Source organism: Eleutherodactylus coqui, chromosome 4 (assembly GCF_035609145.1).
Source record: "Eleutherodactylus coqui strain aEleCoq1 chromosome 4, aEleCoq1.hap1, whole genome shotgun sequence".
NCBI lineage: Eukaryota > Metazoa > Chordata > Amphibia > Anura > Eleutherodactylidae > Eleutherodactylus > Eleutherodactylus coqui.
The window spans coordinates 54,106,910-54,251,088 of record NC_089840.1 but is presented as its reverse complement, the minus strand read 5'-3'; the positions used below and the strand labels follow the sequence as shown (position 1 = coordinate 54,251,088).

At 45.0% G+C, this 144,179-nt stretch overlaps 4 protein-coding genes across 5 annotated transcripts; 2 read left to right on the top strand and 2 right to left on the bottom strand.

Moving 5' to 3' along the window:
- The first annotated feature begins 76,969 nt into the window (after positions 1 to 76,969).
- Positions 76,970 to 103,545, top strand: SLC37A1 (solute carrier family 37 member 1). Its single transcript, XM_066599459.1, has 20 exons — positions 76,970 to 77,058; positions 87,280 to 87,374; positions 89,414 to 89,495; positions 90,768 to 90,897; positions 90,982 to 91,060; positions 91,435 to 91,570; positions 93,008 to 93,084; positions 93,205 to 93,371; positions 93,564 to 93,598; positions 94,176 to 94,253; positions 94,534 to 94,653; positions 95,154 to 95,244; positions 95,751 to 95,813; positions 96,237 to 96,322; positions 96,457 to 96,505; positions 96,611 to 96,684; positions 96,790 to 96,868; positions 97,857 to 97,954; positions 98,417 to 98,481; positions 100,132 to 103,545. The coding sequence occupies exons 2-20, from the start codon at positions 87,319 to 87,321 to the stop codon at positions 100,145 to 100,147; spliced, it is 1,581 nt and encodes a 526-aa protein (XP_066455556.1). The 5' UTR covers positions 76,970 to 77,058; positions 87,280 to 87,318; the 3' UTR covers positions 100,148 to 103,545.
- Positions 103,546 to 104,651: 1,106 nt separating this feature from the next.
- WDR4 (WD repeat domain 4) lies at positions 104,652 to 112,299 on the bottom strand. Its single transcript, XM_066599458.1, has 12 exons — positions 112,211 to 112,299; positions 109,315 to 109,399; positions 109,174 to 109,236; positions 108,898 to 109,044; positions 108,580 to 108,736; positions 108,311 to 108,423; positions 108,024 to 108,084; positions 107,660 to 107,770; positions 107,065 to 107,129; positions 106,729 to 106,909; positions 106,034 to 106,103; positions 104,652 to 105,273 (listed from the first exon to the last, which is right to left on the bottom strand). Exons 2-12 carry the CDS (start codon positions 109,383 to 109,385, stop codon positions 105,116 to 105,118), a joined length of 1,197 nt encoding a protein of 398 aa, XP_066455555.1. The 5' UTR covers positions 109,386 to 109,399; positions 112,211 to 112,299; the 3' UTR covers positions 104,652 to 105,115.
- A 42-nt stretch (positions 112,300 to 112,341) lies between these two features.
- NDUFV3 (NADH:ubiquinone oxidoreductase subunit V3) lies at positions 112,342 to 119,969 on the top strand. Its single transcript, XM_066601540.1, has 4 exons — positions 112,342 to 112,353; positions 115,270 to 115,321; positions 115,643 to 117,121; positions 119,758 to 119,969. The coding sequence occupies exons 1-4, from the start codon at positions 112,342 to 112,344 to the stop codon at positions 119,925 to 119,927; spliced, it is 1,713 nt and encodes a 570-aa protein (XP_066457637.1). The 3' UTR covers positions 119,928 to 119,969.
- Positions 119,970 to 123,679: 3,710 nt separating this feature from the next.
- PKNOX1 (PBX/knotted 1 homeobox 1) lies at positions 123,680 to 141,377 on the bottom strand. 2 transcript variants are annotated; one of them, XM_066599455.1, is made up of 11 exons: positions 141,301 to 141,377; positions 131,780 to 131,882; positions 130,439 to 130,554; positions 130,183 to 130,354; positions 129,529 to 129,693; positions 128,293 to 128,383; positions 128,105 to 128,205; positions 127,853 to 127,981; positions 127,434 to 127,510; positions 126,903 to 127,069; positions 123,680 to 124,383 (listed from the first exon to the last, which is right to left on the bottom strand). In XM_066599455.1, exons 2-11 carry the CDS (start codon positions 131,828 to 131,830, stop codon positions 124,172 to 124,174), a joined length of 1,281 nt encoding a protein of 426 aa, XP_066455552.1. In that variant the 5' UTR covers positions 131,831 to 131,882; positions 141,301 to 141,377; the 3' UTR covers positions 123,680 to 124,171. The 2 variants fall into 2 exon arrangements, with proteins under 2 accessions (XP_066455552.1, XP_066455554.1); XM_066599457.1 differs by having other exon boundaries at positions 128,105 to 128,202.
- Positions 141,378 to 144,179: the final 2,802 nt, after the last annotated feature.

Genomic DNA, 144,179 nt, shown 5'->3' with positions numbered 1-144,179 from the left:
GATGAGACAGCTTGGCCCACTGCTGAGGGTACCCATGCTGCTTGCCTGTCATCCTTTCAGCGTGTATGGCCGGAGGAGGAGGAGGATCCTGAAAGTGATCTTCCTAGTGAGGACAGCCATGTGTTGCGTACAGGTACAGGCACACATGGCTGACTTCATGTTAGGATGCCTTTCTCGAGACCCTCGCGTTACACGCATTCTGGCCACTACGGATTACTGGGTGTACACACTGCTCGACCCACGGTATAAGGAGAACCTTTCCACTCTCATACCCGAAGAGGAAAGTGGTTCGAGAGTGATGCTATACCACAGGACCCTGGCGGACAAACTGATGGTAACATTCCCATCCGACAGTGCTAGTGGCAGAAGGTGCAGTTCCGAGGGCCAGGTAGCAGGGGAGGCGCAGAGATCATGCAGCATGTACAGCGCAGGCAGGGGAACATTCTCCAAGGCCTTTGCCAGCTTTATGGCTCCCCAGCAAGACTGTGTCACCGCTCCCCAGTCACGGCTGAGTTGGCGGGAGCACTGTAAAAGGATGGTGAGGGAGTACGTAGCTGATCGCACGACCGTCCTCGGTGACGCCTCTGCCCCCTACAACTACTGGGTGTCGAAGCTGGACACGTGGCCTGAACTCGCGCTGTATGCCCTGGAGGTGCTTGCTTGTCCTGCGGCTAGCGTCTTGTCAGAGAGGGTGTTTAGTGCGGCTGGGGGAATCATCACGGATAAGCGTACCCACCTGTCAACCGACAGTGCCGACAGGCTTACACTCATCAAGATGAACAAAGCCTGGATTTCCCCAGACTTCTCTTCTCCACCAGCGGACAGCAGCGATACCTAAGCAATACGTAGGCTGCACCCGCGGATGGAAGCATCGTTCTCTATCACCATCAAAAACGGGGACCTTTTTGCTTCATCAATCTGTGTATTTTATTCATCCTCCTCCTCCTGCTCCTCCTCCTGAAACCTCACGTAATCACACCGAACGGGCAATTTTTCTTAGGCCCACAAGGCTCAGTCATATAATTTTTGTAAACAATTTTTATACGTTTCAATGCTCATTAAAGCGTTGAAACTTTCACCTGAACCAATTTTTATTTTAACTGGGCTGCCTCCAGGCCTAGTTACAAATTAAGCCACATTAACCAAAGCGATTAATGGGTTTCACCTGCCCTCTTGGTTGGGCATGGGCAATTTTTCTGACGTACATTAGTACTGTTGGTACACCAATTTTTTGGGGCCCTCGCCTACAGTGTAATCCAATTAATTTTTTGCCCACCTGCATTAAAGCTGACGTTACATCAGCTGTGATGGGCAATGCAATGGGATATATTTATGTACCGCCGGTGGCTTCCTGGCACCCACCCATGCTGTGGGTCCACAGGGAGTTGTAACTGCATGTGTCCACTTCTAAAGTACCCCAGTCTGACTGGGGCATGCAGTGTGGGCCGAAGCCCACCTGCATTTAATCGGACGTTACCTCAGCTGTGATGGGCACTGCAATGGGATACATTTATGTACAGCCGGTGGGTTCCAGGGAGCCACCCATGCTGTGGGTGCACACGGAATTCCCATTGCGGAGTTGTACCTGCCTGTGACTATTTATAAAAAAACGGGGTCTGACTGGGGCATGCAGACACCTTGACAGAATGAATAGTGTGTGGCACATAGGTTCCCCATTGCTATGCCCACGTGTGCAACTCCTGATGGCGGTGGCACAGGATTATATTTCTCATTGCTTCTGTACAGCATTGTGGGCTATCGCCCCGCCCCTTTTAAAGAGGGTCGCTGCCTAGCCGTGCCAACCCTCTGCAGTGTGTGCCTGCGGTTCCTCCTCATGGCAGACGCACTTATAAATAGACATGAGGGTGGTGTGGCATGAGTGCAGCTGAAGGCTGCGCAGGGACACTTTGGTGTGCGCTGTGGACACTGGGTCGTGCGGGGGGGTTGGGCAGCATGTAACCCAGGAGAAGTGGCAGCAGAGTGTCATGCAGGCAGTGATTGTGCTTTGTTGGAGGTAGTGTGGTGCTTAGCTAAGGTATGCATTGCTAATGAGGGCTTTTCAGAAGTAAAAGTTGTTGGGAGGGGGGGGCCCACTCTTGCCGCTATTGTGGCTTAATAGTGGGACCTAGGAACTTGAGATGCAGCCCAACATGTAGCCCCTCGCCTGCCCTATCCGTTGCTGTGTCGTTCCCATCACTTTCTTGAATTGCCCAGATTTTCACAAATGAAAACCTTAGCGAGCATCGGCGATATACAAAAATGCTCGGGTCGCCCATTGACTTCAATGGGGTTCGTTACGCGAAACGGACCCTCGAGCATCGCGATAATTTTGTCCCGAGTAACGAGCACCCGAGCATTTTGGTGCTCGCTCATCTCTAATGACTATACATGGCTATGCAAAATTTGCTGAGGGGCTTCTTGATACCCAAAATCACATCTCATCTGTAAACTTTACCCCCTATATCTCTGTTTCTCCCAGGTTCTGCAGTTTTAAAACAGTGCAATGCAAAGTACAACGAATATACATTATTATGCATGTGCGAAATATACTTTATACAACCATACGACAACTTTGCACTGAGGTGTAAAAAAACTTTGGTTCTGGGATACTACAATAGGGGACAGACATGACTACACAGTGCACCCTTAGTACTTGTCCTAATATATAGGGGACCATACATGGCTACACAGTGCAGCCTTAGTACTTGTTCTAATATAGAGGTGTCCCAGGGTGAGGACTCAGTGGTTCTTTCTCATGGCTTTTAACTGAGCTGACATGTTACACTCCTCTCTCACTCAACATCCCAAAAACTGAACCCTGACTGTCTGGCTCCTCCCACTTTCCCGGGAATTACTTGCAAAACTGATACAATTCGGTTTTGCAAAAACTGATGCACTCTGCAAAATTTGCTGAGGTTCTGCTTGATACCCAAAATCACATCTCATCTATAAACTTTAACCCTTAGGCTGCCTGTCCATGGGCATTATTGCATTGCGTTATCCACTGGGATAATCTGGCCACGGATAACGCAGTGCATGCTTTCTATAGAGTTGCTGTGGAGCGCGAAACCCCCTGTCCACGAGTGGAGAATCATAGCAACTCTCCGCTCGCAAGATTCAAATCGCCGCATGTGGTGATTCTCCGCGGTGAGCCTATCTGTCAGAAAAGCTTGATTTAGAGAACTGACAGATCCCATGCTTTACGGCCGTGGCTGACTCCGCCAGCTGAATACCGCAGTGGAGACCGCCATGGCACCCTCAAAGACCCCTACTCACCTCTCCAAATCCGCCGCTCCCGTCCGGCGAGCATGTGCAGTGCAGCAAATGACGCGCTGGCGGGGGTGGTGACACGGCCGGCGGTGATGCATAATCACTCGATACCTTTGCTGTGCTCACAGTGGAAGTATCATGTGATGGAGTGAATGGAGCTGGCCATGGGGTTTTCCGCAGCAATTAGAGCATGCTGGGGTTTCTTTCACGCTGCGGAATTCAACGGTAGAATTCCACAGAGTGAACATTGAGCTATTAGGTTCAATAGAACCTAATAGCTGCGGGATAACACGGCAGAAATCCATCCTTGGGCATTAGCCCTTATATCTCTGTATCGCCCGAGCTTCTGCAAAGTTCTGCAGGTTTAAAACAGTGCAATGCAAAGTACAACGAATATACATTATTATGCATGTGGGAAATATACTTTATACAACCACATGACAACTTTGCACTGGGGTGTAAAACAACTTTGGTTCTGGGATACTACAATAGGGGACCGGACATGACTACACAGTGCACCTTTACTACTTGTCCTAACATATATGGAACCAGGCATGACTGTAAAGTACACCCTTAGTACTTGTCCTAATATATAGGGGACCAGACATGACTGCACAGTGCACCCTTACTACTTGTCCTAATATAGAGGGGACCAGACATGACTGCACAGTGCACCTTTACTACTTGTCCTAACATATATGGAACCAGGCATGACTGTAAAGTACACCCTTAGTACTTGTCCTAATTTATAGGGGACATGACAAGAAAGCACAGTGCACCCTTACTACTTGTCCTAATATATAGGGAACCAGACATGACTGCACAGTGCACCCTTAGTACTTGTCCTAATATATAGGGCCCCAGACATGACTACACAGTGCACCCTTACTACTTGTCCTAATATATAGGGAACAAGACATGACTGCACAGTGCACCCTTAGTACTTGTCCTAATATATAAAGGACCTAGACATGACTACACAGTGCACCATTAGTACTTTTCCTAATATATAGGGCCCCAGACATGACTACACAGTGCACCCTTAGTACTTGTCCTAACATATAGGGGACCCAGACATGACTACACAGTGCACCCTTAGTACTTGTCCTAACATATAGGGGACCCAGACATGGCTACACAGTGCGCCCTTAGTACTTGTCCTAATATATAGACCAGACATGACTACACAGTGCACCCTTAGTACTTGTCCTAATATTTAGGACCCAGACATGGCTACACAGTGCACCCTTAGTACGTGTCCTAATATTTAGGAGACCCAGACATGGCTATACAGTGCACCCTTAGTACTTGTTCTAATATATAAGGGACCCAGACACAACTACACAGTGCACCCTTAGTACTTGTCCAAATATAAGGTGACTAGATTTTCTCAGGATGAAAGCGGGACAAAGGGGTGTCGTCATGGGGTGGGGCTTATCACAACATATGATCAAAATTTAATCAGCAATCTCAATAAAATTGATTTTCATATACCAAACCCAAATTTCTATCCTTTGACTTCGAGAACTAAACACATGGAAGAATTTCAACAAGTGATAGAAAAGGAATTAATGAAGATTAAGAAGAGTAATGAAACAACAACTAAGAAAAATAATCTCAGCCAAAAAGAAAGAAAAGGTTTAAAAACGTTAATGTCAAACAAGAATGTGACAATAAGGAAGTCAGATAAAGGTGGTAATGTTGTCCTGATGGACAGTGATCTGTATGCAACACTCATCAGAAAAATATTATATGATACCAAGGTGTATAGAGTAATCAAAAATAATCCAACACAAGATTTTATTGCGAAACTGAATAGAATGTTGCATACGGGGTCACAACTAGGTATCCTAGATGAGAAGGAGAAATCATATCTATGCCCTGAACATCCGGTTATGGATACTTGCGCTGAATACCAGATACCCAAAGGGCATGAATTTCAAAACTGACCTCCTCTATATATACTAATTTATAAAAACTAATTGAGCAAAAACCTAATTAATGCATTTTTCAATCTGTCTTCATATATAAGCTGGTTTTATACATAAAATTATATCAATTAATTCTTTGTCCCAATATTGAAATATCAATCAATCATTATAAAAATGTTTATGGAATCACATCTGATGAAAATAATGGATCGCTAAAGTGCTTTTGCACACTTAAAAATATGAACTGTTTCCATGTAATAAATAACATGTAGTGGTTTGTGAACAGAGTGCATGTAGAGGTGAACAAGGCTCTTGATAGAGTTGAAACCGGTCCTTCTTTATCTGTGAATATGCACGTATTTTAACCCCTTAATGACACGGCCTATCTTGGCATTGAGGACCAAGCGATTTTTGGTATTTTTCCATCTCCATTTTTCAAAAACCATAACGTTTTTATTTTTCCGTCGATGCAGCCATATAAGGGCTTGTTTTTTGCGTGGCAAGCTGTAGTTTTAATCGGTGCCACTTTTGGGTACATAGACTATATCGTAAAACTTTTTTTTTTTTTTTATGATAACGCATCATAGAGAAATCATAGAGAAAATGCATCAATTCTGCCAAAGATTTTTATTTTTTTTTTAAAGAGTTATACATACAGCATACATGACACACAAAATTTTAGGTTTTTACACTTTTTTGCAATAAAAGCCCTCTTTTTTTTGGAAATCTTTTTTTTTCCTCTATAGCTGCATTCAAAGTCCTGAAACTTTTTTTTTTCTATGTACAGAGCTCTATAAGGGCTTATTTTTTGTGAGACGAGCTTTAGTTTTTATTGGTACCATTTTGGGGAATGTACGGCTTTTTTGATCCCTTTTATTGCATTCTTTGGGAGGCAAAATGCTAAAAATTTGCATTTTGCCTCTGTTTTTTACATTTTTTTAAAGCTTTTTGCCGTACAAAATTTAAAGCATGTTCAACTTTTTGTACACATCATTACGAACGCATCAATACCCAATATGTGGGGTTTTAATTTTTTTTTATGCTAATATTAGAAAGAGCACAAAAAAGAGGTTTTTTTACTTTTTTTTTACATTTTTCTTTTCTTTTTTTTTTACACAATTTGAGTCCCTCTGGGGGACTTGCAGCACTGTACCTATGATCGCTGTGATAAGGCATGACAAAGCTACTCCTCTGCCATGCCTTATCGCTTATACAGCGATCATAGGCATTGGCACAACAGGACGCCAGTGTCTGGTGTCCTGTTGCCATGGTGACAGGCCAGGCTCTCGCGATAACATCTACTTAGATCGCGGCAGGAAGGGGTTAACAGCGGGGGGCGCCCCCCTCCCCCCCCCCCCCCCCCCCCCGCTGTTGCAGCGGGACGCCGGTTGTGACTGACAGCCGGCTCTCTCTGCGGGATAACACGAGGTCAGTCATGATCTCGCGCTATCCCGATGACGTACCGTTACGTCATTTTGCGCGAAGTACTCGCCTCCCATGACGTACCGGTACGTCATGGAGCGGGAAGGGGTTAAACAATAAAGCAGCAAGTTTCTCACACCAGTAAATCCCTGTCTATGGAATTCACAACTACACAGTGCACCCTTAGTACTTGTCTTTATATATAGGGGACCAGACATGGCTGCACAGTGCATCCTTAGTACTTGTACTAATATATAGGGCCCCAGACATGACTACGCAGTGCACCCTTAGTACTTGTCCCAATATAAGGTGACTAGATTATCCCAGGATGAAAGCGGGACAAAGGGCTGTCGTCAGGGGGTGAGGCTTATCACAACATATGATTTTACCTCCAGCAATATAAAATGTACAGGGCCATTTCAAAAAAGACAGGGAGCAAATTCCGTGGCATTTCTGCATCCAAAAGACAGTCAAAGTCTGTAGCATTGGTGCGGAGTTTGACTGGAAATCAGGCGGGTATCCACAGTTGATTTGATACTATGCGGCGCTCCCCCTCACTTCCTCCAAAGGTTTCCCACTGCCAGTGTTTCTGGCTTCTGGTTCCCGGTGGCCTGTAGTGGTCTCACCTGACCAGCGGCACTAGAGAAGGTGAGGGGGAGCACCGCATAGTAAGAAATCAGCTGCAGGTATGCTGCTGATTTCTAGTCAAAATCCATGCCAATGGTACAGATTTAGACAATTTGTTTGGATGCAGAAATGCAACAGAATTTGGTGTGTATATTTCTGCTGCAGACATTCCGCAACATTTCTGCCACGTGTACACACACCGTAAGTCAGCTAGAGGTATGCTGCCATGTGCAAAGTGGCCCCAGTGGTAAGTGTCCCCCACAGTGGCCTCAGTAGTAATAGTGACCCCCACAGTGGTCTCAGAAGTAACAGTGACTCCCACAGTGACCTCAAGGCTCTGTCCTAGGCCCAGTGTTCAACATTTTTATAAATGATCTGTAGGAGGGAATTGATGGGAAACTGTTCAAATTTGCTGACGACACGAAGCTAGGAGGGATAGCTAACACTAGGGAAGATAGAGAAAATGTTCAAAAAGATCTAGAAAAGCTTGAACAGTGGGCGGCGTCTAACAGAAGGGTATTTTACAAGGGGAAATGCAAAGTCCTACATCTGGGCAAGAAAAATTAAAAAAAGCACATACAGAATGGGGGGAATTGGGCTAAGCAGCAGCACATGTGAAAAAGACTTGAGTATACTAATAGATCATAGACTAAACATGAGTCAACAATGTGATGCTGCACCCAAAAAGGCAAACACAATTCTGGGATGTACTAAGAGAAGCATAGAGTCTAGATCACATGAGGTCCCCCTCTATTCTTCCTTAGACAGACCTCATCTGGAATACTGTGTCCAAGGGTGTAGCTAGAGGCTCATGGGCCCGGGTGCAAAAGTTTAGCTTGGAGCCCCCCTCCAGACCCTTTCACCCCCACTTCTTTTCACAGCTACTCCTTGTACATTACTTTTAGCTACATTACTGTTTCTTTTTAAATGACCCGTGAATGGGTCATTAGTAAAGATTAGCGAGCATTCTCGCTAAGGACAATTAGTCGATCGAGCATTGTCCTTGGCGAGTACCTGCCCGCTCGGAAAAAAAGGTTCGGCTGCCGGCGTGGGTGAGAGGTGAGTTGCGGCAGTGAGCAGGGGGGAGCAGGGGGAAAGGGGAGGAGAGAGATCTCCCCTCCGTTCCTTCCCGCTCTCCCCTGCCGCCGGCAGCTGAACCTTTTCTTCTGAGCGGGCAGGTACTCGCTAACGGCAATGCTAATGCATGGAAAGACGCACCTATCAAAGCAGCAATGATGTCGGCGCTTGAACGAGGACGGGTGGCTCCTGGGTCCAATCTTGTATGATCTATGCCATAAGCAACAGGGCAGAAGTAAATTTGCCACATAACACTTGCCAGGGCCACTCTACCCATTTCAGAGATTGCAAATTGACTACATTCAGCTTCCACTTGTTGGGAAGTATGAATATGTGCTTGTTGTTGTTGATATCTTTTCAGGTTAGAGGCCTACCCTGTTACCAAGGGAAATAAGCAGGTAACTGCACAGAAGTTCATGAACAAGGTAAACTGCAGATACGGGGTACTGGAAGTGATTGAGTCAGACAGAGGTACACACTTCACGGGTGAAATAATGCAACACATCATATCTGTTCTTGGTGTATCCCAGGCCTTTCACACACCCTACCATTCACGGAGTAGTGGGAAATTAGAAAGCATGAATGGTACTCTAAAATTTAAAAAACAAAAGGCAATGGAGGAAACAGTAAACCTTGGACTGATAGCGTTCCATTAGTTTTTTTTCTCAGTTAGGTACATACCTAGCAGCAGAGGAATAAATAAATAAGTTTAGAACACTGTGTATTTAGAACACTGTCATAGGTTTTCGTTAAAATTTTGCTTCCCTTTTACCTACAGTGCACCCTGCTCATGCCACTTACCGTGCCAGCGTTACAACGCCCCCAGTCTAGCTACCTTGCTACCTCTGGAGAAAGGGGGGAAGTGTGAATAATCACCTGATAGTTTTTTCCTTCAGATTGATAGACATGACTATGTACTAGTTTATGGCCCAGGAGACAGGGAATTCAGCCAGGTTGATTAGTCATTAGATAACAGTGATTTTGCAGTCTTTGTGGCTGGATTGAGATATGGTCAAGTAGGCAGGTTCTACGCAAGTTATGTTGTGCTCTCCTTACAAAGCTGAACCTCTTCTAACCTAACGTCTACACAGACTCCCACTATGCCTATGGCATTGCTCATGACTACGAACCTATCTGTAGAGTGAGGTCATTCTTGAGTAAATAAACAGTAAATAAATTAGAAACAGTAAAGGTGTACCAGCACCAATGGAAGCCCTTTTGCTACCTGAGAGAGGGACCTAAAAGTGCAACAAAAGGCCACTCCATGGATGGCACCTGAGGCAACCGTAAATCACCCAGCTGATCAGGCTGTGAAGACAGCCACACAGAAGCCCAGACTTGATCCTTCAGGGGTTGGGGCGGTACAGGTACCCCCTCAGATGACACCCCCGGTGGATTATGACCTGTTGATTCAGTTACAAAGGCGACTAAAGAGGGGCAAAGAGACACCTGGGGATAAATAGATGGTATCCAACAAGCCTTGTCTCCCACAGGCCCCTATCCCGTCATGGCCATGGTTTCGACCTCCCATGAAAATACACACTTGTCACAAACAGATGGGGTCGCTAGTCACTGGTCTGCACCAGGATTTAGCGTCAAGGCTGCCACACACATACACAGGGCTGCCTGATTTGTGCACAGAACAACGTGGGCAAATCTATATAAGCTCCCATGCAGTTCACCCCTCGTCCTGACTACCTTAGGGCCAGATCACCCTCCTTGGAACAAGTCAGTGGCCACAGGGGACTCAGGCTAGCTGTGGTCCAGTTGCAAGGGCTGTAAACAACCCCGTGGTAGACCCAGAGAGCTTGCCTTGGTTGGCTTGAAGACCCTGCCTCGATCTGGGATGTAGAGGAGAGTCAACCGTTGAGGACTGCGGGGTAGTGTAGGGACAGTTTGTAAAACAGACAGTTTCAAGGGGGGTTTGTGGAGGATATATATATATATATATATACATATATATATGTGTGTGTGTGTGAGTATGCAAGATGAAATGTCTATTTCACTATCTGAGCCAGTAGAATAGAATGGAATGTGCCTGTACTGCTAACCGTTATCAGAATATGCAGTTTGATAGAAGCACAGGCTCCAAACCTCAGGGCACATTTTTTACCCTCACATAACCCTCAGGCGTCATTTGACTACACATTGCGCATTCCCGCCCCTGCCCTCTCCATCGAACTCAGAAAGATGGTGCTGGCTGTTCATCTGAAAACACGTGATGTCGAACGTCCATGACAACAGCAACTCACCCAGGACCAGATGCAAAAAGACCATATTTGGATCACCCAATCCCATGCTTTGATTTCCAACCACGTATTGCTTGCTGCTTCCCATAAAGGGCAATTAACCCTTAATGCTATAAAAGATGCTTTATGCCTACTATTAAACAGAGTCAGGAAGACTTTCTACAGTGACAGTCTTGTCTCCGTGTAATCTCTTCTATTGTGCACACAATCTCTGAACATAAATCTGGAAGGGTGCAAACATTCCTATTGATTAGGCCGTGGACCCCAAAATAAATCCACGACATCTCTTCTATGTATCCCACTGCGGCATCTGGATTGACCCTTACAAAATCATCCTCTAATCTTGTAATTTTCATAATGTACAAGTTAAACAACTACAGGGCCGTGTCGGGGTTTAAGGTTAAAGTGTGTAAATTCAGTTTGCATCGTCATTGAAATCTCCAGCTGGTATAATGGGCAGTTGTGCATCGACTATCATGTTTTCACTGCTCTTCATTAATCTCAGAGTAACAGCCACCTTAAGGCTTCTTTCACACGAGCGCATATAGGCCGGCGTTTTCATGGCCAGCCAATATATGCTTCCATCTGGGGCGTAGAAGCTCGTGAACGGGCGCACAAATTTAAACTTTGTGCTCCCGTTCACACGGCATGGGGCCTGGTGCATATACACCAAGCTCACCATGCCGTCGCCCATTTACCCTTCCTCTAATCGCAAGATCACCTCTTGTCTCCTCCTCACTCATTCTTTGCAATGGGAGGGGGTGGGGCAGGGGTGAAGCTAAGCGGCGACCCACTCCGCCTCCTCCCATTGATGGCTATGGACAAGGGTCGGGAAGAGGATGGCAGCTTAGCTCTGCCCATGCCCCACTCTTGCCCATAGCCAACAATGGGAGGAGGCGGACAGAACGGCGCTTCGCTCCGCACCAGCCCAACCGTTTTCCATTGTACAGAACAAGCAAGGAGGAGACAAGAGGTGAGCCTCCAGGGGGAAGGAGAGCAGACGGAAGGAGTTTAGCAGCCACACTGCCAAACTCCCTCCCACCTACAGCCGCTGCTATGGGCTCCCATAGGAGTCCATGCAGCGGCTGACGTATTCCAGCCCAGGACTATCTTTTGGGCCAGACGTAAAAATGCCCGGCGCTATATTGGTCTTGCCGGGCGATTTTATGTCTCAGTAATACACCCATGTGATCTAATGCATTGGAATCCAATGCATCCGATCATAGCACATATTGGCCAGCTGGGAAAAAGGCCAGCCGATATGCGCTCGTGTGACAAAAACCTACGTTTGAGACGCCTTAATGAGGTTTTCTCACAACTTCAGACTGGCATCACATGAGCTTATGCATATTTGAACGCATGGCGTTTTTGAGGGATGAACTATGCTTTTTTGTGCGCACATTTGTGTATTTTAGTGTACTTTTTGCACCCACAAATTTGTGCAAAGTTGCACTGATTTATACGGCTATTCAGTCTACTGAGTACCAAATGTGTTCTTTTTTCAGTTGAATTACAGTGTTTTACACATCTCCCAGTTCATTCCTCATGCATTTGCACACTCCGCATTGACTTCTATGGAGGCCTTTAGAGTGCAAATGTGTAGGAAAAAAGAGCACGGTGAGGTTCATTTTGTGCAACCGAAATATGCAGAAAAAATACAGGCATGTGAATGAATGCAATGAAATGAATTGGTTCTATTCTCTATGTATTGTACATAAGCCTGTGTGGCGCAGGCCTTAAATTGCTTTGCAACCACTTAGTAGTTCCTAGTTGTTGACTAGGACATGTGATCCTTAAGGTCCCCATACACAGTGGACTACAGTCATCCAAACCTGCCAATTTTGGTGGGATGATCTGTATATGGGGGCCCTTTGATCATCTCCCAACACATGATGTTGAGGAATGAAGGGTCAGGTATGTTGAATGTTAAAGCCCAATCCTTTTGTCCCCCTGGAGATACGTTGTCACCAGAACTGTCTGCAGCGGCCAAACCGAGCATTCATGTGTAAGAAGAGCAGAATGGCAAAAGAGGAAGAGCCAAATCAACTCTATAGCCCACTATATGGTAAGCCAGGGCCCGCCACTGAATCCAGCAACCAGCAATGGCTATTATGTGATACACGCAGTGTTTTACACATATGGCCATGGCAACGAGCCCTTACAGGCGTTATTCCAGGATTGAAAGTTATCCTCTGTCCACAGGATAGGGGATACATTTCAAATCACTAGGAATCTGACTACTGGAACGTCCCTGATTCTGAGAACCGGGTCCGCTGCATCCAGGAATGAACAGAATGGCAGTTATTAATGCACGCTGTTGCTTCATTAATTTTGATGGAACCGCTGGAGATAGCAGAGTTCAAGCGCTCAGCTATCCCTCTGTCAGTCCTATTGAAATTAATGAAGTTGTAATGTTCATGCTCAACCATCACTTCATTCATTTGGAGACCTTTGGGACCTGCATTCTCATAATTGATGGTACAGATCGAACTACTTAGACCCCCAATCTGAAAGTCATTCTCAGTCCTGTGAATGAGGATAATGCTCAAACTTGCACAACCTCTTTAAGATGGTCATACACATGATTAATGGTGGTTGAATCCACTGATAATATAATGCGTGGGCTGTGTCCCAACTTCCCCCCCTTATCTGCTGTCCGGAGAAAGGGTCAGTTGGTGGATTTCAACATGCCTAATCCTTTTGTTCTCAGGGGAGATAAACTGCCACCAGAGATGCCTGACACATCAGCTTACTCCCTCTACCTATTGATGACACTTAGCCAAGCCGAGCATACATATGTATGCAAAGCTGGGAGTGATAGCTGTTGGCCAAATAAATATTTGGTCGACCAGTAGTATTGAGTGAACTTTTGAGAAGATCGATTGGGCCGGTTTGCCAAATTCCGGAAAAAAGTTAGTTTCAGTCCAAATTAGCTTGAACTTCAGCAATAATCTGTCAATTAGTCTGACCCTTAGTTTTCAGCCCTTATTTTTCTTCTTCTGCTAATTTATGACCAGCCCCCAATTTCCTTGCCAACTGACTAGACCATTTTCCTTGCCAACCGACTAGACCATCATGATGATTCCTTGCAATCATAACTTGTCTCTACAGAATTTGACAGACAACTTTGACTTCTCAATTTCCCAAGCACCTGGCTTTATTTTTCAAACTTGCACGCAATGTCCCCATCCATGCCACAGTTAGTAGTAATGCCACCCATACTTAGAAGCCTGATAGCATGTATGGTAACGTTGCTTGTGTTTGTCCCCCCCCCCCCTTCAGATTTTATCCATGAGTTGGCTCCTATGATCACGACACATCGGAGAGTCAGTACAGCTTGAAGAGAAGAAGAGAACACCAGCTCCAACTGCAGTACAGAGAGTGAACCTGATATGACAAAGAAAGAACGGCTTACCACTATCGCCAGTCTCTCCTCCGCAACCTCTATAACCTAATAAGTCGGGAAGTTAAGGACATCACAGAGTGACTTCTTTGGGGACATTCTCTATGAGTATAACAGTTCTTTAAGGGGCTTTATGAGTAATTAGGCATTGGTGGCAGTGGCGGTTGGGGGTGGAGTCATGTGGTTGATTAGAAGGTTCCATCAGGAACGCCATCAGTGGTGTTCTGTAAACGTACCGGGGCTTCTAAATTAAAAGCCCATGTGACACATTTACGGGAGACCACCAGACCAGAAGACCTGGTAACATCACCTGTCAGATGCTGTTCCTGCACGGAATCCAACCCTGCCCGTGGACGGTGAGCCCTGCATACCTGTATTCTCCACTTCTGGGTTTGCTGTACTGTGCATAGTCCGTTGGACATGTGCAGTACAGTTTTGCTTTTTTTTATATCTCCTGCTTTCTCATGGGATCTGTGGCATCACCGCAGTACCAGCTGCAAGTGTGCCGTGCATCGGACAGCTTCCATTGACTGCAATGCAAGCCGTCTGTGGGGGAACTGCAGCAATATGGAGCACACTGCGATTTGTTTTCCAAACCAAAAGGTCCGCAAAACAAATCCGCATACTTTAATTAATTTGTGTAGTTCCATGTTTCCCTATGGGCGGCTTGACTTGCTGATGTTCTGTTCAGGTGCCCCACGCGTATTCCGCAAATCAAACCCGCCCACGGACATTGGGCCTTAGCCCTCTTTCCCATGAGCGTATATCAGCCTGCCGTTTTCACGGTCGGCTGATATATGCTGTGATCTGATGCATTCTATTCCAATACATCAGATCACATGGCTGTATTCCCGTGACGTAAAAGAGCTGGCCAGCCAATAAAGCGACGGGCGTTTTCATGTCAGGCCCAAAAGATAGTCCTGGAACTATCTTTTGGGCCCGAATACGTCGGCCACTGCATTAGCTCCTAAGGGAGCCAATGACAGCGGCCGAAGAAGAGAGTTGGGAGGGAGTTTAGCAGCGAGACTGCTAAACTCCATCCCTTTTCTCTCCTTCCCTCCAGCTGATTGCAATGAGAGGGGGCAGGATGGAGCAGAACTAAGCTACAGCCCCCTCCTCGTCCCTTGTTCACAGCCAGCAATGGGAGGAGGCAGGATGGGGTAGCACTTAGCTGTGCCCCCTTCCATTGCAATCATACTGCGGGGAGCAGAGATTTAGTTGAGCCGGCAAGGCGGAGGGAAGAGCGACGGCATGGCAGCCGAGGCGTATATGCGCCGGGGCCCATGTCATCTGAAAGGACGCACGAACATTAGATTTAAATTGCTGCCAAAGGTCCAGTGAACAAGGCATAATAAGGTTAATGATCTTACAGGTAATAATTCCCTGAAGGGTTCAGGACTATTCAGCACTGAAGAATCGCTCTTGTGAAAATGGCACAATTGTTGAAGGTGATCTTTATCATTGTAAAAAGTGCTATCTGGACCCTACTGAAATATTTTAAAACCTTTGTCCACCAACCCTTTTAGTACCGGAGAAGATTATGGCCTCAATTACAGCCCATTGTATTAGCTGAAATGATGTCATATAATAGGAGGAGCTGAGAGGACGCAGGTTGTCATTCTGAAGAAATCAGGATGTCCCTGACACAATGATGCTTCCAGGCTTCTCTCCTGAATACGGATTTATATGGACTTATATTATTAATACTGGTCATATATCCATTATCAGCCCCCCTCCAAATATCTACTAGCTGATATACTTGGCCTCACCCGAGCTAATTCGGTACAGGTGTTTACCTGTTATTTGCATAGCAAATTTTAGTCATGGTTAGTTCAGAGGAACCAATGAATAAAATATGTATACACATAGAGGTGAGGTAGATTCTCCTCAGTATATGTACACACAGATCACTTAAATTCTCTTCAGTATATATACATACAAGTGAGGTAGATTCTCCTCAGTATACAAATCATTTCCTTAGGCTTTGTGGTTTCTGAGAAAGGAACTATCTTATGTATTGTGAATTTTTGCAGTTTTTCACAGTTAGAATTGAATATTGAAGATGCGACCCCTTTACTTTTTCTATTTAGGATGTAAGGAATGGTCATGCCAAATTTCAAGTTTGTGCAGTACAGATGTGTGTTATTAGTTACATTATATACAGTAGGGGGTCACTTACTTTTACACTTAGAATTGAATAATCAAGTTGTGACCCCTTTACATTTCCTATTTAGGACCTAAACAAAGGTCTTGCCAAATTTCACGTTTGTGTAGTACAGATATGTGTTATTAGTTAGATTACATAGGGGGTCACTTACTTTTGTGTTTAGAATTCAATTATCAAGTTGCAACTCCCCTTAATTTCCTACTTAGCACCTAAGGAATGGTGGTGCCAAATTTCAAGTTTGTACGACACCGGGAAGTTAGAGAGTTAGATTAGGTATATAGCATAGGGGATCACTTACTTTTGCACTTAGCATTAAAGAATCAAGTTGCAACCCCTTTACTTTACCTATTTAGGACCTAAAGAATGCACATGCCAAATTTCATGTTTGTGCAGTACAGATGTGTGTCATTTGTTACATTACACAGGGGGTCACTTACTTTTGCACTTAGAAATGAATAATCAAGCTGCAACCCCTTTATTTTTCTATTAATGACATATAGAATGGTGACGCTAAATTTCACGTTTGAACGACACCAGGAAGTTACATATCATAAGGGGGTCACTTACTTTTGCACTCAGCATTGAATAATCAAGTTGTTTGTGTGCAGGCGACCTTAGTCAGTGAGTGAGTGAGTGAGTCAGTCAGTCTGTGAGTGAGTTAGTCTGTGAGTGAATCAGTCTGTGAGGGCTTTCGCCTTTATATATATAGATTCTGTATTATTGGCATATATGAGTGATGGTCGTGGATCTATCAGTGTTATAATCACTAGACATGACCACACAATTACAGTCTATTCAAATAATGACATTGTTGCCCCTTTTACAAGGGGGGCTGGCAGGGAAATTAGAGACCATTTTAGCTATACAGAATATGATTGGTTGCTCAGGCTCATCTGGTTTGTAACAGCTGCAGCTTGTGATGTCATGGAATGTTGTGGCTGTTGGCCCCTCTGCTTTCATTATGCACATTATGACATTACAGACATTATGACGTCACAGAGGTTATATAAGGAGCTACAGCGCCAACATTCTGTAGAGAGTTGCAGTTGGCGTTAGAGGTAAGTCCGCTATATGCGGAGCTCCTGTATTGTACTTCATTATCTCCTATCTTGGGTCCTCTTCTTCAGCTGTGATCATTTCTTTCCTTTCCCTCCTTTTCCAGTAAATCTATCTGTGTTGTATATGTACAATGTGACATTATGTGGTGCGGGTACAAGTTGTTATATGGATGTAGCAAGTGTTAGCATGTCACCCACCGCCAGAATGCTTGTAAGGAACGTGTTATCCATTATAAGCATCCCTAAGTCCTGGTGCTTCTAGTTTAGGTGACATGGAGACCTGGGAGCCACTTTTACTTTCCACCTGCTTCCATGTTCCTGCGGTGTCCCCGTCACAGTCAGCGCACAGCAAGTTTACCTCATTACAGAAAGCTGTGAGTGCGCTCCCACAGAGATTAATGGGTTAATATTTATACCTATTATTAGCATTGATATCTGTCAGATATTAGACATGGATTTTACAGTTTTTTACTATGTTGCTGGTGGTACAGCGGTCGGTGGGCTGTCCACCATACTTGGGGTCAGGTCGGTGGGCTGTCCACCATACTTGGGGTCAGGTCGGTGGGATGTACACTATACTTGGGGTCTGGTCAGTGGGCTGTCCACCATACTTGGGGTCTGGTCGGTGGGCTGTAAACCATACTTGGGGTCTGGTCGGTGGGCTGTCCACCATACTTAAGGTCTGGGTTGAATTCAGTGGAGGGTTTTGTCTTTCTGCTGACCAACATCCAGTAATTCCATGAGATAAGTTCGGAGTGTGATACTCATTTCCCAGCTGCAGACAGTGGGGCCTATGATGCCTGCTGTCAGGGTTCTGTTCCAGGTGCAGATTATAATTGTATCTATTTCATGTCGTCATTTGTTACTTTGTTGCATATACAGTATTTACTAATACAACATGTCTAGAATGCAGGATTGTACCAGACTGCTTATTTGTATATCCCCTATTGTCTGATTATAACACCCCTCACTGTATTACTGTACTATGGTTGATTCAGATTCTATTAGGTTGCATTCACACTTAGCAGATTTAGGCTAGCTCTTCACGGACAGTCGCGATTTTGCAATGAGAAAATCGTAGTAAAATTGCAATTTTCTTTCTGCAATTTTTAAACATCAGCGCTGCTTTTTCTCACAAAAACATCGCTGCCACTTGCGATTTTATTGCACGTTTTTTTCGTTTGATTTTGCTGCAGTTTTTAGCGCGAGAGTCAATAGGACTTTTTAATGTTAAAAACACATTGCGTCACATGAACATTGCAAGTTCGTTCTTTGCGATGTGATAAAAAAGAGGCTCCATAGGGAAACATGGGAGATAAAAACAATGCAAAACGCAGAAAAATCGCAATATCGTATGAGTGAAAACATCACAAATGTGAAGAAAACCATTAAAAAACATTTGTTTTCATCCTTCTACATTTTTACTTACTCTCGCATTGTGCGAAAATCGTGCAATTTTCTCGCCCATGTGAAACGATCCTCAGGGCTACTTCATACTGGAGATAAAATCGCACAATTTTTGTACGATGCGAGAGTGACTGAAAACGCAGAATTATGGAACCAATGATTTTCCTGCGCATTTTCAATGTTTTCACTCATGCAATGTTGCAAAGGAAAAAAAATCGCAGCACGTTCCATCTATCTGCGTTTTGCAGGTTTTTTTTTATCTCCCATGTTTCCCTATGGAGTCTCCTTTTTTTCATATTGCAAAGATTGAACGTGCGATTTTCATGGCTATAAAGGTCCTCAATGTCTGGGAATGATATGATATGATAAGAGCCCGTAATGAATTATTATATAATAGTGTTATTTATAATGTACAGTCCTATAAACCTGATATGTATCTATTATCTCGCTATCCATCATCCAACCATCCAACATTTCCACATCCATCCTCCACAATTACATTCTATAGAGATGACAATGTTGCCCCATGTACAAGGTTTTGGAGGCTGGGGAAAGAATTTAGAAACTATTTTATGTCTATGAAATTTGATTTAGTTTTGTCCCTAATTGCTGCTTGTGATGTCACCAAATGTTGGCTCCTCCCCCACATAGTATGACATCATGTATATTATATAAGGAGCTGCAGAGCCAACATTGAATTGAGGGTTGTAGTTGGTTGGAGGTATGTCCACTGCATCTGGAGCGTCTTCGTGCCTTTCTTTATTTTCTAGCATGTCCGTAGCTCTCCTTGAGGTGGCAGAAGAGGTTGGGGATGGTTTTGTTATAGAATAATGTCTGACCCTCATACTAGATTCTCACTATCTTATTTACTCTTTAACAGTATTGAGAGAGAGAGAACGAGCTATTTATTGAGAAAGATCTAAATCGGGCATATCCAGTTATGATGTAAGTATCTTATTGTATGACCCTTGGGTGATATTTAGATAAATAGATGGACACCATGAAAACAAGTGTAACGAGGTGCAACCAACTTATGGCATAAACCAGGATAATGCCAACAAATACAGAGTTCATAAGGAAGAGCCTGGTTTGCCCTCAAATATCACAAACGTTTAACACATTTTATGTCATACTAAATTACCTTAAAAAAACAAGTATGTGCGTGATCTGCAAGGATGGCTTCAGAACCAAATTGGTTCAGAGTGCTTCCACATGGATGAGCAGCCCAGAGAATGCCACAGAAAAATTCTGCAGACCGTACCTATGCTTCCACTGGCTTGTGTTCTCCCAGCAGTGGTTGCAGGGTGTTTGTTCTCTGATGTTTCTTATCTGACAAGCCAACGTCCATCTATTCATCTATCATTATCAGAAGTGCTGCCTGTATCACGAAAATGATGGCGGGCGCTGATGTTTCTGAATTATACACCCTGTAGTAGAGAGACGATGTCCTAGATTATCACCATCTTCTTTACTCTCTAATAGGACCCACGAGGAGGAAGCGGCAACATTCTACACCTTACCGGCCTATTATAACATCTGTGCCGATGAGTTGCCGCAAAGAAACCTCAAAACCTTCTTGGCAAAGCAGTAAGTATTTCAATGTAGGACCCCCATGATAGTGACTGTTACCACAATATCAAGTGCTATTCTTCACATAGCCCCACACTCATCATATGATCACACATCAGGGACAAGGGACCATAGATAACACAATGAGAAGAGCGGGAATGTAGAAGGAAATATAACACAAATATCAACTATCACCCAGGAGCCCCTATTATCATGTTACTCTTCTTCATTGCTCTCTTGCAAGGGGAGAGAAGCAGATATCACTGACTGACCACAGCAAGCCAATCATACAAAGTAGACCTTCATACAGTCACCAGAAAATGTCAGCTGCAATCTAATTGGTTGTTACTGAAAATTCCTTGTTTATAATTCTTTCTTTTTCTTCTCCCACAGGTGGCTGGAGACCACCAAGAACATCAGCGTGGTGTATTACCAGTAAGTATCTCCTACTATGACGACCCTATTGTTCTAGTGTTATAGGAATTGCTGTTTTTTTTTCTAAAGGCCCTTTTAGACGCAACAATTTTGCTCAAAAGACATCTTTTGAGCGATAACCACTGTGTGCATTTACACGGCAAAATGATTGCTCAAACGGCAGTTTAGGTGACGTTTTTGAGCTTTCACTCTGCATAAGTGTGTAAAGGAAGGCTCACACTGTATGCAGAATACAAGTGGGACCGCTATCTTTTGCATACAGCTGTTGTCTTCTCGGACCGCTCAGCTGGTATATAGCTGTACGCTCCAAGTGAAGTATACAGAAGACAGCTGGAGTCCTGTCTTCTGTATAATCCTGCTTACGGAGCGCTCAGCTAGTAGTATATAGCTAAGTACTCAGAGTAGGATATGCAGAACATAGCTGGACCGCTGTTTTCTGCATACTCCTGCTGTGTTCTCTAAGCGGGACACCAGCTAAAACAATAGTATCAGAGGTATCCCGCTAAGAACTTAGTGCGCGGCACTGATAGGGCTCATCGTTCTCTCTAAGCTTGCTGAAAGAGATCGATGAACAACTTGTTAATGAAAAATGTACAAAGTCCGTGCACCCAACAATTCTTGCTTAAAAGATGGCTTTGAGCGATTTTTGATCGAGAATTGTTGGGTTTAATGAGGCCTTAATTCTCCTCTTAATAAAGGGCAGAAAGAAGTGACAGTTCCATAGTAACCCCCATCTACCCCAAAATGGGGCACTTAACTTATTTAAATTATCCCACTATAATAAACCTTATATGGGACCGCTGATGGCAAAATTACCAAGTTATGGCTGACAGAACACGGAGATGCAAAAATATCAAAAGTCACTGCTTCCTTAAAGCCTAAAATACAGCAGTCCTGATTTTCCTTTTCTATGTAAGGTTATATTATCCTCTGGCCCCATTAGCCACCAGAACTAAATGTATATATATGTTATGTTTTGTTCAACAGAGAAGATGATGAAGAGGAGGATAATGAGACACCGTCCGGCCTCGAAGATTCCAGCATGTTGAACACATCCGACAGCATCACTGTGTAAGTACTGAATCATCTCCAATGGGCTTATTGTATAAATATATCATATATCACACAACACTATATATATAATATTTATTTACTGTTTAATAGCGAAGAGGACAAGGCAGAACCTGAGACCAACACTGCCTGTCCTAGTGACCCCCTCCTGGATGAATCAGCCAACATCGTTCTGTAAGTACTGCATCCTCTATGATGGGCTTATTGTACACACCGTATATGACACAACATTACACATAGTTCATTGATAATGACTTATATTCTCCCGACTGACAGTAATATACAACATGGCAGTACACACTGGATATCACATAGATGATGAGTAGAGTCGGTACACAGGACACATTCACGGGATGACTGGATAGGACTTATGTTAGTATGTGGATTAGTATTGTGGTTGAGTTGCGCTCTTGTGCTACACATTACAAGGCATGATGCCATTAGTTCAGTCATGGATATCCACACATCACAAGGGCGAAGAATTACATAGAGTCTTTGGCCAGTTTTCTGCTAGGAAAAAAAATGGCTTATTTTTGTAGCACACTAAATTTGGACACAAAAAGTGGGATGTTTTTGTTTTTTCATCTGAATCACCACTTTTGGGGAAAAAAATTAGACTAGCAAAGGGAAGTTCAACTGCCTGAGAGATTTACTATGATTTATGCCAATACCTGGCATGAGTTATGGAACAAATCTGCAGCAGCTGACAGCTGGCATAGACTCCACATTCTGGCGCACAGATTGGCCAGAGATTTGCCAAGTGTATTAAGAAATGATCGCCTCTTAATACATTTGGCGCACCTTGGATTTAGACTGCCATATACAGCGACGTACATTTCTCTAAATGTGTATGTGACTAGTTCCATGTAGAACTATGTATCACAGACAAGATGGGTTGGGATGATTCTGATGTAGGGTTGTCCATCTTGTGGTGATGGCGTGGGGTGCGAACGGCTCTGGTAGACATCTACCCATCCATCATTTACCAAAGTGCTGCTTGTACAGGAAAATGATGGCGGGTGCTGCTGTTCCTAAATTCTACACCCTGTAGTAGGGAGACGATGTCCTAGATTATCATCATCTTCTTTACTCTCCAATAGGACCCAGGAGGAGGAAGCGGTGACATTCTACGCACTACCGGCATACTATAACAACTGTGCCGATGAGTTGCCGCAAAGAAATCTTAAAATCTTCTTGCAAAAGCAGTAAGTATTTCACTGTAGGACCCCCATAAAAGTGACTGTTACCACAATACCAGGTGCTATTCTTCACAGACATAACCCCACACTCATCATATAATCACATGTCAGGGACAAGGGGCCATAGATAACACAATGATAAAAGCGGGAATGTAGAAGGAAATATAACATAAATATCAGCAATCACCCAGGAGCCCCTATTATCATGTTACTCTTCCTCATTGCAGTCTTGCAAGAGCAGAGAAGCCGATATCACCGACTGGCCATGGCAAGCCAATCATACAAAGTAGACCTTCATACAGTCACCAAAAAATGTCAGCTGCAATCTGATTGGTTATTTCTGAAAATTCCTTGTTTATAATTCTTTCCTTTTCTTCTCCCACAGGTGGCGGGAGACCACCAACAACAACAGCGTGGTGTATTATCGGTAAGTATCCCCTACCATGATGACCCTATTGTTCTAATGCTATAGGAATTGCTGTTTTTTCTTTCCAAAGGCCCATTTAGACACAACGATTCTCGCTCAAACAACATCTTTTGAGCGATAATCATTGTGTGCATTTACATGGCAAGATGATCGCTCAAAATTCGCTGAAATGGCAGTTTGGTTGAGAATTTTGAGCTTTCACTCTGCATAAGTGTGTAAATGAAGGCTCACGCTGTATGCAGAATACAAGTGGAACTGCTATCTTCCGCATACAGCTGTTGTCTTTTCGGAGCGCTTAGCTTGTATACCAGCTGAGCGCTCCGAACAGGGTATGCAGAACATAGCTGGACCAATGTCTTCTGCATACTACTGCTGTGTTCTCCGAGTGGGACACCAGCTGAAACAATAGTATCAACGGTATCCCTCTGAGAACTCAGCACACAGCATTGATAAGGCTCATCATTCACTTTCAGCTTACTGAAAGAGATTAATGAACAACTCATTAATGAAAAATGCACAAAGTCCGTGCAGTCAGACCCAAAGATGAAGAATTTTTGGGTTTAAATGGGCCTTAATTCTCCTACTAATAAAAGGACAGCAAAAGGTGACAGTTCATTAGTAACCCCCATCTACCCTAAAATAGGGCACTTAACTTATTTAAATTATCCCACTATAATAAACCCCATATGGGACCTCTGATGGTAAAATTAGAAAGTTATGGCTATCAGAACATGGAGATACAAAAATATCAAAAGTCACTGCTTCCTTAAAGCCTAAAGTACAGCAGTCCTGAAAGGGTTAACCCTACCACCTGGAGATTTTCTGTTACTATGTATGGTTATATTATCCTCTGGAACCCATTAACTGCGAGAACTAAATGTATATATATGTTATGTTGTTTAACAGAGAAGAAGATGACGAAGAGGAGGATAATGAGACACCGTCCGGCCTCGAGGATTACAGCAATATGGACACAACCGACAGCATCACTGTGTAAGTACTGAATCATCTCCAATGGGCTTATTGTATAAATATATCATATATCACACAACATTATATATAATATTTATGTTTTGCTTAATAGCAAAGAGGACAAGGCAGAACAAGAAACCATCATTGCCTGTCCTAGTGACCCCCTCCTGGATGAATCTGCCAACATCATTCTGTAAGTACCGCATCCTCTACGATGGGCTTAATGTATACACCGTATATGACACAACAATACACACAGTTCATTGATAATGACTTGTATTATCCAGACTGACAGTAATATACAACATGGTGGTACATACTAGATATCACATAGATGATGAGTCAGCTCGGTACACAGGACACTTTCACGGGATGACTGGATAGGACTTATGTTAGTATATGGATTAGTATTGCGGTTGGGTTGCGCTCTTGTGCTGCAGAATACAAGGCATGGCGCCATTAGTTCAGTCATGGATATCCACACATTACAAGGCAGAGAATTTACTTAGAGTCTTTGGACAGTTTTCTGCTAGGAAAAAAAAGCTAATTTTTCCAGCAAACTAAATTTGGGCAAAAATTGTGATGTTATTGTTTTTTCACCTGAATCACCACTTTTAGAGAAAAAAATGAGACTAGCAAAAGGGAAGTTCAACTGCCTGAAAGATTTCCTATGATTTATGCCAATACCTGGCGTGAGTTATGGAACAAATCTGCAGCAGCTGACAGCTGGCATAGACTCCACATTCTGGCGCACAGATTGGTCAGAGATATGCCAAATTTAGTAAGAAATGATCGCCTCTTAATAGATTTGGCGCACTTTAGATTTAGACTGCCATATACAGCGACATACATTTCCCCAAATGTGTGTGTGACTAGTTCCATGTAGAACTATGTATCACAGACAGGATGTGTTGGGATGATTCTGATGGAGGGTTGTCTATCTTGTGGTGATGGCGCGGGGTGCGAACGGCTCTGATAGACATCTACCCATCCATCATTTACCAAAGTGCTGCTTGTACAGGAAAATGATGGCAGGCGCTGATGTTCCTGAATTCTACACCCTGTAGTAGGGAGACAATGTCCTAGATTATCACCATCTTCTTTACTCTCCTATAGGACCCAGGAGGAGGAAGCAGCGGCATACTCAGTTTTCCCATCGTTTTACAACAACCGTGCTAATGAGTTGCCGCAAAAAAATCTCAAATTCTTCTTGCAAAAGCAGTAAGTATTTCACTGTAGGACCCCCATAAAAGTGACTGTTACCACAATGCCAGGTGCTATTCTTCACAGACATAGTCCCACACTCATCATATAATGACATGTCAGGGACAAGGGGCCATAGATAACACAATGATGAGAGCGGGAATGTAGAAGATATTATAACACAAATATCAGCAATCAACCTGGATCCTTATTATCATGTTACTCTTCCTCATTGCTCTCTTGCAAGGGGAGAGAAGCCGATATCACTGACTAACCACAGCAAGCCAATCATACAAAGTAGACCTTCATACAGTCACCAAAAAATGGCAGCTGCAATCTGATTGGTTGTTACTGAAAATTCCTTGTTTATAATTCTTTCCTTTTCTTCTCCCACAGGTGGCTGGAGACCACCAAGAACAACGGCGTGGTTTATTACCAGTAAGTATCTCCTAGCATGATGACCCTATTGTTCTAGGGTTATTGGAATTGCTGTTTTTTCTTTCTAAAGGCCCTTTGTGAGGCATTGATTCTCGCTCAAAACACAGCTTTTGAGCGACAATCGTTGTGTGCATTTACACGGCAAGATGATCGCTCAAAATTCGCTCACACGGCAGTTTAGATGACGGTTTTGAACGTTCACTTTGCATAAGAGTGTAAATGAAGGCTCACGCTGTATGCAGAATACAAGTGGGACCCCTATCTTTTGCATACTCCTGCTGTTTTCATGGAGCGCTCAGCAAGTATATAGCTGAGCGCTCTGAGCAGGGTATGCAAAACACAGCTGGACCGCTGTCTTCTTCATACTCCTGCTGTGTTCTCTGAGCGGTACACCAGTTGAAACAATAGTATCAGCGGTATCCCACTGAGAACTAAGCGCACGGCACTGATAAGGCTTATCATTCTCTTTAAGCTTGCTGAAAGAGATCAATGAACAACTTGTTAATGAAAAATGTATAACGTTCGTGCAGTTAGACCCAATGATCCTTGCTCCAAAGATGGCTTTGAGCGATTTTTGATCGGGAATCATTTGGTTTAAATGGGCCTTAATTCTCCTCCTGATAAAAGGACAGCAAGGAGTGACAGTTCATAAGTAACCCCCATCTACCCTAAAATGGTGGACTTAACTTATTTAAATTATCCCACTATAATAAACTCCATATGGGACCTCTGATGGCAAAATTACAAAGTTATGGCTATCAGAACATGGAGATGCAAAAATATCAAAAGTCACTGCTTCCTTAAAGCCTAAACTGCCAGAACTAAATGTATATATATGTTATGTTTTGTTCAACAGAGAAGAAGATGACGAAGAGGATAACGAGATACCATCCGGCCTCCAAAATTCCAGCATTATGGACACATCAGACAGCATCACTGTGTAAGTACTGAATCATCTCCAATGGGCTTATTGTATAAATATATCAAATGTCACACAACACTATATATATATATAATATTTATATATTGTTTAATAGCGAAGACAAGGCACAACAAGAGAACATGAATGCCTGTCCTAGTGACGCCCTCCAGGACGAATCTACCAACATCATTCTGTAAGTACCGCATCCTCTACGATGGGCTTATTGTACACACCGTATATGACACAACACTACACATAGTTCATTGATAATGACTTGTATTATCCAGACTGACAGTCATATACAACATGGCGGTACACACTGGATATCACATAGATGATGAGTCGGGTCGGTACACAGGACACATTCACGGGATGACTGGATAGGACTTATGTTAGTATATGGATTAGTATTGCGGTTGGGTTGCGCTCTTGTGCTGCACAGTACAAGGCATGGCGCCATTAGTTCAGTCATGGATATCCACACATTACAAGGCAGAGAATTTACTTAGAGTCTTTGGACAGTTTTCTGCTAGGAAAAAAAAGCTAATTTTACAGCATACTAAATTTGGGCAAAAATTGTGATGTTATTGTTTTTTCACCTGAATCACCACTTTTAGAGAAAAAAATGAGACTAGCAAAAGGGAAGTTCAACTGCCTGAAAGATTTCCTATGATTTATGCCAATACCTGGCGTGAGTTATGGAACAAATCTGCAGCAGCTGACAGCTGGCATAGACTCCACATTCTGGTGCACAGATTGGTCAGAGATATGCCAAATTTAGTAAGAAATGATCGCCTCTTAATAGATTTGGCGCACTTTAGATTTAGACTGCCATATACAGCGACATACATTTCCCCAAATGTGTGTGTGACTAGTTCCATGTAGAACTATGTATCACAGACAGGATGTGTTGGGATGATTCTGATGGAGGGTTGTCCGTCTTGTGGTGATGGCGCGGGGTGCGAACAGCTCTGATAGACATCTACCCATCCATCATTTACCAAAGTGCTGCTTGTACAGGAAAATTATGGCAGGCGCTGATGTTCCTGAATTCTACACCCTGTAGTAGGGAGACAATGTCCTAGATTATCACCATCTTCTTTACTCTCCTACAGGACCCAGGAGGAGGAAGCAGCGGCATACTCAGTTTTCCCATCGTTTTACAACAACCGTGCTAATGAGTTGCCGCAAAAAAATCTCAAATTCTTCTTGCAAAAGCAGTAAGTATTTCACTGTAGGACCCCCATAAAAGTGACTGTTACCACAATACCAGGTGCTATTCTTCACAGACATAGTCCCACACTCATCATATAATGACATGTCAGGGACAAGGGGCCATAGATAACACAATGATAAGAGCGGGAATGTAGAAGACATTATAACACAAATATCAGCAATCAACCTACACATCCTTATTATCATGTTACTCTTCCTCATTGCTCTCTTGCAAGGGGAGAGAAGCCGATATCACTGACTAACCACAGCAAGCCAATCATACAAAGTAGACCTTCATACAGTCACCAAAAAATGGCAGCTGCAATCTGATTGGTTGTTACTGAAAATTCCTTGTTTATAATTCTTTCCTTTTCTTCTCCCACAGGTGGCTGGAAACCACCAAGAACAACGGCGTGGTGTATTACCAGTAAGTATCTCCTAGCATGATGACCCTATTGTTCTAGGGTTATTGGAATTGCTGTTTTTTCTTTCTAAAGGCCCTTTGTGAGGCATTGATTCTCGCTCAAAACACAGCTTTTGAGCGACAATCGTTGTGTGCATTTACACGGCAAGATGATCGCTCAAAATTCGCTCACACGGCAGTTTAGGTGACGGTTTTGAATGTTCACTTTGCATAAGAGTGTAAATGAAGGCTCACGCTGTACGCAGAATACAAGTGGGACCCCTATCTTTTGCATACTCCTGCTGTTTTCATGGAGCGCTCAGCAAGTATATAGCTGAGCGCTCTGAGCAGGGTATGCAGAACCAAGCTGGACCGCTGTCTTCTTCATACTCCTGCTGTGTTCTCTGAGCGGTACACCAGCTGAAACAATAGTATCAGCGGTATCCCACTGAGAACTAAGCGCACGGCACTGATAAGGCTTATCATTCTCTTTAAGCTTGCTGAAAGAGATCAATGAACAACTTGTTAATGAAAAATGTATAACGTTCGTGCAGTTAGACCCAATGATCCTTGCTCCAAAGATGGCTTTGAGCGATTTTTGATCGGGAATCATCTGGTTTAAATGGGCCTTAATTCTCCTCCTGATAAAAGGACAGCAAGGAGTGACAGTTCATAAGTAACCCCCATCTACCCTAAAATGGTGGACTTAACTTATTTAAATTATCCCACTATAATAAACTCCATATGGGACCTCTGATGGCAGAATTACAAAGTTATGACTATCAGAACATGGAGATGCAAAAATATCAAAAGTCACTGCTTCCTTAAAGCCTAAACTGCCAGAACTAAATGTATATATATGTTATGTTTTGTTCAACAGAGAAGAATATGACGAAGAGGATAACAAGATACCATCTGGCCTCCAAAGTTCCAGCATTATGGACACATCAGACAGCATCACTGTGTAAGTACTGAATCATCTCCAATCAGCTAATTGTATAAATATATCATATGTCACACAACACTATATATATATAATATTTATATATTGTTTAATAGCGAGGAAAACAAGGCAGAACAACAGAACATCAATGCTTGTCCTAGTGACCCCCTCCAGGACGAATCTACCAACATCATTCTGTAAGTACCGCATCCTCTATGATGGGCTTATTGTACACACAGTATATGACACAACACTACATATAGTTCATTGATAATGACTTGTATTATCCAGACTGACAGTCATATACAACATGGCGGTACACACTGGATATCACATAGATGATGAGTCGGGTCGGTACACAGGACACATTCACGGGATGACTGGATAGGACTTATGTTAGTATATGGATTAGTATTGCGGTTGGGTTGCGCTCTTGTGCTGCAGATTACAAGACATGGCGCCATTAGTTTAGTCATGGATATCCACACATTACAAGGAGGAGAATTTACTTAGAGTCTTTGGCCAGTTTTCTGCTAGGAAAAAAATGGCTAATTTTACAGCACACTAAATAATTAAATATATATATTATATGTTATCTAATAGGGAAGAAAACGAGAAAGAAAAGTCTAATTATCATAGTCAAACTAAAGATATTGAAGATGGCAACCTTATCAGCGAATGCCAAATAGTTGATAAGGCAGAGAACATCAAAAGGTAAGTACCGAATTATCTCCCATGGGCCTATTGAAGCATTCCATCATCGGTTCATGGTATGTCATGGACAGACACAGAATTTTAGTTTTTCTTTGTGACATTTAGTTTCTCATCTTGTCCATTTTTTTTCCAGCAGCAGAAAGAAGACCGGAAGATGGGCCAGATTCACCAGGTGAATACAAATTCATTCTTTATGTCTGACGGTATTTTTTCTGTGAGGTTCATGGAGGCAGGGAAATAAAACTTAGGCTATTACATTTGCATTGGGGATTTTGTTTTCTTGCTCTATTATGAGAACAGGAAGACAGAATCCTCAGCAAAACGGTTCCTTTTTATAATAGAACCTTATGGCATTGAGCTGACCACATTGACTATAATGGGGTCTGTTCAGTTGTTGTTATCCCACAGCATTTTACCGGACATGCAACATTTTTTGTCCACCGTCTCATGTGTGATTTGCGTCAGCGGCTCCGGTAATAGCCACTCATGTGAACAAAGCTTTATATCTTTATTTTCTCCCTACATTTTTCTATGTATAGATTAGAGGTAATGGTGATCCTATGGTTACTGGATACCTGAATTGTACTCAGTGTATACTACTGTATACGGGAGTTATATGTTGTGTGGGTATATGAACATATAATGACCAGTAGTGATGAGTGAACTTTTCAAAAGTTCGGTTTGGCTGGTTCACTGAAGTTCAGCATAAAGTTTGGTTCATTCCAGATTAGTTTAAACTGAACAGGAACTTCACCAATACCCCTAAAACTAGTGTATAACAGTGGTGGTGGTTCGGCTGAGACAAACCGCCCAAGATTCGGGTTCACGCTGAACTGAACTTTTAGTGACATTTAACCCAAAACAGGGTTGGGCTGTTTCAGTTTGCTCATCACTAATGTGCAGATTTATATTCAGTAGCTAAAGCCACAATTTGCTGAGACAAGGATAGGTACACTAGTCCGTGTAGAGAAGGATAACCAAGCACCACCTGAACCCCCAAGTCTCACACTTGTTTTCTTCTTTATTTAGAGCTTTCCGAGGACTTTTCTCATGCTGCAGATCAAACAAATGCCATGACAACGGCTAGAAGCCTTCACCTCCCCAATCCCCCTTCCCTTCCCACATAACCCTCTCCTCTCCCCACTCCCATAACCCTGTCCCCAAACCCCTTCCCCACCCCCTTAACTCTCTCCCCTCCCCACACCCATCAGATAATCACTTTTGAGAGACCATGACTGTATATAACGGAGTCATCTCCACTGCTGCCACCCCCTTCAGACCCCATCTTACCTAATTAACCCCATACACCTTTTTCTTTGGATTAATTTGGCCACAGTAGCCATATTAATTAAACATATGTTGACATTAAACATATGAAACATTTTAACCCAATGGGAAACCTAGGGAGAGATCCTTGGAGCCACAAAAACTCTGTCGCCTCACCAACATGGGAAATAGTTGTAACTGCCACCCGTCGCATACAAACCAACTTGGGTGACACTATTTCTCAAACCACGCCTCCCGCCACAAGCCAACTGACTCAGGAGATCCACCACTCACCAACTAGCCTGTAGTCGCTGACCTCCCGACACTGAGGCCGCTTAGCCATATCCTGGCTAGCCACTTCACCATCTTTGCAGGGGAACTGCCTGTCAAAGCCAAGAGGTGACAGACCCACTTACTAATCAATCAAAAGGGGGAAGGTAGCTATCCAGCCCCTGCCTTCCCCCCACCATACTTTTATGCTGACTCCAAGGATCCCTCTCCCTCATTGCTGCTATGACAAGTTTCTCAAAAAATCCCTCCAACCCTTTCCCTTACCCCTGGCCAGGTTAACTATTCCCTTCCTGTTAACCCTGTCATGTCTGGTTTCCACTTATCACCCTGCGAACTTCAGTTCCAGCATTCCTTATACTTGAATAAACTTTCATTCATTCAACACTTGGCATCATTAGTTTCTGTTTTTTCCTTATTAAAAAAAAACTTCAGAAAAGTACTTTCCACCTGCATCTACGGGATGCTGGATGACCATGGATGAAAACTTTTCCCTCCCCAATCTTTCTCCTCCTCCCTTCCCCCCACCCACATAACTCTCTCCACTCCACAATCCCCCTCCTATCCCAAAGAATAAAAAAATGGATGAACTTGTACAGGACTCTCCACTGGGTTGGCGACATGAGTGCCAAAGGAAGCAGTGAACCAGACCCTTGGTCATGACCAGCTTCAGGTGTACATGGGCCCTTGGGCAACAAAGTCAAAGTGCACCCTGCAGCATCCCCTAAGGTGATCCCGGACACATGGCATAAGCTGAGGAGCTGGGAGGGCAAGATGCTGGCTTGTCATGGTAGCACTTACCACACTCCCACCTGGAGGGATGCATACAGCCAGGGCCAGGACACCGCTGGGCCGCTTCTGGACACCCTTAGGATAGGGATGCCCAATAGATGGTGGAACAGGAAAAGAGTTTGTCACAGGTGGCGCCACCATTCTGGTACACACCGGAATGAACCCCGGTGCAGAATAAAATGAGCCACAGACAGATATGAAGTACCTCAGGTCCCTGGGAATGGTGAGGGCCTGAAATAAACTTTATGTGGCAAACTTCAAAATACAAGGACCAATTTGGAGAAATAATAGAGCAGGAAATTAGTAGACTTGAACAGTAGTACCTCCACATGGTGATCCAGACTTCAGAACACCTATGTGTGACAGACAAAATGGGTGTACCTCCACACGGTGATCCACTGGCTGCAGAAGGCCGCATAGGAAAGGATAACATAGACAGTACTTCTGCACTGGGCCTTGACAAGCACTCACTCACGGTTGCTCTCGCTCTGCTTAAGTGGGGCTAACTCCTTCCTCCTCACATGCACATCCAAGTTGGGAAAACCTCTCCTCCTCCATGCTTTACTAAATGAGGGCTAAAGGTACCACCATGTAGCTGTACACCCTGACTACCACTCCAGAAGACATGGACTTGTTTTCCCGCTCTCAAACACTCACTTATATAACCTCTCTCATACCACGTTAAAGGACATAAAGACCATGCCCTGGCCAGGCATAAAGTATTGGGGAGGACCCCACCCCCATCACATAGACTGAAAGCAACCCCCAAGAGGAGGAGTTACCTGTGGCTGTGGACTCTTTACTTGAGACTTTCAGCAATCTCCACCTTGGCGAGATGGATCCATTGGGCACACACCTGCGGCTACACCATGCCAGAGATGCTGCTGCCGAAGCATCTCCCAGAAGACAATCCCTTCATTGGAAAGTAAATCCTCAGCTGATATGTTCGCCTTCCAGCACTCCCACCTCTTCGCTACCTAATGTGGCCACTGGAGGGGCAGAATCCAGAGATGCTGTTGAACATTCTTGTCCTCTATACATTTTCCAGAGAGACAATGTTACAGCCCAGGCGGAATGCCCTCAGTGGATACTTGTTCACCGACGCAACGCTGTGGTGAGAGACTATAACCCAGAACTGTTGAGATCTTTTGTTATCCCTTTTTATCATGATAGCTTTGAGTTCCATTTTGTGGGAAGGCGTTCAATGGTGCCTAACCCACCTCTGCAGCTACCTCAATGTACATCAGCTACGTCCCCACTGACTATCCAGGACTCTTCCTCTTCAGAAGGAGACTCAATACAGGCCTCTCCTTCCACCACCAGTACCACTCTGTCTGAATGTGATGAAGAGGTCGATCAGATCCTGCAGAGCAGCTGGACCCAAGGCTCAGTAGTAGAAGTGCCGGTAACCAGCAGACCGTTTTGCACAGAGAATCTACATAAGACATACATGTATGACATTATGGAGGGGGCCAGGAAAGCACTACTGGCCCACTACACACCGCCTTAGCAACTATAGACCCCACTCTGCCCTCTCAGTAACTTATTAGCCTAGTTGTACCACCTGAGTCACTACTAAGACCCCATTGTCCCCTCCAAGTCATTTATGGACCTCGCTGTGCCTCGGCAATAAAATAAACTTGCTCACCTCCATCATGTTCCTACGGCATCCTCTGTCCTCTGCCTTGGACTCTTTTGGCCAAGATTCTGCAGAATGATACTAGCTGCTTGACGATATCACTATTTGCAACGGGAGGGGTGGAACTTAGCTCTGCCTCAGCCCCACCTCCTCTCATTGCAAATAGTGCCGAGGGAGGGGAGGAGGCGGAGAGGGGGCTGGAGCTCAGTGCACTGCTCCCAGCTCTTTCAGCCTCCTCCCCCTGCAGAGAGGGATGCCGTATATCGGCCCGCGTGAATACCCAGCCAATATACTGTTGTCTGAATAATCCCCTATACATAGACTGTGTCAGGTATTCTAGTCTGACCCCATTCACCTGGTTTAATATAGACAAAACCCATGTGATAGAATGTTATTATTTTTGGGGGGAGGGGAAGGGAGTGGAGGGGATTGATGACCATTTTCTCTAATATCAGACCATGTTCGCATTTACATTGCAGTTTCCACCATAAATGGAAACCACGTTGTAATATTAGCTTCTACAAACTCTATTGGCATAATGTGGTCCATCAGCTTCAGCCAAGGTGTCCATTGTGTCTGGAAATATAGAACTTATGCTATAACGGAGCCTCTAGTGTACATGTGAACGTAGCCTCATACAGTTCCTTTAAAGAGAACTTGTCTCATTGAACATGTTCAGACTTGTCAGGAAGTGGGATATAAGAGTGCACCCCTACTACAGTCAGAGAGACGTTGGCTGAGAGAGTCATCCTAAACTCAACACCTAGGTAGTGTGCTTATATAGACTTTATTATTCGCTAAAGGAGGTTATATGGACTATGTTGACTTTGATGCTGTGAATAAATGCTGGCAGGAGCCAGATTATAAAAGAAAATCCACGTCTCCAGATAGTGTTTCTACACGGTTAGTGCCCATTCCGTTCTCAAAGTTGGCGATCCACAGGCAAGAACACCCCCGCTTGCTTACATATGGTGGCATTGGACCCTCAGACGACAGTCCCTGATTACAGTTCACACTTGCAGTTTTTGTGTGAGCCTGCAGCGGATCCTTTCCCTCCCACAGTTGGAAGAAATGGGGGAAGTCCGTGCCCAGCACAAATTCTACTGACAGTCTCTTGCATTTTGTCAGGACCCATGTCACCGTATCATGGTGTCAGTTCTCAGGTTAATCACTAATATTCACAGTTTTAAGTGTTCCCTAAAAACAGATCCCACCTCATTATCTAATTTCTTCATTTAGCCCTCTTCTATATTCTTCGTCAGAACAAGACCCCTTCATCCATCAGTATCCCCCCAAACTCCAGGTACTCAAACGGACTTCATAAATCACTTCATATCTGTACATACATAGATATTGGCTGTTGACCGGCTTGTGCAACTTGTGCAGTTCTATGTGTATTAGCGCTGGGGATCTCCGTGCCCGCACTACCAGTCCTAGTACCCAGGCTACGGGGGGGTGTGCTCCAGTGTGCAGGGGGACGAGGCGGGTTACCACATTGCGCTCCCATTGCCATGACTCCCGAGCACGCCTCTCTGTCCTTGGCCGCCTACAGACGAGCGGGTTGGATCCGGCGGCGAGAATTTTCGCCGCGGGACCCGACCCGAGCGCCTGCAGGGACAAGCGCGTACTCACCCGCGCCCGGCGGCCCCGGCTCTTCCATGTGCCGGCTGCCAGGCAGCCGACGCATGTGCAGACCGGAGCCGGCGACCGGGTGAGTGACGTTTCTGTGCCGCGGCCAAACCATAGTCGTCTGCATGGGATTGCGTTTGTTAACGCAATCCTATGCAGGCTTTGAGCGGCGGAAATCCCGTGGGAAATCCCGCCGCGGGATTTCCGCCCGTGTGCAGGCGGCCTTTAGCAGGCACCGGGAGCTGTTCTTCCAGTGTCCGGGTTTTGGCTTCTGCTGTTGTCAGGCTCCCCGCCCCAATCAGCTGCTGGGGCGGGAGTTCTGACAGCATTTAAACATCTCTGTTCCTGTCAGTGTATGTTTGGTCTCCAGCTACACCCGTGTTTCCTGCATTTGATTCCCAGCTTTGACTTGCTTGCTTTGGACCTGGCCTTGCCTTCGCCTGACCCCTTGTACCTCGTTCCTCTCTGTTGCCGACCCGGATTGCCTGACCTGCCTTTGTGTTTGTTTGTCTCCTGCCCCGCATCCCTAGCGAGTCTAGGGGCTGTCGTCCAGTTGTCGCCCTAGGGCCTAGCCTAGGGGGGCAAATAGGTAGGGACAGAGGTTGCGGGAAGTTTCAGGGACTCCCAGTCACCGGGACCCCAGCGCCCTGACAATTAGCCTATTTAATAATGGATGGATGGACTATTATACAAAACAAGCACTTTTACATCTGTTCATATCTACATTGAAGGAGCCTCTGGTGAAGATCTATCCAAAATATTACTAGGAGTGGACAACCTAGCAAATTCAACTCAAGGTCACATCATGAAATGCTCAGAAAAAGAGCTAATCTCAGAATCTAAAAGCCTCAATTAACATGTTGATTGTTCAGCTTCATGATGGTACAATTAGAAAAAGACTGACATGTGCGAACTGTTTGGAGGGGTTGTCTTCTGCCACCCCTATCCCCTCATACGTTGTAGCCTCTTAGGCTGGGTTCACAACAGTGTTAAGAGATTCATACGGGTTTCCACTCTTCTGTTCCATAATGGAGCAGAAAAATGGAATCTCTGTCAAAAAGGAACTTTGCCAAATGTATCTCATTGACTGTAATGGGGTCTGTCTGACTTCGCCTTTGCTGTCCGTCATTTTCTTGGCATGCTGTGCTATTTTGTCTAGGATCTTTGGATGGATCTGCACCATTTAGGGCCTCCAACACAGATGTGAACAGAGCCTTACAAAGCCTCACCATGGCCCCAAGGCCTGGCTTGCCAAAGGAACAGCCTAATGGGTTGCCTGTCAATATATTCCTAACAAGAAATAATGCTTTGGCATACTGAGTATCAGCAGTTTACATTGTAAAGTCCCCTAGTGGGACAAAAAATTATTCACTAAAGTTTGAAAAGGTGTTTACATTATTTAAACTGTGCAGTTTGGAGTCATTGCCAATCATTCTGCAGCATTTTATAGCATTCAAAAATATGTTTATTATTTCTATTTTAATGTACTTAAGGAATTATTTATTTTAATATTAAAAATCTATGTTAGGCCATATTCACATGACCAATAGTGAGTTGCGCATAGCACATGGACACCCCGTCTGTGTGCTGGACAATATGCAGGAAACTGCACATTTCAAGCCTCATTCTTGAGTGAGACTCGCGCAAAAATAGGACATGCTGTGATTTTTTGAGACAGCATTCATTCGGTGAGAGCTTACTGTGATTGGCTGAGCACGTCAGCCAATCACAAACAGCTCTTTCAGCAAGTGGGGATTTTGAATCAGCACTAGAAAGCTGAAAGATCAGCACTAGAGAGTCAGGAACAGCCAGGAGAAGACGCGGCTGAGCCTGGCAGCCGAAGGGAGGTAAGCATGGTTTTTTTATTTTTGGTTTTTACAGTACTTTTACTTGATTTTCAGGGAAGGGCTTATATGTAAATCCCTTCCCTGAAATCAATTAGCAGAAGAAGCCTCTACTGCAGCTGATATGTGTGACAGCTGTGGTAGAGAATTGAAGAATTCCTCTGCTGCATCTGCCACAGATGTGGCAGATGTAGCAGCAGGGAATTCTTTTAACTAGTGGGGGTGAAGGAAACATCTGCTGCATGCAGCAGATGTGTGCTGCATCCTCGCAGGGGTCACGGCAGTGGCGGAGAGGTATGTATATATATTTTTTTTTTTACACTAACATTTTTCTTTTTCAGGGAAGGGCTTATACGTAAAGCCCTTCCCTGAAAAAGAATGCAGGGTGCCGGCAGACTATTGTTTTCAATGGAACCACCGGCAGCAGCCACGGCTCCATTGAAAACAATGCATGCATTCCCTATGGTGCACGCATGTCCTATTTTTGCAGGCACACGCCTGTAAAGCACGGACATGTGCACACACCATAGAGAATGCAATGTTGCAAATACAAGCATGTTATTGTGTATGCATATGCACGCACAAAAACACGCTCGTGCGAAGCCACCACAGAAAACAGGAGTCACTTAAACATTGAGTGGCTCCTGTTTACTAAAAACCAAGCTGTGGCTGCATGTACTTGGGACGATTATCACCCAAAATGAGCTGTTCCCAGCAAGAAATCAAGTGATAATTGCACCGTCAAAAGTACGATAAGACTCAAGACTGTCCAATCACGAAGTCAACCCTGGTGAGTCACCAGGCTCGAATTGGAAGAACTTTTTCTGATCTCCACTTTTAGGAGTCTATATATAAAAGCTGCTGTGTATACCCTGGACACTAAGAGTAACAAACAGAGAATTGCTGAATCGTATAAGACCTGATATATCATTGAAGGGGAAGTTGACCCGGCTCAGACTCACGTATTTTGGCCATGTAATGCGAGCAGAATCGCTAGAAAAATCTATAATGCTTAGACAGTTAAGTGGCAAAAGAAGACCCGGCGCCAAAGGACACGATAGGTGATATTGTTAAAGCTGATACTGGCATGGATATCATACAACTGAAAGAAGCTGTGCAAAACCGAAAAACATGGAGGGAGCTCGCCTTTAGGGTCACCAAGGGTCGTGAACAACATATATGACTTCCATACCCACAAGCATTGTTCCTGTAGAAAAAGTTTTACAAATTCCCTCGTGTCTAGACATTACTGTTTTATAAGTTTCAGTGCCCCCTTGTCTTTTGCTTCCTCTTAGAACTAATGTGCTCATTGCTGATGGTCATAAATGCTTTTTGTAAACACAGGAGCATTTTTCAAAATTATCCCAGGTGCAAAATACAAATATGCCAGCCAGTGCAATTGTACCAGCCAGGGGCGTAACTATAGAGGATGCGGTTGCACCCGGGCCCAGAACCCAGAGGGAGCCCATAAGGCCTATTTTCTCCATATAGGGAGTCTAGTAGTATGAATAAAGCAATTATAGTTGGGGGCCCTGGTTTTGCATTGGGGTCCAGAAGTTTCAAATTACGCCTCTGGTACCAGCCATGGTATTTAATACAATATTACAAAAGACCCATCTCCTTACTGAATATTATTTGATTTCCCTTCATTCTTATTTGAAAGCTATCTGGTGCATTGAAGAGGTATAGTGGGGGCTATGGAGCAAGTGCTCTGGTCCTGAGGTCTAGTGGAGTGAAAGTTACTATGCCTTGGCCAGGATATTAAGATAATGGAGAAAACTACCGTGTTTCCCCAAAAATAAGACACTGTCTTATATTATTTTTTGCCCCAAAAGGGCACAGTGTCTTATTTTCAGGGGGGGGCTTATACTCACCTGGTCCGCGGCATCCTGATGCCTCCTGATGGTGTCCGGCGGCAGCGCAGCATCCTCCTCGTCACACAGCTGTTTTCTGCTGGTGACGGGGCTTTGAATACCCTTCCTCCAGCAAAGCGAGCGCTGTGATTGGCTCATCGAGTGCCGGCAACCAATCACAGCCTGTGATTGGCTGCCGGGGCTTGATTAGCCAATCACAGCGCTCGCTTTGCTGGAGCGGGGTATTCAAAGCCCCGTCGCCAGCAGAAAATCATTTGTGAGACGAGGAGGACGCAGCGCCGCCGGGGATCATCGGGACTCTACAGACCAGGTGAGTATTGATTTTTTTTTTTACGGGCACATTATCTAGGTCTTATTTTTGGGGGAGGCCTTATATTTAAAGGTCTTACTATCGGGGTAGGACCTATTTTTGGGAAAACACACTTTTCAGAATGAGCTTTTGTGTGTAGAGTCATGAGAAAAACTATGTACATATTAGTTAACGTATCAGGACATAATAAAAAAAAAACATTAGAAGGTTTTGCAATCAAATAAATATAACCTCAGATGAACAACAAATGACAAATAATACCATGTCATTATTTATTTAACAAAACCCAGGGTGTGAAAAATTAAGTACACCCTTAATACTTCCATAGGAATTAAGGGGGTAAGTAGTAGCCAGGTGCTGGTAATTAAATGTTCTTGATTAACTAATCATCAGCAAGTGTTATCACCTCTATAAAAGCAGACATTTTGGCAGTTTGCTGGTCTGGAGCATTCAGGAGTGTTTTAACACAATGCCAAAAAGAAAAGAGATCAGCAATGATCTTAAAAAAGCTACGCTCCATTGACACTGCCCTCTCCTGGTTCTCCTCCGACCTATCTGACCGCTCTTTCATTGTCTCCTTTGCTGGCTCTACCTCCCCTCCTCTTCCTCTTGCTGTTGGGGTCCCCCAGGGCTCGGTCCTCGGCCCGCTTCTTTTCTCTATCTACACAGCCCCTATTGGACAAACCATCAGGAGATTTGGCCTCCAATACCACCTGTATACTGACGGCACCCAGCTATACACCTCTTCCCGTGACATCTCTGCACTTTTACTCCAAAACATCACCGACTGTCTGTCCGCTGTCTCTAACACCATGTCCTCTCTCTACCTAAAACTAAACCTCTCTAAAACTGACTTACTGGTATTTCCCCGCTCCTCTAACCGACCTCATCCTGACATCTCCATCTCAGTGTGTGACGCCACCATAACTCCTAGACAACATGCCTGCTGCCTTGGGGTGATATTTGATTCTGATCTCTCTTTTACCCCCTACATCCAATCTCTGGCCCGAACATGTCAGCTGCACCTCAAGAACATCGCAAGAATCCGCTCTTTTCTCACTGTGGACACACTAAAAATGCTTACTGTTGCCCTCATCCACTTCCGCCTCGATAATTGCAACTCGTTGCTGATTGGCCTCCCCTGCACCAGACTCTACCCTCTCCAATCTGTCCTACAGCCAGGCTCATCTTCCTGTCCAGCCGCTACTCGGATGCCTCTGCCCTGTGCCAGTCACTGCACTGGCTGCCCGTTAAATACATAATTCAATTTAAACTCGCTACCTTCATCCACAAAGCCCTCCACAGCGCAGCGCCCCCCTATATCGCCTACCTCATCTCAATCCATCAACCAGCCCAGGTTCTCCGCTCTGCTAACGAAACCAGACTGAGCGCCCCTTTAATTCAAACTTCTCATTCCCGCCTCCAAGACTTCTCCAGAGCAGCACCGGTCCTCTGGAACGCACTACCAAAGGCTACCTGAGCAATCCAGGACTTGCAGAACTTCAGGCGTGCTCTAAAAAGGCACCTATTCAGGGAGGCATACCGCATTCCCTAAACAAACCCCTCTGTACTCCGCCTGATAACATGCTCCCTGACCTACTGACTGCAATCCCTGCTAGCCATCATAAACTGCTCCTGCAGTCATACTGTTTCAGCCGTCACACGGCAAAATGTCTGACCATTGTCTATGTGTATAACATTGCTCACTCTCCACCTCGCCATACCGTGCACATCTCCAGCCCCTTTACCTTCTGTATCACCCCACTATTCGTAGTATGTAAGCTCGTTGGAGCAGGACCCGCACCCCTATTGTTTCCATCAATTGATTACTATGTAACTGTGGTTCTGTAATTTTTGTATTTTTTGTCTTTCTGTATTCCCCCTGTCTATGTAAGCGCTGCGGAATATGTTGGCGCTATACAAATAAAGTTTATTATTATTATTAAAAAAGTAATTGTGGCTTTCCATTAATCTGGCAAGAGTTATAAGGCCACTGCCAAACAATTTGGAGTCCATCATTCTACAATGAGAAAGTTTATTCACAATTGGAAAACATTCAAAACAGTTGACAGTTTTCCCAGGAGTGGACAGCTCGGCAAATTCATCCCAAGGTCAGTCAGTGCAATGCTCAGAGAACTCGCAAAAGATTCAAGAACTACATCTCAAGACTCTAAAGGCCTTAGTTAGCATGTTAAATATTCAAGCTTGTGACATTACAATTATAAAAAGAATGAACCAGTATGGCTTGTTTGGAAGGGTTGCCAGGAGAAAGCCTCTTCTTTCTAAAAAGAACATGGCAGCATGGCTAAAGTTTGCAAAGTTACATTTGAACAAACCAGAAGACCTTTGAAACAATGTCCTTTGGAAACACAAGACCAAAATGTAGATGTTTGGCCATAATGCCTAGTGCCAAGTTTGGGGAAAAGCAAACACATCACATTAGCTCCAACACCTCATACCAACTATCAAGTACAGTGGTGAAGGGATGATGAATTGGCTTGCTTTGTAGTCACAAGACCTGGGCACCTTGCAGTCAGAGTTGACTATAAACTCCTCTGTATACCAAATTGTTCTAGGGTTAAATGTGAGGCCATCTATCCAAAAGCTATCCAAGTGGCCAAAGCTGGGTCGCTCAACAGGACAGTGATTGCAAGCATGCAGCAAATCTACATCAGAATGACTGAAAAAGAAACAAATCAAGATGTTACAGTGGCCCAGTCAAAGTCCAGATGTCAACCATGTTGCAGGACCTTAAGAGAGCTCTGTAGAAACAAACACCCACAGATCTTAATGAACTGAAGTAATTTTGTAAAGAAGAGTGGACATAAATTACTCCAGAATGATGTGAGAGACCGATAAGATCAGGAGTCTGTCTGTGGGCTCTACAAGGCTTCTGGAATTGATACCGGGGAACCCCAGGGTTCGAACATTCTACGTGCTTCCAAAACTACACAAAGCTGGCAACCCAGGGAAGCTAATTATCTCAGGTGTGGGATCCCTCACTGAAGGAATTTCAGGATGGGTGAATGGCGTCCTCAAACCACTGGTGAGGAACACAACCAGCTACTTGCAAGACACCACGGACCTACTGAACAAACTATCAACCATAGGCCCCCTCCCCGAGGGTACCATCCTGGTCACTATGGTTGTGGAATCCTTGTATTTCAACATCCCACACGAAGATGGACTGACCGCCTGCTAGGCACACCTTGAGGCCAATGGGGTTGCCTCTGAATCTGTTTTACAAATCACAAGATTCATCTTCACACACAATTATTTCTCCTTTGGCAAAGAGATTTTCCTGCAACTCACTGAAATCGCCATGGGCAGTAAAATGGCACCGCAATATGCCAACCTTTTGATGGCAAAACTGGAGAGTGACTTTCTGGCCACTTGCTCCGGCAAACCATTGGCCTACTTCCGCTACATTGATGACATTATAATCATCTGGACCAACACTGAACAAGAATTAATAAAAATTCCACCGATTGATCAGCCCACATACCTCAGATGGCACAGTTCCCATTCTAAAAACATCAAAAAGTCCATTGTCTACAGCCAGGCTAGCAGATGCAATCGGATCTGCTCCAACTCAACAGAGAGGAACACTTATACCATCTTAAAAGGACATTTTAAAATCAGGGCTACCATTCCACCTAAATTGATGATCAAATCACCAGAGCCACCAGGATACCCAGAAATCAACTGCTCTAATACACAGAGAAGGAAAGAAACAATTGTCTACCTCTAGTAGAGACCTACAATCCGCAACTAGAGATACTAAGGAAAAACCCAAAGAAACTCTGCCATACCCTACACAAGGATGAACGTATGAAAACCGCTTCTGTGTTACAGGCAATCTCCAAATTTGAGGACCCTTATAATCAGGAGTGCATTGCCCTCTGACACACAAAAATAAAGTTATCCCTGTAATGTAAGGAGCTATAAGGCCTGCTCACATGTACTGACCGCGGACAGGATACAAATCCCCAACACACAGCAGGACTATAAGATCCCTAGGACATTCACATGTTCCACGTCCAATGTTGTGTACCTGATCCGATGCAGTAAATGTTCTTTTGGGGGGCCTTTATGTTGGAGAAACAGGGCAAAAACTGGAAGCGAGGATGAGATCTCATCACCACACAATTAAACAGAGGAAGACAGAATTACCTGTGGCCAAGCACATTTCTAATCATATACATGACATGGGAGATATGAGAGTTTTGATATTGAAGGGTAGTTTCAAGTCACAAAGCCATAGAAGAATTTGGGAATATAAATTTATAACAACTTTTATAACAACACGTTAAATGGAGGATTAAATTATTGCCGAAGTTAATGGGTGAATGGCAGGTATAAGAAATCTATAACATAGATAAGACTGCTGGCCTTTGTTCTTCTCACGACTGTACATGACGCATAAAACTATTTCTTGCATGTGACTTGTATTCTGAAATTGTCACCAGTTTAAACTCTGCAGGCTCCATCTCCAGTACTGTTTTCTCTGAGCCGGTGGGAGAAGAGCAGATCATGATCTCTTATGTACAGAAAGTCAGCATCAGTATTGATGACACTATACAGCAGTACTGAGCAGTATTGTTGATTCCAGTAGTAGTGAGGCAGTCTCCATTAAACGTGGTAGCATCTGTGTGTGTGCCTCTCTGCTTTTCTTGTGGCTCTTCTTCCATCTGTCCTGTCAATAGATTTCTATGAGCAGCATGTAACCAGGGGCAGGCTGGACTGGGAGTGCCCAGCAAATGTTTAAGGCCACCAGGCCTCTTCTACTGAGTTGTGTCAAATAAAAACTACAGCTCAGCAGACAAAAAACAGGCTCTCATATGACCATATCAACCTAAAAATTAAAAAGTTATGGCTTTTGAAAAGTGGAGCTGAAAATCTCCAAAAATTGTTGCACCCTTAGGGCTCCCACCCACTAGCGTTTTTTTACTGCGAAATTCGCAGCGTTTTTTTTTTCTGCAGGGGTCTTTGGGCTATGGGAGTTGTAAAGCTTAAATCGCGATTGCGCAAAATCGCGATTTCGCGGTAAATCGTGATTTTGCGCGATCGCGATTTTAGCTTTACAAGTCCCATAGACCCCCTGTAGAAAAAAAAAACGTGCGAATTTCGCAGTGAAAAAAAACGCTAGTGGGTGGGAGCCCTGAGGTCCAAAATAGGCCATGTCACTAAGGGGTTAAGAGGGTTTTCTAACCTTTCACAATCATGCTTAGATGTAATCAGCTGATCAGTGGGGATTCCAAGCAGAGGACCCTCACAATCAGATATTGATGGCCTATTCTGCAAGCAGACCATCAATTTTGCAAGGTTGGATAATCTCCTTAAACACAGGGTACAGCTGTGAGGCATATTTGTTTTCAGGAGGCCCTATATGTGATATTGTGATTTTCAGATGCAAAGTGTATGTATGTGTGGCAAACTGCACAGACGTTTTGTGGTTGTAAATAGTCATCATGACAGTCTGGACAAGATGGAGTAGAAAAGGAAGACAAAGACTTCAGTTAGAGATAACATCACCTGTGAGTTCACCTTTTGAGCGATAATCATTGTGTCTAAATGTGCCCATCTTTCACTGTTCGGCCGAACAACGGTTTTCAGTTCTGCTTGAAAACCATCATTTGGCAGAACAGCTGATAAGCAGGACCGGACACTGTGTCTGCTGTCAATGGTGCTGAATTCTCCACGGGGAGCCAGTGGCTGAACAATGGAGCTAATTACAGAGCTGAGACCTCCTGATGAGTTTTGCAACAGCTCACAGAAGCTCATTTGCATGCAAATTAAGCTAATAAAGTACTAATAGCAATTAATGCCTATTAATACTTTATGCAAAATGATTGCTGATCTTTCAATCTTTTGAAAGATATCTGTGTGTGTAAATGCTGTTACCTGTATAAACTTCTGCGTGAAACTTCAGTATATGTCACAGATGACGCCACTGTTCCATCCACTGTGGTGAACTCCGATGATGATAGTCCACACACAGGGCTGTACTTTAAATAGGCTAAACCAGGAACGATTGGTAAAGCCTTTCTTCACTGGAAGATCCAACAGGGATAATACACAACAGTTCTTGCAATGGAGGATTGGCATTAAGACAACTTCTATTTGTGAGGAGGCAGGGAGGAAACTCAGGGCATCTTGATACATACAGTCCATGTTATCTGTAGGATCACTCTCCCGGACGACTTCTCTCACTCTTACTCTCTCTACCGGCCAACAATCACTGTTTAGTTGTCTGTTAAAGTACTTTCTCAATCCTTCCATGGTAGCTTCTAAACTTTGTGCCAGCTGGGGATAAGACGGGATATTCTCCATTCAAGGTAGATGGCCAAATCACTCTGCTTCTTCTTTGTTAGATAGACCTAGGTGGGGATGTCTCCTGCCCACGTGTACTGCTTGGCAAAAACTCCAGACTCCAACAACACATTTGCACATCTTGCAAACACATATATTTTTCATGCTCATGTGACAACATTGGATACACACAAACTGTTACATTTTTTATTCATACCTAGACATTAACCTCTTGCACGCTGCAGCTGTGCAATACACATTAATCACTGACAAGACAATTGCACAGTGCATCCACATTAAAGACATGAAAGACATTTAGGGACACATATATGAACATTTATGAACAGGGTTCTCTTGTACCTTGTCGCCACTGGAAGTAATGGATGGTGACAAGGTACCAGCTGTCAAATAATTGTTTAACGCCCACAGCTTCTGATTGGCTGGCGGTTGTTACTAAATGCACACACTGCAGGAGGACAGCGGTGAGCACAGGGAGGCCAGCCCCAGGGAAAGACACCAGAGGACAGCGGCAACCGCGGGTAGCTGCAGCGCAGGGAGAGCCCCAGCCCCAGGCAGAGCCGTCGGAGGAGCCAGAGGACACGGGGCACTGAAAAGTGCAGGAGGACAGCGGCAGTGCAGAAAGAGGCCAAGCCCCAGGGAGAGGCACCGGAGCAGCCGGAGGACACGGGCCTCTCAAGACAACGTCGAAGACACGGAGTGCTGGCGCAGGTAGAGCCCCAGCTCCAGGCTGAGGTCCCGGAGAAGATGACCCATGGAGTCCAGCGCCAAGGACAACGGCGAGGCAGGGAGCGCCAGCCAGTTTCAACCTCCAAGTGCCATCCTGACACAGGAGGAGGACCACGGAAAGGGTGCCAGCGGCGGACACCGCAACCAAACTGTGAGTTACTGGGGAAATTGGCGGCCGGGATACAGCTCACAGCCGCCAAAAACTACCTGCATGGAGCCATGATGGATCGCAGGGACAGCTGCATTGTGTGTACTGATTTTTGGCTGCCCTGCAGGGTTCGTGTTTTGACCCTTCAGGGCAGGCAATAATCCATCCACACGATGCTGCTAGGAATGTACTGCATTGACCCAATCGGGAGCTGGGGGTTTGACAGGGGCATTCCTGCATCCAAGCCTTGTCACACCCCTAGCTTCAGGTGGTGTCAAGATACAATAATACCTATGAACAGTTATGGAGGGGCCAGATATGTCTCATACTTCAGGCCACTACAAAGTCTAATGTGTATGGGGGCCTTTAACCAACAAGCAATGATAAGGGTTTCCAGCAGCAAGAAGAGTGGGGAGGGGGAGGCCAGTGGTAGGACTCCTATAATCTCTGAAGACACTGCAGTATAGCTCCGCAAATGACAACACGGCAGCTGAGCCTGCAGGCAATAACCATCTGTGATAGGTATGATACGTATCATTTTTGTGATCTGGATGATCTGGATGATCTCTGTTTCAAAAGAATCTCAAAACTAACAAACTGTTCATTCAGTTTCTTTTATTGATCCATCGTAAGGTACAAAGGACAGCTTTGGTTAATAATTACTCTAATAAGGAAACGTTAATTGAAATGTGTGCAGATGAAATGCTAGTTCCTTAAGAGATACCCTGGAGGATTCTTAAAGCTGTTGTCCAGGACAAAATTAAAAAAAAGAAAACCCAAAATAGGGTCCCCATGTTAGTGCAGCAGGGCCAGATGTCATCATCGGTGGTCAGGGCCAGAAATGTAATAGAGGGCTTCACTCCAATTTAAATCTATGTAAGCAATGCCTCCTATTGCACTTCCAGCTTCTCACTGGGGTCAGAGCTGCTAGTGAAATAGAGGGGATCGTTCCCACTGATTTCAATGGAGTGAAGCCACCTATTACACTTCTGGCTCTGACCACCGATGATGACATCTGGCCCCGCTGCACTGACAGGTACAAGGAGACAGAAAGAAGAAAGGTCCCACCACCAAGAAGGACGAAAAGGAGAAAAGGAATGTGTAATAAGTCAGCAACCCATTCCACTGCACATTTTAATATCATGATACAAGGTTCCTGTATTTATCAGGTTCCTGGAAACAAAACTAGTAATGCCATGTTTTCAGAAAGTTATCATGAGTTACCTTAAAAGCCGTGAGATCTTCCATCCTCATAGTCTCCTGCACTCTGTTAGAGCATTGAGCTGCAGGGATACAAGCTTGCGCGGCATTAATCAGGTGGTGGACCACAGAGCGCCTGTATGTGTAGATAGGGACATCACAGGGATGGAGCATAAAAAGAGCTGGAAATTTTGGCGAAGCAAAGTCAGTAAATCTGGAAACGATATGCCAGACCTCCACCCAGAAGCCAGACAGCAGTAGATAATCCAAAAATATGTGTAGTAGAGTACCTTTAGTTTGCCTATAACTCCAATCTATAGCAGAGACTGAAGGCATCAAAACATGAGGTTTAGTAGGGACTCAGTAGCAACACAAAAGACTATTAAAGGGGTTGTCCCGAGGCAGCAAGTGGGTCTATACACTTCTGTATGGCCATAATAATGCACTTTGTAATATACATTGTGCATTAATTATGAGCCATACAGAAGTTATAAAAAGTTTTTTACTTACCTGCTCCGTTGTTAGCGTCCTCGTTCCCATGGAGCCCGCCTAATTTTCGCCCTCCGATGGCCAAATTAGCCGCGCTTGCGCAGTCCGGGTCTTCTGTAGTCTTCTATGGAGCCGCTCGTGCCAGAGAGCGGCTCCGTGTAGCTCCGCCCCGTCACGTGCCGATTCCAGCCAATCAGGAGGCTGGAATCGGCAGTGGACCGCACAGAAGAGCTGCGGTCCACGAAGCAAGAGGTTCCCGGCGGCCATCTTCACAGGTAAGTATAGAAGTCACCGGAGCGCGGGGATCAAGGTAAGCGCTCCGGTAAGCTGTCTGTACGTCCCTGCATCGGGGTTGTCTCGCGCCGAACGGGGGGGGGGTTGAAAAAAAAAAAAACCCGTTTCGGCGCGGGACAACCCCTTTAAATCCTGCTTGTCCCAATTTTCACAAAGTCAAATCAGGTTAATCTGAACCAAGTTTTGGCGAAAATCGCTGGAAAATTGAATATCCCATCATGTCTGCTGAAGAGGTCCGCATGCAGCCAATCAACAGCCAGGGTGCCTTGCTGATGTCACCAAATATGTCCTCCATCTTGCAAATTGGCAGCAGTTTCATTGGACGTCTGCATCACATGACCTAGCCATGTATAACATAGGTACAGTGTAACAAGTAGCAATTTTAATAATAAAAATAATAATCTTTATTCGTATATTTGTATAACTTATTCCGCAGCACTTTTACAGTTGAGCACAGGACAGAAAAGCTGCATCACGTTTAACCCTTTCCAATCCAATTTGTATCCTTGTTTTCCTAGGGGGCATACTCTTTTTTTGCCGTTATACAATGGCGCTATCTGCTAGCTAAAGCCAGTACTGCATGAGGTGACACGTTGGATAGGCTCTGACAGCAGAGAGGCTGGCAATATACAGTAAGAGAACCCCGACGGGCGTCTTCAAACATCAAAGCTGTACAGAATTAAATCATAATGTCTTTAGACGTCAGACAGTGGATTGGAAAGGGTTAAATGCCTATGTAGTATGTGGTCTGTAAATAAGGACAGATATTCTACAGAGGATATATTGCTGCTGGATGTGAAAGCTTGTATACCGGGGTTATAATGGAGGGAACAGAGAAAGAAGCTGCATCACATTTATATGCCTTTTTTAAAACAGGGTCTGTACTTTCAGAGAGGGAATATTTCTACTGCTATCAATGTATATAAAAACACTGAAAAAGGGAATATACAGAAAAAAATCACAGTAAGTGGCCATATATGTACTAATGTACTGATACAAGAGAGCAGGTAGAAGTTAGTATTTATGTTAGATTAGGGACTAGAGATGAGCGAACTTACTCGTTTAGGGCGTTTTTGCACTCGAGCACCGCTTTTTCCGAGTAACTGACTACTCGGACAAAAAGATTCGGGGGGCGCCAGGGGGCGGGGGGCGGCATGGTGGAGCTGATGGTAGCAGTGGGGAACAGGGGGGAGCTCTCTCCCCCCCCCCCCCCTCCCCTCTGCAACCCCCCACTCACCCCCGGCGCCCCCCGAATCTTTTTGCCCGAGTAGTCGGTTACTCGGAAAAAGCGGTGCTCGAGTGCAAAAACGCCCTAAACGAGTAAGTTCGCTCATCTCTATTAGGGATCGACAAGAGAACAAAGACCCTTGATGTAGCCTTGTAAGCTTGTGTATTTTGCCTAAATTGTTACCAATACCTTGCATTTATCAGAAGGTATCAGTAACATGCAGTGTGACTTTGAACCCTGGGGGAGCCTAGGGTGCCAGTGCAGGTGGGGTTTACGTATGAGGTGCAGGGCAACCCACTAGACTTAAAGATGGCATTACTAATAAGTTGTAAGCCTGCATGGTGAACTACATGTACTATGTGGCCTGACACCCTCGGGGCTCCTGCACGCTGGCGAGAGCGATATCGGGAGGTGATTGACACCCCGATATCATTCTCGCAATCCTTCTGAAGCCCTGGATGCGAGGCGTTTAAACAGGGAAACAGCCTCCCATCCCGGTAGAGCAGTGATCTTTTCCCATTGATTTCAATGGGGCCAGCGTCAGCAGCGCCAGCCCCATTGAAATCAACAGGGGATGATCGAGATCCTCTGACACTGCTGTGACAACAGTGGCGGAGGAATCCCCGCGTCGAGAATTTTTTGGGGGCTTGAAATATATGCTCTACCCCGAAAATAACACCTAACTGTAGAAAATAATAATAATAATACATCACCTTAGAATCGCTATCATCTCCAGCGCGTCTTCTAGTAGGTCCCCACCACTCTTCTTCAGCTTCTCTTCTGGACTGTGACCAATCAGAGGCAGAGCTCAGCTGTCATTCAATTTTGCGATTTCTTGCAGCCTCGCAGCGTGGGAAAATCATGCAATTTCATCGCCAGTGTGCTATTACGGTACTAATCAAACCCCCCTCAATACAAAAAAGGTGAGTGAGTGGTTCTTCATTAGTATCTTGCACCTGTGCAATGCTCCTGCATTTAGCAGTTTGACTGTCTACATGTTGAGGGCTTCGGTGCTTCTACCTACCCTCTTGTATCAGTACATTGGTAAGTATATGGCCGCTTACTGTGATTTTATCAATGTATATAGTAGCAAAGCAGATAGACAATATATGCTTTGGTGTAGGGAATATTGCAGTTCTCTGTTTGTGGCCTCAGACATCATTCAGTCAACAGTCCGGCCACTACGAATTGTTTGCAGTGCTTACGCAGCTAGCAGTGGGTTATGGTGAATTCAATTACGCTGTGCCAATCAGGGACAGCTCACAAAGATACAAGCTGTTCTCTGTGACCTTCTGTTCTCACATATCATTCCTCCCAGGGATTGCAGCTTATTTAGCTGGCAGTGCTTTTTTGTTAATATAAAACAACAAGAAAACTCAAAACAGGGAAACAGTAAATACACACAATGTGCATCAGCAGCCTCAGACATTGTGTAAAGTCCCCAGTCCGGCCACTACTAAATATTTGCAGGTAGCAGCTAGCAGTGGTTTGTTGCACACTACAAAGTAAACTGATAAGTTACATAAAACTACACTACCTGAAAGTTTAAGGCGCGGCCACATTTGGTGGTTCCTCCACAACTTAGTAGTTGTTTTCAGATCTGACTGCTTGTAGTCTAGACTCAGGCTTAGTAAACAGAGGGCAGGTAGCCAAATTTCCACTAGGTAGTCAGAGTAGCTAGGCTGGCTGTCAATGAGCCACACCAGGCTAAAACAGCTACATCAGGCTTATCAGTTCCTTTGTTACTACTACCGTAGCAGTCAGATAGTAACTGCAGCATAGGGCGTCTACTGAGGTAATAAATGACTCTGAAAGTTCTGGGTCTAACCCTCGTATTCCTACTCCAGTTCTTAGCACCATTTAGTACTCCTCGTATAATTTTGAGGTGCAGAGCGATTCCCTGTCTCCTCGATTATATCATATTTGAGGTCTATGCATGCTTTTTGCACTTACTGGTATAAATGTTATAGCCACACTACTGTCAATGAACTACCACTCCTAGTAGGATAGGAGGTACCCAACATCAATTAACCAATAAAATAAAATGGTACTTTCTGATATAGGACCCCTGAGGATACCATTAATTTGGGTCAAATAACGGTTGTTATAAAAGAGTTGGCAGCCTAGGAGAAAAACTACAACATTCTTTCCAAATGGTATAGGTGTTCAGTCCTAATCCATTGAATATACCCATCAATGTCGGACCAGTGCTGGCGATGTAACTCTGTGGTGGGGATGATGCTTCCCATTTGGTGGAATTGCCCAGACCTGAAGCCCTTTTGGGAGGACGTGTTCTCCATGTATGAGAGGGTGATGCATGGGATGGTCACTCAATCACCACAGCTGTGGGCCCTGGTTTCATTAGACACCAAAAAGGCATTCGACTCTCTGGAGTGGAATTTTTTTAGAGGCCTGCCTTCACCGATTTGGATTTGGACCACAGTTCCATAAATGGATCAAACTCATCTATAAATCTCCAAATGCCAATGTCCAAGTAAACGGTATCTCTTCTAAAACTTTCTCTCTCTCAAGGGGGACCAGACAGGGATGCCCATTGTTCCCTGCTCTGTTCTCACTGGCCATCAAAGCTGTGGCTATCCGATTAAAAGACACTACTGTCATGGGTATCAATTGGAGGGGGGCCAGAGAGAGTTGTCGGACTGTAAATCGATGATATGATACTCTTTCGCCCCCTGCAGATTCCGCAATTAAATCCATCCGTGGACATGGACCTTAAAGTAGGTTTCTTGAATAAAGGCCACTCGCGCATGTTTCTTCCAGAGGAGACGGAGGAGCTCTTTTCCAGCATATTCAGGCCCTGTGTATTGAAAAAGACTATAGTCAATTTAGACATTATGAAGAGATTCAGAAACACGCTATAACAAGGGAAAAACAGGCAATAAAATAAAATACGGGGAGGAGGAGGATGGTAAGAGGGAAAATGGTCTCTTCCTGGAGGGGTTGATGTAGATGGAGAAAGCAAGACACTGAAAAGGTACAAGATATACAAGGGACAGCTGAAAGAAATTCGGAAGGTCCTCAAATTACGAATAAGTAAGAAGAACCAGCAACATCTACAAAGAACACAAATAAGTCATGCACAGAATTTCCCACATGTAAACGCCCCGAGCAGGGGCGTAACTATAGAGGATGCAGGGGATACGGTTGCACCCGGGCCCAGGAGCCTTAGGGGGCCCATAAGGCCTCTCTTCTCCATATAGAGAGCCCAGTACTATGAATAAAGCATTATAGTTTGGGGGCCCTGTTACATGTTTTGCATTGGGGCCCAGAAGCTTCAAGTTACGCCTCTGGCCCCGAGCACATAAATCCCTATTGGGATAACGTAGAACGGCAGTGTCACACACACAAGTAGAGAAAGTTTAAAAATCCTATCATCCAATACTCCGAAGCACACCACAGAGTATTCAGAAAAACAAAGACGTTCAGCGAAGTGGGCCAGTCTGAGTAACCAACCATATTGCATTAGCCCAACAGGTCTACTGCAGGAATATGCCAACTATAAAGCTAAAGTAGTAGAAAGATCTGTGCCTGTCTGTGAGAACTGGAGATGCAGAATTCCTGCATTTGCAGGTGTGAATGTAACTGACTGTAAAATGTAGCACAGATGAAGGAAACAGTTTCTAAATCAATGAAAAATGTTTGGTACCGTGTTAGCCAGTAGAGCAAAATGTGATTGTTCCCAGTAAGATAAACCAAGTAATATCTACAAGATTACTTGGTTTCTCTTACTGGGAACAATCATAGTCTCTAAATCAGAACATTGTCGAACAGTAAGGGATACCCAGGTGTAGTAACCAGATATAATATCATATAAACCATTCGATTACTGCTTGTATGTAACTACACCAAAACAGAGAGAGCACATTTAAGGCCTCTTTCTCACAGACGACAGCCATGTTGCCCGTGCTACAAAATCGAGGTGATATCGCAGCTTTGTTCCTGCAATTTTATAGCGTCAGTGAAGCTTTTTCTTGAGAACAATCTTGCATCGCTGCTGCCCGTGATAAAATTGCACAAATTTTTATTGCGAAGGTGAATAGCAGCTTCTAATGTTAAAATTGCATTGCACAAAAATCAGAAATCGCAGAACGATAGAGCATGCCACAATTTTATTTTCTCGCAACACAGCATCAGTGAAAGCATTGCTGATGTGAGGGAAACCATTGAAAAGCATGCGTTTTGTAGCGCTGTCGCATCGCCGGAAAATTGAACGATTTTGTAGCCTATGTGAAAGCGGCCTCAGGGTAGTAACCAAGGATAAAGTTATAGGCAGTCAAGCAAGGTCAGATTCCTTGCTGATGACTGGAATGAAGTCCAGGTGGTTCACTGAGGCCTCCATGCTGAAGGTTTGTCATGGACCCGACTGGGAGGCTGAGGCAGGGAGCCCAGGCTAGAGGGGTCTTCCAGGGACTGCCAGTCTATGAACTTGGTCTTACTCAATGGGGGTGTCAGGAGGTCTCTCTAGGACTTTATGGTGACTATGGTATCCTGCAGGACCTCCATGGGAATATTTTCAGGGGTAGCCTGCAACTTCAAGTTATTGCACCCACCTATTTTCCATATTATCCAGGTGCACAGTTAGCTAAAGTATCTGGGTAGCCTGAGTGCCAGGCTACCTGTTAAAAAAGGATATATCTGAGGAAATGGAGGCACTGGTCTGTTCTAGCGAAGTAACCCTGTCAGCTAAGGATTGGACAGGTGCATGCACTTCTTTTAAAGCTTTTGCCCAAGTCTCTTCCAAACAGACCAGCTGGGCCTCAACGTCCGATCTCGTGGGAAGTGACTGCACCATCTTCCTCAACTCAGCCTGGGTACGGTCTATAGCGAGTGGAGCCAAGATCTGCATTCCTGTGGAGCCAGTGGGGTTCAGGAAATGGTGGGGATACTACCATTGGCACACACTGGAACAGTGCAGACACTAAGCCTGTGATGGCTGCAGCGCCGTGGGAAGTGGAGTTGGTATCTCCTACCTCCATGAAGACTGTGTCTTGCTCAGAGGATGCTGGGTGCAGCAGCCCCGTTCGAGAAGCTCCAGGAGGTGCAGTGCTAGCAAGGGTGCTAGCCCAAGAAGAGGGCCGTGTCTGTGAATGGAGGCGCTGAACCATTCAAGAAACTTGCCTCCGCCATGTTGCCGTCCTAACGCGGGGAGGTCTATGAGGGCTGGGAGTAGAGGAATCGCCCTATAAGTATACTACCTGCTGCCTCCATGGAACCACAATGCTTTTTCCCTTTGATCATGTTCGGAATGGTCAATTCAGGTGAACATTTTCCCTGCTTTGCTGGTCGGTGCTGGTGTACTTTGCCACCATCGGAAGTGGTGGGGAGGAGCTCTAAAAACTTGTGTCTTCACGCTATCATGCTGAAGCCCCATGCACAGGAATTTAAAAGAGTTGTCTCATTTCTAAGATTGATGATCTATCCCTTGCCGCTTAAGCAATTTTTACTTTTCTTGTTAAATTTCTTTTTTAGAAGTAGTAAAATATTTTAAAAGTTATAAATTTGGTATCACCGCAATCGTACTGACCTGCAGAATTAAGCTAACATGTCATTTTTACCATGTAGTGAGCACAATAAGAACAAAACACAAAAAATAATGGTATAATTGCATTTTCTTCAATTCTTCCCCACAAATAATTTTTTTCATGTTTCTCGATACATTATACACTCTTGGTAAAAAAAAAAAATCAAGCCCCTAGATGGAGTTGTTGTTTTGCTACCAACCTTACATCCCAGGCAGATATGTAAATGATTAGAGTTGTGGCGTGATTAGATGAACGGTTTTGCCACCTGAGGCCCTAAAAGTGATTCCACCTTTGGCCTACAAAAAGACTCTCAGAGGCTACTTGTGTGTAGGGGACCTCTTTTTCCGCTTGTGTAGAGCTTGTTGACCACTAGACGCCTCTATGATGTGATCAAAGAGATTTTGCCCAGTTAACAGAGTTTGAGAGGGGGGCATTATTGGAATGTGAGAAGCTGGATGGTCATATTGACGAATTGCCCACCACCTGGGCTGTCCTGACCAGACTGGTAGGAGGTGCTGTGACCAATGGATGTGTGAGGGCACACACAATGCACCCTCGACAGACCACCAGTAGAGCGGATTGTCCGATCGACAAGCACGAGCAGCTCCAACTGATTTATTGTTTGCCATCTAGAGACAGGTGGCACCATTGTTACAGGCCCCTGCATCTGTCTGAACCATTTCCAGGCACTTGGCTAAAAAACATTTGGTCTAACGGCGCCTGTTACGTATACTACCTTTGTAACAAAAAGAAAGTCCCACAGCACACCTCCGTATGCACAAAAAAGTGCAGAGGCCACGGTAGATATGTGATGCAACAGCCACTTAAGGGACCACGGATCCTTAGTCCCCAGCGTAGTACATCCAGTAGAGAAGCAAATGGCAGCATCAATGGTGTAGCAAAAGAATATATAGTTTTATTGCTCCATACAGCAGGCACCGTTTCAACTTTAGCCGTCTTTATCAAGCCTAACATACAGCCACTAGTACAGAGTTTATATAGCAAATGACAGATAGATACAAACGAGACAGACACACCCCCAGAGGGAGGTAATTATCACATATGAGTAACACATGAGACATATGTTAACTGCAGACACATTAAAAAAAAAAAACCTGGGTTAGCTCCATGTGCTGGGCTGCTCCACTGATGTCATATCGCACTCGGCGTCCAAACACTGCCATAGCGCGAACACACAACAGCGGGTGACATCGGAGAAACGTCATCGGCCAGCCGTGTATGCGCGGGCCGCCAGCCAAGACGTCCGGCACATAAGGCTGCTTTGCCAGCCACAATATGGCTCCCGCAAACAGGAAGAGTCCCGTATAACACATAAGGAGATTTAGATAGGAGCATATGGAGTTGCCAGCCACAAGATGGCGCCGGAATCCCCATAGAGAGACTAGTAGTGCCAATCACAGACCAAATGAATATGTGGTGAATGGCTATAGAGTGAAATAATAAGAACCAATGTAAAAAGCAGAATGTGTAGTACAAAGCAAGGCATATAGAAGCAAGTGTAGGAAAAAATGATGATAGGCAGAAAAGTGAATAATAATGAATAGAAGAGAGAAAAAGAGGGGAAAAAAAGAGGAATAAAAATTTATAAAAAAAATAAATAAATAAATAAAAGCAAAAAATAAGTAAAAAATACAGAATTAGGGTGCATTCCCACGAACGTATATCAGCTCGGTTTTCACGCCGAGCCGATATAGGTCGTCCTCATCTGCAGGGGGTTAGGATGGAAGAGCCAGGAGCAGGAACTGAGCTCCCGCCCCTCTCTGCCTCCTCTCCGCCCCTCTGCACTATTTGCAATGGGGAGAGGTGGGACAGGGGTGAGGCATATTCTCGGAACATAGCCCTGCCCCTGTCCCGCCTCCTTATATAGAAAATAGTGCAGAGGGGCGGAGAGGAGGCAGAGAGGGGGCAGGAGCTCAGTTCCTGCTCCTGGCTCTTCCTCCCCCCCCCTGCAGATGAGGACGACGTATATCGGCTCGGCGTGAAAACCGAGCCGATATACGTTCGTGTGAATGCACCCTAAAAAGTAGGGGATAGAACATAGGATATGTGTGATGACAATAGAAAAAAGTAATGTAAGAAATACAAACAAATGAAAAAAAAGGATAAAATAGTGGTCAAAAATAGTGCAGAGGGGTGGAGAGGAGGCAGAGAGGAGGCGGGAGCTCAGTTCCTGCTCCCGGCTCTTCCAGCCCCCCCCCCCCCCCCCTTGCAGATGAGGGCGACGTATAACGGCTCGGCGTGAAAACCAAGGTTTTTTGTTTTTTTTTAATGTGTCTGCAGTTAACATATGTCTCATGTGTTACTCATATGTGATAATTACCTCCCTCTGGGGGGGGGGGGGGGTCTGTCTCGTTTGTATCTATCTGTCATTTGCTATATAAACTCTGTACTAGTGGCTGTATGTTAGGCTTGATAAAGACGGCTAAAGTCGAAACGGTGCCTGCTGTATGGAGCAATAAAACTATATATTCTTTTGCTACACCATTGATGCTGCCATTTGCTTCTCCACTGGACGTATACTACCTTTGACACCCATTGTCATCTCCATTTGCAGTGGTATCAAAAATGACAAAACTGGACTGTTACGGAGTGAAAACGGATTGTTTTCAGCGACAAATACAGGTTTAGTTTGGGCGCTGATGACGGACTGTGTTCGTGTCTGGAGACCTTGGGGTGAGTGCCTCAATCCTGCCTTTGCTGTGTAGCTGCACACTGCCCCCTGCTGGTGTGATGGTCTGGGGGGCCATCGAATATGACATTCGGTCACCCCTAGTAGTGGTACGAGGGACAATGACAGCTCAGCGATATGTTCAGGACATCCTGCAGTCACATGTGTTTCTCTCATGGCGGCTTCCAAGAGGCTTCCAACAGGATAATGCTCGGCCGCACACATAAGGGGGTAACAGGAATGTCCCCACAACATTCTCACACTTCCGTGGCTACCTGTTTGCTAGATTTATTGCCAATAGGACATGTATGGGACCATCTGATACTCCAAGTTCGATAGCTTATGAGTTTGCACGATCTAGAGGCTGTTACAGCAAATGTGGATTGATATGCTGCAAGATACCATATGGAGCCTGCCTGCCTCCATGCCCACCTGTATCACATATTGTATCCAAGCTAGAGGTGGTACAACAGGGTACTAGAGCCTCCATGCTCGTACTTATCACATCTTGCATCCAAGCTAGAGGCGGCACAACAGGGTACTAGAGCCTTCATGTCCCCCGTATCACATCTTGTATCCAAGCTAGAGGCGGAACTACAGGGTACTAGAGCCTCCATGCCTGCCAGTATCACATCTTGTATCCAAGCTAGAGGTGGTACAACAGGGTACTAGAGCCTCCATACCTGTCCGTATCACATCTTGTATCCAAGATAGAGGCAGCACAACAAGGTACTAGAGCCTCCATGCCTGTCCATATCACGTCTTGTATCCAATCTAGAGGCAGCCCAACAGGGTACTAGAGCTTCCTTTCCAGTGTTCAGTTTTCCGCAATAAGGCCTCCTTCACACGGGCAACACCGCATCGCTGCGAGAAAAATCGCAGCGATATTGCATCGCTGCACCGTATGATATCGCTGCGATTTTCTCGCAGCAATACTGCGATTTTGTAGCGCTACAAAGTGGCATGTGACGCTACGAAATCACGCGACTTTGTATCATCTGCTACTGTCAAAGTTGCATCGCATCGCATCGCATGCAAACCGCGTTTTCGTGCGATGCGATGCAACAGAGAGGAAGGCTCCATAGAGAAACATGGGCTACAAAACCTCGCGTGTCGCGGGCATATCGCCGGACCTGCGAGGTTTGTGTGTCGTTTTGTAGCATGCTACAGAACATCTCATGTGTGAAGGAACCCATAGGAAACCATGGGCTTCTCATACATGCGATTTGTAGCATCGTAGCAATGCTACAAAATCGCGCGACTTTGTCGCCCGTGTGAAGGAGGCCTAAATTATCCTTTTGCTCTGATACAGTAATCACTCACATATTACAACATTACAATCACACAGAGAAAGTTTCATTCCGATTGCACAACTCCTTCTAGGTGCTTGAATTTTTTCAGACAATGAGTATATTGCATGTTAAAGGGGTTGTCCCGCGCCGAAACGGGTTTTTTTTTTTTTTCAATAGCCCCCCTGTTCGGCGCGAGACAAACCCGATGCAGGGGTTTAAAAAAAAACCCGCATAGTACTTACCCGAATCCCCGCGCTCCGGTGACTTCTTACTTACCTTGCGAAGATGGCCGCCAGGATCTTCACCCACGGTGGACCGCAGGTCTTCTCCCATGGTGCACCGTGGGCTCTGTGCGTTCCATTGCCGATTCCAGCCTCCTGATTGGCTGGAATCGGCACACGTGACGGGGCGGAGCTACGAGGAGCAGCTCTCCAGCACGAGCGGCCCCATTCAGAAGGGAGAAGACCAGACTGCGCAAGCGCGTCTAATCAGGAGATTAGACGCTGAAATTAGACGGCACCATGGAGACGGGGACGCCAGCAACGGAGCAGGTAAGTGAATAACTTCTGTATGGCTCATATTTAATGCACAATGTACACTACTGTTCAAAAGTTTGGGGTCACCCAAACAATTTTGTGTTTTCCATGAAAAGTCACACTTATTCACCACCATGCGTTGTGAAATGAATAGAAAATAGAGTCAAGACATTGACAAGGTTAGAAATAATGATTTGTATTTGAAATAACATTGTTTTTACATCAAACTTTGCTTTCGTCAAAGAATCCTCCTTTTGCAGCAATTACAGCATTGCACACCTTTGACATTCTAGCTGTTAATTTGTTGAGGTAAGCTTGTGAAATTGCACCCCACGCTTCTAGAAGCATCTCCCACAAGTTGGATTGGTTGGATGGGCACTTCTGGCGTACCATACGGTCAAGCTGCTCCCACAACAGCTCAATGGGGTTCAGATCTGGTGACTGCGCTGGCCACTCCATTACCGATAGAATACCAGCTGCCTGCTTCTGCTGTAAATAGTTCTTGCACAATTTGGAGGTGTGTTTAGGGTCATTGTCCTGTTGTAGGATGAAATTGGTTCCAATCAAGCGCTGTCCACTGGGTATGGCATGGCGTTGCAAAATGGAGTGATAGCCTTCCTTATTCAGAATCCCTTTTACCCTGTACAAATCTCCCACCTTACCAGCACCAAAGCAACCCCAGACCATCACATTACCTCCACCATGCTTAACAGATGGCGTCAGGCATTCTTCCAGCATCTTTTCATTTGTTCTGCGTCTCACAAACGTTCTTCTTTGTGATCCAAACACCTCAAACTTGGATTCATCCGTCCACAACACTTTTTTCCAGTCTTCCTCTGTCCAATGTCTGTGTTCTTTTGCCCATCTTAATCTTTTTCTTTTATTGGCCAGTCTCAGATATGGCTTTTTCTTTGCCACTCTGCCCTGAAGCCCAAAATCCCGCAGCCGCCTCTTCACTGTAGATGTTGACACTGGTGTTTTGCGGGTACTATTTAATGAAGATGCCAGTTGGGTACCTGTGAGGCGTCTGTTTCTCAAACTAGAGACTCTAATGTGCATATCTTCTTGCTTAGTTGTGCAACGCGGCCTCCCACTTCTTTTTCTACTCTGGTTAGAGCCTGTTTGTGCTGTCCTCTGAAGGGAGTAGTACACACCGTTGTAGGAAATCTTCAATTTCTTAGCAATTTCTCGCATGGAATAGCCTTCATTTCTAAGAACAAGAATAGACTGTCGAGTTTCAGATGAAAGTTCTCTTTTTCTGGCCATTTTGAGCGTTTAATTGACCCCACAAATGTGATGCTCCAGAAACTCAATCTGCTCACAGGAAGGTCAGTTTTGTAGCTTCTGTAACGAGCTAGACTGTTTTCAGATGTGTGAACATGATTGCACAAGGGTTTTCTAATCATCAATTAGCCTTCTGAGCCAATGAGCAAACACATTGTACCATTAGAACACTGGAGTGATAGTTGCTGGAAATGGGCCTCTATTCACCTTTGTAGATTTTGCACAAAAAACAAGGCATTTGCAGCTAGAATAGTCATTTACCACATTAGCAATGTATAGAGTGCATTTGTTTAAAGTTAGGACTAGTTTAAAGTTATCTTCATTGAAAAGTACAGTGCTTTTCCTTCAAAAATAAGGACATTTCAATGTGACCCCAAACTTTTGAACGGTAGTGTATATTACAAAGTGCATTAATATGGCCATACAGAAGTGTATAGACCCACTTGCTTTCGCGGGACAACCCCTTTAAATAGTGCCATTAAAAAGACAGCTAGGTTAACCTACAAGAAACGAGCTGTCATAAAGCTATGTCAATGGAAAAATAAGAATGATGGCTCTTGGAAGGCAGCCAATTCATAAAGTATAGCTGCGGCAGAAAGGGGTTAAATGTCTTGGTTAGTTTGGATTGTACTGTTACAGCTGTAATTGTAGTACAATCACGAGATATTATCCATTATTTGTCCACTTGCCAACATTATATAACTCTGTGTACAGTATCACTGCTGGTTACTGTGCCAACACTTTAGCCTTAGATCCCCAGAGGACATCACTAATAGGCTTCGCTAGTAATGGATAGTGGTTAGGCTGCAGTTGTGCATATAGAGAGTATTGGCACAGGCACATTAACTGTCAGCAACATTGTACAGAACAATGCTGACAGGTAGATGAAAAATGGATAAGGCTGCTTTCACATCTGCGTCAGGGGTTTTGCTTTCCTGCTTCGAGGAATCCCCTGGCCGAATGGATTTGTCTTATGACCGAAGCAAACAGTGCTGAACTGACCCCATTGAATGGCCTTATACATAGGAACTGCACTACAATTACAGCTGCATCATCACAATTAGAGATGAGTGAGGACGCTCGGATAAGTCAGTTACTCGGGCGAGCCTCGCTTTTCTCGAGTAACTGCATTCTTGTCTGAGCGTGCTCAGGGCCCCCGGTCACCCTGTCACCCCGTCACCCCCCACCCGAGCACGCTCGGACAAGAATGCAGTTCCTCGACAAGAGCGAGGCTCGCGAGATTTCCGCAGGATTTCCTTGCCGTGGGAACCCAGGCTTAGGCAGTTAATAAATGACTCTGTAATATGTATGATCTGTGTGTTATCTGTGATCTTGTTTAATCTGTACGATCTGGGTGAGGTCTGTGATGTCTAATCTGCATGATCTATACAACTACACTCTGTACATGAAATAGCCCCTTTTGGTTCTTTAGATGGGCCAGCAGGAACTGAGTTTTGGAACCAGTTTTCACTTGAGTGTAACATCATTTTCAGCAAAGCTATGTACTTACAGAATACTATCCGGTCAGCAGATTGACACAAAAGTACCACGGAGCCACATTTGCAACGTCTTAAATCTCAAACACCAAAATACAGTATACAGAAAGCAGTTCCGGTGATTGCTTCTCACTGGAGTTGAAGGCATGAGGGTGCATTCACATGGGCACTAGCGAAATGTGCCCAACACTCTCGGATGTGACTCACAGCACACTGACAGCCGTGCTCTGTTCTCATGCGAGACTTACATGAAGATAGGGCATGTTGCAATTTTTCCGTCTCGCAGCATAGCTGCAAGAGAAAAATCATCCATGTAAATACATCAGTAATAATGGGTTATATTTTCTGTCTCAAAACGCATAAAACTCGCATTAGTCCTGACACTCGTTCAAACAAGCATAGTTCAGAATCATTCAGTCTTTCACATTCGCTATAATAGTGAATGAGAGGCATTGAACAATCAGTGTTTAAACCAAACGAGAAGTCAACGAGCCAACGATGATTTTTATGCATGCATAAAATGAATGATGAACAAAAAGTGAATGACTATCATTTGTCATTCATGTCGGTTCATGTTTAGACCGAACAATTGTCGTTAAATTTCATGTGTCAACAATTTAGGAACAGGACTTTTTTTCTGTCAGGCCTTATTCACACAAGCATTTTATTGTGGTTATGTTGCTGCAATAACACGTCGGCCGATAATCGCGACCATCTGATTGGATTTCAATGCATTTGTTCAGATGGGTGATGTTTAACCGAGGAAAATAAGCTGGCCGGAAAAGTTAGCGCATACACTGCCGATTCTGGCAGCCGCTTTTAAATGAGGATCTTTTGGCCGTGATCAGCTAGCAGCTCCCATGAAAGCCAATGGGAGTTGCCGGCAAAGGGAGGGAGTTTAGCATGGAGCTTCTATTGCCACGATCAGCCGGAAAAGAGAGAGGGAGTAAGGGAGAGGGAATTTAGTAGCGCTAAAGGATTTCTCCCCAGCCGCCACACCCGGACGTGTGAATGGACGAGAAAACACAAGACCACCCAAAAGCACTGAAGACTAGAGATGAGCGAACGTACTCGGATAAGCACTACTCGTCCGAGTAATGTGCCTTATCCGAGTATCTCGCCGCTCGTCCTGAAAGATTCGGGGCGCTCCGCTGCTGACAGGTGAGTCGCAGCGGGGAGCGGGGCAGAGCGGGCGGGAGAGAGGGAGAGAAAGATCTCCCCTCCGTTCCTCCCAGGTCTCCCCTGCAACTCCCCGCTCCGCAGCGCGTCCCGAATCTTTCAGGACGAGCGGGGAGGTACTCGGATAAAGCAAATTACTCGGACGAGTAGTGCTTATCCGAGTACGTTCGCTCATCTCTACTGAAGACCTTGGGATGAAAATGGAGGGTCGGCTGCATTCCTAATGTTAAGCGCCCCGCAGTGCATGGGAGAAGATGGAGTCTCCCTCCTCGTCGTGAATGACATCGCAGCAGCAGTGCCAAAAATCACCATTGACGCTGGCTGCAGACAAGAGGCGAAGAGCAATGGAGGATTCGAGTACGCGTGAATGGACTACAACCCCTGGGATTGCGTGAGGTAAAGTCCCGGGCCAGGGTGGAGGTAAATGGACTCACGGGACTATAATATAGTTAGGTATTGGGGTTTTGGTCCCATACAGTAGATATACCATTAACCCTTGCAAGGCCTTGTATATGTGATGTTGGTAAGTATTCTCCATAAAGGTTAATGTCTACAGTGTGATGTAAAGTGTTAATGCTGATGTGTATTTATGACGGTGCGCAGGATGTGTAATGGTGCGGTGCGACATGACACAGCAGCGGTATGGATCCAAGTAAGTGCCGCAGGATATCGAAACCGCCTTTAACGTGTGACGAAGTATTAGTGACATCTAAGGCTGGGTTCACACAGGGCAGATTTGCCGTGGAAATTCCCTCCGGAATTGCACCACGGCAAATCCGCCTGCGACTGCTAATCCCAGGATTAGCCAGCCATGTGGACGAGATTTCTGAGAAATCTCGTCCACATGGGACAGCGAATCCGATGCGGAAAGGCTGGCAGAAGCCAGCGCTGTGGCGTGGATTCGCCGGCCGCAGCATGTACTTTTTTTTAAATTTTAATTCCACTGCGGCCGCGCTCTCCTCTATGGGAGCGCCAGCTGCAGTGGAAGAGCGAGTGGCCAGGCCGCTTCAAAAGCCACGGCTAAGTGCCACGGGTTTTTAAGCAGTGCTTTTCCAGGTGGAAATCTTGCGGTTTTTGGCTGCAGCCAAACCGCGGGATTTCTGCTGGGAATTTGGCGTGTGAGAACCCAGCCTAAGTATTCTGCGTAGAGGATGCTGATCCTACGGGGCACCTGAGGTCGGCTCTAAGGCCGAGGATGATGTATGTAGCGGTTGTGCCGCATTGAAGAGAAGTTGTAAAAACCGCTGATAGTGATATCATATCATGTGCCCTGCTGCTGCCAGGAGGAACTAAAGGAGATGTATATGACGGCCAGGGACTCTGTGTGCTGATGTAAATGTCAGCGTGAGACGCCCATTGCAGAGAAGTATATTTTGAGCAGCAGTAGAGATAAAAAGTACTATCTCTATGTCACAAGTTCATTATGTAACGTTTACAGTACTGGAGCCCTCCTAAGGAGCGGAATAATACTAATTATGCAAATGCTCAGTAAAGTTAATTTTGTAAAAAAAATAAAGTTGCGCCTGTCTCCGTCTGTCATCGTCGCGCCATGCGGAACGTGTCTTGCACAACCAGCTGCGTTATTTTAAAGGAGGGACATAAGTGAGGCTTAGTCAGAAGAAATCCGAGTTTGGGTCACAGATAAACCGCAATAAACTAGATTAGAGGCAGGAATTACAACCATGTGACAAGGAGGGAGCGCAATAATAAGTTTATAATAGAAGATCATAGAGAGAAGCGAGACAGACCTGCAACATGATTGGTAAATAGCAGAAATTGGTGAAACTTGGAGGCCGACACCATGTAGGGAGTGTAGCGATATAAATCATGTGTCAAAGTCAAGGCCTGCGAGCCTAATCCGGCCCTCCACGTCGTCTTATGTGGTCTGCGATGAGGTCCGGACGCAGAAGAGCTGGCTCTTCAGTTTTCCCACAGTCAGCACTTGGCAGAGGGTGCGGGTGCCATCTCAGATTCTGAGTTCCAGCGCACCTCTATACCGCTCATTTCAACAACTCACAAGTGGCAGCACAGACCCAACCCCTAGCCAGGCACCCTAGCCACGCGCCAAGGTAGGAAACTTGGTGCTAAAGACGTGGAAGGGGAGAAACACCATCACAGTGCAGAGAGCTCCACAGCCATATTGAGGAGTAGTTACATTTAGGGCTCATTCACATGGCGAATGCAGTTTCGGTCTGTGAAATACGCAGGGTTTTCGTGAACCGAAACTGTGTGCATTCACTGTGTATTTGGACCTTCTTGCATTTTTTTGCATGCGTATTGTGCCAAAAAAACGTAAGTAGGTCCCATAGATTTCTCCTACCTGGCTGGGTAAATACACAGGGAAGGCTTAAACAGATGTTTTAACCCTGTAAAAATCACAGACGCATAACGAACAAAACAAAACTGTTAATTTCAAGGGTTTTGTTTTCATTATCGAGATTCCCACGCATTATTGCTACACGCGAGAAACTATAGGACTTTTTTTTTCAAACTAGTGCAGAGTTTGAATAGTCCGAAGAAAAGAAAACATGGTTCATGCGCTAATATGCTCCGTAGCTGTGAGTGTACTAGCGCATGCACCCATGTGATTTTGGCCTAATCACGCATATATCATGTATATTTACTGTGTATTTATGCCATCCCATTGACTTTAATGGACAATTTGGGTCCGTAATATGGACTAAAATAGGACATGCTGCAATTCTTTTCACCCTTGTAAAATACACACATGAAAAACCGCCTGTCTGAATACCCCATTACAAATAGTAGCCTTTTTTTGAGCCTCATAATAGGTCTCAAAAATCTTGTCTTGAAGGTTTCTAGCAAGTTTTCAGTCAATGCTAGAAGAGAGATTGCTCTATCACAAGCAAAGATTAGGTGAAGGCCTGTATTAGCATAGAAAGGACTTTGTGATGTTGAACTGTGCTTGCCGTCATTATATGCAAATCCACTGTAGGTAAACAATAGGTATAAATCCTCCTGAAGATAATTTATGAAGCATCTGAGATTCTGTTCATTCTTCTAGTTTGCCCATTTGATAGACTATGAAAGGTAGGTGGCAAATTTATTGTTATTCCAAGAACGGAGCAAAAACTCTTCAAGAATTTGGAAAAGAATTATACTTCTTGATCAGAAACCACATTGTCAGGTACTCCATGTAATCTAAGTATATCTGCGATCATCAGTTCAGCATTTTCTTCCACGGTGGTATAGAATCGTCTATTGAGTAAGATGGTCCACAACAAAGAGGATGTTGTGTAACACCCCAGAGGGGAGACCCCGAGCACCTGGCTAACGTGAAGTGCTGGGAGGGTGAAGTGCTGACGAGTCACGGTGGCACTTACCATGCTCTGGTCCCAGACGGATGACACTTAGCCAAGGACAGTGTAGATTGCAGCCAAGTTTCGACACTCCTTTGGCTGGAAGTACCAATAAAGGGAATAAGGGGGGTTGTAGTGGATATCACGTTGTGACGCCACCATTCCCATACACCGTTAATCTATGCGGCGGAGTAATAATATGGAGACTTGTGTATAGTACCTCAGGTCCTTAGGAATGGTTAAGGCCCGGTAAAACTTTTACTTGAATAAACTTGAATAAACAGGAAGTTACAGATATAATTCACTTGCAGCAATTACAGGCTAGAGCTCAGAGGTAGGGAGGATACACAGGAACAATACGGCCCTATAGTCCACGTTATCTATATGCCACCAGTACTGGAAATTGGGAGCACTCTGGAGGAGGAAAAGGGTAGGGGTCACTCCACATACTCTCTGGCAAACAAAATTATTCAGTAAGATGGCTTAGTCTAGATGCACCCCGCACAACATCCACGTTGTTGTCACAATTAAGTACCTCTGTGCGGTGATCCTAATGATGGAGGGCTGCACAGGAAAAACGCCTGTGTTGTGAATAGGTACCTGTTTTTGGTAACTGGGGGTTGTGCACTCTCTCTCTCTGGAAGGGATTCACTCCTTTCACATCCACTCTCCAGACGCTACAGGTAGTTGCTCCTCATTCTCCATCTTCACCAACATGGAAGCTAAAAGTGCTTCCATGCGGTTCTGTGTTAGCACTCTGTAGCAGGCAAGATGGAAACCATCCCTAACACAGATTAAAGAAGACAGACCAGTTCCCGCTCTCAGACACTCACTTTTATAACCTCACTTGTACCACATGACACACAAGGATAGATACATTCAGCAGACTGAGCTGACAGGCAATAATTTTTACACAGTTAACCCTTCAGATGCTGCAGCTGTGTAACACACATACAGAAAATGACATGACAGCTTTGCACAGTGCATCTACATAAGGCAATACATGGATGACACTTTTATGGAGGGGACCAGGATGTTGTTCTGGGACACTACAGGTGTTCATTCCTTTCGAAGGAGGGAGTTTGAGTACAAATTCATAGAAACCTAGTAGCAAGGGTGAGATAGAATTGGTTATAACACTTCTAAAGCTGGGTTTACACATCGATTTCTGACCACTCGAGTTGATCCCCTAATGTGTATAGGGAGAGAGCTTTCAGTGATTGAATTTGAAACCAAAAGCCAAAGCCGTCAATACCTGGTTAACTTTTGCCGTAGACCAACCTCCACCAGAAGCTTCCCCCAATAACAACAGTAATGCCTATCCTCAACCGAACCAACGTCCCCTATACTTTCTACCAAATGTTCTCACTCATGCCACACAGCTTCATAGGCCGTCCACGTGCTCGGCGCCAGCGACTCTTGAATTAGGTGACCCACCGCACGTCGACCCAACTCCAGAGGTGAAATGAACAGTCCCAATAACATCCCAACAATTGCATGCTGTCAGGATGAACTGGAAGCAAATGAAAAAATGATTCAATATCGTTTTTTGCCAACAATGCCCCTGCTCCATATGCCTGTACCCATTTTTCCGCTGTGTTAAATGACGTATAAACTACCGAACAAAAGTTCAGGTCTATACTATCATTCACTGATACACCTTTCGGGTACGATAAATGGTGAATCAGACAAAGTTTATTTGCCCTTCTTTTTTGGCACAACCCCCAACGAGGAAACAACAAGGTCGCCCACCGGAGGGGTAGAAAAAGGGCCCGCCATACATCCCAACCTAACCTTCTTCTGTAATTTTTCCCACATAACTCCCTCCTGCCGTAATGCCAATTTTAAATTCTTAACCAAAAAAGGAACCTGCTGTCATGGAGGAAGGATTCGAAAACCCTCCTTAAAACCCACAAACAACAACTGCGCTTTTCCTAACTTTGGGTACCTATTTAGATAAGGGACCATCCTTTGAAGATTCACATGAGTCTTCCCTTTTTCCAGCGCCTTTGCCTTTTTCTCGCTTAAAACAGCGGAAAGAACCATGCAAAGTGCCGTTGCATACCGAGAAGATGTGCCTGAATCTGCACGTAGCTCCAAATTTGCATTTTCTTTATTGAACAGCCAACACACTCCCGACTTTTTTCCGGTTGACTGTCCTGACTGATACGTATTACAACTATTGCTGACCACGCTGGGGGAGACGGTTCCGCCCAGAAAGGGATGCATGTAACGAGCAGGCGCCATTAGTTTCAACCATAAACCAATGTCCTTATGGTCCCACCTAATGTTAGGCCTTACTGCCTTTCATTGACAAAGTTGCTCGTCATACCTTAGCCATGTCTGTCTGTTGTATGTCTGATATGCCTCACCTATGGGCATCCAAGTAACAAAAAAGGCCTGAACATTTCTCTGGCGCTTTTTCACCGATAATGCCAGGTTAAAATTGCAAAAGCCTGCAAGCAATTAATAAAGTTTTGAGGAATTAAACGCCCTCATTGCTTTTCTTCCTTCTTTTTTGAATCCAATTTTTTTTCTTTATCGAAACTGAATTTTTCCAATGAAGAAGGGAAAAAACTCCACATACTCATCACGCCATATCTTTTCTTTAACTTCCTTCTTTAAATGCGCCCCCAATGGTCCCTCAAAACACACGTAAACCACCTGTTTTGCTTTATCGTCTAAACGTATTGCGCCGACGTCCTTCATTGTTTGTATAACTACCGTCACCCCCGAAGTCCCCGAAGTTGTCCTCACCCGCTGACTACCCAAAATAGGTCCCTCAACCTGTAAATTTGCTGACATTCCCGAGGACAACCAGGCCACTACTGGCAATGGATAAACTTGTCCTCCTACCTCCATCCCTTGCTCGCAAAGTGCCAATAAATTGTGCACACTACCTAACAAAGCCTGTAAATTCCGCTCCTGATGACTGACGATATCCCCATCCGTGGGACCCCCCCTACCTGTAACACTACCCTTCCCCACAGAATTACTAGCAAAATTAGTGTATTAGCCATCACCAGTGGATCCAGAAGACCTCCATCATTCCTTGCCGTTTCCCTCGAAGCTTCCTCCCCCAGCCACCAGAATGGTCACTCTGATGTTGTCCCTCTGTAACACTTAGCTATTCCAGGGCCATGTTGCCGCCCATCCGTCTGTGGCATGCATACTACTGACCTCATCCGACTACTATCCACCTCATCCACTCTGGGCCCCCTCAAACTCCTTGTGCTCTCAGCCGAGCGCACCATTGTCTTAGGCTGTAATTCCTGATGACAGGTCAGCTCCCTGGCCGGCACCTCACCAAGGGAGCAGGTCATGACATCATCCGCGTCAACGCTGACAAGTGCCACAGGCCCCGTCCCCCAAAGAGAGCGAGGCCTACGTCCCACCAGGCCGCTGCACCAGATTCCTCCTGGACAATCTCACGTCACTACCTCTCATGCTGGGTGACCATCCAGTGGGTCCTCGGAAGGGCTCCGAGCTCGGCAACGTGTCCTGGGCACCTCCTCGGCTATTAACTGAGCAGGAGGTCAGGCCGTGTGTGAGCAGCGCACTCACACCTCTTTACTGATGACCACGGCCGGAGCATCCACAAGCACTCCCGCCACCTGCTGCTGCAGCCACCCAGGGGGATAAAGCTCCGCAGCTGCACGGAGCTGTAACAAGATCTCATCCATAGAGTGTAGTAGCCCAGCACATCTATTCCTGGCCCCCTCCACAAATGTCATACATGTAATGTCTTATGTTGGTGTGCTGTTCAAAAGTGTCATTCTGTTATGTGTATTGCACAGCTGCAGCAAGTGAGGAGTTAAAGGGGTTGTCCCGCGCCAAAACGGGTTTGTTTTTTTTTCAATAGCCCCCCCGTTCGGCGCGAGACAAACCCGATGCATGTGTTGAAAAAAAAAACGGATAGTACTTACCCGAATCCCCGCGCTCCGGTGACTTCTTACTTACCTTGCGAAGATGGCCACCGGGATCTTCACCCTCAGTGGACCGCAGGTCTTCTGTGCGGTCCATTGCCGATTCCAGCCTCCTGATTGGCTGGAATCGGCACACGTGACGGGGCGGAGCTACGAGGAGCAGCTCTCCAACATGAGCAGCCCCATTCAACACGGAGAAGACCGGACTGCGCAAGCGCGTCTAATCGGGCGATTAGACGCTGAAAATTAGACGGCACCATGGAGACAAGGACGCTAGCAACGGAGCAGGTAAGTGAATAACTTCTGTATGGCTCATAATTAATGCACAATGTACATTACAAAGTGCATTAATATGGCCATACAGAAGTGTATACCCCAACTTTGTTTCGCGGGACAACCCCTTTAAGTGTTTGCATGAGCTTTGGAGATGCTTGCAATGTATCAATTTGACTTGTCACGTGGTATGAGTGAGAATATAAACAGGAGTGTGTGAGAGCTGGGAAAGGTCTTAGGTCTTAGTCTCAGTCCATTCTTCTTGTCTTCTCTTCTTCTGGGTTCCTGAGAGAGAGTGCCAGCCACATAGGGGTACCTTCAACTCCCATGAGGTAAGGAATAGAGGAGGAAGAGCAGTTCCTGACTACCTGTGTGACACCAACTGTGGCAGAGTGAGTCCCTTGAGAGAGAGAGCGTGGGCAACAGAATTTGCTTACAGCCAGGCCTAGTGCAGAGGTACTACGTGATTATAGTGTAGAGGTACACCCATTTGTTTTTCACATCCAGCCATCCTGAATTCTGGGATCACCGGTTGGAGGTACTCTCAAGTCTGCTTTTTTTCCTATACCGCCAATTTGTGTAAACTGTACCATCTTCTGGAACAAATGTTAAGTATAGTTTTGCTCTGGCCGAGGCTATGTGTGTCCCTCCAGGCTGGAGCCTGGTAAGTGCCACCGTGGCTACATGGAGCCTGTAAACAAATAACGGGTGCACAGCGATGCAGGGAGCCGAAAGAAGTAAGGATGAGCCCGTTTGTTATATTACTGCATTGGGTACATATTTTTGCCAAAAAACACAACTTGGACAACCCTTTAATCCTGTACCTTTGGTATTCAATAAAATAATAAAACCATATTTTACTTATAGAATAGAATTTAGGGCTTATTCAAGACAAAGATGTCTAATCTTGGTTCTTGAAAAACAGATACATTTTAATCAATGTGTATGTCCATATTCCATCAGCTTGTGTTGTGTGTGTGTTCAATTTTTACTTACGTGTGTCTTTCGTGTGACATCCATTTTTTTTTAGCAAAAAATACAATTGGGAGGAGGCACACTTTTTTTCTTTAAACACATAGAATTCTATTAAGCCCTGCCACAAGCACAGCTTAATAGGCAGAAAGACATAGCAGCCCTGGAAGCCTTCATAAGGCCCCAGGCTGCCATGACACCCAAACAGCACTTTTCATTCTCATTGCAGGGAGCCAATCAGGAGAAAGAGGGATTACCATCTAAATGATTAACAGCTGCAATCTGAGTTATATCAATCAAAATCATTGTGGCCAACTGTTAGCTCCATATAAACCACACACATCCGCTGTACATGTATGGCAGATGTCACCAACAAGTTAAACACGCTGTCCAGTTGTAAACTATTGATTGAGTATTCCCAGGATAGGCCATCAATAGTAGACCATCAGGGATCTATCACCCTCGCCGATAAGCTATTTTGCAGACTGGTGTTCTTCTGCACTAAGCTGATTTCTGCAGAAAACCAACAGCTCCATTCCCAATGCAGGGGCCAGGCTTGGTATTACAGACAATGTTCCTATTAAAGGGGTTGTCCCGCGAAAGCAAGTGGGGTTCAGTACTTCTGTATGGCCATATTAATGCACTTTGTAATGTACATCGTGCATTAATTATGAGCCATACAGAAGTTATTCACTTACCTGCTCCGTTGCTAGCGTCCCCGTCGCCATAGTGCCATCTAATTTCAGCGTCTAATCGCCCGATTAGACGCGCTTGCGCAGTCCGGTCTTCTCCCTGGTGAATGGGGCCGCTCGTGCCGGAGAGCTGGTCCCGCGTCGTCCTCGTAGCTCCGCCCCATCATGTGTGCCGATTCCAGCCAATCAGGAGGCTGGAATCGGCAATGGACCGCACAGAGCCCACGGTGCACCATGGGAGAAGACCCGCGGTGCATCGTGGGTGCAGATCCCGGCGGCCATCTTGGTAAGGTAAGTAAGAAGTCGCCGCAGCGCGGGGATTCGGGTAAGTACTAAACCTTTTTTTTTTTTTAACCCATCCCTTGGGTTTGTCTCGTGCCAAACAGGGGGCCTATTGAATAAAAAAAGAACCCGTTTCGGCGCCGGACAACCCCTTTAACTTCAATTCCTGCAATACCAAGCCTGGCCACTGTAGTGGGAAAGGAGTTGTCTGCTTCCTGCAGAAATTAGCACAGAGTAGGAGCAAGCTTGCAAAGAGAACAGCTGATCGTCAGGGGTCCTGGGTGACACACCCTGCTGGTCTACTATTGATGACCTAGCCTGGGGATAGGCCATCATTAGTTTACAAATGGACAACCCCTTTAAGGTTGTGATTTTTTTCTCTCTGGTGGAATCAAACTCCAGTACATGATCTGCTTTTGACACATATTTTTAAAACTCCAAGGTCGTACATCAAGAGCTCCTTGCTGCTTAGTCTAGATGTAGCTAGTTAGACTTAATGATGTTAACAATCCATAGAATAATAGAGCTTAGGCAGTAGAACGGGATTTAATTGGAAAATATCTCATATCTGAAACACGTGATTATCTTTTCCGGAACTATAAGATTCTAAGGAAGCCAACACCAGGCAGGAACTCTTGGCTGTTAGTACCGTGGTGTAGTTCTTAATGTCTTATCTACCATGCCCCAAGGCCATTGGCTCCTCCGGGAGAGCTAAGGATCTTGTAAACTTTTACCTTATCTTTTATACTTTTATACTGCAATAAATTTTTCCATGGCTTCAGACTCTGATCTGTTCATTAGGATTGTTAGGTCCCTACACAATGTTAAACACCCTCTATACTGAAAATCTATTCTAAGATTTTGAGACTCTTTCAATCCTGGTGTATTCAACAATGCTGGCCTGACTTAAGGTACCTTCATAGTGGGCGACTGTCACCTGACTATCGCTCTTGTGCTTTATACAAGAGTGATAGTCGTTCAAGTGAATGGAGGTGGAGTGGCTGGGGATCGTTCCCGCCCGCCTCCATTCACTGTAAGGAGGAGTCGTTGATAGATTGAGCTCCTCCTGTTTACACGGTTCAATGGTCGCTTGCAGGGGCGTAACTATAGAGGATGCAGGGGATGCAAGTGCACCCGGGCCCAGGAGCCTTAGGGGGTCCATAAGGCCTCTCTTCTCAATATAGGGGGCCCAGTACTATAAATAAAGCATTATAGTTGGGGGCCCTGTTACAGGTTTTGCATCGGGGCCCAGAAGCTTCAAGTTATGTCTCTAGTCGCTTGGTTTTTAGTTCTGTAAAAAAACAAGCAACCCTCAACAGGTGAGCGATTTCTCACTCAGCGCCTGTCGGCGGCCATGTGCACACAGGACAATCACCAATATTCTCTATTTCAAAAATACAATTCATCCCACAAAAAACAAGCCCTCATACAGCTATGTCAATGGAAAAATAAAAAAGTTATGGCTCTTGGAAAGTGAGATTAAAAATTAAAATAAAGGTTTTGAAGGGGTTACACCGGTGCTCAGGGTGATGCCAGGGTAATTGCCAAACTTGTAACTGCAATCAAGAAATTATATCATTTGTATTTATTCCCAATTTTGATATTGAAGAACAGCAACTTGCAACTAAGAAGATGCTGTTTTACTCCGACCTTTTGAAGAGCTGATTGTTTATTTGTTCATTTCACAAGTCCCATTGTGTGCTGCTGCGTATGACGTCCGGGAAAGATTACACTTTACTGACCAGCAACTTTTATATCCTGAATTCCGTAAGCAGCAGAAGCTTACCGCCCTCTTAACAAACTGTTCAGATATTGTTGAGGAAAGATCCTTAACGAACTTTAATACATAAAAAAGCCTGAACAAAACTTTCATTGTGACAAAAGTTGCCGTTTTGGCGCAGGTGATGTTTTATTGACTTTAATGCCTTTTTAAAGTGGGGAGGGCTTAGGGACAGGGGTTATGGCTTCCACATCCTATCTTATTTAGGGCGGATTCACACAAGTGGTTGCACAAAAAACGCTCCCCGCAGCGCAACGTATTTGCAGATAAACCAGATTAATTGAGGTACATTTGTGTGCGTGTCTGCGCATATTACTGTACTTTTTGCACGCGCAGGGCAGTTCACACACACCCTTTCCATGGATTAAATGGCTATTTGAACCTAAGGAGCTCCAGATGAGTTAGATTCCCTGCATTTTGTGCAGTGTTTTGCCCTTTCCCTTGCATATTTGCGCACCTCCCATAGACGTCTTTGCTGTGAAAAATGTAGTAAAATAGAGCAGATCCCATTTTTTTCCACACGCATGAAATGCGCACACAAAACGCGCTCATGACAACAAACGCATGTGTCCTATATTCTCTGTGCTTAGCGCACCTATATTTATGCATGCAAATACCATCGCAAACACGGACGCGTGAAGAAGCCCTTACTATAATTTATGCCAAAAAACTGGTTCAAATATAGCAGCTCATAGCTAGCATAGATTCAGTCTTTTTGGCGCACGGGCGGCCTGAAATGCACCTAACATATTGAGAAGCATGCTCCTCTTGATATAATATGCGCATCTTCCAACGACGAGGTGGCATATTAATGGGTAGTCCGGGCTTCTACAACTATCCTCTGGATAGGTCATCAGTAGTTGATCAATGGGGAAAGTCAAACTGGGGATCATTCCAGCCCACCTCCTCACAGTAAACAGGCAGTCGTTCATAGATGAATGACTGCCTGTTTACACGGGCCGATAGTCGCTCAGTTTTTATGCATGCATGAATTGAACGACGAACTATAAGCGAATGAATTATCGTTCAATGTTGAGTTGGCGCATGCATTTACACTGAACAATAATTGCTTAGATTCTTGCTGGATTCTGAGTATTTATTGGCCCGTGAAAAGGGCCCTGAATGTTAATCTATATACTGTATCTGTTACATCACATTATGCTCCGTTCTATTATATTACATTATAATGTATTACATTCTTACATATTTAGAGCTTGCTCTGTTACATTGTATTACATTGTGTTATATTATGTCTCGTTCTATCATATTCTATTGTATTACATTTGGGTAATGACAGCTTGAATGTGCACAGTTATTGTCTGCAGGGGGATTATAAAGTTTCCATTATCTATGATGGGAGGTTCACATTTGGAACATTCCTGGTGTTGTGACGCAGGTTCTGGGTGTGGCGGTCACTGTGTCACCTTGTCTCAGCCCTCACTGTACACCTGGCTACTGGTCCAACCTGTCCAGGCAGCTGGAGGAAGATGGGGAGGGGGAAGCAGGTATAGAAGGGCAGGGCTGGGGGAAGAGCTCTGTATGAGGAAGTCAAAAAGCTTCTCTCAAACAAGCAGGAAACCCAGAGAGAGGAAGACCGCAGAGCCTGCAGCAGGTGAGCACTGGGACCCCCAACATCATGTCCCCCACATGTTCATTCTCCCTCAGATTTAACGCAGCCCTAGAGTTCATGCCCATCCCATGTCATGTGTCCTAACATTGTATTGTGTGTGTAGCACTTTAGCATGTGACGTATATGTGTGCAACACTATATCCTGCGTGTGTAACATTATAACATGCAGGGTGTAATATGATACATTATCTCATGTATTGTAACTTTGTATCGTAAGTGTGTAACATGTGTAGTATGTGTAACCTTGTATTAGGAATGCTGTGTTTAAAAGGGTATCCCGGGTATTTACTATTTATGATCTATCCCCAAGATAGGGAATCAATGGTTGATAGTCTAGGGCCCACCACTCAGGATCACCATCGATCATCTAGTCCTCCGGGATCATCTGATCAAAGGGAGCGAAGCCTCTTATTACAGTTTAGGCTTCTTGTTGCAGTCAGAGGTAACAAGGCTGTCTAATATACTTTTGGCTATGACCATCGACGATGACGTTTGGCCCCCCTGCACTGAAAGTTGGCTGCAAAATCAGCTGATTGACAGAGATCCTAAGCGGGGACCCCCACTGATCAACTATTGATAACTGATCCTGAGAATAGGTCATTAATAGTAAATGCTTGGAGTACCTAGTTAAAATTATACCATATGTTGTGTGTTACATTATATCATGTGTGCATGAATTTATGTTATGTAGTGTGTTGTGTATAACGTTTCATGTTTAGTGTGTTTGTAACACTGTATTCTTGGTTTCTGTGCTATCTGTATATATAACATTGTTTTATAACATTCTATTCTATAATCTGGGCAAGGGCTCATGACTACAGCCGTGACGGGCTCCACAAGCAGGATACCGCAGCGCAGTCCGTCACGGTGCCCCCTCAAAGACCCCATACTCACCTCTGGATCTGCTGTGGAAGTCCGCATGATAGGCTGGTAGTGTCATATGACGCCGCCGGCGGTGGGCAGAGAAGCATATTCACGCTATACTTCTGCTGTGCTACAGTGAAAGTATAGTGTGACTCATGGCTTCCATTGACTACAATGGAAGCCAGGCGCGCGTATTCCAGCGGCAAATATGACATGCTGCGGGCTATTTCACACTGCGGAATTCCATGGTGGAATTCCGCAGCGTGAACATTCAATAGAACCTAATAGCTGCAGGGCAACGCAGCAGAAATCCGTCCGTGGGCATTAGCCCTAAGGGTGGCTTTACACCACTACTCGGGGTTCTGCTTTTCTGCTTCCCCATGGGTGAACGGTTCCAGAACCGAACAGAGCCAAGCTAGCCTCATTGACTATAATGGTGTCTGGTTTTGGCTCAGGTGTCCAGCTTTTGGGCAGAAGAAAAAGCGATCCAGTATTTTGAGCCAGATCTGTAACGGAACCTTTGACCGGAGATTCCAGCGCAAAAGTAAACCCGCCTAAGGATGGTTTCATACCTTCGTTCGGAGAGCAGGAAAGGGGAATCCCCTCTGGCCAACACGAACGAATTTGAGCGATAATCTTGCAGTGTAAATGCAGAAAAATGGCTCACAGGTTCTTATCACTGACTTTCATGGCGGATTCAGATGAGCGTAGTTTTGTCACCTTATGCGGTCGTGATAATCACAGCCATATAACGGGACAAAACCACCTCTTTTCAAATCACGTCCAGGAAAAGATAGGACCTGTACTATCTTTCCCACACAGAGTTAAACTATGTGCTGGGAAGATCAGGCGGCACCTGTCTTCCTACGGTAATTTTCAAACTCCTGTGCTCTGGCGCGGAATTTCCACTGCCTGGCGAAGGGGAATGGATTCCATTCGTTCAGGAGCAACTACGTTCCGTGCCACCGAGTGTAGTTGCGCCTACGGAAGTGGGAATAAGCCCTCAGTCAGCATGAAAATCATTGCTGGATCGCGGGCTTGTCATTCAGTGCAAACGCTCAGTGCTTCACATAGAAGATGAACCACTGAGCGAGAAGCCAGCGATGAAATCTGTCAGTGTAAACATTCTGCAGGAGTGCTAACGACCTTATGTAAAAGAGACAATAGAGGGATAGAGACCAGTACATCTTTATCTCTGATGAGCTGCTATGGATGATCTGCTATCCATACAGACATTCACCCCCCCCCCCCCCCCCCCCTCACCCACCTCATACCCTATTATCTCAGGGCTTTTGTGTTCTGCACAATTGTTCCCAGTCTTGAAGACTTTATCACATAGCAGGCTTTGAGACTGGGAGGATTGCCTGTCTCAGCTGCTATCTCTGTGACAGAGACACAAATGCTCTCTCCCCCCCCCCCCCCCCCCCCCCCCATTATCTTGTTAGCTCAGGACTTTTGTCTTCTATAATTTGCTTAGAGTCTTTAAGACCTTATCACAGTCTGTCTTATGTGAGAAACAGAAGAAAGAACCTGGTCCATCCAGTCCACTATTATATTCCTTTTTATAAGGGCTGCTTCAGACGAACTTATCTGCACGTGCAAAATTCGCCACGCAATACGCAGAGAATAGAACCCCTTCATTTCAGTTGACTCGTTCTCTTTTCCATATTTTACACACACATTTCTCGTGCACTGAGGAAAATAGGACCCGCTCTATTTTCCTGCGTATTTGCGAACCAATGGCCCCTTTAAAATCTATGGGAAGTGTGGAAAACACAGGAGCATGAGCAATACGCTGCGCAATTCCATGAAAGAGAGAACACATCCGGACCTCATTAGGCTAAATAGCCTTTTAAATCAGGGTGGGGGGTGTTTTGCGCATGTGAACAGGCCCTGTGTGCACAAAGAATACAGTACTATGCGCTGATATGCACACAAATCAAACTCCTTCACTGCACGAATACTTTGATCTGAAGTGTGAGCAATTGCGTATACGGTAATCTGATGCCACCCTGATCTACCCAATCCCAGCCGCATAATGGGACAAAATGGAACTGCTGATTTCAATAGATTTCAGTGATTTCGTTTTCACTAGCTCTTTTTTTTGTTCATTAATTGTACGGTCGAAAAAAGATAGTACCTGCCCTATCCTTCCTGCATGTAGTGATTGGGAAGCACTTATCCTCCTGCGATTAAAAAAATCACAACATGTCCTATTTTGTTTTGTATGAGTGACCAAAATTGCCCATGAAAGTCTATGAAGTGTAAAGAAAATGCAGTATAAAGGATGTTACATTCGCATTCACAGCATTTTTTTACCAGGAAACGATGGGGGGGGGGGGACAACCTCCACCAGGCCTTCTTGCGGTTTGGAAGTTTGGTCCAAGCCCCTACTACTCTTAGGGCGCCCACCCACTGGCGTTTGCGATTTTCGTGCGTGAAAAACGCAGCGTTTTTCGCGGCTTTTTCGCGCCTTTTCCGTTAATTCCCATTGACATTCATGGGTGCATTAAGAGAAAAATAAGGACACATATGCAACTGACAGTTCCTATGTTAAAAATTGCAACGGACCGGAAAAAAAAACGCCAGTGGACAGGAACACATTCTATACTAATTGCTCTTGAGAAAAAACGCAAAACGCAAAGGAAAAAAAATCGCCAGTGGGTGGGAGCCCTTATTGTAAAATAATATTTTCACACATTGCTTCTGATCTTCCCCCAACTAATTTAAATTGTGTTGCGCTTGTTCATTTCTCCGGATGGCAGTTGCGTTACACTGTTTCAGTTATTGTAAGGGTTTGTACCATTTACTTGGCTAATGGAGGGTTAATATTGGACATTGGATGACTGCTTCTATACGAACTTTACAACTCTATTAAAACTTGTCAGAAAATGTCGGCAATAATTGTAATAATGGAAACGGGCATCTGTTGGTGTAACTGGCCTACACTTCCTGTAACGAGCCCCTGCTCGTGGAGGACGTGGGTTGCTTCCTCTTTTATCACCACACATGCCCAGAGTTTACCCATAATCCTCCAGCACACGTCTCTATACCAGGGCACCGTGACCGTGTCCTGTACCACATCCTGGAGTGTGCCTTGCTGACGTTACCCTGCATTCTTCTAACACAGGGTCACAAATGTCATCTATTATATCATGTGTTCAGTGCATATCTGCGGCACGTCTCAGTATATCCTCCTATTCTGTATATATGGGCACTACACAGCACCACTTCTACTGTCCTGGGGTATAACTCTCAGGATATCCTCCTATTCTATATATATGGGCACTACACAGCACCACGTCTCCTGTCCAGGGGTATAACTTTCAGTATATCCTCCTGTTCTGTATATATGGGCACTACACAGCACCACTTCTCCTGTCCTGGGGTATAACTTTCAGTATATCCTGTTCTGTATATATGGGCACTACACAGCACCACCTCTCCTGTCCTGGGGTATAGCTTTCAGTATATCCTCCTATTCTATATATATGGGCACTACACAGCACCACTTCTCCTGTCCAGGGGTATAACTCTCAGTATATCCTCCTGTTCTGTATATATGGGCACTACACAGCACCACTTCTCCTGTCCAGGGGTATAACTCTCAGTATATCCTCCTGTTCTGTATATATGGGCACTACACAGCACCACTTCTGTCCTGGGGTATAACTTTCAGTATATCCTCCTATTCTGTATATATGGGCACTACACAGCACCACTTCTCCTGTCCAGGGGTATAACTTTCAGTATATCCTCATGTTCTGTATATATGGGCACTACACAGCACCACTTCTCCTGTCCTGCGGTATAACTCTCAGTATATCCTCCTATTCTGTATATATGGACACTACACAGCACCACTTCTCCTGTCCAGGGGTATAACTTTCAGTATATCCTCATGTTCTGTATATATGGGCACTACACAGCACCACTTCTCCTGTCCTGCGGTATAACTCTCAGTATATCCTCCTATTCTAAATATATATGTGCACTACACAGCACCACTTCTCCTGTCCTGGGGTATAACTCTCAGTATATCCTCCTATCTTATATATAAAACAGAAAATCTGTTTGTTTCATATACAAATCTACATTTCTGTTCTGAATTGAGTAAAATTTTACATGAGCGTTCATCAGCACCAGGCGATAAAAACTGGTGTAATTACAAATAGAAAACTCACCGACCTCCCTTGTAATTTGTGTTTTCATAGCAACCAATCACAGCTCAGCTTTCATTTCTTATACTGCTGAGGTAAAATAAAAGCTGCCCTCTGATTGGTTGCTAAAGCTCAGCTTTCATTTCTTATACTGTTGAGGTAAAATGAAAGCTGCTCTGTGATTGGTTGCTATTTCTTATACTGCTCAGGTAAAATGAAAGCTGTGCTGTGATTGGTTGCTATTTCTTATACTGCTGAGGTAAAATTAAAGCTGTGCTGTGATTGGTTGCTATGGGCAATGCAGATTATCATTTGGACAGCTTCCCTGTGCTTATAGCGCCGTGCAACACATGGGTATATCACCTAGTTCTGTATATATGGACACTACACAGTATCACTTCTGTCCTGTATTTATCAGTATATCCTTCTATTCTTATGGCCCATTTAGACCCAATGATTCTTGTTCATAAATCGCTCAAAGCCGTCTTGAGCGAGAATTGTATACCAGCTGACCGCTCCGAGAAGAAAACAGCTGTATGCAGAAGACAGCTCTCCAGCTATGTTATGTGTACCCCGCCGAGCTCTCAGCTGGTATACCAGCTGTGTGCTCCATGAACACCGCAGGAGTATGCAGAAGACAGCGGTCCAGCTGTGTTCTGCATACCCCACTTGGAACACTCAGCTGTATACCAGCTGAGCGCTCCGAGAAGACAACAGCTGTATGCAGAAGATAGCGGTCCCGCTTGTATCCTGCATACAGCGTGAGCCTTCATTTACATACTTATGTAAAGTGAACGCTCGAAACCGTCACCTAAACTGCCGTTTGAGCGAATTTTGAGCGATCATCTTGCAGTGTAAATGCACACAACGATTATCGCTCAAAAGATGCCTTTTGAACAACTTTTGAGCAATAGTTGTTGTGTCTAAATAGGCCTTTAGTCTCTTCCTTCTCATGTCCTGTATGCCAGGTGTAATTCTGTATACACAGTCTAGACAAAAACACGGATCCAGTACTGTGTCCTTCACTGAAATAACAGTAGCGTAGTTGAATAGGAAGTCATGGATGCGCTACACAATGGTATGGTGCACGGACTCCTGGGGGCCCCCGGAACATGGGATTTCAATTTTGTGTTGTGGCCCCTGTAAGGGCTCATGTCCACGGGCGTATGCATAAAACACTGCGCATCAAAGCCTGCGTATTCCTTGAGTATTTCCCTGCTTCTGAGTGCCTATGCAGTTTTTACCATTTTGCTAGGCAACAAGCGTTTCACACGCAATGGGTTGCGTAAGCTCTGCGTAGTATTTACACGCATCCATAGAGTTCAATGCGGTAAAATAGATCATGCTGTGTTTTTTTTAATGCGCTTATCGACATGCTGGTGTGCATGGAAAAAGTCCATTGACTTGTATTGCCTGCATTCATCACATATCACGCATGCGTAATACACGCTGAAAAAAAACATTAGCCTTAAGAGAGAGCCCGTAATATCCACTTGTACCCTCTCTCTAATGGCTTCTTCTGACGGACGTAATTTTGTCCCATTTTGTAGTCGTGAAAATCACAGCCACGTAACGGGACGAAACTAAATTATTGATTTCAGTGGTTTTGTTTTCACCAGGAGGATTCTCACGCTTTAATACTACGAACGAGAAAAGATAGGACTTGCCCAATCTTACCTACTAGTTTTTGCGCGAGTTTGAATAGTCGGGAAAAAAAACCCTTGGTTCAAAATAATATCTTTATTTGTATAGGGCCAACATGTTCCGTAGTGGCCAGCATATTTGTGCATGCGCCAGTCTGAAGCTGCCTTAAATCCAGTGGGACCGCAGCTATGACTGAAATAAGGAAACACTAGTTCTAGTAGTGCGAAAGCGAACTTATTGTTCATCGTTTATTCAATGAGGCATAAAAATCCTTAAAAAAAATAAATAAGTTAATCCGTGTGTTTAAACTTAGCGCAAGAGTGAACGAGCAAACTGTGACATTGTTTGCTTGTTCACTCGGGCGCACTATTTCTTGCTACATGTAACCGTACTCTTACTACTGGACAACCCCTTTAGGTTATATAGGTTATATATAAAAGGTTATAGTAAAAGGGCGTTTTTTTTTTCTGCATCTTTAGGGCTTATTTAGACGACCGTATATCGGCTCGGTTTTCACGCCGAGCCGATATACGGTGTCTTAGTCTGCAGGGGGGGGGAGGATGGAAGAGCCAGGAGCAGGAACTGAGCTCCCGCCCCTTCCTTGCCCCTCGCCACTATTTGCAATGGGAGGGCCGTGGTGGGGGTGGAGCTAAGCGCCAAGACTTAGCTCCACCCCATCTTGCCCCCTCCTATTGCAAATAGTGGCAAGGGGCGGAGAGGGGATGGGAGCTCAGTTCCTGTTGCTGGCTCTTCCATCCTCCCCTCCCCCTGCAGACAAGGACACCATATATCGGCTCGGCGTGAAAACCGAGCCGATATACGGTCGTCTAAATAAGCCCTTAATCACACAGACAATTGCAGCCTCAGTCCAATATTGCGCTGCTAAACATGCGATCTTCTAACAATGCTTTTTGCTAGAAAAATGCATTGCATCATGCGATATTCACACACATAAAAAATTGCATCGCACGCGCATGAAAATTGAATCTGCATGCAAGTGCGAAGCGATTTTTAATTTAAAAAAAAAAATTTTTGTGGTCCCATAGAAAATAATGGACGAGATCGCCCAAAAAACAGCACAAGCTGCGAGTTTTTCATCTTGCATCATAGTTGCGAGAGAAAAATCGTCCCTAATAATAAATCCTTTTACACAGAACATTTATCGTTCATCATTTAGCATAAAAATCATATTACTATTGGCCTGTTTAAACAGGCAGTTGTTCGTCTATGAATGACTGCCTCTTTACTGTGAATGGAGGAGGGTGGCCAGGAGAGACCTCTGGTGTGTTCCACCTCCATTCAGTGAGCAATCATTGCTCCTGTGTGAAAGTCCAGAGGAGAGTTAATTGTTGGGACAACTGTCAGATGCTTAAGAACTTGACAACTTATCCTGTATAGAAGGACCCCAAAGGTGCATTTACACCACAAAGATGATTGCTCAAAAGATGGCTTTTGAGCGATCATTTTCAATAAACTACTACTTGGTACTAATGCCTATTAGAACCAATTAGTAGTATGTGAGCCACTGGAAGCTGTAGTTAGGGAACAGACCACCCGCTGTTCCCTGAATATATCCCCTTTGTTCTGCCATGAGGCTGTAATCAGCGCTCCCCGGGAAGAACACAGCATGCGGTCCTTCTTATCAGCTGTTCTTTTTCTGCCGAACAATGAATTTCATGCAGAACTGAAATTCATCGTTTGGCAGAAAAGTAAAAGATAGGCACATTTACACGCAACGATTGTCGCTCAAAGGATAGCTTTTGAGCGATAATCGTTGTGTCTAAATAGGCCTTTACTCCCAGCATATCAAGACAGAAGTGATAATGTATAGTGTCCATTTAGGATATGAAGGGTGCATATGTACACAATAAGAGAAGTGCTACTGTGCAGTGTCTGTACATATAGAGTAGGCCCATTAACATGCAAAGACAATCTTTCAATTGATTGGAAGATTGAAAGTTTTAGCAATCATTTTGTATAACGTGTTAATGGACACTAATGTCTATTAACAGTTTATCATCTTCATTTGCATGTAAAAGGGCCTCCAGGAGCTGTTTGCAGAGCCCAGCATGTGGGTTTGGCTCTGCACACAGCTGCATTGTTCTCGCATGGGCTGCTGGAAGATATAGTGTAATCTCCCGTGGAGAACACAGCATGCTGTCTGTTGAGACATACTTTATTTATTAAGCTGACCTTAAAATCATCATTCAGACAAAAAAGTGCATTATGGCTGCATTTACACACAACGATTATTGCTCATTTGCGGTTGTTTGAACGAATTTTGAGTGATAATCATTATGTGTAAATGGGCCTTAAGGGAAGTTATACTGTGCACTGCCTATAGATACAGTCGGGCTTGGACTGGACCACCAGGGTGTCGGTGAATATCTGACTCCTGTCCAGACTCCTTTCCCAACAGGACCGCATGCAGATCCATCACAGCTCTAAATGCAAATCTGTTGCAGAAATCTGCAGCTTTAGCCAGATTCACACATAGAATCATAGAGTTGGAAGCGACCTCCAGGGTCATCAGGTCCAACCCCTTGATCAATGCAGGATCACTAAATTATCCCAGCCTCTGTTTGAAGACTTCCACTGAAGGAGAACTCACCACCTCCTGTGGTAACCTGTTCCACTCATTGATCACCCTCACCGTCAGAAAGCATTTTCTAATATCTCCTCCCTTTCAGTTTCATCCCATATTCATGAGAATATGGCTGATCCCTCTGGACTGTGACAGCCATTCAGATATTTGTAGACCGCTATTAAAGGGGTTATCCAGTCAGCGGCCATCGGGATACACGGGGGTCAGAGTGTAAACACTGCTTCGACCCCTGTGTAGCGGCCGTACTCATAATTGCAAGCACAGCTTTCATTGAAATATAAATCTAGCGATGGACATTATTAAGAATATAGACCTGATAATGAACAGTATTGAGGATTTAACTCTAGTGATATTAGGGGTGCAGATCTAGTAATGATCACTATGGTAATCAATGTTGGCACATAGATCTGGAGTTGATCAGTATTGAGGATTGTGATCTATTCATGATCAGTATTGGGGTTATGATGGTCAATATTGGAGATACAGATCTAGTGATAATCTGTACTGGGGTATAGAATCTACAAATTATTTATATGGCATATGATATTCAGTATTGGGGATACAGATCTAGTGATGATCAGTATTAAGGATATAGATGTAGTAGTTATCAATATTGGGGGTATATGATGGAAGGATACAGATCTTGTGAACAGTATTTGGGGTACTATATCAAGTGAAGACCAGTATTGATTATATAGATCTATTTATGATCAGTGTTGTGAGGTATAGATCTGGTGATGATCTATATGGTGATCCAAAATTGGGGGAATTAGCATTGAAGATATAGATCTAGTGATCATCAGTATTTCTGAGAAAGATCTGGGGATAATTAGTAGTGAAGATGCAGATCTGCGGATGATCAGTACAGGGGTTATAAGGTGATTAGTATTGGGGTACCACAATATATTTAAAGTCTTCTTTTTCTTCCAGCTGGACACTCTCTCTCATTTTCTCCCGACTGGACTGTAAATGGCCACTCTGCCACCGGGAATCCGCTTCTGCCTCTCGTTTTCCAAGGACCAGTGGTAAGCTCTCCTATACCCCTTACAGATCATACACAACCATTTACCCTTCTGCCATAAATAATAGAGGTTGCATTTGATGTATGCGATTGCTACATAAGAAAAGTGACATGGGATATATTTAGCTGATGTTTTCCTCTTTTGGCAGGCACATGGCTTAGAAGTGGTTGCTCATACATAAAAGTGTCAGACTGACACAGTAAAACCTGTTATTACTCATGAGTAGATATTACTAGCCAACTATTAGTCACACAAATCCAAAATAAATTAAGTCCTGTCCATGACTTCTACCTAATGACATGTCTAGGCTGGAATAAGATCAGAACCTTCCTACAATCTTCTCTCCTCCAGCACATGGCTTCTCCTTATTATTGATGCATGGTGGATATGTAAGGAGCACAGACGTAACTATAGAGGGTGCAGGGGATGCGGTTGCACCCGGGTCCAGGAGCCTTGGGGGGCTCATAAGACCTCTATTCTCCATATAGAGAGCCCAGTACTAAGAATAAAGCATTATAGTTGGGGGCCCTGTTACAGGTTTTGCATTGGGCCCCAGAAGCTTCAAGTTATATCTCTGTGCAGCATGGTTTAGGTATGGGTACGGGTACAAATACAGATAGAGGGGGGGCCCCAGCTCATGTTTTGCATCAGGGCCCCTGAGCCTTTATTTACGTCCCTGGTAAGGAGTATGGTTAAGCTCTGTTGTCATAACTTGGCCATACTTTGGTTTGTGTGAGCTTTTGTTTTACTGGAGAAGTTTGGAAGAAGTTGGTCATTTTTAATTTGTGTATGCTTTCTGCCACAATGTTATGTGATAAGGACATTATTATGTGATATTGTGAGGTCCGGTGCCCCTCGGGAGTCACTATTCAATATGCTCCGGATCCCAGATGCCATGATTGATGGATACCCATTGGTACCCTGCCTGAACCATCATAAAAACGCAAAGGCATGAACATGTCACGCTGATGACATGAACCTGTGGCCAGTCAATATGTAGAGGTAGTTTCCAGATGTGCTGTGGTTGTTGACAAGAAGCCATGAAGTTGATATGGCAGTGGGAAAGTTGTAATAGTATGGGATACACTAAAGCCCAGGAGGGCTAGCTGGTTCCGGATCCATGGTTGCGCACATGCCTGTGCTATGAATGCCTTCCCCTCAAACAAGGGTACAGGAGAGTTGGTCAGATACAAGACTGTGATCAACGTGGGTCTGCAACAGTTTAGAGGGCAAATTTGTCAGGACTGTTCCCAGGGACTGCAGGTATCGTGTCTGATAAAGTGGGGACAGAGAGAGGCCATTGACCAGGCACCAAGTAACTGGGTGGTGTGAAAGTGGAACATTTGTTTTGGAGTACCACCCGGAGGATCCCTGCACTGTACAACTTGTGTAAGGTTCTGTTCATTCCTGCACCAGAGAATCCAGCACCCATCCAGCATGACCTGCTGGATCAAAAAGTATTGCCTGCAGGACTTTTTATCCAGTAAAATGCCAGACACAGTGACAGCAGCTAAATGGACCCCATTATAGTCAATGAGGTCCGTTCAGTTCCATCATAAAACAGACCTGTTTGGCCAAGGGATTCAGTTTTTGTGCCCTCATAATGGAGCAGGAAAATGGAATCCCCAAATGCTGGTGTAAACATAGCCTAACAGGAATTGTGCCTTTTTTGCTGTAGCAGAATGAGATTTTGTTTGCATTGAATACTGTTTGCCCGAAAAGACTGTGGCCAAATATTATTAGCATTGAAAAACTGTCTCCAATGGGTCAGTAGAGGCCTTGGACTCTTCCCAGTTTTGGACGTTCTTATTGAGTTTTTTCTAGAAAAGTTATAACTAAACTTGCCCTCCTTCTCTCTCTGACTATCCTTGAGGGAACCTGCCCCATTCTAATGAATTTCACAGATTTGCTCCTGTTGGTGGTTATTTTCTATGGTTAATGATCCCAGTGTCTATTTCACTGCAGATGTGGAAGATTCAGGATCACCGGTACAGATCATTCATTGTGTATTACTTTCTAATGTTTCATTTTTTTCCTCTTAGGTTTCGAGCTTTGGTTCTATTCCTGACCTATTTACTCTACTGCAGCTTCCATCTGTCCAGGAAGCCAATTACTATAGTTAAGGTATGTGGAGGAGAGATGTGATGACTAAGGAGATGATTATTAAGGATGAGGAAGGCATTTAGTTGGGGCTGATTGGGGATTAGCACTGTTAGTCGGAATGGTGTTGGACAATCTAGCCCATTAAGACAAGTTATTAGCTGGTTAGATGGGATTGGAAATGCTTAGTAGTTAGAAAGATCAGTACCAAGAAAGTCTAGATGGGTAACAAGCTTTGTTGGTAATGGGTTGAATAGGTTAAGGACAAGTAGGCAGCTAGTTAAAAGAAAGGAACACTAGTCGGGTTAGATGGGATGGGAACTGATTAGTTGTTGGCTAGTAGTTGTGTTGAGCAAACCAAAACAATTGAACTCTGTTTCGAGTAGAACTTTGCTAAAAGTTCAGTTCAGCGTGAACCCTAACCTACAGTGGTTCATCATTTGCCAAACCAACTAAAATGGTATTCTTCTTTAGCTCCATTCCTTCCTGTTATACACCTGTTTTAGGGGGATTGGTGAAGTTCAGGTTTGGTTCAAACTAATTTGGACCAAACCAAACTTTTTGTCCAAATTCGGTAACTGGGGGTACTCGCTCCCACTCTCCCAGACACCGCTAACTTTTACTATTAAAGGACCACCAAACAACGTCTGGCTTTTAAAAGTGGGGTAGGCCACATATTTATTAAATAACATATTCTTAACATTCCTTTAAAACTTAAAGCCTTCAAAATCCTGTCCATGCTGCCAAAAAACACGAACTTCATGAGTCCAAGCAAAGCGTCAGAAAGCCCATTAGCAATAAACCGGGCTTGAAGAACCGCCTTCTCCTAACCAGTGCTGGCATGGAAAGCAACTCTCCACATACAACTCCAGCTGTGACGACTTCCAACTTCCACAACTCTCGAACTTCTCCATATCCCCCAGTTCCTTGGGCGGGCGGGTGTCCTCTTACTTCTTCACCTTGCTCTCCTGAGTGTACTGCTCCTCCTCTTCCTTTTCCTTCCAAACCTAACTCAACCCATCGATACCTCCTACTCCAGTTGCCCAACCCCTTATCCTCCCTACACCGTGCCCCCCAAGCCCCCAGTCGCTTCATTAATCATGTCGCTGCTCTACAGAATCACTCAAACCAAACATTTGAATACTTACAGTAACTATCTGATTGGAAGGGAGGGACATGGGTTGGAGACTGATTAGTAGCTAGCCAGAAGGGTTTGGGACTGTTTAGTAGCTGGTTAGATGAGACAAGAACTGGTTAGTTGTTGGAGTAATACATAGTATTGGTTGCTCTTTTTAGGGAGAGTTACACAAACACTGCTCGGAGCCCAATGAAGTTGAACCACACAGTTTTAACGAATTTGTCATATTGAAGCCTCAGCAATCATCCACAGTGCACAATGTCTCCCAATGCGGCTGGGCCCCGTTCGGTACGTTCTGCTTCCTATTTACCTGGATTTGTGAATTCTCTTGCCCTGTATGAAATGTCTGAGAGTCTTATCATCTTCCCATAGATAAAAAGAATTATAAGCAGCTTCTCGGGGCCCTGGACTATTCCTTCCTGTGTGCATATGCCGTGGGAATGTACCTCAGGTAATTGAAGATATAAGTGCTTAATTTACGTCTGTTTACTGGGTGTAGTGTTTAAGTATATAAAAATAGCATATCAGATAAGTGGGCATGTATGGATATGAATACAGTGTATAAAGTAATTTTGTATGTATTTATGCAGTATGTAAGGCATGTATGTAGTGTATAAGTGTGTATTTTATTAAATGTATAAGGTGTCTGTGCATAGTGGCAGTGTGTATGTATAACATTTTTAAGGTATGTGTGTGTGTGTGTGTGTGTGTGTGTGTATATGTGTGTGTGTGTGTGTGTGTGTGTGTGTATATATATATATATATATATATATATATATATATATATATACACTTACAATGTATTCTTGCTTCCTCTCCTCATAGCGGGATGATTGGAGAACGTTTGCCCCTTCGCTATTTCCTCTCCTGTGGTATGGTGGCCAGTGGTTTATTCACCGCCCTCTTTGGATTGGGATATTTCTACAACATCCACAACCTGACATACTATATTATCATTCAGGTGAGTGAAGGATACAGGGCCCAGCCTGGAAGGATATCTAACACTAAGAACAAGGAGAATAATAAGATTATCATATGAGTACTATGAATAACGAGGAAGCAAAAGACAACCTTATGGGAGTCACTTCTTTCCTTGTATCCATCACTGATCTCGTTCTCTGTTCATCCTTCATATAAATATTTCCATTGGATTTCCCTTTGTTCCACAATTGAGATGTTATACCTCATATTTCCTCTGCATTCACTTTATATCCTGGTAATACATTTCACAGCTTATTGTTTATTGTTTACTCTTCTGGTTTATAAATGTAGATCCAGTTGTTCCTACAACTTGTTTTTCCACATGCAGTTTTTTTTCCTTTCTTTAATTTATTAATGAGGGAATAGGTAATATCTGGGTCAGATGCCTCATCCAGACTCCTCCTGTTTCTAATCTGGAATTCCTTTCTGCCCAGAATACATATTCTCCTTTCCTATGAACACCCACATTTCTAGGATGCCAGTGTCACCTTTACCCTCCAACCCTCGTAGAAAACTCTGCTTCTTTGTAACGCATGCCAATCATTCCCACTCTATAGCTACATAGTTGATCAAACAAAGGAAGTTAAGTAGTAACTGCTGTAACCGGTGACCACTGCCAAATAAGAGAACCTGGGCCGCAGTTGCCAAGGGTCCTGGCACCGCCCAATTATCCGTAACATTTTCCTTCTAGAGTCGGGTGCATAGAAAAATCAGTAGCCTAGCTGAAGATCGCAACAAATTCTGAATCTCAACAATTACAGCACAATTGCTTGACGTGTTTGGAGAAACTAATTCTTAGCTTCCTCAATTCCCACCCCAACACACAAGACTTGTCACATTACACTGAAGTCACCACACAGTTGTGAGGATGGCAGGGGTGACTCATGGTCTCCTGTTTTGGTCGGGCTGGTACCAGTTTTGTCACGGACAAACTGATGTCTGTCTGTGTCTGCACCGGAGAGGGGGGTTCATGGTGCTCTTATCCACCATTGTAGGGTGAAGGGTTATCAGTCCCTCAACCCCCATTATAGGAAATGACTCCAGACCAGTCTCCTTGTGCCCTGTGAGTTTAGTTGCTTTTGCTCTTGGTAACATGATGGTCGTACAGGAGGCGAATGAGCAGAGTGTCCTCATGGCCAATGAAAAGTGAATTGTAGTTTCCTTAGAGACATTTCTTAGTCATCTCATGGCTCCAGCTGCTGCTTTCAGTTTAATTTTGTATTGGTTTTGAGATTTGGTTTCCTTTTTTGGCTTGGTTCTATCTCTTCTAACAGTAAAAGTTTATGACCTCCATTGTGTCGCTTCCCTATGACCTTGTTAGCGCTCAATGTCAGGAGGTCAGCGCTCAGTGTCACGGTCTCCGATGACTCTTCATGTCTCTTTGACTAATTTGACTTCTTGTATTCAATATTCTCAGGTGATGAATGGTTTGGTTCAGACAACAGGATGGCCCAGTGTAATCACCTGCATAGGGAACTGGTTTGGTAAAGGAAGGTAAGTCAATAATAGACGTTAAATGTGGAGCTCCAAGACCTTCATTTGCCTCCTTCTCTTTGTATTAAGAGAGATCGCCATATAGTGACTGGACTTGTTTCTTCATTTTCTCTATATTAGGAGAGGTCTCATCATGGGAGTCTGGAACTCACACACATCAGTGGGTAACATCTTGGGGTCGCTAATTGCTGGATTCTGGGTGTCCTCCTGTTGGGGGATGTCATTTGTGGTCCCTGGTGTGATTATTGCGGTCATGGGCCTCATCTGCTTCCTGTTTCTCATAGAACGTAAGTCTTATAATTAACTTCAAATTTGTCTATAATGGAATCATCACATAAGCTACATCCGTATTGTGTATAATGAATAGCTTATAATGAACGGTCATTGTTCTGCCCCGTCATCGTGTACAGATGCGTTATAATCTCTCGTCTTCTTTCACCTAAATCTTATAACGTGTCATCCTCTTTTTATGTATTTAGATCCTCGGGACGTTAAGACGGATGATTCTCCTCTGGTAATTATATTCTTACCTGTGTATCAAGACTTTACTTCCTCCTCATCTTCGAGTGAATTCACACCTCCGTTGGGCTCAGTTCATGGTTTCCGTCTTTCTGATTCCTATTTGTCCCCATTAATTTCAATGGGCTTTTAAATAAACAGAAAACAAAACTGGGGGTTTCCGTTAGGTTTCAATTTTCTTGGACGGAAAAATAACGCTGTAGACTGCGCTATTTTTCCATCCCAAAAAAAGGGAAACCTAATGGAATGGAAGCAAATGGAAATCCTTTAGCTTGCTTTCCGTTTTTTTGAAACCGATCGTTTGCGTTTTTTTTTCGTTTTTCTACCGCAAAAACTGAGCAAAGAGATGGAAACCGTGGAATGAGCCCTAATGCAGGTATGGATTCACCCTCACTCCACCTCGAACAGTTCTGATGTCAGACTGCGGTTTGCTCCACCCATTCACTTCATCTACTACGTACATCCTTGCAGCTCTTGCAGCATCTGCTTCTTGGTGTATCATTTAGTCCAATATTTTCTTTACAGTCTTCATGTTTTTCTGATGATCTTGTAATGTAATTTCTCTCCCGTAGTTGATCCCAAAGGTGTCATGTAATGGAATGAAGATCCAGAATCAGATCCTAAAAGCACAAGAGTCTTATCCAGAAAAGGTAAAGGTCTAAAGGTTGATGACAGATGGAGTTTGGGGAGAAGTGTATACATTTTGTACACAGTTTTGCAGGGTAAGGTTGTAAGGGGCTGTTCATCTTGAGGGTGTACATATTAATATAGAGGCTGATGATAAATGGAGTTTGGGAAGAGGTGACATCATGGTGACCTTCATTGTGAGGTGGACCCCATGGAGCTCTTCCTTGGGTTCTGGACACATTGGTCGATATTTATTGTGGCACCAGTTGGTGACTGAATAATAATTCATTCTTCTTTTATTAGAATATGCTGGGACCTACACCCGTTTACCCCACGCATCATGTGGTCGTACTACAGAAGGACCACAATTTTGGGAAGAGTGGGTCACCCGCTATCAGCTTCTCTGGGGCTCTACAAATACCAGTAAGTCTACAAGGAAGTCACAATTCTCCACTGATTATGTAATCAGTGTTTATAAAGTTTGCCATAAAAACTGATCCAGGATGGAGCTGAACATGTGACAAAGGACATTATATGTTTATTAGAGATGAGCAAACGTACTCGGTAAGGCCGATTTTGCAATCGAGCACCGCAATTTTCGAGTACTTCACTACTCGGGTGAAAAGTACTCGGGGGCGCCGGGGGGCGGGGGGAGATGTGGTGGAGCGGGGGGTAGCAGCGCGGAACAGGTGAGAGCACTCTCTCTCTCCCTCTCCCCCCCACTCCCCTCTGCAACCCCCCGCTCACCCACAGCGCCCCCGAGTACTTTTCACCCGAGTAGTGAAGTACTCGAAAATCGCGGTGCTCGATTGCGAAATCGGCCTTACCGAGTACGTTCGCTCATCTCTAATGTTTATTATACACCTCCGACTATGTTGACACGACTGCGCGTAATGTGCTGCATCTCTACTTGTCTTCTGCAGGGGGTGGTAGAGTTCTCTATGTGTTTGTTATTTGCCAAGCTGGTCAGTTACACCTTCCTGTTCTGGTTGCCGCTCTACATAACGAGTGTGGGTGAGTGTCACCTCGAAGTAATGTCCTGTATCGCCTTACACCTCCTCCTCCGACCTTCCTATAGAGTGGTCCATGTTTCTGCTGATACCACAAAGCCTTTTGCCACTACCAGTAATCCACCATTACTTCCGATGTTATTTGTCATGCAGGACACCTTCTCTGACCTGGCTTGTCCCTGTACTAAGTTGATGGTATACTATGGAGTGTCCTGGTATGGCATCACCAACTGGTACCTCCAGATTTATATTCTATGTATGGAGGACTACTTGTGTGGCATGGTTGTGACTCCCAAATAACCCATTCTATAATTTGTCTTATATGCCTTAACATCCTCCGTCCCAACATGCCCTCCATCTCTACATGTCCATCACTATCCTCACATTTCTTCTTATCTCGTATAATGCCTCAGTATCACCCCTTACTGTCATTTCTATTTCTGTTCATAGTTCCACATAACGTTTCTTTACTTCTAGTAACTCTACTCACTGTATTTGCTCTCCTTGCAGGTCATATGGACGCTCGCCATGCTGGAGACTTATCAACATTGTTTGACGTTGGTGGAATTATTGGTGAGTTTGTTTTTTTTTTATGATGAAACGGCAGGTCTAAGTCACAGCTGGTAACAAAATATTGGGGACCTCAGGCAGGAAGCAAACTGGGGACCCCTTTGCAGTGAAGATAGGATATAATCTGGAGCCTGGGACCCCTTTTTTGTTTGCTACCCTTAAAGGGGTTTCCAGGATTAGAAAAACATGGCTACCTTCTTTCCAAAAGAGTACCATACCTGTCAATGGGTTGTGTCGGCTACTGCAGCTCCTCTTCATTGAAGTGAATTGGGCTGAGCTGTGGATAGGTATAGGTTTGGTAGTGTTTTTAAATGAAAGCAACCATGTTTTTTCTAATCCTGAACAACTCCTTTATATACCAGTCCTGGTCAAAGGAAATTTAAAGAAGTGCCAAGTAGAAGAACCTAAACTTTTCTCCTATATCAGGTGGAATTCTGGCGGGAGTGATCTCTGATAAATCCCACAAGCGGGCGACAACTTGTGGACTTATGCTGCTGTTCGCAGCCCCCACGGTGAGTACATGAATAGCCTGCAAAATGTCCTAGATGATGGCAGAACTTTTTTATGGTTGTCCATGACCATGCTACAAATAATATACCCAGTTTTAGGCAATAGTGGTTCTTACCAGTCGACTCTTGTCTTGCAGCTCTACTTCTTCTCAGCTGTAAGTAAAACAGGACCAGCATCTACAATGTGTAAGTAACTAGGTGTTTTGGTGTCGACAACTACAATGTCTCTTGGGTGCTCAAAGTCTTCTTTCTTCCATGTCCTCAACTGACTTTGTGATCTTTTTATCACAGTAATGCTGCTGGTCTGTGGAGCGTTGGTCAATGGACCATATTCCCTCATCACAACAGCAGTGTCTGCTGACCTTGTGAGTAAAGGCTTTTGGGTAATAATGCACAAGCTGGAAAGTATTGGCTGTATACCTAATATGATAGGATGATATATAGTATTAAGCTTCTATTTCACCTCATAGGGAACTCACAAGTCTTTGAAAGGAAACGCCCATGCCCTATCTACAGTTTCTGCAATCATAGACGGAACAGGATCTGTGGGTAAGACTCTGCCCTGCCCACATCTGTCTCCTCTATCCTGAACATGCATATACTTCTATCACAACTTTTCTCTTCTTGTCCATCTCAAACTGCCCCATGTTTTGTCTCCTTGTCACAGTACCATCCTCATCTTTACCTACTTAATCCAACACTATTCTAATCCACTCCTAAATAATCACAACCTGGTACTATCCTTACTTACATATCTTGGCACCATCCTCACCTACACAACACAAGACTATTTTACCATATATACATTATCCTACCAAAAGTAATTGGACCCCTGAGCAAGAATCAAAAGTAGTATTTACTTCCATATGTTAATACTTAGTGGGGCTCCTTTGGCCCTAATGACATCAGATACTCTCTGTGGCATACTTTCTAATAAAATCTGATGCACTTCAGCTGGTATTTCCCTCTATCCATCTGGCAAGTTCTCTCAAAGAAAATGCATTGGCCAAAACAATGGTGCAAGGAGCATCATCATTGAGCAATGGAAGAACGTTCTATGGAGTGATGAATCACATTACTCCTATCTTCACATCAGATGGCGAAGGCTCTGTCATCATCTGGGGATGATTTACGTGGCATAGACCAATAAAGTGCTGCCAACAATATAGCAATACTTCCAACAAGACAACGCACCTTGTCACAAATCCAACGCTGTTTTAGGAGATGACATTAAGGCCAAAGGAGGCCCCACTAAGTAGTAACACATGGAAATAAATACTACTTATGATCCTTGCTCAGGTGTCCAATTACTTTTAGTAAGATAATGCACATCTTCACCTACACAACCTGTCACCACCCACTTGTTCTTCTCTTTTTCTACCTTGCTTCATATTTCATGTCTTCTCTCCAACCTCTGTTCCTTTTTCATTCTTATTATCTAAACATTATACCATCTTCCATATTCTAACCATTCCTCACCTTACATTCAGCACTGACTGACTGATCTCCCTTTGGCTGTCCTTCCATCTGTCTGCAGGTGCCGCCCTTGGTCCTCTGCTGGCTGGCCTCCTTTCACCGTACGGCTGGCACAACGTGTTTTTCATGCTGATGATGAGCGATGCATTTGCCTTGTTGGTGAGTAGTTCTGGCATTTGCTTCATAATTGCTCCCCTACTCTTCCAGGATTAGCTGGAATTAATCACTGCACAAAGAGGACAGGTAGTGACCAAACCACTGTCATCAGATGAATATCCAAAGCCTTCTTCCTTACTGTGATCACCTGCATGACTAGGATCTCCTCAGAGCGCCACCAGTGTCACCTATAACATGACCCATGTAACGAGACTGTATCTCCAGTGTCATCTATGATATCATGCAGGATGTCTCCAATGTTACCTATGATATCACCTATGGCAAGGGTGTCACCAGTGGCACCGTACATTGCCTGTGTAACTAGGGTGTCCACCTTTCACCTATGAAATCATCTGTGAAATGAGTTCATCACTATCAGCTACGACATAACCACTGTAATGAAGGTATCTCCAGTGCCATCTAAGACCTTTTTGTGTCTCATTTACTTTCTTTTTTAATTCTTAGTTTTTAATGCGCCTCATCAAGAAAGAATTGAAATGTGCCCAACAACCATTAGTGGAACAGACAGAGTGAGTAATGGATTTTTTACTTTATTTCATAACTTGAGTATCCATCATTCCTGTCATATATAAACGTATCCACCAGCACTACCCCTCAGGATGAGCTAATGCCTAGCATACCATTACCTCAGTATATTCTCCTCTGACCCATCATACCATCACTTCATATCCTAATGTACTCCTTCCCTTATCCATTGTGCAATAAGCTTGGTATATCCTAATGTTCTCTTCCTCTAATGCATCGTACTATTACCTCATGTGCTTATCTTCTCCTCTAATTCATCATACACTGTCCTAATGTTCTCCTCTGATCTTAATTTACACCTCTGCTACATCATACTGTGAACTCTGTATAATCTGATCTGATGTTCTCTTCCCCTGACCCTTCATACCATGACACGGGGAGGCCAGAAGCCCCTCCGCTGCAGCTCACCCCCCTTTCCCAATAATGACATACACCTTAGTTTTGGATAAAGTGCCACAGCAGCCATTTATTAACACACATCATATAAAATTAACCGTGTAGAAGAAACAATCAAATACGAGGGGTCAATACTTGGAGCCACAAAATTCGGTGTTATGCATACTTAGTTAAGAGTAACCTTTTTTGCCCCCAACCCTACCAACAGGCTCGGGGGCACCACAAGCCACCCTTGGGTGCTTACCAACTGTGACCAATACTGGGAAGAATTTACTGCCCCCCCCCCCCCCCCCCCCTTAACTACGTCACCTAGCATCAGACACCAACCAAATTAAATAAAGGAAGGAGTCTAACCAGGTGAGACCATGCCCACCCAACTCCTCCCATACCAACTGAAACCCGACTCTAAGGACCCAGCACGGCTTACCACCTAAGCCTCTTCTTACTTCTCTTCAAAGATGGCATCCCCCCTCTCTCCCTGCCTTTTTTACCAATCCTACCCTACTACCACCCCCTTTCTCATACTTTCTAAACCTCCCTCAACCTTAATTTAACCCCTTCTCCTTCCACTCCCTCTCCATAATCCCCCATATGTCATGTAGGGCTTCCTTCTATCCAGGCCCCCTCTGGAGCCCCTTGACTCCAGCCCCAAACTTTACCTCAATATATCCCAATGTTCTCCTTTGATCCATTGTACCATTACCTTACTATAGCCTTATGCAGAAAAGTAGCTTGAAGCTCCTTGCCCCGAATGCAAAACCTGTAACAGGGCCCCCAAATGTAATGCTTTATTCATAGTACTGGACTCCCTATATGGAAAGGAGAGGCCTTATGGACCCCCTAAGGCTCCTGGGCCCAGGTGCAACTGCATCCTCTATAGTTATGCCCCTGGCCTTATGTTCTCTTTCCCTGACCCTTCATACCATTACCTCAGTATATGCTAATGCTGTCTTCCCCTGATTCATCCTACCATTACCTGGGCACATGCTAATGCTCTCCTTCCCTGATCCTTTGTACTATTATTTCGGTATATCCTAATGTTCTCCTCCCCTACCCTTCATACCATTGCCTCCTCATGTATTCTTTATCCTGTCTCACTCTGATTGCACGATTCCATTATATTTTAGCCCCCTTATCTTGATGTTGGCTGTAGGTTTCCCAGGTTTCCATGTAAGCTTCAGTCCATATCAATCATCTCGGTCCCAGGTCCTGTTCATATTGATTTTCTTATTTTGTAGGTGGAAGGAACATTAAGAAGAGGACGATGAATCCCAAGGTCCATGTTACTACAAACAAGATCTGGCACCATGTAGGATCAGTTGCTTCCTATATAGTGTCTGCTCCATTTTCCTGCTGCTACTCTCCCATCTCCGTTATAGATCCTGTATTTGTCCATACGTGTTTTATGTACCTACAAGTATCTCTATGGTTATTGAGATTACATAATTGTTAAAGTGGACTTTCACCAATTTAGGGTACTGCCTGTATGGAGCCCCTGCAGCTATTTACTACGGCGCCCTATTATAGAAAGATTACGGCTGGGGACGAATACCTCCATAATACGGTGTCCGATGGGAATCCTGCAGAAAGCCTCCATGTGTCTTACTTGCACACCGAGTTACAGGAGGCTCCATTAACTTGCATATCAGAGGTTGGATGGGGCAGTAACCTGGTCGCATGTCTGGGCCACTTTTACACGGACCAATTCTTTCAGATTCCTGCTGGACGACGGGATTCTGAACGCTAATCATTGAGTGTAAACGCTGCCCGCGAGTGAACAACAAACAATAATTCGCGTGCTTATCATTCGCCGTCCAGTGTGTGCAAACATAAAAACCAAACGATGATTGGCCTTGTAAACAGGCAGTCATTCATCTATGAGTGACTGCCTGCTTACTGTGAATAGAGGCGGTTGGTTCAATGTGATCACCGTCTCGCTTTGCTTCCATTCACTGAACGATCATCGCTCCTTTTTTTAAAGCACAGGAGCGATAATCACTGGGACAACTGTCAGCACTTAAAGGAGTTTCACTTCTATCTGTTTTGCTGCAGGAAGCAGAGAGCTCCATACATTGCACAGTGGCCCACGTTGGTATTGCATGCTGTGTCCCATTCACTTCCAATAGTACTAAGCCTGCAGTACCAACCTGGACCACTGAGCAATGTATGGAGCTCTCTGCTAACTGGAGCAAAACAGATAGAAGTAGGACACCTCTTTTAAGCGCCTGACACTTGTCCCGTGTAAAAGAACACTCATTCATTAGGCTTGGAAAGGCGTTGTTATTCCGTTTTTGGTATGATATGAAGAGTACCTCTGGCTGAGACCATTACATTGGCTAATATTCTGCTACGCCCAATGAATTCTACATATAATGATTTCTGATTGTATCCGATGGTGTAGAGGTTCATTATTTATGTGAGTACAGGGAGGGCTAGGGTCAAAAACTTTTTATACATTGTGTGTTGTATATGTTGTGTATTTATTATACATATGTATGATTTGTATATATTTTGTGTTACATGTTTACATTTAGACCTCATGTACACGAGCGTGAGTCACGGCATGTATTATAGAACCAAATTGTGCTTCGCGGCCACTTAGGTCCGAGTCGGTACTGGCTTACAAATTTGATATGAAGTCACCTCCTCTGCGGGGGTTGGGCTAGTGTATGGTTGTCAATGCAGAAACCATACCTCTACAATAAAGTGAAAAATATAGGGTGGACCACGGAAATATACCCCACTCCCACACGCTTATGAAAGCCGCCTAAAAGAAAAACGTTGTGGCCCATAGAAACCAATCACAGCGCAGCTTTTATTTAACTTCAGCAGTATAAGAAATGCTGCGGAATTTCCGCCCAGTGATAGCGTATCCTTAGATAGCATTCATAAATGTGCGGTGCTGGGCTGCTTCTCCATAGCCACCCTGTATATGCAGGTGCATATTTGGAACATACAGGGTGTAACAGCGCACTACAAGTGCCAAGAAACATGCCAACAGCAAATACATGAATATTGAATTGCATTACTGCTATATTTGTGCATTTAGGCCCCCTTCACACAGGCATATTTACGCATGCAATATGTAGAGAATAGAACCCATTGATTTCAATGGGTTCATTCACATATATGTATTTTTCTGGCGTGCTTCGATCGCACAAAAAAAAATCTGCAGTATGTTCTATTTTTTCCTGCACTTTTTCACACCTAAAGTCCCCATAGAAGTCAATGAGGATACGCGAATGCGTGCAGAGAGGCGTGAAAGCACAGTAAAATATGCCGATTCGCACATAAAAATGCATTGTTTGCAAATACTTTTGTGTGAGGGGAGCTTTAAAGGGATTTTGTCATTAAAAAAAAAATAAAAAATCTATACTTACTTATTCCTCCCCAGGCAGTCTCCTTACCAGATCTTCACCTCCCCGATCTTCTACTGGCTCCTCCAGTCCCCACATCACCTCCAGCCGGCCGGATCCTCTTCTTCCTGTGATGAAGTGCACATTGCCAGCATTCTGCTTCCTGCAGAGCAATATGCTATGTTACTAGTGACGTAGCGTTCACTGCCATCAGGCTGCTTTAGCGCGACGTCTCGCCACTAGCGTTTCATATACTATGCGTGTTAATGCAGGCTACCAAGGATTCGGCATTCCCTGCTAGGCAGCGAACACTACATCACTCATAGCATTCACTGCCCTGCAGGAAGTGAACTGCAGCTAATGGGCATTCCAAAACAGGAAGGAGAGGATCTAGACGGTTTGCAGTGAGATGACCCGAAGGACTGGAGGAGCCGGAAGATAGATAAGGAGAAGGTATAGCAAGAAGACTGCCTGGGGAGGAATAGGGAAGTATTCATTTTTTTTTTAAATGACAAACCCCTTTTAGGTTCTTGGAGGACATTTTGATCAAATTGTAAGAGCCCATCTGCCCAGATACGATGTCATACATGGCCCATTGAAATGTTCAGGATCCGTGTGATACACTCGTGTACATGAGGCCGGTAGTCATTAAATGACATGCAAAAATGAAGAAACCGTTCAACATAAAGTGAAGGACCTATTACATGTATGATGTAACACAGGGACGTCCGTATTCCATGTGCGTGGAGGCTGGGAGTTCCTGTAGATCAAACCGTAGTTACTGTGAAGGGTGCACACAATGGGGCAGATTTGCGATTACTGTCTAATAGTTAGGCAGTGCAAACAGACTAGACAGTATTAAATGTGTCAGCTTTATCACAGGGGCTCATGTGGGATGATAAAGCTGTTGAATCTCTAATTTCATATCACCTATTAGTTGGCTTACATTACCCCAGAAGTCGCCCCCCTATTTAACGAAGGAACACCACTTTGTCAGACACGGCATAGTAAATATGGCACAAAGCAGAATTGACAACTTATGGCGCATTTTGCACCTGAAACTGTTGAATTCTCAGGAGTAAATCTGCCCCGATGTCTGTACATGAAGATTATAACTTATTGCATAATGTATCATGCTACGTCCATAATGCTCAGGCAGCCGGCGGACGTGCTGCTGCTTTATGTACTTTATATGAAGGATATGCATCTCCTATTGGTTTCGGTGTTATCAGATGAAATGGATATTTTTTTATACAAATTTATCTAATTCCTCAATAAAATTACTGATTGCCCGTCTCTTCTATCTTGGTATTTCTGGAGAGCTGTGCAGTCTGGGTCCTCATTCTGTTCCGGCCCCACCCCTATGTGGAGTCTGTGTAGTACCTTCATTTTATAGTATTTAGGGCATCATTTGTACATTTCCTTTTTTTTTTCCCTCTAATTCTTGGGGGTCTTAAAAGTGGACGTTTTAGTGCTAATGACTTAGCCTCAGGATAGGTCATGAGTAGAGATGAGCGAACGTACTCATTTAGGGCGTTTTTGCACTTGAGCATGGCTTTTTCCGAGTAACCGGCTACTCGGGCGAAAAGATTTGGGGTGGGGGGGGGGGGGGTTCCCCACTGCTAACCCCGCTCCACCACGCCGCCCCCTCATCTTTTCGTCTGAGTAGTCAGTTACTCGGAAAAAGCGATGCTCGAGTGCAAAAACGCCCTAAGCGAGTAAGTTTGCTCATCTCTAGTCATGAGTAGTTGATTGGCAGGGGTTTGACGCTGGGGACCCCAGGTGAGCAGCTGACCTATGCCTCTCAGCCTTGCTGCAGCTGGACAGATGTTGACAGCTCGATCTTAATTGGGGTTGGAGGTGGAAGTGCGTGCTATAGTACCGGTAGGTATAGGTCCCATTGATTTCAATAGGAGTGATGCCTTCCATTACACTTCCGGCTCCAACCCCAATGTCGATGTCCAGCCCTATTGCAGTAAACACACTAAGCCAATCTGGGCATGTTTATTAGTAAAGAAGGGGTATTGTTCAACTGGAGAATCATGGCATGAGCCGTAGCCGATGCGAGGTGGTAACAGTCCAGATAAGCATGTGTCATTCCTGTCAAACTCGCTCATTTCCATCACGGTCTGCATAGTCCTCAGTTGCCCACCAAGAACCTCTGATATCCAGAACAAGCGCTGCCCATTACACCTTGACACTGGTCAGTGACCACAAAGCTGGAGACCATGGTTTCCGTCCGCTGATCTTCACCACAGAGGAGCAACACACCAGTGGCGGGGAGTTGGTCACTCCATTAACAGTATATCCCATGAGCGATGCTCTAAATGGGTGGTGGTGAGGTGACCACTATATTCATCTCCCAACTCTCCAGGCCTTCAGCTGTGTACAGTAAACGAGGCTTCCACAGAAAAGGCTTTTATTTTATTTAAACTAATAAATTAATTATCAGTAGAAATAGGCAATGGCTGCAATTGCTGTGCGGAGTGCAGTCTGCAACATGCATGATCAAGAGATCCATAAGACGTCCTCACAGCCAGGACATGTATCAGAGGGCAACGACATTACCGGTACCCGACAGTGAGAACAGGAAATATTTACTGTATAATATGAGCATCCTGAAATTTGGAAATAAGGAACTCATGACATGGTCATGCAGGCAGGTGGCTTGTAGTCCATGATGTGCAGTCAGGTGGCACCAGGATTGCGTGGGCAGAGGGTCACTAACCGGATATGAAATCCCCAACACCCTCTTCCTCAGTCAGTACACTAATAGCCTTTCACCCATTTCTGTGTCTTCCAATGTTCCACCTAACCTGACGCACTCATTCTGAGGAGGTAAGAGTCCATATCAATGGGGATTCCTTCAGGTCTTTTGAATCTTGATGGCAGATCGCACTTGTCCAGGGGAGAGTTTCCTTTTCTCTATCTGGAGCCGTGCTTCCTTCTTCTGCAGGTAGGAGGCCATATTGTCAAACACTGCTTTATACAAGGCACTGAAGCGGTCCTCCAGAGTAACCGAGCCTGAAGGGTGAACATAGACATGTTCATTACATAAAAGAGGAGATCCTTCCTCTGGAGACCCCCACATCAATAAAAATCTAACGCAATAACCTCCACAGGCCATAGATTCATCTTATACTGTGACCACATCCATGTCGTAAGGGAAAGTGTGGCAGAAAACAGTACTTGCTGTGAACCCTAGGACCTACATGAAAGCATCCACCTTGGGTGCCACCACAGTCGTGCGCTGGCAGAGGAAGGAAGCATCCACCTCGTGGTGGCACCAGTCACGTGCTGGCGGAGGAAGGAAGTATCCACCTCGTGGTGGCACCAATCACGTGCTGGTGGGGGAGGGAAGCATCCACCTTTGGTGCCAACACAGTCCTGTACTGACGGAGGAAGGGAGCATCCACCTTGGGTGGCACCAGTCATGCGCTGACGGAGGAAGGGAGCATCCACCTTGGGTGCAAACACAGTCACCCGCTAATGTAGCAAGGAAGCATTCACCTCGGGTACCACCACAGTCATGCGCTGTCGGAGGAAGGAAGCATCCACCTCGGGTGCCACCACAGTCATGCGCTGACAGAGGAAGGAAGCATCCACCTAAAGTACCAGCACAGGGACTGGAGAAGTGCAGTCCACCATGGTGCAGATCTAGCACAACAGACGAATGATTCGGAGCAAACTGATTGAAAAATATCTGTGAACACCCGGAGCACCCCAAGATAAAAATCTATTGTCCCTTTAATCCCAGGTCTCCAGAAATATGGAGAGCACTCACCTTCCATTTGCTCCCAGTTCTTTCTGATGGCTCCCGACAGTTCCTTCATATGGTCATCTAGTGGCACCAGCTGCACAGAACACACTGGACACGTCAGTGAGGGATACATCCACACTGCTCATTCTCTCTCCACATAAGGAACTACACACAGACTGAACTTTAAAGGGGGAGAGAACTACACCACCACAGAGATCCATAACATCTTTTCTGTCTGCAGCCACCACTTACCATATACAGATTTAGAGTTGATGTACTATGCATGGAGCTCCCCCTACTGGTGGCTACAGGGAGAGAACATTTTAATATGGAACGATAGCTATGTGAACGGGAGTAGGGGGTCTGTAGCTCTGCATCATAAAGGGATACAAGGCATATCTCCTAACCAGAGTGCTATGTATATTACCATTACCTCCCATCATCAATAGCGGAGATATTAGACATTAACCCCTATTGGGACATTGCCAGTAATAATATCGCTAACCCCCAATCAGATATAAAAAATATGCAGTAGATGTACAAAGCAGATGAGGTTAGTATAATGGGAGCAGCGTGATGGCATCTCCTCTATGGGCAATCACAAATCCCCAGTAACAACCTTGTGTTTAAATCTAAAGCTACCGATCCAAGATTTATGACCAATATTCCCTTAGGTGCCTAGCATGGTCACCATTCCTTCCCCACAGGTTAGAACTGACCTGCCATCTCTCGTCTCTGTATTGGATGAGCTCTATAGGGTTTTCCTTAATGGCGGACAACACCCAGAGGGAAGCCAAATCCTCAAAATCCACATCCAGTGGGATATATGTTAGGGCGACATACTGTGAGTGTGCAAGTCTTGGTCCTGTGGTGACTGAGAACAGGTAGATCCCAGGAACACTACAAGACAAAGTCCGGATCATTGGTCAATATCCTACATAGATACATGCATGTTGACACCCTGCCTACCACGTGTATAATGAAGCCTATACAGACTCCGTAACTGACACCACAACAAGGAGGCCCAATATCATGAACACCCCGCACCGCCTCACCCATCACACAGCATGGCCACTTGTTCTCCATTGGGACTGCAGCAGATCCTGGAAACCGCAAACCTCTGTAAGAAGAGAGAGCGTCATGTTAACTGATCAGGAAGATTCACACCCTTCCAGAATTGTACCCATCACACGCGAGGACCCGCCAAGCTCCCTCCCCCATACCACACGCGAGGATCCGCCAAGCTCCCTCCCCCATATCACACGCGAGGATCCGCCAACTGCCCTCCCCATATCATGGGAGGATCCGCCAACTGCCCTCCTCATATCATGTGAGAATCCGCCAACTGTCTTCCCCATATCATGTGAGGATCCGCCAACTGCCCTCCTCATATCATGTGAGAATCCGCCAACTGCCCTCCTCATATCATGTGAGAATCCGCCAACTGTCTTCCCCATATCATGTGAGGATCCGCCAACTGCCCCCCATCAGATCTCCTGAAGATGAAACAACTGCACCTATATGTCCTGTACATTCACTCCAAACATATGCAAAGTGCTAGATATGGGATTTAGAACCAACCAAGAATTCTGCTTCACAAACTGCCCATTCACCACTGCACACAGTGATCCAAGTGGCCTTGAGCCTTACCTTGATCTCTCCGGGATCCTTTAGGGGAACGTCAGGCCTCTGGATGCTGTTGATTGTAAAACTCTGAAGCTCTTGTCCGGTATCGTATCTCCAGAGCCGCAGCGTCCCATCCTAAAGAAAGAGGAGAAAAAAAACTGAAGGAGCATCCATGAAATCTAGACAGGGACCCCACTGTCATGTCTCACTGTCCTTCCCCAGAAGCCTGCAGCCAAGACTTCAGTAGACTGCTTTGTAGTCTCCGCCATGTCACAGTACCCCAAAATATAATTGGCAAAACAGTTATAGTGTGAGGCGGTAGTACAAGCGGACACGAGGGCCAGCAGCAGGACCGAGCAGTGGAGGTTGTAGGGAGTCAGTCACTTACCCCTGATCCGGACAGCAGCAGCTTCTCCCTACCCGATGGCAGCGCCAGCTGTGATACAAACCTGGAACGTAAGACAACAGACCCTCATGAGCAAACGGGCAATAGCGCCCTTCATCCCCACACACAAGACCGAGCCATCCCAGTCCCTTCGTACATTTCTTCCTGCAGACTCCTCCCCCTCACAGGCACCTCCCACCTACATAAGCTCCAGAATCTCCATTCCCACAGGACCCACACCCTGTACTCCTGCTCCCCAAAATTCCATACAACATAGGATTACTACTCACTCTGTATGTCCAAGACAAAAAGCACTGATGACGTGCGGCGCCTCCCACAGGCTGACGCGGATTTTCTCATCACGGTCGCAGGTGATTATATATTGTCCATCTAGAGTCACCACCTATGGGAGGAGGAGAGTGGCAGATATGAGCGAATGGAGAGCCCCTTCTCTCTAACCCCAGGACCTCTCCGTTTTTTTTCTTTTAAGTGTAGAGGGTCCGGTCCCCTGACTGTCAGCTCTTGGGGTCAGTGATATGGACATTATTTCTTCTATTACCAGATCCAGTAGCATGGAGAGGTGCCCCAGCTCAAGGCGTCCTTCCTTCTGCGATTCTGTCACTGAGAAAGAGAAAACATCCCCAGATTTATCTGCCACCAGGATGCGGAGCTCACACGGCGAGAAGATCAAGGAGGTGCAGCGACGACTGACCCACCTGTATGGCAGAAAGGGGCGGAGTCACAATATAAAAAGGGTACCTGAGGCCTGTCCACTACTTACCCTGAAGACCCTTACTCCCATACAGAAAAATCTTCCTATTCGGAACATCAGTAGCCCCAGGTATCACCTTGAACCCCCACATTCTGTGTGTCTCACCTGACGCTGATCTTCTCCCAGCTTGGAGAGGTTTTAAATAAGACAAGCCTTTTACGGTCATCGGTAAGAGCAAAATAGTCTCCAGAAGAGGAAAAAGCTGCAGCCAAGATCTTATCAGAGTCGGAGGCACTGCTGGAAGGGTCCTGTCTGCGGGGTTAGAGGACAGAGCTGCTGGTGACCGAGAAGAACCCCACAAACCCCCGTGGGAAGGAGAGAAACAAGAAAGGACATCATCACCCACCATATCAAGAAGCAAGATCACATGACCACACTCACCCCGAAGCCGGAGGACTCTGCTCCAGATCTGCACAGTCAAAGTTGAAGAAAGTGTCATCAGCCCTGAGGAAAGAAGACAAAGTCAAGGAATGCGGGGCCGAGAGGGGAATTCATATTAGGAAGCTGGGAACGATGAGGTACCTCGTCCGGCCCCCCAGCAGGCGGCTGCTCCCAGTCACACACAACCTGCCGGCCCTCAGCCGCAGCATCATGGAGGCCCACAGATCTGCGAGAGAGAAAAATGTTTATATAGTGGGTCCACACTTTGTATATATCAACTACCCCCTCACCAACTTGCGTAAACTATAAGGGATGCGGTTGCACTCGGGCCCAGGAGCCTTAGGGGGCCCGTTAAGTTGGGGCACCGTGTAAAATATGAAGAAAGACAAGAATGCAATGATTTGGAGATCTCATCTAACCATATTGTATTCACAGTAGAACACGTCAGAGGGGGGGGGGCATTTATTTGTTGCATTAAAGAGGAAAAAAACTAATATAGAAATTGGTGGCAGCAACACATCTCACGAACGTCAGACCCGGCGTGTCTACCATTGTGTAGCATCACATCTTCCTTGTACAACAGTCTGGGAAGTGAGGAGACCGGTTACTGGAGGTTTGGGAGAGGAATGTCGCCCCATTCTAGTCTGATGTAGGATTCTCGCTGCTCATCAGTCCTGGACGTCCTTGACGGATTGTTTGTTTCATAATGCGCCAAATGTTTCCCATCGGTGAAAGGTCTGGACTGCAGCGGCCGGTTCAGCCCCCGGACTCTTCTTCTGTGAAGCCATACTGATATGATGGATGCACTGTGTGGTTTAGCATTGTCTTGCTGTAATATACAAGGCCTTCCCTGTCTGGATGAGACCATATGCTGTTCTAACATCTCCATATACTGCACTGATAGTGCCTTTCAGGATATGTAAGCTGCCCATGCCATAGGCACTAATGTAACCCCATACCATCAGAGGTGCAGGCTGCTGAGCTGTGTGCCGATAACACGCTGGGTGGTCTCTGTCCCTGAGTCCACAGGACACGGCATCCGTGGTTTCCATCTGACCACAGAACAGTTTTCCATTTTGCCCCAGTCCATTTTAAATGAGGTTTGGCCCAAAGAAGATGCCGGCGTTTCTGGATTGTGTTAATATATGGCTTCTTCTTCTCATGCTACAGATTTAACTTGCATTGTGGATTGCACAGTAAGCTGTATTCACAGACAATGATATCTGGAAGTACTCCTGAGCCCATGCAGTGATTCACATTACAGAATCATGTCTGTTTGTAACGCAGGTTAGGAGGGGCAACATCACTCCTTAGGGAGAGCAGCAAGAAGGTGAGTGAGGAGACTTATAACGATAACGCTGTCCATGCTCCTCTGGGTAATATGCAAGTAAGGGAGATGGAACAATAGCTCTTCAGCGCCATCTGTTGGATGGCAGCATTCCTATAAATTAATGCCTGATTTGAAGGAATGCTGCTATCCAATAGGTGGCGCTGAAGAGCTATTGTTCCATCTCCCTTATATTGAGCTTCAGTCTTGTATCTTATGCCCATGAACTCCTCCGGGTTCTCTGACGCTTGAGGATATTACGTACGGTAGATGGTGGGATAATCAGTCCAAAGAATTTCAGAACAAGGTTCTACAATGTTTAGATGCCGTTTTCCACAGATTGGTGAAGCTCTAAGAGACTCTGCCTCTCTAACATGCTCATTAATACAGTCATGTGACGAAGTAGAAGCCTCTCCAGCTGCTTTTCATTAGTTCGCCTTGCTTGTCCAGCCTCTTGTTGCCCGTGTCCCACCTTTGTGAGATGTGTTGCCGCCGTTGATTTATAAAGGAGATAATATTTTAAAACGAAGCAAATAAATGTGTTCCCCCCCCCCCCCCCCCGATGTGTTCTATATTCTACTGTGAATATATAATGGTTAGAGAAGATCTCCACCTCATTACATTTTTGTTTTCTTTACATTTTACACAGCAGCCCATCTTTATTGCAATTGGGGGTTGTATATACAGGCAGGACGACAAATCTATAGACCCCTCCCACAGTGGAGGAGGGACCTAAAAGACCCCTCCCACAAACAGCAGAGGCGGGACCACCTACTTACTCCACCCACACCATGCAGTGAAGCAGACCCTCTACACAGACTCCTCCCATCTATAGTCTCCTCCCACTGTCATACATGACCAGGCCCATCCCACAAACAGTAGATGGGCCATCTACACAGACTACCACACAGCGGAGGAAGGGCCACCTATGTAACAACCCCACTGCAAATAGCAGAGGAAAAACCGCCTACTCACTCCTCCCACACCACACACAAAAGGAGCCTTCTACTGACCCCTCCCATCTATATACTCCTCCCATAGCAGGAGGGGCCGCCTATGTACAGACCCCTCCCACAAACTTAAAAAGAAGCAATCTACACACTCATTCCCTCCTCATCCCACGCAGAAGAGGGACCTTCTTCAGACTCCTCCCACACCACAAAAAAGAGGAGTGCCCATGTACACAGGCTCCTCCCACATCTAAAACCTATATCCAGACTCATCCTAGAGCAGGAGGGGCTACATTTGTAAAGACCCCTCCTACAAACAGCAGAGGAGAGGGGGTGTTATCTACATAGACTCCTCCCACAAATAGAAAAATAGTTGCTATATTCATAGACTCCTCCCACACCACCCAGTGGAGGAGTTGCCACTTGAGTACAAACACCCTCCAAAACAACAAAGGTGGGGCCACCTATACAGACTCCTCCCACACTATACGGTGGAGGAGGGGGCCACCCATGTACAGTCATCTGCTACACTGTTGTGTAGTATTAGCCAATCACATTCCAGTTCATCTTCTGGCTACAGTATGCAAGCAGAGATCTGATTGGCTTCTGTGACAGAACACTCCAGTGAGGAGTGGAACAATCCGTCCAGGAGCCAATCACAATCCAGCTCTCATTCATCAGAAGCCGTTTGGCGAATGAAGTAGCTGCCTGATTGGTCAGTAAGAAGGCGGCACTCTGCAGCATCCTGGTCCCTTCGTACCTGCTAACTCCTGTCAGCACCGAGTTGTCTGCACGTGTAAGAAGCCCGAATCACAAGAGTGACATCATCAGCGAGCCGGCGCTAGAGGGAGCACGATCTTATAGTAAGTGTACGGAGAAGGCTTCGAGAACATGGCCGCCACGGTAGGCGGGGTGACGGCAGAGAGTTTGACCTCTTCTGTTTGTCTTTCTCAGGTTGTGCGGAGAGAATGGCGGCCGCGCTGAGATCACTGAGGAGGGCGCAGGTGAGGCGGAGCCGTCATACTGTGTATAGTTATACCCCCTGTATACAGCTAGCCCCGCCCCCAGTGTGATATGTATAAATATATACAGTAGTGAGAGGAGTGGAATATAAAGGGCAGGGGAGATCCCTGGGCACCCGCGAATGGCTGGGATCAGAGCAAAGCAAACTATTACGCCCTGCCGAGGGCTAATTTCAGGTGGGCGAGTGTGATATCGGACCGTGAAACTAAGCCAGATATTGCGCTTGCCAACATGCAATGTGCCCGTGGAGGCAACACGTAATTTGTGTTAAAACCGCCTCACAGCCCTTCGGGGAGTAGCGATCCTCTGTCACAGAGTGTTTCCCATTGCCTTTAATGGAAATCCTCAAATTGCGTGCACCGCATCATGCTTTGCCAACCCATTGAAACCAATGGGCAAGGCGTTAAAAAATGGCGTCCATTTTCTCAGCCGTGTGAAAACTGCCTAAGGCCGCGCTCACACAGCCCACGTTCTATAGCGTGGCGTCTCAAACGTCGCAGAATGCTCCCATTGATTTCCGTGGAGCCGCACAGACTAGCGTTTCTAATGCCACCATTTTTGAGCGCTGTCTGCTCTGCTTTAATGAGTTTTAGCGCACCTCAACACTTCACAATGATGGGGGGCGTTAAAAATACCGTACAGCGCGTTCAAAACATCGCTCAAAATCACGATAACATTTGTGAGAGCGGCCTTACAGGCGTGCCTGCCGGCCTTTCCTGGGTCTCTGGCTGCCCACTGGCATTGGGGGATTGATGGTGAGAGCGGCGCTCCCTCCGTATGTTTAACAACCTAGATGCCGTGGTCACTGCTGACAGCATCTAAGGAGTTAAATGAGATCAAAATGCCCCTTATAGCCCTCCAAGTATTAGTACTCCTCCCGCTGCCGCTCTTTGTAGTCTGTGAGTCAGCCTCCATGTTTGCCATTAGGCCCCGCCCCCACGTGGAATCTAATACGCTGCTGCCCTAGACTTAGTAGACTGCACTACATAAGTAATGCAGTGTACTATTCTAGTGATCGAACGATCACATCTTCATGTCACCTTCAGAGACTAAAAAATAGTATTTTAAAAATTCAATAAAGTTTAATTTTGAAAAAAACTTTTATTAAAAAAAAATCCTTTTAACCCTTTCCAATCCACTGTCTGACGTCTAAAGACATTCTGATTGAAGGCTGTACAGCTCCAATGTCGGAAGAAGTCCGGCAGGGTATTCTTACTGTAGATTATTGGCCGCTCTGTTATTGGGGCCTCTCCAGCATGCCCCATACCGCAGTACTGGCTCTAGCCAGCAGATGGCGCTATTGTATAATGGAAGAAAGAGAAAGCCCCCTAGGAAATCCTGAATCCATAATTGGATTGCAAAGGGTTAAAATGGCTAAGATACAGATTTAAAAAAAAAAATAAAGCAACACATAAGAGGCGTTACGGCGTTCGGAACGACACTAAGTATTTTACTTATCTCACTTGGTGAACACCGTAATAATAGTTTAAAAAGGTTGCGCCACAATTGTTGTTTTTCTTTTGTTTGCCTTACAAAAAATGTTGTAAAAGCAATCCAGACGTCTGCCGTCCCTGAGAATGGTACCAATAAAAACTACAGCTCTTCCCACAAAAAACAAGCCCTCACAGAGCCGGGAGAATAACAATGTTCTGGGACCTGGAATGTGACCATGACGATTCAGTTGTTTTAGTTTAAAAAAAGTGTTTTTGTGCTGCAGAAAAAGTCAAAACATTTTTTAAAATCTACACACCTTTGGTATGGCAGGAACCGCGCTGATCCACGCAAGGAAATCAGCATGTTGTCTGTACCGTCAGACATCGGAAAGTCCAAAGACATTGGTACAATTTTTACACCTTTTTTTTTCAATCCCCCCACACACACACCCCCCACAAAAAATGTACAAAAAAATTAAAATGTGCCCCACAGCGATGCCATTAAAAATGACAACTCATCCCACTAAAAACAAGCAAGAATAGTCCGGTCTCTAAGGGGTTAATATAACTCAACGGGTGTTGTATAGTCACTGAATGGCCACTTTATTAGAGACAGCAGCCCTTGCATGATTGGAGCTTCTGTGTATGGAAATTAGACAAAAGTGCTTTCACCATCACACATTAAACCTTGATCTTCATCTTCTAGTAGCTTAGAGGGTTGCGCCTCCATACCAGTTTTTTTTCACATCCTTTTCACTACACTCACGCCCACCCTGGTGGAGCGTCATCTGGTTGGCAGCACCTCCACCATTCAAAATACTCCATCATTGGAAACACTTTGTACTCCAGAAATATTCCACCACCCTCACTGGGTTTTGCTCCACCCTCCCTTTTCATTTCTTTTACTCACAGGTAGGTCTTGGCTGTAGGCTAAATCCGCTACACAGTCCACTACAGAAATACGAGGATTAGCCAGGGGTTTCTGCTACAGTTTTAGAAGCAGAATCCTTGTCTGATTTTCCCACTCGGATTCTGCCTTATGAACAAACAGTGATATTTCTCAAATTTGGAGGTTGCCTGTAACATGGGGGGGGGGGTCTATGAATACGACTTTCAGCCGGTCACCCTTGTGTAGGGTATGATGTGGTTTTCTTGCAGTTTTACTTAGCACCTCTAGCGGTGGATTGTAGGCCACCACCAGGGAGGTTCACAATTGCTTTCTATTGTTTCTCTGTTGGGTGGCTCTGGTGAAGTACATTGCCCCCAACTTTTGGTCTCCATTAGTCCACTATTTCTGTTTCTTGTTATGAGGGAAGATGTTGGATTTCAGTAATGACGATGTGTCCGTCTCTTTGTCTAGCAGGTGCTGCTACTGCCGAGGATCAATGCGACCTCTGTCCGAACACAAAGTGGAGGTGAGAGTTCTCCTATACCTCAAACCTATAGATTCTGCTTAGTAGCCTATCAAACACAGATTATATGCAGGGGATTGCACTATATTTGTCCTTGTTATCCGCCATTTCAGACCCAGAAAAGTCTAACTGTAGAATAGATCAATACCCTCTATCATCCTTTGATGGTCTCACCGGTTAGGACTCTTCCTGGGGAGAGAAGTATTAAGCATTAAGAAGACTCACCGGGGTTGGGTGGAGGGGTTAAACGATGCAGTCTTCGTATGATCAGTCTATAATGTAGACCTGCAGAGGGAATGTATGACAGATGTCTCTTTCTCCTAGATAAGAGCTCACCTCACACAGGAATCAGTAAGACACTGGTCTCATTTCCAGTGAAAGTCTCTCATTTCCAGCAACCACCCACAGGTGAGAATAGAAATGACCCCCTCAAACCAGTGAAGGCTGCTCTGCTGGACTTGGGAGAGTCGGGTGGACAGTCAGACAGAGAGATGCCACTTGGACAGGAGGTCTCGAAAAGTAGTGCTCAGAGCATACATGGAACACCTCACAAAGATGATGACTCTTCTTCCTCCAGTTCCTCATCTGATTCCAGCTCGGATTCCGAGAGTGAAGGGGAAGACAACGCATCGGTCACTGAACAACAAGCAAGTAAAGAAAAAAGTGGTGGTGAATACAAAGGGTTGCCTTCAGTTACCCAAAAACCTTCCTCTAGTCCTGGTCACACGAGTTTGGAGAAAGAGAGTACAATAGCAGAAGAGCAACAGAACAAGATGGGCATGAGAGGGTCAAATGCTGAAGACTTGCAAGACACTGCCCCTGTGGTGAGCACAGAAGAGCAAAGTCTGCACCCGGCACCCCTATCTGCAAAGATAACACTACCTGAAGCAGACAAAATGTCCTCCACAACAGCTGTCATTTCAGAGAAGATCAAGATCCTATCATCATCTGAAGAGCTTCCCAGGGGTGAAGTAGTGACATTGGCGCCAAAGTCCAGGGATACCCAGCTCCTATCAACTACAACATCTGAGGAGCTTCCAGTAGAATCAGTAAAGATGGAGGCACCTGAGTCTAGGGAGATTCAGATCCTATCAACTACATTATCTGAGGAGCTTTCTGCAGAGGGAGTAGAGACATTGGCACTAAAGTCTATGGAGACTCAGATCCTAGCAACATCTGAGGAGCTTCCTGCAGGAGGAGAAGAGATGTTGGCACCAGAGTCCGTGGACACTCAGATCCCATCAACATTTGAGGAGCTTCCCGCAGAAGGAGTAGAGACTGGAATCCTGTCGACTTCATCTGAGGAGCTTCTAGAAGGAGGAGTAGAGACTCAAATCCTGTCGACTACATCTGAGGAGCTTCTAGACGGAGGAGTAGAGACTCAAATCCTGTCTACTACATCTGAGGAGCTTCTAGACGGAGAGGTAGAGACTCAAATCCTGTCTACTACATCTGAGGAGCTTCTAGACAGAGGAGTAGGGACTCAAATCCTGTCAACTACATCTGAGGAGCTTTTAGACGGAGGAGTAGCGACTCAAATCCTGTCAACTACATCTGAGGAGCTTCTAGACGGAGTAGAGACTCAAATCCTGTCGACTACATCTGAGGAGCTTCTAGACGGAGGAGTAGAGACTCAAATCCTGTCGACTACATCTGAGGAGCTTCTAGACGGAGGAGTAGAGACTCAAATCCTGTCGACTACATCTGAGGAGCTTCTAGACGGAGGAGTAGAGACTCAAATCCTGTCGACTACATCTGAGGAGCTTCCAACAGAAGAGGGGGTGGCAGAGCTGCATGAATCACGTGAGGACACGTTGTTTCTTCCCTGTTTCGTCCAATCTTTCTCCTGTCCACAAACTTACTGCTCAGTCCACCATGTCTGTACTCCCGACTCTTCATCTTGTCCCCCAACTACTACTTGCTGGACTCATGCAAGAAAGCAAAGGCTTCTAGATTGCAGTGCATTCTCCTGCCTGATTGTTTTCATTGCTCTTTCCTGACCTGTCTCTGTGTAGTAATGGCTGTTCTACACAGTCACCCCTAACACCATGTATATCTCTCTCTCTCATATCGCTCTTCCTGTTCACCCTAAAAAAAAAACTTCCCTGCCCCATGTTCTGTCCTGGCACCTGTGCACAATCTGGGCCATAGTGTATATAGATCATAGAGAATACTTCGTAGTAAATGGGATAAACAATAATGCAGAAATACGATCTGCTATGTGTGGTGCCTCGTGTGGGTAGGTTCCTGCAAGACACCATGGTCTGACATTATAGGACTAAGACCTTCACCAGTATTGTCCATTATGGGGCACCATTCTGTAGCTGTGGTCTTCAGATTGCAGGTTAGGCAGGTTCGATGACTGAGGGGTGATGCTTGTGATCACATGGAATCCACTAGCCACCTTATAGTTTCCGTCTGTGAAAGCTGCCTCAGGAACATTGACCAAAGGATGAAAATAACGTGAGATTACAGAACATTCATCTTGATGAAGATGGTGGAAAGTAACGACTATTTTGTGTGTGATTCAGAGCGGAGAGGGAGCTCGTACATCATCGTACACCAGAAAAGCAAAGTCTGTATGTGAAAACTTGGAAATGTATGAAAGATGAAAAAATGCTGCAATGTTCTATCAGCCCTTAAAAAAAGGCAAAACGTTTAGCCGAAAATGTGTGATGTATCTATCATCCAGCTATGTACGAAAATGGCGATAATGTACGAGTGAACGAACTTGTCGTAAAGCGCCTTCTCTAGGTCTAATTCAAATGGATACCATTGACTCATTAACGCCCAACAAGATCTGGAACTGCAGGGCAGAGAAAAACCAGGGATGTGTTGCCGGCCCTATTACTGAAGCCGCTATGTGGTGGGAGTGTTAACTGTAGCGAGATCACAGGATATTATGAGATTATGGATTATAAGACACACGTTTAGTCGGAAGAGAAGAAATTCTAATAGTCCACTGTCCATTTCATCCGGGCACATTTAATCACCAGTAAAAACACAGGATGCGGCACGGTCACAGGTCCATGTGAGGTCCACGTCACCTGTCATCAGTGGAGTTGGATCTTATTAGTGGAGAGCACAAAGTCTTTCAATGAAGTTGGATCTCATTAGTGGAGAACACAAAGTCTTTTGCTACATTCACACAGCCATATTTTCGTTTGGATCCAATTTTTGGTGGGTCCTTTTTCTTTCTGCACGTGGGATACTTCGACCTTTCTGGAGGGTCCCCTCAAAGCTCGATCTCCTGTTCTCAGATTTTATACAGACTGGAAATACAGCTTTGTAAACGTAGATTCTGGGTCACTTCTCTTGGAATTATCTGATGGGCACCTCAAGCTTTTGCCGGGGGTCGTTATTTATAGTTGCGCACGTGCCCACAATTGCACATCAGTCAAATAGATGTTTGCAGTTGAGTTCTGTGTGCAGCTCTTATGTTCTAGGTCTTTCTCGGAATATTGATTGCTAGTGCCTCGATACCGTATGACTAGAGTTTCTTCAGAAGTTGCTACCCTTCGCTTGGTCATAAATTAACAGAGCTGACTAATCTGCTTGACGTCTCTGCGTTTCTCCAGTCTTGTACTGCTGGGTATATGCTCGGCTGTCCTGAATAAGGCAGTGTGAAGAACTTGGTTGGGGGCTCCTTTGCAGATCATCGCATGTGCAATCATGGGTTTATTCAAAAGTGTAGGAAATAACATCATGATTGTGGGAGGAGCTTGTGCAGTGACATGCTCCAAGGGGCATATTCATCATTGCATTCCTGGGCATGCTTGGAGTTTGGAACAGGAAGGGTATCGTTTCCCATTAAGGAGATACCTAGAATGTGAGTGAGGAGACCTATAAGGCCATCCATGCTCCTCTGGGAAATATGCAAATGGTAAGATGGAGCAATACCTCTGCGGCGCCACCTATTGGAAGGCAGCATGTTAGATTTTTTAAACAAGCCTTATAACAATGACCGGGAATTGTAACCCAAGGCCAGGAGTGTGGAAAACATAGAATCCAGGCAAGGAGAGAGGTAGGATACAACCAGCCAGGAGTGGGAGGGAGAGAGCTGACAGCAGTCACTGCCCGCTACTACAGTCCTGGTTTCTATGTTCTCCATGCTCTGAGCATGCTTGGACTGCAATGATGAATATAACTAAGCTTCTACTGCAGGGAACGGTCACCATAACTAGATGTAGAGTCAGATGCTTGCTTTCACTTTCATCACTGATGTCAGCAGGACCACTTTGGTCTTTCTTCATCTGACGTGTTTAGTTTCTGTAGTTTGCAAACATTAATTGAGAATGAGACACTAATTATCTTATTAGCTGTAGCATTTGTGGCACCATGTGTGTAATTCGGCTCTAGTAATGAGAGCATTATGTGGGGGGGATTAGGGTAGGTGACTGTCACAGGTTGTGATTTCTAATCTCTGTCTTCTCTTTCAGATTCTACCCCAGAGTCTTGTTCTGCCCCCGAGGAGCCTTTTAATAACACCAAGTACCAGAACCTGCAGCATTTCGACTACACACCCTTCACCTTCGTAGATCTGGATGTAGAGCTGGCAAAGTATCGGCTGCCACAACCATCGTCGGGGCGTCCGTCACCTCGTCACTAAAAACTTGGGATACTGTGCAATAAACCCTGTATATAATCTGAAGTCTGTTATCGCATCTGTGTTTTTCTGTACCTTATTACTAAGGCCCCTTTTACATGTAGCCATTATCATTCAGATAATTGCCGGATTGTGCAAAACCGAACGATAATGATCCGATGTTCGGACAGCCAGCAACTGAACGATGAACAATAATTTGTTTTCTTAGTACACTTTATGCAGGCAAAGAAATCAAACAACTATCGGGCCGTATAAATGGGCAGTCGTTCATCTATAAACGAGTGACTGTGTACTGTGAATGGAGGTGGGTGTCCGGAAGCGATCTCCTACGTTCCCCACCTCCATTTAGTGAAGGCACTGGAGCAGCAGTCGTCCCATGGAAAAGAACCTTAAACACAGTTTAAGGGTTAGAGCTTTTATGCATGAACTTCTCGTGTCACGATCCCTAGACATCATATCCTACCCTACATGGGTGTCATAAGGGAGGTTGTGTTTACTGAATATATCAGACTCCTACTCACGGTTGCAAGCACAAAGTCAGTGGCCCTGCATGTGAAAGAAATCTCACACAGACAGAGGACACATGACAGTCATTAAACACATATCCAAACACGCTAGAGCTCTTTTACGGCATCGTCGGATTGGGCACGATTTTCTTGCTGATGGGTTCTCTTTAAAGCCACTCTGCAGGACTCCTCCCCTTATTTAGACTTCTCTCAGCTGATTGTTTGTTACTTGTAGTTTATCATCTTCATCTGTCCATATATGGACTTCCTGCTTAAAGGGGTTGTCCCGCGCCTAAAGTGAATATTTTTTTTTTTGCTCAGTCCCCCAGTACCTGTAAAAGAATACTGCTGCCAGGTGTTATTAAAAAAAAAAAAATTCCCTTACCTGAATCCCCGTTCAGCAACTTTTAAAAATCTTCTTTTCAAGATGGCTGCTGCTGGTTTTCTCCCACGATGCACCACGGGTCTTTTCCCATGGTGCACTGTGGATGTTCTTCTGTCTGAGCTCCATTGCCGATTCCAGCCACCTCATTGGCTGATCGGCACCATGTGATGGGGCGGAGCTATGTGATGCCGCTGAGAAGGGGGAGGAGCCAGGACGCAGCCCGTGAGCAAGGACCTTCCAGAAGGGGATTCCTTTCTGCGCAAGCGCGACTGTTCCGGCGACAAGAGAAGCAGTTTGCTCGTCGCCATGGAGACGGGGACGCCAGCACCAGGAGGGGGTAAGTGTATAACTTCTGTATGGCCAATATTTAATGCACGATGTATATTACAAAGTGCATTAATATGGCCATACAGAAGTGCATAACTGCACTTGCTTCTGCGGGACAACCCCTTTAACTTATAGTAGCAAATCTGAACAAGCAGGGCAAAGGATGGGAGAGGGACAGACCAGCTGCCTGTGTCCCTCAAGAGCAAGGAGGTGGATTTTATACAATAGATAAGATGAAGCTGCTAATTATAATTATGTTGTTAAAGGGGTTTTCTGGGCACAAAATAGAAATTCTGAAAATGTTCAAACATGGGAGATACAGCTAATTACCTTTTACCTGCCACTCTGGACCCTCTTCTTCATCCCATGTAGCTGCCGATCTGCCGCTGTGTTTCCATTCCTCACTTCCACAGTAAACACAGTAAGAAAGTTGTTACCTACAACTTCCAGCATGCATAGAGCTCATCACCCGGCCAGCACTGTAGCTCCGCCCACAGATCACGGGTCCTACAACTTACTACGGTAGCACCAACCTCCCTCTTAAGAGTGCCAGAGAGAATACCGCTGAAGCCGACAGACAGGAGCTTCTGGCACTCTGAACTGCACATGAGCAATACAGTGCAGTGCTTTCAGTTCTGTCCTTCCATCATGCACTGCTCACAGGAAGTTGGAGGCTATGGACAGGGGAGAGAGTGGAAATATTTTTCAGGTGGATGGCCATGTGATATAGATAGAAAATTAAGAAAGTAGCTAGACCAGGTACAGTGAACCTATTACAAAATGACTTATTGTGATGATGTACATGAGATTTTAAAATATTAGTCTGCACCTGGAATATCCCTTTAAGAAGATGAGCTGCAGTATAAATCATGAGGCAAGGATAGAGCAGCTGCCTGAGCCTCTGATGTAAAGCGAGGGGTTAGATTTCAGAGTACTTCAAACTGATAAATGATGCAGATAGGTTGAAGTTACTGATCATAGCGGAGTCCCACTAAAAGCTGTGGTGGTACTGAATGATAGATTTCATCTGTACATCTACTGGGATGTATATTGTGGAGCCGCTGCTGGGTGCACAACTCATGGAATCAGAAGTTCACATGACCGTGTTACAGTGGTGGCCAGAGCAGTTATATGTAAGGGGTAAAGGTTTCCTGCTGTCCGATTATGAAATACACTGACATGCCAAAAGTCATGGGATAGCGGTATGGAAGTTGATTATGAAGTGGCATTACCTCTGGTTACGGCTTGGGAACTCCCACACCTGTATATGTTGTGAGGTGTTATCTTGCGCGTGAGCTTGTAAGCTGGTCAGCGTGTTATTGGCAAGGCATCATGAATTATGGGCGTTCAAATGAGGCCTGATGGTGGGTGCCAGACGGATGGTATCGATTGGGTCCACTAGTCCGCCCAAACGCATAAGTAACTGGTGCCTGCTATTTTTCACTGGTGACCACTTGCAGCCCTAGATTTCATGTACCCCCACACTGATGGGATATCCCATCAGGATAATGCACCGTGCTCAAGTTGTCCATAACTGGTTCAAGGAACATTCTGGAAAGCTCCTAGTAATGGTATGTACACTTGACATGAGCCCAATCAAGTATTTATGGGATGTGGGGTGAGTTCCACTTGCACCTGAGATCCTGCATCTACAAATACCACGGAGCTGTGGGTAGCTATCCAGACATAATGGCTCAACATCCCTGTAGACATCTTCAATCCACTTGTGGAATCAATGGCACGTCAAATTGCTGTACTTTTCTGGGCTAGAGGCATCCTACACAATAGTAATTCTTGTCCCATGACTTTTGGCATGTCAATTTATAACTCTGCTGCAGTCTGCCTCTTGGCTCAGGCATTGAAGCGCCTCTTCTTGGAAGCAATTGCCATGCTTGTCACACTTCCTCTTCAGGTGCAATGAGATATAAAGTTTGGTGCCAGTTTTCTCCTTAGAGCCAGTTCCTTCATCATGTGTGGTAATACCCAGTTATACTGAGGAGCCATTTTCTTACTGTTCCTCTGTCCCCGGTGGGGATGCGCTCCTTGGCGATTACTCTTCATTGGATTCATGCTCTATCCACATTTTTGTCAGAGTTATCCACTGAAGACAACTTGATTGCCACTGATGATCACAGTCTTGGGTGGACTTAGCATTTCTCTCCACGTCGTCAACAAACCAAGGTGATCACGTCCTGAACTGCTACTTACACTGTCGCATGGAGCATTTAATGCTACTGTTCTGTCTTTGATTTTAGGGTGTCTATGAGCCACCACTGATTTACTCGGCTAGCGCTCTGTTCCGAGTGACGTTACTGCTGGGGAGGAAGTAATCCTCGCAGTCTCAGGAGAGCGGGACACAGGAGTCCCATTCTCAAGATCAGCAGGGATCTCAGCGGTGAGCCCCCACCAATCTGCACGTTATCCTCTATCCTGTGGAAAGGGTATAACATGTTATTTTGGTTAAACCCCCTTAATACACGTCATTGCACCTGGAGAAGGAAAGACTTCATCACCAGAGAAGACTCCGAGTCACTGGAGAGTTTTCCAAGGTTTATTCTTTCACAACTCTACAAAAATACAGTTCTATTTAGGGAGTAAAATCAACATTTCATGAATTTGTCCCCAGTCAGGAAAATGAAGACAGACTGCTCCCTGCCAAGAAAGATGACGTCGTCCATGTACATCCTACAGACGGGAGTGTAGAAATGTCAGTACCAGGAGTGTTACACGCTACATGCTGCACAACCCTCAATTGTTCCATTCCCACTGGACTGTCCCCAGTCTAGAAGTATTTGAAATGACCGTTTTGCTCCGCTTCTTAGTGGCCGGCGGGCCATTTGGCACAGGGGGCAGGGTTGTTCGGCAGTGAATTCCTTGGAAGCGACAGTTTTTTGTTTTTTTTAAGGTGCAAATATTTTGTCGCAGGTGAAGATAAAATTGTTTGGGTCAAACTTGCCCTGTGCGTCACGGTCAGCACACTGTGTGCATGGCACTGACAATACAAAGTGTGTGTGACCATTGTGTCCTTCTCATTGCAGTCCTCCACCGCTCAGCACTAGACCCCGCAGCTCCCCTGCACTGAGTCCTGACTCTGTGTCCTCCTGGTCTGTATCCAGAGAGTCATCATCACTCTGTCCTCCCAACATTACTTGTTGTACAGCCAATGTGGCTCCGTCTGACGTCAGCGACTGCAGACTGTCCGCTCCTAGACCGCCTGAAGATGAAAGGGTCACGACGCCACCTGATGGTAAATCAAAGCCAAGAATTATACTTCAGAGTGTGGGCAGAATGCAAGAACTAAAGAGAGGGTGGTAATATTGTCATATAGTGCCATGTGACCATCATAAATAGTGTATGAACCTTCATAAACAACCAGCAAGTACAGTACGCAACTCAAACTTATAGAAGAAAGAGTGAATAAAAGCTTAGAGGAAAGGACGGCCATGTATGAAAAATGGAAGGGAAGGCGGGCCACATATTAAGGGCGGAGGAAAGGGCGGGCCACATGTTAAGGGTGGAGGAAAGGGCGGGCCACATGTTAAGGGTGGAGGAAAGGGCGGGCCACATGTAAAGGCTCAAGAAAAGGGCGGGCCACGTGTAAAGGCTCAAGAAAAGGGCGGGCCACGTGTAAAGGCTCAAGAAAAGGGCAGGAGGATAAGATGGGCACGTATATCCCCTTTAGTGACCAAGCACTGTAAATATATGGCGCTTGGTCCTAGGCTTTAGAGGAAATGTCGTCTGAAATGGACCTATTATATAAACCACATTTTTGTGTTAGGCATAATTTTAAAGAATTTGGGTGATTTATTTTTTATTTTTGCCACAATTCGTATTTTTAAAAAATCCTAAAATCCTGCATTTTTCCCACTGACCACAGAGCCTAATAGGCTGAGGCTTCCTGATCTGTAGAGAAAATTTGCATCAGTCATTACAGAGAGGCATGCACTGAAAGCTAACACCTACTGTATATGTGGGTTATGCCCCTTTAACACAAGCCGATTTTTATTTGCATCAGCGGGTGACATCACTGCTAACTCGTTCACACTCTCAAAGCCTGTTTAGACAGCAGATCATCGCTGAGATTCGCTCACTACCCAATCAGGGCTTCACATGTGAAGCACTGAGCAGGACGTGTTTAAACAAAATGAGAAGTGAACGAGCCACTGACGATTTTTATGGTGGCTGAAACTGTATTTAGATGCGATGATTATTGCGCACTTTCGTGCATTATAACAGTTTTTCAATGACAATCGTATGTCTAAATGGGCCTCAACCCTTTTCTATCCACTGTAGAACATCTTCCGACATAATCACTGAAGGTATACTTACTGTATTCTACATTCTGCTGCCCGTGCGGCTTCGCATTATCTAGTTACTGGCTTTAGCCAGCAGATGGCGCCGTTGTATAACGGCAGAAGAAAAAAAAAGCTCCATAGGAAACCCTCAATCTAAAAATGTATCCACCATTCACAGCAGGAGATTAGCTGTGACTATCTACTCTCTCCGCACAGGTGACAGAGCATGTATAGAACATTCTCCCATACAAGTCAGTGGGTCAGCTCCTGTCCATTGTGTGAATGGCTTATGGGACTGCTGTAAAGCATATCTTCTAAATGCAGCTCAGGAAAGATGGTCGCCCCCATAGTTATGTATAGACAACAGAATAAAAAGATCTACAATCAGAAAATAAAAACATTAAAAAAGGAAAATATTTCTCTATCTGGTTTTAATAGCTTTGTAGACGGAAAAAAAAAGTTATGGCACTTCCAATACAAAGATAAAAAAAACTAAGACAGTAAGAAAAAAGTTTGGCCATTAAGATGCAAAATAGGCCAATCAAGGGGTTAAAGATGAAGGGGATGTTAGGCCACATTTTAAAGGGAACCTGTCACCAACTATAAGCACCACAGACTTTATTATGGTGCTTATAGTTTAGGTGATGGGGAGTCCGGGGAGCCTGCCGTGTCCCCCAGCATGCGCAGAGCAAGCTTGACTCTTTCCAGAAGGCTTTGTGCGCACTACCGCAGAGATGAATGGAAATGCACTAGAAATCCATTCTGAAGTCACGCTTGCTGTACATGTAATGAATTCGCCGGGGGAACTCCAAAGGAATGGGAAACCGGGAGAGTATGGAACGAGGCTCCCCGACTTCACATGACCTAAACTATAATAACCCTAACTTAGTTTTTAATTTGTGATGGGTTCCCTTTAACAGTGGAGAAGAGGGAAAGCCACACCCATGTAAAAGCTGGAGGAAAGAGTAAGTGATATGTAAAGGCTAGAGGAGAAGACAGGCCAAGTATGAAAGATGGAGGGTAGGGTGGGCCATGCATTAAGGGTGAAGGAGAGGGCTGGGCATACTACGGTATGAAGGAAGGAGGACACGTATGGAGAATGTAAAACGAAAAAAAAAGTTTGGTCCGGTGTTAGCCAGTAGAACAAAGTGTGATTGTTCTCAGTAAGAGAAACCAAGTAATCTTGTAGATATGATTATCATATCTACAAGATTACTTGGAGAATGTAAGAAACGGCAGAACACATATGAAGAGTCGAGGACACGTATGGAGAATGTAAGAGACGGCAGAACACATATGAAGAGTCGAGGACACGTATGGAGAATGTAAGAGGTGGCAGAACACATATAAATGGTCTAGGACACGTATGGAGAATGTAAGAGATGGCAGAACACATATGAAGGGTTGAGGACACGTTAACTGCAGACAAAAACTAGTTTGAAGTCAGAGAATCAGAAGGTCTTACCATCAGATATACCCATATCTCCCTGCTGAGGTGTGCCCCCAGCAATAGAGTCAGGCCAGAACCTCTGCACAGGGCGACTCTGCCCGCTCTTCTTCTTGGCTTTAGGGGTATCAGATGTGCTTGAATCCAACATGGGTTGAAGAATTCTGCGCCTGGCATTTATAAACCTACAAATATATAAAAGATGTCTCAGCAGAGAGAGCATGTAATGTGGCCGGGGCTGAACTTTGAGGAGTCTTGTATAGAGACAGCTTCCTCATGATCATAGTCCTGATAATATCATTCATATAATAGAGACCTCTGCATGTTGTCAGTGAATTGAAACATTCTTATTTATATTTAGAAGAATGAAAAACCCATCATAACCATCACACAGCAGAGGTTCTTATAATCATGGCTTCTTACAATCATGGAGGACTGTGTGTATGTGTAATATTTATTTATATATATATATATATTACACACATACACACATATACACACACACACACGGTACTTAGCTCTGAATCCAGGGTAGTTTGGGTGACTTACCAGTTGTTGACCTGCAGCAGCGTGAGGTTTGTCTGAGCTGCAATCTGTTTCTTTTCATCCTCAGTTGGGTACGGATGCTGCAGAAGTGGAGCGGAGAAGGTTAGTTGCGCATTCACCCACAGCCTATGGCACTTTATGTTTGATACCAGCACAGCCAAGTTCTAACTCTGGGGTAAGTGGTCTTCTACATATTATCCATTATCTGCTCATCCCCATACTAGAAATAATGATGGGTATTCATAAAATGTATGGAGCACGACTGCAGTGCAGGGCGCTAACCCCACATTACTACTAGCATGAAGAACAGCAGAAGCATGTCACATGGGGCACATAAAGTAAGGGGAGGAGTTAGGGCACCATCACAGGTATCTTCTCTTAGAGTGAGGAGATACCTCTGCCCCTGAGGACATACCACTCACCCCAATGTGCTGGAAGAGCCAGGACCTCATGACATTGGTGGCTTGTTTGGGGAGAACGCCTCGTTTATTCTTTCCAGACCCATCATCAGTGTGTAAGAGGCCGAGATCCTGACTGAGCTGTAACTGGAGCTGGAATAAAAGATCATGAGTTTACAAGAAAGATTACTGACATGTGACAGGCAGTTAATCTAGCAGGAGATAACGAGGAGATGCAGATAAAGGGTGGGCTGTGTTTGCTTATAAGCATCTCACCTGAGAGTTCTGGATTCGAATGGTGCCGGGAGACAATGCTTGAGCCACAACCTGCCCCTGCGGGGTGACCACAGTCACAGGTTGGTATACAGTGCCGCCTGCTGGTGAGACACATTAATAACACTGTGAGAAAACAGCAGGAAATTAGATCATCACAGATATGAAGGTAACGGATCAGTATGTGGTACCTGACACAGTGGCCACTGCTACATTTCCCTGCTGGAGAGCTGAGGCCGGAACTACGATCCCCTGAGGGCTGAGGGCACCACTTATTCCACTCTTTGAATACAAAGAAGACCAGAGTAGGTAATGGGAAGACTACAACACATCTATAAACTTTACATGCCCCTACTGACCAGTCTACCTGTACTGATGAGTATGGTGTATTACATAGTGATCATGTGCCAGTACTGGTGAGTATGGTGTATTATATAGTGATCACGTGCCGGTACTGGAGAGTACGGTGTATTACATAGTGATCATCTGTCTGTACTGGAGAGTATGGTGTATTATATAGTGATCACGTGCCGGTACTGGAGAGTACGGTGTATTACATAGTGATCATGTGCCTGTACTGGGAGTATGGTGTATTACATAGTGATCATGTGCCTGTACTGGGAGTATGGTGTATTACATAATGATCATCTGCCTGTAATGGAGAGTACGGTGTATTACATAGGGATCATCTGCCTGTTCTGGGAGTATGGTGTATTACATAATGATCATCTGCCTGTAATGGAGAGTACGGTGTATTACATAGTGATCATCTGCCTGTACTGGAGAGTACAGTGTATTACATAGTGATCATCTGCTGGTACTGGAGAGTATGGTGTATTACATAGTGATCATCTGCCTCTACTGGAGGGTATGGTGTATTACATAGTGATCATCTGCCTCTACTGGAGAGTACAGTGTATTACATAGTGATCATCTGCTGGTACTGGAGGGTATGGTGTATTACATAGTGATCATCTGCTGGTACTGGAGAGTATGGTGTATTACATAGTGATCATCTGCCTGTACTGGAGAGTATGGTGTATTACATAGTGATCATCTGCCTGTACTGGAGAGTACAGTGTATTACATAGTGATCATCTGCCTGTACTGGAGAGTATGGTGTATTACATAGTGATCATGTGCCAGTACTGGTGAGTATGGTGTATTACATAGTGATCATCTGCCTCTACTGGATAGTATGGTGTATTACATAGTGATCATGTGCCAGTACTGGTGAGTATGGTGTATTACATAGTGATCATCTGCCTCTACTGGATAATATGGTGTATTACATAGTGATCACGTGCAGGTACTGGACAGTATAGTGTATTATAAAGTGATTATATAACTGTACTGTAGAGTACAATGTATATAGTGATCATGTGCCAGTAGTGGGGAGTAAAGTGTATTATATACTGACTATGTACCTGTATTGGAGAGTATGGCGCCCCCGGGTCCCCGCTCAGCAGTGTCTCACTGTTCATCTTGGTTTTCAGACATGAGATGTAGCGGCTGCAGAAATCCTTGCACAACTCGTTAACCTTCTCCAGCTCCAGCAGGTGGATCCTCAGCACCTGAATGGCCTTCACCATCTGTAAACAGCAGCACAGAAGTCAGAACAAAGGTCACACCCCCGGACTGGCCCCCAGAGGAACAACACCATGCCAGTCATCCTTCAGCTGCGGGATGTGTTGTATTCCCCTTAAACACAGGGCCCTCCCTCTTCTATGTCACTGGTGGGGGATCAATGACGGTGATCCAGGGTCCTGATGCTTTCACCTCCCTAGTAGTCAGCACTGTCCACAACATAGTTAGCAGGGTACAAGTGTATCTGCATGGGTCACAGTGTGCAGACTACAACCTGCACTGGACAGCAGCAAACTCCTCTCAACTAAACTCCAGAGAAGGATCTTTCCAAGTGGCATCTACACAATTAGCATGGATGCCCACAGGAAAGACACCATGACAGGTACCTTCTTCTAATACAGTGGGGTATCAGGGATGGGCACTTGTGTGCACTTGGGTGTGGGAATGTCCATTGAAGTTCCCTTCACAGCCATTGTTCATCAGGGGCTACGCACCAGGCTATCTGTCTCCGGGTCATCGGAGAAGAAGTCCTTCCCCTCTTTGTGCTGCCTTCTTACAAAGGTCTCTATGTCCAGGTCGAAGCTAGCGGAGGTTGTGCTCTCAGACCCCTGGGTGCAGCCTTCACACTTCTCAAAGAGCAGGGCGAGCAGAGGGAATAGCGGGTGCCTAGAGGGCGAAAGAAGAGTGATCATTGTACAGGTGACTTCTTTTACGTGTGTCCGGTATGCAGAGCACAGTCCCCCACCTCACCTGTAAATAGACTGCTTATCCGTCTCCATGGGGCTGTCTCCGGCCACTGGACTCTGTGATGACGTCTCTGAGTTCGCCGCTTCTTGCTCCGTCTTGAACTGGGTGACAACCTGTATCTGGAAAGAATTAATGACAGTAGATGAGGAAAGGGTTCTGAACTTGTCCATCACCCCTGCAGAGCATCGCCCTCAGAGGCCTGCAGAGCATCGCCCTCAGAGGCCTGCAGAGCATCGCCCTCAGAGGCCTGCAGAGCATCGCCCTCAGAGGCCTGCAGAGCATCGCCCTCAGAGGCCTGCAGAGCATCGCCCTCAGAGGCCTGCAGAGCATCGACTTCAGAGGCCTGCAGAGCATCGACCTCAGAGGCCTGCAGAGCATGTGGACCTACCAGCATTACAAGATCGCTCATGATTAGAATCACCAGGCGTCCAAAGCCCAACATCATGGGAGAAACAAAGAGACTGGGACTTTACACAGAGCGCTGTTCTTTAGTGACGTTATAAGAATCATTTGGGCGATATTTACTTACATTGGTATTTCATACGCCGGTCTAAGTAAACTATGCACCGGCTCAGAGCAACAATATTCAGAGGTGCAAGCCTCTTAATACATTTGTCTCATTTGCAGCACCTACATGCACCAGATAGAAACCTTTGCCAGCTTCGAGCTTGAGTAGGTTTCTGCTGTGATGTACGCACCGCCTAGCGTTAGGCCCAACCCACTTTTTGAAACGTTATGGGGGCCCTAATGTAAAAGTCCCGAAAGTTGCAATTTTGCACGTGAAACAAAATTGCAACTTATTGTATGCCAGAAAACAGGTGTATAAAGCTTGGTAGATACTGTATGCCCCAATCTCTTCCTCACACCACAATAAAGGCCATTTTTGGAAACAACCATTATTGCTCAAAAGCCATCTTTTGAGCGATCATCGTTGTGTCTAAGTGTGCTGCCATCGTGCACTGTTCGTTCATCGTTGATTTCTAGCAAGCTAGAAATCAGCAATGACTTTTATCAGCACAGCAAGCTGTCAGCGCTCCTGCTGTTTCTCGGGGCTATCAGCTCAGCGGGACACCGCTGATAACTGTGAGAACAAGGCAGCTGTTTGCATATACAAAACAGCTGCTTTTTTCGGAGTTATCAGCCACGGTACCCGGCTCTGCCTGCATTTAACTCTTGAAGTAGCTAATTAGCTACTTAAGCATTATGCAAAGATGTTGCTCAAAACTATCACTCAAACTGTCGTTTGACAGATTTGTGAGCGATCATCTTTCAGTGTAAATGCACCTTAAGTAGTCACATCACAGCACTGTCCACTAGAGGGCAAAATCATGGTGCACCCGTTACCTGCGGCTCCTCCGGGTAGTTCTCCATCCCCATTTGCTCTGTGGACATCATACTGTACTGACTGCTGCCCTCATCTCACAGCTGCAAACCTCTATGCACAGACCTAAGGGAAGAGACAGGAACTTTCATGAGTCATCTCCACAAATAGCATGGGCGCCATGACATACAGCTACTTCTAATACTGTGTGCAGTGGGCTGTCAGAGGTGGACACTGTGGGTTATCAAGGAAGAAAACAATACTGTGGGGTATTGGGAATGGGCACTGTGTCCTGTTGGGCACCAAAAGGGAAACTCTTCAAAGTGGCATATTGGGGAACGAACAGTGTGTACAGTGCGGTATCTGTGCACAGTAGGATATTGGGGAATGGACACTGCGTAACGTGGGATATTGAGGGTGGAGACTTTATATTGTGGGGTATTGGAAATGGGCACTGAATATGTAGGGAATCAAAAGGGACACTGGGTACAGTGGCATATTAGGGGATGAACAGTGTGTGTAGCAGGGTATCTAGGGGACACTGTGCACAGTGAGGTATCAGGGAATGGACACAGCATGATATAGGATATTGAGGATGGGCACTGTGTAAAGTGGGATATCAGGGAAGGACACTGTGTAGAGTGGGATATGGAGGATAGGCACTGTGTAGAGTGGGACACAGACGATGGGCACTGTGTAGAGTGGGACACGGACGATGGGCACTGTGTAGAGTGGGACACGGACGATGGGCACTGTGTAGAGTGGGACACGGACGATGGGCGCTGTGTAGAGTGGGACATGGAGGATAGGCGCTGTGTAGAGTGGGACACGAACGATGGGCGCTGTGTAGAATGGGACACGGATGATGGGCGCTGTGTAGAATGGGACACGGATGATGGGCGCTGTGTAGAGTGGGATATGCAGGATAGGCGCTGTATAGAGTGGGACACAGACGATGGGCATTGTGTAGAGTGGGACACGAAGGATAGGTGCTGTGTAGAGTGGGACACGGACGATGGGCGCTGTGTAGAGTGGGACACGGACGATGGGCGCTGTGTAGAGTGGGACACGGACGATGGGCGCTGTGTAGAGTGGGACACGGACGATGGGCGCTGTGTAGAGTGGGACACGGACGATGGGCGCTGTGTAGAGTGGGACACGGACGATGGGCGCTGTGTAGAGTGGGACACGGACGATGGGCGCTGTGTAGAGTGGGACACGGACGATGGGCGCTGTGTAGAGTGGGATATGGAGGATGGGCACTGTGTAGAGTGGGGTATGGAGGATGGGCGCTGTGTAGAGTGGGGTATGGAGGATGGGCACTGTGTAGAGTGGGGTACGGAGGATGGGCACTGTGTGCAATGATTTATTGGGGATGGGCATTGAGTACAGTGGAGTATCGGGGTAAATTGTTTATTGTGTGTTATCGGGTTTGATCACCATGTACTTTGGCATATTGAGGAAGGGCACTATGCACTGTGGGTTAAGTGTGTGCAGTGCGGTATGAGGGATTGCGCACAATATAGTAGGTAATAGTGGGGACATATTTTCAGGTTGTACAGAAGACATACATTGACACAGTAGAGGGAATACTTTGAGGGTGTACACAGCGCACCTCATATACAGTGACATAGTGGGGGTGGGGATATTTTCTGGATGAATACAGAAGACATCATATGCAATACAACAGTGGAGGGAATATTTTGAGGGTACACACAGGGGAAATCTTCTACACAGAAACAACGGGGCAATATTTGTAGGATGCACACAGAACATATATATATATATATATATACACACGCAAAATATTTAGAGAACAGAAGAATACAGTGAGATACACTGAGGGTGCACACAGAGGATATCATATACACTACCGTTCAAAAGTTTGGGGTCACATTGAAATGTCCTTATTTTTGAAGGAAAAGCACTGTACTTTTCAATGAAGATAACTTTAAACTAGTCCTAACTTTAAACAAATGCACTCTATACATTGTTAATGTGGTAAATGACTATTCTAGCTGCAAATGCCTGGTTTTTTTGTGCAATATCTACAAAGGTGAATAGAGGCCCATTTCCAGCAACTATCACTCCAGTGTTCTAATGGTACAATGTGTTTGCTCATTGGCTCAGAAGGCTAATTGATGATTAGAAAACCCTTGTGCAATCATGTTCACACATCTGAAAACAGTCTAGCTCGTTACAGAAGCTACAAAACTGACCTTCCTGTGAGCAGATTGAGTTTCTGGAGCATCACATTTGTGGGGTCAATTAAACGCTCAAAATGGCCAGAAAAAGAGAACTTTCATCTGAAACTCGACAGTCTATTCTTGTTCTTAGAAATGAAGGCTATTCCATGCGAGAAATTGCTAAGAAATTGAAGATTTCCTACAACGGTGTGTACTACTCCCTTCAGAGGACAGCACAAACAGGCTCTAACCAGAGTAGAAAAAGAAGTGGGAGGCCGCGTTGCACAACTAAGCAAGAAGATAAGCACATTAGAGTCTCTAGTTTGAGAAACAGACGCCTCACAGGTACCCAACTGGCATCTTCATTAAATAGTACCCGCAAAACACCAGTGTCAACATCTACAGTGAAGAGGCGGCTGCGGGATTTTGGGCTTCAGGGCAGAGTGGCAAAGAAAAAGCCATATCTGAGACTGGCCAATAAAAGAAAAAGATTAAGATGGGCAAAAGAACACAGACATTGGACAGAGGAAGACTGGAAAAAAGTGTTGTGGACGGATGAATCCAAGTTTGAGGTGTTTGGATCACAAAGAAGAACGTTTGTGAGACGCAGAACAAATGAAAAGATGCTGGAAGAATGCCTGACGCCATCTGTTAAGCATGGTGGAGGTAATGTGATGGTCTGGGGTTGCTTTGGTGCTGGTAAGGTGGGAGATTTGTACAGGGTAAAAGGGATTCTGAATAAGGAAGCCTATCACTCCATTTTGCAACGCCATGCCATACCCAGTGGACAGCGCTTGATTGGAACCAATTTCATCCTACAACAGGACAATGACCCTAAACACACCTCCAAATTGTGCAAGAACTATTTACAGCAGAAGCAGGCAGCTGGTATTCTATCGGTAATGGAGTGGCCAGCGCAGTCACCAGATCTGAACCCCATTGAGCTGTTGTGGGAGCAGCTTGACCGTATGGTACGCCAGAAGTGCCCATCCAACCAATCCAACTTGTGGGAGATGCTTCTAGAAGCGTGGGGTGCAATTTCACAAGCTTACCTCAACAAATTAACAGCTAGAATGTCAAAGGTGTGCAATGCTGTAATTGCTGCAAAAGGAGGATTCTTGGACGAAAGCAAAGTTTGATGTAAAAACAATGTTATTTCAAATACAAATCATTATTTCTAACCTTGTCAATGTCTTCACTCTATTTTCTATTCATTTCACAACGCATGGTGGTGAATAAGTGTGACTTTTCATGGAAAACACAAAATTGTTTGGGTGACCCCAAACTTTTGAACGGTAGTGTACCCTGGAGACATTTTTGGCCAGCACACAGAGGACATTTACACTGACGCAGTGGGGACATATTATCAAGAAGCACACAATACATACAGTGACACAGTGGGTGATATTTTCAGGGTGCATACAGAAGACATACAGTGACAGTGGGGACGTAGTATCAGGGTGCACACAAAATACATCATATACAGTCACATGGAGAGTATATTTTCAGTGAACACACAGACAACATTATATACAGTGACAAATAGTGGAACATCATGTACATTAGTGGAATATCTTGAGGGTGCACAACATATGCAGTGACACAGTGGGGAATATACCGTGCCTTGTGAAAGTATTCACCCCTCTGGTGTTTTTCCTGCTTTGTTGCATTGCAACTTGGAATTAAAAAGGATTTTAATTTGTACTCCTCCTCTGGACACTGACCCCACGAGATAGGACCCAACCCCTCAATCCTAAATTCCCTCCCTTCCTCTTCACCCTTAAGCAGGATGAAGACTTTCATACATAACCTAAGCCCCATTTACAAACGATGCCCAACACTCGTCCCTGTATGTACTCGCTCCTGGGCTGCTGCACAGGAAGCAGGTATTGCTGGCTTTCTGACAGAGTGGCCAACAGGGGGCTGGGGCGGCTGGAGGAGATTTCTCTCCTTGCTCTCCCCTGCCCCTTTCCATTCACTTAACATAGCGGCTGTTCAGCACAGAACGGCTGCTGTTTACACTGAACTATCATCGTTTAGGATCATCGCTCATCGTTTAGGATCATCGCTCATCGTTCAGGATCATCGCTCATCGTTCAGGATCATCGCTCATCGTTTAGGCTGCATAAAATCATGAACGATGAGTGTAAACAGTACTGAACAGCCGCTGTGTTGAATCAATGGAGAGGGGCAGGGAAGAGCGAGGAGGGAAATCTCCTGCACTGCCCCGCCCCCCTGCTGGCCGCTCTGTCAGAGAGCCAGTGATATATGCTCCCGTGTAACAGCACGGGAGCGAGGACACACAGGGACATTCGTTTGCCCGACATTCGTCCCGTGTAAATGGGCCTTAAGAGTTCTTATCAATCAGAACAACATTTATGGAATCATCATTTAAGTAATCTGGTATATTGTTCGGTTATATTGCAATCACATTATGTTGTGCTTGGCTTATACTTCCTTGTTAAAAATTTCAAAATGTAATAAAAATAAAAAAAAGGGATTTTAATTTAAAAATTGTATGTATTGGACCTGACAAAATAGTCCAGATGATTACAGTGGAATGAAAAGAAGAAGATAACAAATAAAATGAATAAATAACAAGCTGTGATTGCATATATATTCACCCCCTTTGCTATGAAACCCTTCAGAGTCCATTCAGACAGGGCAGTTTGGTTACCAAAAACTGCAACTAAAACACCCCATGTGAACCGGCCCCCGGAGCGCCTTCACAAAGGCCATATATGCAGCAAAATTTTCACAGTGAAAACTTATGCGGAAAATCTGCAGCGTTTACAATTACTTTTTGTGGCAAACTGTAGTTTTTATTGGCACCATTTTTGGGTACATAAAATGTGTTGTAAAACTTGTATTCATTTTTTTAGAGTGGGGCTAGACAACACATCAATTCTGTCAGGTTTTTTTTCTACAACGTTAATCATGCTAATTAATCATGGTAATCAGCATAAATTACATGATACTTTTTTTGTGGAATGGTACGGTTACAATGATACCAAAATTATTATTATTATTAAGGTTTTTCCATTTTTGCACACTAAAAACCCTTTTTTGGAATTTTTTTTTTTAGCTACATCATTGCATTCAAAGTCCCATAACATGGTCGGAGCTCTGTGAGGGCTTGTTTTTTGTGTGATGAGCTGTAGTTTTTATTGGTACCATTTTGAGGTACATACGGCTTTTTTGATCATTTTTTATAGCGCTTTTTGGGAGGCAAAACAAAAAAAGAAGTATTTAGATGCCTCATTTTTTTTTAACGTTTTTTATCATGCAGGATAACGATCATCAGGCGATGCAATTTGGATGAATTACAAATCGGAGTCAAAAATCGGTGGCAGAAACAAGCTTCGATATGCAGTTTTTTTTTTCACTTTCTTCTTTTTTGTACACTATTTTTTATTTTTTTTTAGATCTTTATGTCCGTGTAGGGGACTTGAAGCATAACAGCTATGATAAGGCATAGCAGGACTTCTGTACTGCAATGTCTTATCGCTTACAATAGCAATCATAGGCAACGGCAAGCCAGGACACCAGTATCTGCCATCCCGTTGCCATGGCTACCCATTGGCACTCCGTAAATACATCACAGAGGTCCGAAGATGAAATGGAAGGAGTGCGCTCCCTCTGTGAACCCTTTACATGCTGCGGTCCACATAGATCAAGGCGAGGACCTTCAAGGTAGTTTTCTCGGAAATACTACCTGTACCACGAGCCACATCAGAAAGGCAGCAGCAGCTTAGGAAGGTAAACAAGTGGCTCCAGAGTTGGCGTAGAAAAGAGGGCTTCGAGTTCCTAGAGAACTTAGCTGACTTTGCTGTTGGCTACAGGCTCTATAGTAGGGACGGGCTGCATTTCAATGGAGAGGGTGCAGCTGTGCTGGGGCAGAAGATGACTAGAAGGTTGGAGGAGTGTCTAAACTAGGGACTGGGGGGAGGGCAATAAGAGTGATAGGGGGGAAGACAGTGTAGACAGTGACCTAGGACCAAGTATTGGGAATGGGGGGCGAGCGGAGGGTGGGGTTAGGCATCACGGAAACTTGGTGGGATGATACATATAGTTGGAATACAAGGCTTGAAGGATACAACTTATTTATAAGAAACAGACTTAATAAGTAATAAGAGGGGAGGAGGTACTGTGTTATTTGTTAAGAAAGCATTCATCTCCACAGAGATTCAAGCTTCAGAGCATGGTGGTTCTGTAGAAACTGTTTGGGTAAGAATACAAGGAGCGAACAACAGAAAGGACACCATTGTAGGCATTTACTATAGGCTGCCTGGACAAGCAGAAGATATGGATGAACTCTTTCTGCATCAGATGGCCAAGCTCTCCAAAAGCATGACATAGTGATTATGGGAGATTTTACTGATCCAGACATTTGTTGGGAATCTCTCTCAGGCAAAAGTAATGGATCCAACAAATTCTTATCCGCTCTTGCTGACAACTTTATCTTCCAAAAGGTAGAAGAGAAAACAAGGGGATCTGTTATCTTCAACCTAATTCTTACCAACAGGGAGGGAATGGTTGAGGAAGTAAGGATGGCTTGGACCTTAGGAGGCAGTGATCGTGCTATCCTTGAATTTTGGATAAAAAGAGGAGAAAGACCTGAGAAAACTCAGACCTCAAGGTTGGATTTCAAAAAGGCAGATTCCAATGGACTCAAAAAAAGGGTCGGAAGAATCCAATGGATGGATGTACATAAGGACAGAAATGTCCGAGAAGGTTGGGAAACATTGCGAAATGAGATTCTGAAAGCACAATCGTTAACGATCCCTAAAAGAAGGAAGAATGGGAAGCATTTAAAGAGACTAGGATGGATGAACACAGAACTTACACACATTAAAAACAAAGAAAAATATGTTTATCAAATGGAAAAAGGGTGGAATATCTAAAGAAGAATATAATGCGGTCTGCAGAAACTGTAGGGGCAAAAGCAATAAAAAAGTATTTGGGGGGTATATCAAAAGCAAAAGAAAAGTCAAAGATGCTATTGGATGCTTACAAGATGAAAATGGTGAATTGGTTAAAAATGACGTTAAGAAGGCCGAACTCTTAAATTCCTATTTTGTATCTGTTTTCTCTCAGAAAGTAGATGGAACATCAGCTGATCTTCCCTGTGCTATTGGGGGAATAAAAGAATGCAGGCTATCTGTAAGCAGAGAGATGGTGAGGGAACACTTAGCTAACCCAAATGAATTCAGGTCTCAAGGCCCAGATGAATGACATCCTAGGATACTAAAGGAAGCAGCAGAGGTAATTGCTGAACCACTCGCCATAATCTTTGAAAATTCCTGGATAACAGGAGAAGTCTCAGAAGATTGTTGTTGTTAGTCGTTCACGACTCTCGCGACCCTAAAGGTAAGCTTCCTCCATATTTTTCGGTTTATCACTGCTTCTTTCAGTTGTGTGATATCCATGCCCTTTCAGCTTGGACAGTATCAGCCATCGTGTTCTTTGGTGGTCGGGTCGTTTTTTGCCACTGATCTGTCCAAGAATTATAGATTTTCTGCTCGCATTACATGGATAAAATCCGTGAGTTTGAGTCGGTCATCTTGCCCTCCAGTGATATATCCGATCTTATATGATTCAGGACTTCTCTGGTTGTAACTCTCACCGTCCAGGGTATACGCAGCAGCTTTCTCCAGCACCACGGCTCCAACGCATCAATTCTCTTTCTATCCGCTTCCCTCACAGTCCAGCTTTCACATCCATACATGGCTATGGTGAAAACAGTTGTTTACACTATCCTGCGTTTAGTTGCTATGCCGATATCCTTACTTTTCTTGATTTTGTCCATGTTTAGCATTGTGCTTTGCCCCAATGTTGTCCTACGATAGCATTGTTATCCCTGTCTTCAAAAAAGGGAATAGGGTGGACTCGGGAAACTACAGCCCTGTGAGCCTGACATCTATACTAGGGAAGACCTCTGACCAAATTATTAAACAGCATGTATGCAAGTCCTTGGATGAGAATGGAGTAATTAACCAGAGCCAGCATGGGTTTGATTTAAAAAAAAACAAAAAACCTCATGCCAGACTAATCTAATTTACTTCTGAAACAGAATCACCGATTAGGTTGATTAATGAAATGCGGTGGATATAGTATATCTTCACTCTAGTAAGGTTGCCTGTCCACGGGTGATGATCCACATGCGATAAAGTTGCGGCATGCTGCGATTGTCATGATTCTCTGTGGCGCTCCCCCCTCCTCCCCCGCGAAGGAATATGGCTAGCGAGTCAACCTTAAATTGGCTACCTGAACCAGGCAGGGATTGAACCTTCAGGTTGTGAGCAAGAGCTTAGGACTGCATTTCTGGTGCCTTAGCACGCTGCGCCACACGAGGCTCTTGGGAATCAGGTAAATAGGCCCCACTGTGTTGCTGACAGCGGGAACCTGAACAGCTGATCCCCCGGGATCCCGAGCTGCAGGCCCCCACGGACACTTACTGATGGCCTATCCTGAGGGGAGGTAAGCAACACAAATTGCCTGGAAATTCCCCCTTATTATTTGGCTCACAGTAAAAAATATTCTCCCCTCGTATCGGTGAAGGGGGTGAATACTTTCACAAAGCACTGTATTTTCAGATGCACAGTGAAGGGAGACACTTTTAGGGTGCACACAGGGACCCTCATATATGATGACATGGGGGGTATATTTCTCGGGCGCATACAGCAGACACATACAGTTAAAGTGTGGGGAGGGTAATATTTTCACAGTAGAGACATTTGTGGCTTTGGGGAACATGTTTGCATGGTGAACACGGAGGGCATATACAGTGACACAGTGGGAGGATATTTTGAGGACACACACAGGGGAAATCATACACAGTGAGGGCATATTTTCAGAGTGCACACAGAAGACATGATATACAGTGACATGTAGGAGGGGGGCATCATTTCAGAGCGCACGCACAAGCCTGTACACTCATTTTTCACGGGTTTCCCCTCCCCATTCTAGTAAAGCCCCTCCCCTGTGGGCCCCGCCCCTACAGTTCTACCCCTCCCTCTGGGCGCAAATACTGAAGCCCCGGCAACAGCCGAGTACTCGCTGTGATTGGCTGACTGCTGAGGACGCCGCTGTCTATTGGATGGCAGATGAAGGCGCGGTCATGAGTGGGAGGCGCGCCCACGCTGGGGGAGGGCGGGTCCAAATTAGCGCATAGGGAGGGGGAGGGCCCGGGGACGCGCAGGGACAGCACCGTGGGAGGCCGGGGGCGCGCAGAACGTGGAGGTGAAGACCCCGGCGCCCGTAGCAGCGTGTGTGTATGGGGTGCTTGGCGGGGGAGCGGCGGGGAGACCGAGGAAGCGGTGCGGGCCGGCGGGCGGGCGCTGTGAGTGACAGCTTACCCGGTGCCAATCTTCGTCACACTGACAAGCGGCTGCAGCAATCGGGACCCGCAGGGGCGCCTACGTCATCACGCTGCACGCCGCATATTAGCATGAGGCTGCCTGACGCATTACGTCAGCACGGAGGGGCGGGCTTTTGTGTTTAGTCATTCACACATCTGTTTGCCGATTCGGCGAAACGCGGAGAACTCATGAATATTACAAGAGGTTCCCGCCCACAGCTCTTATGTGCTTGCATGACTGAGCATGCGCAGTTTGAATGCAATATTGAGTATTGAGGGAATGAACATACTACCCCTGTAATGTGTATCTTTCATTTAACCCATATAGTATAATGTCCATATATCCATTTCTTTTGTATACTGTTCATACATATAACCCATATGTCAGCTGTGCAATGTCTGTATACCACCCTTATCAATATAAAAGCTATATATATATATATCCATTCTATATCACAACTATTTTCCTATTATAGGGAAATATGATAGTACATACAGTTACAATCAAAATTATTCAACCCCCCCATTACAGATTAGGTTTATTTGCAAAATGTACAAATCACAATCCCTGTAAATAGTGGCAGCAGAGTACTGACTACTATTTAACATGAGCTTGAATGTGATTGGCTAATTTGGAACACACCCCTATCCCCAAATATAAGAGGGTGTCAGTAGATAGAGAATATTTAAGTAAGGCAGAAATTGTCATATTGATTCCTAATGTAGCGGTTTCAGGCACTGGGTTAGAGCCTCAGGTGTAATAGCCGCAGGTCTGGAGGGTAATCAGGTATCGAGCCAGAAGTAGGCAACGGAAGGTCTCGGTCTGCAGTACAAATGGATGATACGGGTAACATAGTCAGATGGAAAGCCAGAGGTCAGCAGCGGGAGGTCTTGGTTTGCAGTACAAGTGGATGAGGTGGGTAACGAAGTCAGATGGAAAGCCAGAAGTCAGTATCAGGAGGTCTTGTCACAAATGAAGTCAGATCGAAAGCCAGAAGTCAGTATCAGGAGGTCTTTTCACAATAGCAGAGGAGCAGGCAGAAGTGGAGCTTGATTAATCAGTGCTGCTCAAGGAACAGGAAGGGGCCAATCGGGAAACAGGAGCTAGGGACAATAACAAGATTATGCAGGAGAGCTTGTCCAGCGAGCTTGATAGCTGGAGCAGAAGGCCGTGGGTTCGAGCCCTGACACCTAACATAGGAGACAACACCTGATCAATGTTTATAAAATCCAACACAATCTTATTATGGATCAGAACCGTTTAATAACTAATCAGAGAAGGAGGGTGAGCCTCTAAAGTCTGTCCAGATCAACCACATGGAGAGGAATCCTCATCCCAACCGGAGCATCTAAACTCTTCCATGTATGTTAGGTGATCCAGTGCCTCTATCCATGTGATTCTTGGGATAGCAATCCTTTTTTTCCAGAATCTGGAGATAACCTGTCTCATAGCCATCACAAAGTGACGTAAAAGGCCGTTTTTGAATCTGGGCATCGATCCCAGTAATATAGACAGATTGGCCATCTCCAGGGCGATGCCTATCAAGGATTTACATAATTCTTTAATATAATTTAGAAATATCCTACCAGAGAGGGGATAGAAGTGAAAATTCCCACCATATGTGTAACATTGAGCCCATTGATGATGAGTATCTCCAACATTTATCTGTATTGACAGGAAAATGTGATGTATTTTAGCAGGAGTCCTGTACAATTGGGATATTATTTTCATAATTATTCTGCAATCTATTAAATATTGACATTTTATGAGTTAATATGAATGATTTGGTCCAGTGCTCTGCCAGGCCCCACTCTAGCTAGGAACTGATTCCCTCACCTGCCTGCCCAATAACAGACCATAGACCAAAGAAATCACCTGTGAAGGGGTTTACGATCTGTACATTTTTTTCGAAGGCGCAGGGTGTTAAGGCAGCAGAATGCAATCCTTAACTCTCACTCATGACCTTAAGGTTGCAGGTTCAATCCCCGCGTGATTCAGGTAGCCAGCTCAAGGTTGACTCAGCCTTCCATCGGTAGAGGTCGGTAAAATGAGTACCCAGCTTGGTGGGGGAGTAATAAACAAATTACCCAAAAAAGTGCTGCAGAATAAGTTGGCGCTATAAAATAACAAGTCCCTTCTAGAGATGAGCGAGTATATTCGCTAAGGCTAACTACTCCAGCGAGTAGTGCCTTAGTCGAGTATCTGCCCGCTCGTCTCTAAATTCGGCTGCCGGCGGGGGGGGGGGGGGGGTGGAGCGGCGGGGGAGAGCGGGGAGGAATGGAGGGGAGATCTCTCCCCCCCCTACCCGCTCCCCCCTGCTCACCGCCGCAACTCACCTGTTGCCGGCACCCGAATCTTTAGAGACAAGCGGGCAGGTACTCGACTAAGGCACTACTCGCTCGAGTAGTTAGCCTCAGCAACTATGCTCGCTCATCTCTAGTCCCTTCCCTTAATTGAAAGTATTGTAACCAAGATTAATCTGGTGGGCCCATCACGTCCCCCACCCTAGAGAATTGCACAGTTGCGTAAAATACCAAATGCATGCGTGTTAATGTAGAGGGAAACTGAGGGTTGATGGTCAGTTTTTTGTGGGATTTTTTTAACATGACAAAAACGTGGCATTTAACAGGGGTGTGTTTTTATATCTACTGTTAAGTATTAGGTGGCTGATTCCTGTGCAGTGCAAAATGCCATAAGTACAAAAAATCTTCAGCATCTTCTCTGAGGGAGAGATTGAAAGTTCGGACTCTGATATTCCTATTTTGAAAGATACCTTCTATTTCTAAAAAAAATATAAGGAGAGAAGGCATCCTGATCAAAGTACATCTGGAGGTGACAGAAAGAAGAACATCCACTGTCGGAGCCATAAAAGACTC

Excerpts from the sequence above, each read along its gene's own strand:
- SLC37A1 (XM_066599459.1), top strand. The coding sequence starts at position 87,319 with ATGGCCACTCTGCCACCGGGAATCCGCTTCTGCCTCTCGTTTTCCAAG. Across the intron at positions 95,245-95,750 it reads GCTCTACATAACGAGTGTGG|GTCATATGGACGCTCGCCAT; the intron begins GTGAGTGTCACC and ends CTCTCCTTGCAG. Across the intron at positions 97,955-98,416 it reads GCGATGCATTTGCCTTGTTG|TTTTTAATGCGCCTCATCAA; the intron begins GTGAGTAGTTCT and ends TTTAATTCTTAG.
- WDR4 (XM_066599458.1), bottom strand. The coding sequence starts at position 109,385 with ATGATGCTGCGGCTGAGGGCCGGCAGGTTGTGTGTGACTGGGAGCAGC. Across the intron at positions 109,237-109,314 it reads CTGCTGGGGGGCCGGACGAG|GGCTGATGACACTTTCTTCA; the intron begins GTACCTCATCGT and ends TTCTTTCCTCAG. Across the intron at positions 109,045-109,173 it reads CAGAGTCCTCCGGCTTCGGG|ACAGGACCCTTCCAGCAGTG; the intron begins GTGAGTGTGGTC and ends CTAACCCCGCAG.
- PKNOX1 (XM_066599455.1), bottom strand. The coding sequence starts at position 131,830 with ATGATGTCCACAGAGCAAATGGGGATGGAGAACTACCCGGAGGAGCCG. Across the intron at positions 130,555-131,779 it reads ACTACCCGGAGGAGCCGCAG|ATACAGGTTGTCACCCAGTT; the intron begins GTAACGGGTGCA and ends AATTCTTTCCAG. Across the intron at positions 127,070-127,433 it reads CTGCTGCAGGTCAACAACTG|GTTTATAAATGCCAGGCGCA; the intron begins GTAAGTCACCCA and ends ATATATTTGTAG.
- NDUFV3 (XM_066601540.1), top strand. Across the intron at positions 115,322-115,642 it reads TGTCCGAACACAAAGTGGAG|ATAAGAGCTCACCTCACACA; the intron begins GTGAGAGTTCTC and ends TCTTTCTCCTAG. Across the intron at positions 117,122-119,757 it reads GGCAGAGCTGCATGAATCAC|ATTCTACCCCAGAGTCTTGT; the intron begins GTGAGGACACGT and ends CTTCTCTTTCAG.